Raw genomic sequence first — 115182 nt, 5'->3', positions numbered from 1 at the left:
TGATACATTGTCAGATCTCCTTATGGTCCCGCTGTCCTCTCCAGAGATCAGGGAGTATGATCCAAGCAAAGCTGTGATGCTGTGGCACCAAAACTCTGTTAGGAGTAGGAGGCCAGAATTCATGGACCATGCAAAAAGTGTAATTGCGGTAGAGATTGAGTCGTCGGATGACTATGAGGTTTAAGTTCTGATAGTTTTACAAAACCTTCAAATGTACTGTTATGAGCGCTAGTTCCACCTCTTCCATGTCTTACTATTTGTTGCTCTGTTTTGACTTCTATGTACACTTATTCATTAAAAATACCATATCAATTAAATGTACTCAAATTAATGTATATGTGATTTGGCCGGTAAAAAATATGCTTGGCTGGTGGATTCCCCGTGGCAGGTGAGCCAAAAAGTTAATTTCGGACCCTGCTGCCAGGTGTACATTAGACAATGTTTAGTTAGAAAAATAGAAATAAAGAATGACCAAAGCTGCTCAACCTACAAGTGGCAATTTAAAGAGCAAGTACAGATAAGCAGATAAGATGAGATAAAATGCTTCAGAAAGTAACATGAAGGGTAAATAAACTGACACACAAAGTAATCAAGGATGTTACATATCACCATCAAAGAAAGTTTTATTTTTCATTATTAGTGTACCCTTGCACAGCACTATGTTCCTGAAACCCAGACTCAGAAGATGAGGGCAAACCTATGTTGTTGTCACTTAGTCGTGTGTTTGAACATTCATCATAAAATTACGTTCATAATGAGTAGTGCAAAACCCACTGTACTGGGAAAAATACAATGATCTGTGATTAAGTTGTACATTAAGAAACAGGTGTACATTTGTGTACATATTTCTGGTCTGTGAATAAATGCAAGAAAGAGTTCACAGTAAAGTGTGATGAATAGAAAAGTTGCTCATGAGGTTGAGTCATGATAAAAGTACAGTGTAACAGACTTCACTGATGAAGCAAAGAGTCAGGTATTAAAGGCTCAACACTCATCCCTTTCTTAAGCTCTGTTGATACAGGGATGGTGAAGTGTGTGCCCGCTGAGTGGATATTACACTGGCCTGTCGTCAGCATCCTTCCACAGGTGTCTCCGTCAGCATCCTGAGAGCAACCTCCAACAAAACTCAAAATTACACCCTGACTGTGCCTGGCATGTACAATAGGAAAGGTTTCAATTGTACATGCTCCAAATCACAATATATCACTACACTGTTCAGGCTTTTATATAGACTGTGGAATTAAAAAAATTTAACAACACTTGCAACATTATGCTAAAAATTATATGATAAAGGATATATATGAAAGGAGTCAACAGAAAATACATGACAATGTGGAATTGTTGCATGTGCAATATTTAAATGTGCCACCAACAAATACATTTATATTTTTGTAAAAACCAAACTCAAACCTGGTTAAAACATGATAAAATACTACCAGCATATATAAACACACACACACAGCATACATTTCCCTGTCACTGAGTATGTTTCTGTTGTTGGAGAATGAAAGTAAAGTAATTCAGATCAGCACAGTTCATCACTGGTCTCCTCGTGGGGTCTCAGTGGTAGTAACCACTGGAGTTGGGGTTTTAGATGTAGTTAAGGTTGTGGTAGGGGTTGTAGTTGGGGTTGTAGTGGTGGTTGTAGTTGTGGTTGTAGTTGGGGTTGTGGTTGTAGTTGTAGTTGGGGTTGTGGTTGTAGTTGTAGTTGGGGTTGTGGTTATGGTTGTGGTTGTGGTAGGGGTGGTAGTTGGGGTTGTAGTTGTGGTTGTAGTTGGGGTTGTGGATGTGGTTGTAGTTGTAGTTGGGGTTGTGGTTGTAGTTGTAGTTGGGGTTGTAGTTGTGGTTGTAGTTCGGGTTGTGGTTGGGGTTTTGGTTCGGGTTGAGATTGGGGTTTTGGTTGGGGTTTTGGTTTTGGTTGGGGTTTTGGTTGGGGTTGTAGTTGGGGTTTTGGTTGGGTTTGTAGTTGGGGTTGTGGTTGTAGTTTTTGTTGGGTTTGGTTTAGGCTGAGGCCACAGAACAGGAATCAGAGGCCCGAAAGGGAAGGACGGCGGAGGAATTGGCTTCGGCCCATATCCTGGGTACCAATTGCCTACCTGCACCAAGACAAAATAAACACAACAAAACATAAAAAAAATCCAGCTGTTTTGCTATACTCTCACTATAGTTGATACCTGATAAGATTGATTTAATTCTTACCTCATCACTGTCAGACTCACTGATATAGTGATGAGAATTCATTCTTACCTCCTCACTGTGTGAATCACTGCCATGATGACAATTCTGCAAAAACATTAAATAAAATGCTGGGTTTGTTTTTCATTTTAGCTGAAAATTATTTACAACTCATAAAAACAACAGCACAGAGTATTTTTGTTTGTACTCACAGCACTAGGGGAACTGATCAAGAAGAAAAAAATTAGAAGAAAAAACTTCATCCTGCGCTTCAAACTGTAATTCCAAATCCCTTGATAGTTAGAGCTGCCTGCGTGCCACAGTGGAGTTACAGCTTAATAATAAAGAATCAAATATTAAGCCTTTGTTCGCTACCTTCAAGCTGGTCCCTTCAGGAAACTCCTTTAAATAGCCTCTTGTTTTCACATTCCTCTCGCATTTTAAAGGTGTGTTACTTCATGTCAGATGTGGTCGGTCTCATGGCAGCCACTGGAGACAAAACCAAAATAGGCGTGAACACAGTTTCATTAACCGACTAGACTGTGTTTTTGTAACATTAAATGCTCACATCCTGTTTATAATCCTCATAGACTTAAAGTATTTTCTGACACATGCTGAGCTGAATTAACAATTTGTACAGCTGACCACGCACACACATACACACACACCTTCCTTTTGTTTAAAGCATAGAGGCCATGTGTAGCTTTCAGTGGCCTCTGGCGGTGAAGTTTCAGATTGCAAAACAAGCGTGTGCTCCTGCGCATGCTCAAACTCATGAGTGAGTACTTGGCGTCAGCCAAAACAGAGGCATAACAAGAGACGGCATCACAAAAAATGCTGGAAACTCAGATAAACTCCCATGCAACATTAGAGTAATATTTTTATCAACTTGACATTGAACTAATCCATGCTCGTTACATGACAACAATCCACTGACTGCAAAATCCAGTCTCCAAGTTCATTACCTCATTATGAAGCAATTATTATTAAACTACAATAACATGGTTAAGGATGCATGAACACACATTCTTTCTGAACTCATTACTACACATCAACATAATCCTAGATTTTTATTTAAGACTGTGGATCAACTGGTTAATCCAGCCCCTTATTGTGCCTCACCTGAAAGTGTTGAAGGTTGAGAACTGTTTTTAAAAAAAATTCAGTCAAATCAGTCAGAGCCTCTATTACCTCCTCTGCCTCTCTCAGAGGTCCCTCACTATCAACAAGATCGTTTTAACCAGTTTTAGAGAGTGTCTTCCAGCCCCCCTTGACATAGTACCCATTTTTTTAAAAGCCTGGTCTGGACCCCTTACTCCCTCAAAATGTGCCTGTCCATCCTCTGTAGAGGGCACAGCCACCTCGTCTGCTGGTTCTAATGTGCCCACTGGTGGATCCATACCCACCACTGTCAAGTGTGATTTATACTTCTGCTTTGAATCAATGGCACAGCCTCTGCGTAGCCCCATACCCATACGCCGCAGCGTTACACCCACCGCCTCAATACTGTACCTTCACATCGAGGCAACATGAACCGTAAGAACTGTGACTTGAAGTGCCCCCCGTGCTTTGAAGTAAATGTTACTAGCGGCAAAACAAGCGGCTGTAACACGGTGGATCAATATATTTGAGCATCACAACCCAAGCAAAATGACTCGTTTCACTATCAGAATGTGATCCATTCGGTCGATAACATTTGAAAAGTCTAACAGCCGCACATAATTCTACCCCTATTCAAGTTAGCAGATTGCTAAATCGGAAGTTAGCCTGCTCGGCCGGCAAAAGTCAACAGAGTGGATGCTGTAGCACTTTGGCGGGGTAATTGCAGAACAACAGAGACAGCGACGCACAATAAATGCATGGCTATGTGCGTAGCCTTCGACGTAGCTACGTCCGTAGACCCAACACAGAGGTATAAATCAGTCTCCACTCTGGAACTTCAGGAGCACTGACCGTCTCTTTGCCTGTATTATGACGCAGGCACATATGGTCCTGACATCATTTTCTGCCACCAGACAAATGATCTTGCAAGGCTATTCATCCGGGACAAACCTGGATGAGTCTCATGTAGTTCTTCCACAATCTGTGAATGACCAGGGGCCGGCACAATAACCCTTGTCCCCCAGAAGATGCAACTATCCTACAGACTCACTAAACAGGCTCATCAGTGGCTCATGGTCCAAACAGATTTTAAATGCACGACCATAGAGTTCCTGGTGAAAGCATTTCACTTCAAAAACAATGGCCAGGCAATAGGATTCTCTGACCTGTCCTCCATTACATGTGAGAGCACCGCCCCCACTCCATAAGGTGAGACATCACACGAGAGGCTGATATCCTTGACTAGATCATAATGCTCCAGCAGCTTCATTGTTTGAAGAAGCTCTTTCATTTCCTTATGAGCCTCTTCCTGCTCTTTCTCCCACTGCTACTTTGTATCAGCTTGCAACAGCTTGTAAAACAGGGCCAAAACCTTTGAGAGGTCAGGCAGAAACATGACATAGGAATTCACCATCCCAAGGAATGATCTAAGTTCCGTGACACTCTTGGGGCTTGGGCCATCCTTGATAGCATGCACCTTGTCCTTCACTGGACAGAGCTCCTCAGCTGTGATTTCATGTCCCAGATAGGTGCCATAAAAATACACGATGCATTTCAATCTCAACCCTGCATCTGAGGGCTTTTGTAACACCCATTCTAGGTTAGCACAGTGTTCCGCCTAGATAGCTCCTGTGATCAAAATATTATTTAAATACACTGCTACGTGCGAGATTCCCTGCAACAAGGTGTCCATCATCCTTTGGAAATTTCCAGGGCTGGATGCCACTCTGAACACCAAGCAATTATATTTGAATAATCCCTTGTGCTTGTTTATTGTGACATACTCTTTTGAATCCTTGTCCAGCAGTAGCTGCTGGTAAGCGTGGCTCATGTTCAGCTTTGTGAACAGCTTTCCCCCTGACAGCGTCACAAGCTGTCAGGGGGAAAGCTATGAGCTTATAGTCCCCACATATCCTTGCCATTTTATTGGGTTTCAGAACTAAGACAATGGGAGCCGCCCACCTTGAAAATTGGACAGGTTCAATGATGGTTACTCCTAACCTTTCCAGCTCCTCCTTAACTTTGCCCTTCAAAACACAAGGCACCACCCTAGTGCGCTTCTAAACACGTCACTGTAGTGATGCAGAATGTCCTCAGTTGTGTGTGCATTGTTGAGAATATTTCTTAGGTGTCTTAATTGATGTAACAGGGAAAGGTAAGACAGGTCTATCTTATAATTTAGCTGACCCCATAAGTGTTTGACATTATAGCTTTAGGTATTTCTCACACGTACTTGTCCTTGTCAAGAAGACAACAATAGACTGATTAGCTAGAGACAGTAGCTCAGACGTCAGGCTAGCAGATATCAGTGTTCTCTGGGAATATTACAAGGTTGAGCCATACAAGAATGTTTACAAGAACTAACTGGCTCCACAGATTAGAGTACAACTCTTGGATAGTGAGAGATTCCAATATGACGAAGCATTGGAGTCTAAACATCAGATAGATTAGGTGTTCTAGGTGAAGGTGACCTAATAGAGAAACCTACAGGCACTAGGGGGAAGACAGAAACATAAAAGGGACCACAAGATGTTATCCTTCAGATATGGTGTTGGCATTTGATGTGTTCACATGTTGTATGCTGGCACTGTGTCTCCTCGGCCGGGCTCAATAAACCATGCTATATTAAGTCTTCATCAGTCTCCGAAACTTCTTCACACCTGACAGCTGGCTCACAATAATTCTCAACATGCATATTTAATTTCATACCAGTTTAGACGGATTTTTCGTACCCAAAAGACTGGGCCCATTTCCCTTAGCTATCAACAGTCTGGCTTGGAGCCTCTGACCTCCGGTTGCAAGCTGCATACAGTACCCCAAAAGAGGTATGGGCTGCCCTATGTTCGTTCTGAACTTTAGCTTCATGGACCTGTTGGGAGGAGGTTTGGACCCCCATGTCCTCCTGTAGTTTTCCTCACTGGTGACTGAGACTGTGGCCCCTGAATCAATCTGAAACTTACAGTTTTTCTCAGTCACTTTGGTATATTTCTCGAATCATCCTTAACATTTGCAAAACAGTAAGTGCATTTCTCTAAACTGGCAGCACAAACATCACAACACAGTGGTTTCCTGCAAAAGCCCATAACTTCAAAAACCTTAGTCTGTCTATCAAAAGTAAATATTTAGGTCAGTGAACTTGTCAGTGCCATCAGAATGACAAGTCCTTGTGTCATTTTTTACGAATAAAATAGTCAAAATATTTAGCCATGTTGTCAATATAACAGTGTAGTCTGAAAGTATTTTCTGATGTATTTTTTGGCTAAGGTTTTGATGACAATGATTGAAAATGCACAAGGCTGCACATTATACACACATCCCAATGGCATCACTTTCACCAGTGCAAAGTTATACATTGCAGGAGACAGGACAGGAAGTTATGCGTTTATTGTTCATACTGATTTTTTGACAGAGTATGTCATTGTAATACAGAAAAGAAAAAGACGGTAAAAATTACAAAATTAGAAATGGGATACATGGGATATGGGATCCCTTTGGCTGATGTTGCCGTCTGTATATTTTCATCAATTCTGGATACATTTACAATGTATGTAAGGCTACTAGACATTTATACACACGCACACACACACACACACACACACACACATCTACTGGCAATTTGCACTATTCACTATTCACTATTCTGCTCACTGTGTATTGTTACTCTTTACTGTGTATGGTATTGTGGGTGAATGGTGTTGTGAATGGAGTGTTGCTATTGTAGTATGTTGTGATTTGATGTTGTCTATTCTTACTTTGTTTATGGGCCGTACAAAACAACATTTCGTTTAGCTATATACTTGTATTTGAAGAATATGAATGAAGTTTTTATTTAACTTTGATTTTTGACAACGTGTTCAACAGTTTTGCATTTAGTGACTTATGCAATGAACTTATGCCTAGATGTTTTGGGGGGCTAAGACTATTCAACAGAGACTGTTATAATACATTGTGATCAGTATGATATAAGCAATTGATAATGTAGCAAACAGCAGACAATTGTTCATAATCATTTACATCAGTGTGTCAAAGCATTTTCAATTTGTTCAGAATAATTTGTTCAAAAAATACAACATATACAATACATATATAAATGCAAAACACACATACAGCATACATTTCCAATCATTGAGTACAATTTCTGTTGTTGGAGAATTTAAGTAAAGTAATTCAATCTGCAGTTCCTGCTCTCAGATCAGCACAGTTCATTACTCGTCTCCTCGCGGAGGCTCAGTGGTAGTAACCACTAGGGTTGGGGTTGTGGTAGTGGTTGTAGTTGTGGTTGGGGTTGTTGTTGGGTTTGGTTTAGGTGCTGGAGGTGGAGGTGGGGCAGGAGCAGGTGGTGGCTGCGGCCACAGAACAGGAATCAGAGGCCAGTAAGGAATCGGCTTGTTCCCAAATCCTGGGTACCAATTGCCCCTCTGCACCAAGACAAAATAAACACAAAACATTTAAAAATCTAGGTGTTTTGCCATAATCTCACTATAGTTGATACCTGATATGATTGATTTAATTCTTACCTCATCACTGTCAGACTCACTGCTATAGTGAAGAGAATTCATTCTTACCTCCTCACTGTGTGAGTCACTGCTATCATGATGATGACAATTCTGCCAAAAATAAACATTATCTAAAATGCTGGTTTTGTTTTTCATATTAGCTGAGTCATAAAAACTATAGCAGGTAAATAGTATACGTTCTTGTTTATACTTACAGCACTGGGGGAATTGAGCAAGTAGAAAATCATCAGAAGAAAAAGCTTCATCTTGCGCTTCAAACTGTAATTCCAAATCCTTTGATAGTTAGAGCTGCCTACATTCCACTGTGCAGTTACAGCTTAATAATAAAGAATTAAATATTAATCCTGTGTTCACTACCTTCAAAATGGTCTCTTCAGGAATCTCCATTAGCTTTTAAACAGCCTCGTTGTGCCAACATTGCTCTCGCACTTTAAAGGTGTGTTACTTCACGTCAGATGTGGTCGGTCTCATGACAGCCTCTGTAGACAAAACCAAAATAGGCGTGAACACAGTTTCATTAACTGACTACACTGTGTAGTTGTAACATTTTATAATCCTCATAGACTTTCTGAAACATGCTGAGCTGAATCAAGCCCAATTTGTACAGCTGATCACACACACACACACACACACACACACACACACACACAAATTCATTTTGTTTAAAGAATAACATTTGAATTCAGGGTTGAATGCAGAATATTACCAAACTTCATATACAGTTCCCGTTAATATATATATAATAATATAATTTCAAATATTTGTTTCAAAGTCATGGAAGATTGAAATGTTGTTGAAGCGCTCTGTACTTGTGAAACAGTAGGCTAATTTCGTTTGCCTAGGGTTATATTTACACCTGCAAAACAATACTTGCTCAATCATTTCCAAATACTGTAATTATCTTGTTTACTTGTGGTGGATCTCTTTTATTTCCTCTATAGCAGTCATTCAATTTCACAACCTGTTGCAAGTGTCATCCAGAGAGTTTATCTCCGACCAGAGATTTAAAGTCTTTATTTCCACATGATAATGGGCAAACATGTGGAGGCCAACACATTTCCTATATGTAAAACTTTATGCTTCACACCACACTGGTTGTAGCATCGTGATCTGAGTTCTTTTTGCAAAAAGTACCGTTAGTTTGTCCGAGTTGAAATTACTTTTTTAAAGACCTACATGGGCTGCAAGCTGACAGTAGTTAGATTATTATACACAGGTAAACATGCCTTTGTAACAAAAGTTGTACCTAAATCTGAGGGCTGATATTTTGCCCGTTGTCAGTTTGATCTCGATATCATCATCATTTGTTGCACAGCTGAATTTAAAAACACTTATTTGTTAGCAAAAATTTTGTGCAATAACCTCAGGTCAAAGTTCAACAACACACACACACACAACACACTGCATACACTGTAATGGCAGAGGCATGTGCAAAAGCTGTTTTTCCCCAGCAATGTGAACATGATATTGCAGCATGTCAAAGAAGGTGTAAATTAGCAAAAGGTAGTGAAAACACCATTTAGCAACATTTTAAATTCATGATAACATTTTAGTTTTTGGATGTTTCACCGGGAAAGAAAAATCATAACAAAAATGCAGTCTCTTCAGTCTATGCATCATAAAACAAAGACGTTTTTCTTCGGGGACAAAAGCTAAATGAATCAGGAAAGAATCTGACCAACACACTGTTGACAAGCAGCTCATAAAACATCATCTTTGCAACAGATTTTATGATGTTTAGTTTTCACATTATCTTTAGTAATGCATGAGTTACTCAATGCCTGACATATGATAATAAATTGAATGAATTTTATTGTTATAATACACAGCCAAGCTTTACAGAAAACTAACTGAGCCAGAATTATAGTATTGTGCAAATCCAAACGTATGTTAAATCGCATTAGATTTATATAAAATTGCCCAGATACATCTACAATTTCCATTTGGTGTGTTTGCACAGCAAGTGTTCAATTTTCATTCTTTAAAATGTTGAAATAACCTTAGTAAGATGCGTACAGTTGAAGTGGGAAAAAGATATTGTGTGGCTTTAAAGCTTGATCAGAGAAATTTCAGGCAAAATCTGTGGTTGTTGGTCATAATCTGTGTTAGAGGTATTTTAATTGCTAATTGTTTTATTAGCATATTGTTTTTGCAGAGTATTTAGATTTTTAATTGAGATCACTTCCCAATCAAACAATGTGCATGTTGTCTTCATCTCCATTTTGTTGGTAAAATTTGACTTTCAGTAAGTTTTCCTTTTCTGTTCACACCTATTATGGCCAATTCTGTTCATGCCACTACCCAGGTCTTTTTCCATTTATTGCAAAGGATCCACTCTTGCTCCTGCTAATGTAAAATGTGTCTCTCTGCGAAGAATTTGCTTATTAACTCACATTACAAACAGGTAACAATGTGTAGCTTCAGCTGAGATAAGATCACATAGGAATCTGCTCTCTTGTCATTAGCAAAACTGCCACTTTTTTAAGTGCCTTTGTTTAAACAAGCCATAAAATGTCAAATGATGGTTTTCATCCCTGGTACGAAATTAAGGTAAAGATGCATCACAGGAGGAAACCCAGTTTTACCAGCAACGGCTGCTGACACAGTGTGCAATGCGGCAACACAAAAGATTTCATTAAGCTGGGGACAAATTGTTTCATTACTGTGGTACTGTGTCAAACTGCAGCAGGGTATCAAAGCATGACAATTTTTATGGATTTTCATTTTGAACTAAAATAAAGTGTATATCTGACTTTTATAAGCAGTGCACATGTGATCAATCCAATCAAACAGGTCTGGGGGAAAACATATAACCTGTTGATTGCATTTTTATGTTTTTATATTTGTTTCCAGGTAAAAGCTCTCAGGGTCATACACAAACCTGAGCCATTACTATGACATTGCACATTTGTGAAATATATTAATTTCCTGCAGTGGGGTTGCTATGGCAATTCTTGTCTGTGCTTGAAGCCTGATGTGCTATAGCAGCCAACTATAACAGCTGCTTGGTGGCAGGATTGTTCCCCCATGCAGCTTTTTATTTTCTCTGTTAAAACTGTTGTTTCAAAAAGCTTTGTCCCCATGTCAGACTAAAACTGCATCACAGTGTAATTTATATGATTCTCCCACTTGTTTATAAGTGTATTTTTGTACAACCAGATATCCACTGTCATATACTCAGAAAATAAAGACCAGGAGAAAATGAAGTGCTTTATCTTATGTTTAGGTTCTTTATTGCTTATTTTTGTGATTTCATGCTTTAGGAGACAAGGCTTTCATAAAATTCAGCATCTGGATCATTTCAATGAGCTGGCCGAAGAGTAGGTTGTTGTTTATGTAAGTGCGGCGTCTCTGTAGGGCGAAAAAGTAAAAAAAGAAAAGGTATGCAGGAACTTATTTCTTGTATATTTTCATTTCATCTCTATTTCTCTCTTCCATACAATGGTAGTTCAAATTAAAAATCCTTTAGCATCTTTCCATCCACATTAGATACTGACCTTCTCATTTGAGTGCTTCTCAATCACATGGGTGGGACTAGCCTTTAAAATTAGGCAAAACATTTTAGTAAAATGGTGCTAAAAGTAAACACTTAATATTCCAATGTGTCCTTGTTGTAAATTTAGTTGTTTTGGAAAATTTATTACAGAAAGGACATGGCTTACCAAGGAGCTAGAGACCAGCATCATCACCACAACCAGAGCAACAATCTTTACTCCAGATGCCTGCATCTAAAAAACAAAACAAAATCAAAACAGTTTGTTACATGTACAATCACTGCAAAAGACTGTTGTAGATGAATGCCTATCTTGGCCTGTTTGTATTGTTACTTCATGTAGAATTTATCCTTACCTTTTTTGATGTTTGGCTCTTTCAGTTGTTGTACAAAAACAATGCTGCAATGTAGTGCAGAACCAATTTGTGGCATATATTGTTTCTTTCCACCAATCACAGATGACATGAGATTGCCTCATATGTTTATCATTGTCATTGCAAAGCAGAAAAACATGTGTCCAAACTAGTTTTTGTAACCCATGCCAAGCAATTGTTGCATACATTAATTACTGTACTAAATTATCAAGACAGCAACAATGCCATCAGATAACCAGTACTTTAGAGAAAAGATTGAATTCTATTTCCCAACAGAGTTGCTTGATCGTTTTGAGAGATGAACAAGCCAACTGGTGGCCCAGTGGACAGCACTGGGGCCTCACAGCAAGAAGATCCTGGGTCCAGACCTTGGTCAGCCCAGGTCTTTCTGTGTGGAGTTTGCACGTTTTCCCCCGTGTTTGAGCATGGGTTTCCCCTGGGCGCTCCTAGGCATTTCCTCCCACCATCAAAGACATGCAGGCTAAAATTCATAATTTCGCCAAAGTAATTGTTCTTTTTCTACCACAGGAACCACAGGGGAATCATAAGCAAGACGCTTATAGAGACGTGCCTGGGTTACTAGCCGCTCCAGCCACCACAACCCAGATCAACCCCCTTCATCTCTACCTTCTTGACCCCTTTATACCTACCTCCTCAACCCCTTCATCCCTTCATCCTCAAACCGTCTCTCTAACAAATAAGCAACATGTTATACCTTAATTGCCATGGTCTTAGTTAGTGAATGTGCAGGAAACTGCACTACAATTAATTGACCCACTTAAACTGTTTAAAAACAAATTAAACACTTTATAAAAGATTAGTTAAATAAACTGTTCAATCAAATCGCGACCTACCTTCTTCATTGTCACATTCACCTTAATTGTGATTTTTTTTCTTTGACTCATATTATCACATTATTGACATCAAGGTATTAAAATATAAAAAGAAGGTGTATCATGATATATATTTGATTCTGTCAAAATCACCCAGTAACAGTATGAAAAAGTGTTGAATGTATTTAATACCTGTTATCTGCATATACTAACAATAATTATAATTACAATTTTACACTACCAGGCAAAAGTTTATCACCCCATTTTTCTAGTTTTTATTGAAATATTACTAGATCTAGTCCAGCAAAAACTTAATGGTACAAAAGTAAGCAGCAAAGTTAAAAACAACATTTACATCACCCAAAACATTTATTTTCAATTATAAAAGTAACAATTAAAGTAAGAATTTGTGTTAATTATTTCACTGTAGGATCAACCAATGACCAACTGGTCAGTCTTCCTTCATTAATTGCCTTTTTAGCTGCAATACTGTACAAATAAAGCTTCTGGGGTGTGTTAACACAGGCTGTTTCAGGGTGTTTACGAATAGAAATGTATTTATTACTAATAGAACTTTGTTTTTGCATCAACTTTCAAAGCTTCATTTACTCCCATTGCTGCAGAATAACCAAAGAAAGTAACGACAAAGTTTAGATCAGCAAAACTGAGAAATAAGTGACAACTTCATGTTATTCTGCAGGTCTGCAGCATTGGAAGTAAATGAAGCCTTGAAAGTTGACCAGTTGGTCATCAGTAGATTTTAGTTTTTAGTTTATCAGTTTGTTTTTTAGCTGAACAGATTCTTAAACCAATCCAGTTTTGAAAGAGTTCATCCACACCCAAGAGTTACCAAATCTTTGATGAGTTTCTAAGGCCCCGTGTGACAGGGACACACTGTGGTTGATAAATACTCTCTCACAGCTGATGTGAGAGTCATCTTTCAAAAAATTCAGCTTTCAGGGGAGGGGGTGTATTTCTGCCAGTTCAGTATTGCACATTTTGGGATTTAGGGACTCAATAACAAAACCACGTTTTTCTCAAAGCCACAGGTTCTCATGTTGCATCTTGCAGACTGCCCTGACATCTTGTTGTATTCCAGAAGGTTACTGTGTTTACTGCTACTATTGTCATTTATCACTAAATTCAAATCAGTGTGATGTTAGTTAGTCATCAACTTGCCATATGGAAAATTGTATGTAAAGCAGAATGGTCAAATGCTTCTGAAAAAAAGACAAGTGTTGGATATCTTGATCATCAGCTTGTTTATTCAATTTCAGTTACTCTAGGAAAAATGCTGAACATGAAAATAAACTATAGATAGTTAGCATATGTAGAATGCAGCTTTTCTCTTTCTGCCAGTTTGTTTCCTCATTTTCCTGCTGGAGGAGGAAGAGGTGGAGCAGCTCCAATGGCAACACTTGCCAACAGAAATGGCAGTAAAAATGTCAAGGCTCGGTTGGGTTGATAGCTGGAATAGAGTGACGGACTCTGAAGTATATATTGACTGATTTGGAAAACAAAGAAGGATTTTGTGGGTAAGACCATCTCTTGCACAGATACTGACCTCATGACTCCCTGAATTTTGGACTCCATCAGTCTCCTCAGAGACCCATGAGAGTTAAGAGTTTCATATCACCAGCTGTTGCATAAATTCACATTACTTGCTTTAAATTTGAATTGAATGTAGCATAAAAACATACAGCCTTTGAAAATATATAACTTAACTATATATAACTAACTATAATATTGTAAGTCACAGGTGACATGAGTAATTACAGGAACCCAGCACTTTCATAGCTGAAAAAACTCTTTCTAGATCCTTTCTAGAGCAGAAACAGAAATTTGACTTCAGTCTATGAATTACCTTAAAAGTCAAAGCTAAATATTGAGTCCACTGGTAAATTTTGGTCTGGGCTACTTTTATGTCCATTTGCACTTTTTAAAGAAAAGATTATGCTTCCAGTTATTGATATGTTTGTCCTAAATGTGATCAAATTATGTATTTCAAAAACTCTTAAATGCATATATAATACATATATATATATAAAATATGACAAGAAATTCTTCTTTTATCTTCAAGGACTTTGTAAATAAATTAAACAGGGGATAGTGAACCTAACTTGGTCAATATATTCATTGATGTTTATAAAATTAATGATAAACATCTAATACTTTAGGGTTTTTTTATTCATTTGTGATGATTAGAAAGACAAAGAACAATGAACCCGCCTGAGTTCAACTCAAGACTTTATAGTAAGCAGAATGCTATACAGAAACTACAGTATCCATATTCCAAAGACTTTCTCCTCATGTCCTTATTTAGTCATGTTCTGTAGATCTAACCATGAGAAGACCAAGGTACCAATACATTGCCACACACAAACAGTATGTCCATCAATATCACAAATATACAATAAAATACAAAAACGCCAAAAATGACACTACTGTCTGTGTCAAAGGAATCGGGCCTGGAGATAGATGAAAGAATTGAAATGATATATGGGAAGGCCATGCTAAGACAACCAAGTCCTCAAGAGAGTTCTGTTGGCAGAACACCACGACTGAACTGCACACTGACTTTCATGAGACAATGACATGATCAATAGATTAAAATAGTGGGAAAATGGACTACAGATATGTGCATATAAGATGTAACCAAACTGTCATCTAAAATGTCTATCAAATCATGTCTATGATAATTCATGTGTCATACATAGAGTTTAAGAAAAACAAACATGTTTGGTTCATCCATTTATGAAGTTTATTTTGCTCATACTACAGAGAATACACTGATTTTGATCCTCGTGTTTAATTGAACTAGAATAATGTGCAACAACACTCTAGATAAGACAACATAATTTAAATTTCAAAAGAGAAAGAAACAGCTGTCATGACAAACTGACACAAAACAAAGCTGATGTCAAAAATATGTCATTCAGTACTGGTTTTCATTCATCTCTAGTTACATTTCAGATTTTACTTTTTAGTAGTAGTTTAAGCAGGCGGTGCAGTAACAGATTGTTGGAGGCGGTAAAGGGCAAGAATGTACTGGAAAAGGTCTGGATATGCCATTGGCCGGTAGTAGTAACGCTTAAAGAAAATTAGAAACATTCATTATCAAACATACAGTGGGTGATTTACTAAGGTATTTTACAGAAACTTACATTCAAGTGTGTTGAATGTTGAATCTAGGAAGACAGAACACTCACCTCATTGGAGTAAGAGCTAGACCGAGCAAGTCGTTTGTGCTCCATGTCCATCTGTAGAAAAATTCACAAGTTGCAAGTTTGATATTGACTGCATGATACTTGAAAATAGTAATGATCTCAACATATAAGAACACTTTTGGTATTGAGTATGAGAATGTTACACTTACAGGATGAGCCAGAGTGAGGCTCAGGAGACATCCAAGCACAAATACTACCTTCAGCATGGTTACAGTGATCATACCTGTTGAAAAGAAAATAATAAAGACTTTCTCAAATGAAGAGCTTTTCTAAAATAAAAGAAAAAGAAAAGAAGTGTCCATCCCACTAACCTCACACAAAAAAATACAGAAATGAAAGATATATATAATTACTTTCTTCACAACTTCAGCAGACCTTCTTGCAGACTGTTCGAGGAGGTTGTTGTAGTGTTGCTCTGAATGTTGAGCTTTTCTTATATACAGTTACAGGAGCAGAGCATACAGCATTGTTGGGAAACTGCAAATCACTGGGAAACCTTCCACCTCTACATTTCAAGGTGAGGAAATAGGTAGGTCAAGTAATGATTAGAGACACACCTGCAGTATAGTACAATTGATTAAATATTTAATTTCAGAAATAATGAATACAGTCACTTGGATTTGTCTCTAATTCCTGGTTCATTTTGGTAAACATTTGCTTACTTTTTATGCATTCAATTTAGTCTTCATTTAGGACCCTTCCACGTGTCCTTATCCCACCTGCATGATATCTCCTTATTCAGCACAACCCCAGAGTCTGACTTTCCATTTGTCAGTGTAACAAAGTATAAAGCTACTAAAATATCTGCCTTTTCCATTAAAAGTCAGTATGCCTGTAAATCACTGAAAATATGAATAATTCACAGTTTAAATCTCTTTCAAAATATGTTTGATGATTTACAGACAAAAGAGATACTATGTGAAAGCCCCAAAATAGCTTGTCTCTAGATGGTACATAAGTAATAAATTAAAACTAAAAATAAATTAATACTATTAAAAAAATACATTCACCACTGAATAGACGCACTCCAGAGGTAAGTGGAAGGATTTGGACAAGTAACACAGTAGCAGATGTCATCCCATTAGCACCCAGAATTGTTGGGTAATTGCAATAATTTGGATTTTTTTCACCTCCACATTTCAAGGTGTGGCTAATTATTAGAGACAGACGCCACACCAAGGCTATGTATACATAATTATACAATATATGTATGTAAATAATGTACATAAATATTTTTTACTCTGCACTATACTGCTGTAAATATGTTTGCCCTGTGCAATCACATTTATTTATTTCTACAATGAGGCACTAACTCCTGCTGCGACCTGTCCAATGTTCATATCAATTGCATCTGGATGTAGTGTATATATAACTCTTATTCTCTTATTTTTCAATTTCTAATATATATTGTATTTTTCTATTGTATTCTTTTTAATTTAATGTGTAATTTTTTCTATCTGTTGTGTTGTATCTGGAGCTGCTGTAACAAGCGAATATCCCCAAGTCTATCAGCATCATAGAGTACGGTCTAGACCTGCTCTTTTATGAAAAGCGCTGTGAGAAAACTGTTGTTGTGATTTGGCGCTATATAAATAAAATTGAATTAAATTGAATTGAATCTTATCTTATCTTAGGCTGTATGATGTGCAGCATATAGCTATAGTCCATTGGCTTTGTCTGATTTTCAAACCTAAATATTAGTTTTAGTGTAGTCAGAAAACATTTTTTATTACCACTGCATGTTCAGTATCTTTGTTCTCCACCCTTCAATATTGGCAAATCGGAAAACAGATAAAATACATTTGTTTGAAGTAAATCTCTTGTCCTTCCTTGTTACTCCCTCCTTGTCATATTCCCTGAGCCAATTTGTTGTCCAGCAGAATACAAAACTCCTTTAACTACACTACTGTCTACGTCAAACAGAAATGGGAAATGGAATCTGGCCTGGAGTTATCTGAAAAGAATGGGAATATATATGGGGAAACCAGGGTAAAATTACCAACTTAGAGAGTTCTGTTAGAAGAACATTATACAATATTTTGTGACTCCAAAATGTGTTGAGTAACAGTGTTAATTTCTAAAAGTCTTATTTTACCAGCAACTGTAATCTCATCATACTGTATGATGATATGCTGACATGAATGTTTTGGTCCCAAACAGCTGGAACAAGTATAACGTATTATTATTAATGGTGAGAAATGTGATGAAACCTTGTATGTGGTGGCTCATTCTGACCACAGTCCTCTCAAGAGTCAGACATAGGCTCAGAGGAATTGAGAAACAGTGAAGGTGTTGAAACTTTATGAATCCATCTAATCATTACTTACGATACACACCTTTCGACACAGCTTCATAATGAGTAGGATTTTGCTAAAAGATATGTATAGACTAATACAAAAATAATCCCTCTCAGTCATTCATGACCCACTAGAAGCTGTGACGATGTCGGTATCTGCAGAGACCCTGGCCTCAGCCTGCATTGTCTCATAGATAGTTCTGGCTATGCCAGACTATGATATTAGAGATCTTTGTGTGTCTGTTTAACCGAGGGCGAGGCTGAGCTACACACACACACAGAGGTCAGGGGAGAGGACGAAGCGTGGCTTAGGCTGCATTTACACAAAATCAGCAATGTGGCTCCTTCTCGCAGGGTTGTGCCAAGGTGTGGATTTGTTCATTTGTGCTTTAGAATGTAACCGCCGTGGAAAATAACATTTTATTTCTGTCATTCACTGCTCCGTTCTCACTAATGCTGCGCCCTCTCTTTATTCACTTCATTCTAGCTCGCTCAACAAAGCTGCTCTCTCTCTTTCATTCTCTGTCTAAAGGGAAGGGGCCAACTTTGAATCATGGGTTTACAAACAGCAACAGACAAATCCTACTCACTCTACCTTTAATGTTTCTCATAAATATGGATTCTAAGAAAAACAAACATAGTTGATCCACGTTTTCCAATTTATGAGCTTTATTTAGCAGATACTTCAGAGAATACAGTGATTTTGATCCACATGTTTAATTGTACTACATTGATGAGTATGAAAGTGTTTAAGACAACATCATTCGAATTTTAAAAGAGAAAGAAACAGTTGACTGACGCAAAACAAAGCTTACGTAAAAAAAAAAAATCTGTCATTCAATGCTGTTCTAGCAACTGTAGTATTAGCTACAGTAGTAGTTGTAGCACGACGTGAGATCACAAGAGATGAACAAAACACATGGAAGTCAATCACTTATTCACACATCACTTTATTTATTTTTGACATTTTAGCTAGACAATATTTAGAGTTAGTGTACACGAAAGTCAGGTTTTCCCAGTCAGCCAGTCTCATTTTCCGATTGGAGGGATGACAGGTGGAAAGATGAAAGGTGGAGGGATGACCTGTGGAGGAACTGGCGGGATGGCAAATGGGAAAACAAAAGGCCCTGGGAATGGCACTGGAATGGGTACAGGAAATGGCTGGAACTGAGGCTGCATGTAGTACATCTTCAAAACAGTGAAGAGAAAAAGCAGATTTTATACAGAGATACACTGTGTAGTGTGTGGGATTTTTTTGACAGTGGGTGCAGCATGTGTTCAGATACTGACCTCATCACTATCATCTGAGCGTTTGACCCGTTTCTTCGCCTCAGAAACCTTCAATAACAAAGTTATCTCTCATCAAAAACTCTTTTGACATACCTTAATTAATTCCATTAAGCATCGAAAGCAATATCACAACATCGCCACTGCAATTAAAGAACGTGTGACTCGTGGATATACTTACAGGGAGGGAGGAACACAATACTGTGAAGCACCAAATCACAACCAGCAGATTCATAGCTGGGATAGGCGTGATCCTCTGTAGAGCAAAGTACAAAAAGGACTCGACTTCAGCTGCTAATTTAAAACATTATTTACAAAACAAATAGCAAGGAAATAGTCTTTCTTACCTTAGGTCAAATTATTAGTTATTTAATAATAGCCACTAGAGTGTCTAATTTTGCAGTGGTTCTCCATCTGTCCAAATCCACTTTTTATAGCCATTGTTAGCCCATAGTCATCCAATCACCAGTCAAAGTGGGTTGAGATTTTGTATTTCTCCCTCCCTTTCTGGTGTGAAATGTGATGAAACCATGTATGTGGTGGCTCATTCTGACCACAGTCCTCACAATAGCCAGACAGACAGGGGCTCAGAGTTGTTGGGAAACAGTGAAGGTGTTGAAACTGGATGTGATGCAAGTGCTGTTTCATGCTGTTTTGTGCTGTATGATATACACAAAAACCTATGTTATCATTTTTATGATACCCATTTTTCTGTACAGTTTCAGAAACGTTTTTCATATATCGGGAACACATTTGGTCCACTTATTCCATTTATGAAGTTAATTTAAAGATACTACAGGGAATACAGTGATTTCGATCCACATGTTTATTTGAACTCAAATAATGTCTGTGAAAACACTCTAGTTAAGACATCACTTAAATTTAAACAAATCATGATAAACCCATACAAAATAAAACTGATGTCAGAAATTCATATAATAATGGGTTACATTCACTTATTGATGTCTGGGTACATTTGTGACTTTAGGTTGTAGCAACTGGAGCAGCAGTAGTAGCCAGTGTAGTAGTAGTAGTAGTAGTAGTAGTTGGAGTTGTAGTAGTAGTAGTTGGAGTTGTAGTAGTAGTAGTGGGTGTAGTTGTAGGTGTAGTTGTAGCTGCAGTAGGTAGTCTTTGTAAGTAGAGAAAAAGGAGCTGCATCCACTGTTGACGAGAAAGCTGGTTGGATACAACAGAAACATTAATTGTCAGCACAGGATTTTCGAAGTAATATTACAGTTATTGACAGACAGCTGTGTTGAATGTTGGATTGTAGAGGAAAGTGCTCACCTCATTTGAATCAGAGTCAGAGCCAGACCTTGAACGAGCAAGTCGCTTGTGCTCGATGTCCATCTGTCAAAAACCCACAAGTTGCAAGTTTGATGTTGCCTGCATTTTACTATTACACTAATAGTAATGGTATCAACATATAAGAACACCAGTACTGATAGTGAGTATGAGAATGTTACACTTACGGGAAGAGCCAGAGCGAGGCTCAGGAGGCATCCAAGCACAAATACTATCTTCAGCATGGTTACAGTGATCACACCTGTTGAAAAGATAAGAAAGACTTTCTCACATAAACAGATTTTCCAAAATATTAGCAATCCATTCCACTAACCTTACACCGAAAATACAGAAACAAAAGATTAATTTACCTCCAAGTCTTCAACTTCAGCAGACTGTCTTGCAGATGGTTGTTGTAATGTGGCTCTGAATGTAGTGAGCTTTTCTTATATACAGTTACAGAAACAGATCTAATCCGATTAGCATACAGCATTGTTGAGAAATTGCAAATTATTAGGAAATCTTCCGCCTCCACATTTCAAGGTGAGGAAATAAGTAGGCTAGGTCAGGTAATGATTAGAGACACACCTGAACTGTAAGAAATCATTTAAAATATTACCATAGTGATGTAGTAGTACAGTAATGCAGTTTAAGGTTGTAAAAAATAATGTTTCGCTATCCATCCACACAAATAAGGGGAAAAAAATAAAACTACACTACAGTCTATTTCCCAACTATTTGTCTTGCCTTTTCCAATTAAAGCGGCTATATGTAGTTTTTCAATAAAATCGCTTATTAATAAATCACTTTTTTACTGCCTTTTTGTCAATTGGCTGGTACCTCACTTAGAACTGAACATTGTGCCTGTTTGGAACCGCCACTATTCTGCTTCTTATGTAAAGGTATCAGGTCAGGTTGTAGCAACATGAATGCTCCTGAGCCTCTCTTCGATTACAGCAACAACACCGCAGCTAACGAGTCCACTAACACCACAAAACAAACAACTCCCAACACAACACAGATTTCAACACAAACTCCACATGAGGACAACAGCAAAGTTTTATGTGCTGAAGCCTATTAAGCCAAACCATAATCAGATGATGTCCGATGAAAACACAGTCAACATCAGAAAGGCTGGAGCCACTGAGAGACATCCGTTTTGTTTTGAAACTGACAAAACCGACTCAGTGTTGGCTCATCCTATTGGACAGGTAAACTAATTACTGCAAAGCATGTGAAATTTATTGCAACTTTTTGCTTTACTTGGGTGAAGTTACATCACGGCTAACGCAGACTAGTTGCTAACATTATCCGGGCAAAATACTATAACTTAGTTGTATGGCTTCCCACATTACTCCACCAGCTAGCCTAACGCAATCCATATTATCAAAGAGCCTGCAAGAACTTAACGTAATGGTACAAAGCAAGTATGCTATGTATTTGGTAAGTATTTGTTTTTACTAGCTCACAGTGATGCAAGGCAGGGACAGCCATCTATCAATGTGGGGAGGTGATGGAGGAGTTGATAAGACACATGCCTTTGGTATGAGAGACTCGGGTTCAATCCCCCACTGTGACACATCCACCAATGTGCCCCTGAGCAAGACTTAACCCTTAGTTGCTCCAGGGTGTGCAACCTCTAACACACACACACATATATATATATCAATTATAAGTCGCTTTGGATAAAAGCTTCAGTGAAATTAATTAATGCAATTGTTAGCACAGATCTACTGCTGTTTGCTTTCTAAAGTTCAATTTAGATTTATTGTCATTTTACCCATACTCAGGAACATAGCTTCTCCACCGTCTCAGTCGCAGTAACTTACATGATAGACATAATATAAAACAACACATTCACTACAGTAACCTACAGAAAATGTCTGTGTGAAAAGCCACAGCCAGCACGCCCATTTTTTCCACATTTATTGCAAGATCTCTGTCTGAAAGCCATTGTTTTTTGGATTCTGCTCGCTCATGAGTTCAAACACATTTACGAGCACACACCTGGTTGCAATCTTAAAACCGCACCGCTAGTGGCAGCTGCAAACTACATATTGCCCCTTTAAGTCAATGTATGCCTGTATGTCACTAAAAATAATAATATTTAAGCAAGGTTCTTTCAAAAAATGCTTGATGGTTTACAGAAAATACCTATTGTATGCATCATCACTTGTTTTCTCAGCTTGCCTCTAGATGATATATAGGTAATGTCACTATCAATGTAACATGGTCAGTGTATTCAATGAATTGACAGACCCCAGAGGTACATGGAAAGATTTGGAATGAATACAATTTAATTTCCTGAACAATCTATATTGGGTAGTTATCAACACCTGGATTATTATCTGGATAAACCGAATCAATGGGAAAAGGTAGCTCTTGGATATAGATTGTTCTTTTTTCACATTGTACCTGTGCAAAACCCTAGAGAAGCTAACGACGAATGAAACGAAACGATGAATATCTGTTTAAAATACTCCTGAAATAAACCTATCAAACAGATATGGCTACAGCCAAACCCTCCAACAAAGGATGACTGGAATGAGCACTTTAAGACTGCAATATGATTAATATGTAAAATAGCAGGAAAATGGACTACATACACTAGAGCCTATAATATGTAATCCAGTACATCTGAATTTGAATGACCCCTTTCCTGTAAGCATAATGTCGCCCATGTCATCCCTGTTACACAAATGCACTGCACTGTTCTGCCTTTTTAATACGGCTGTGTTTATGCACTCATCGCTGCTGATTGGATAGCAGCTCTGACACACCCACCTAACATAGAAAACATAGCTCAAAGCCCGTTTCACACAATTTCAAGGCAATATGTCATTAATTCATTTTCAGATTTAACGTACCACATGTTTGTAGTTGGGTGTGCCAGTCAGATGATGTGGACAGGAGGGAAAGACTGACGGCACCTGGTGGATTATTGGAGAATTACAATGAATGTGTTTGAGGAAGTGGGAATGCGACTGGGGGAGGAAGGGACAGAGAGGCAAACAACGACAAATGTTTTTTCAGAAGCAGCAGTTTTCAACACTACACAACCTCTAAAAATCTAACATTTGTAGACAATCTATGATCCCACTACGTAGAACCTTTGTTTATCTGAGCAAGAGGCAACAGTTAGCAAGTGGTTATTAAAAGGTTTTTAACAGCATGTGTTGCTGTCTCAAGTGATGGTACTGCAAAATCAGGTCAACTATAAGTATTATGCTTAGATGGACACAAAAATTGAAGAAACTAGAAAGTGTTGCAGCTTTTGTCACTGCTGTCACTGAGCTGTGACAGTGCTGTCATTGATAACTAGTTTCAGCATTTGAAAGGATTCTTCAAACACCTAGCAGTGCTGTTTAAAATTGGATAGCTCCTTACAATGATGGTGTTAATTCCAAAACAATCTAATAGTGTCTAATAGTGTTTCATCAGCAACTGTAAACTCATCATGTATCGATATGCTGACATGAACATTTTGGTCCCAGACAGCTGGGACTACTATACAATATTTCTATTAATGGTGTGAAATGTGATGAAACCATATAAGTGGTGGCTCATTCTGACCACAGTCCTCACAAGAGTCAGACAGACACAGGCTCAAAGGTCTTGGGAAACAGTGAAGGATGATGAAACTGATAACTTCTCTTCATGTTTCATACATAGGGTTTTAAGAAAAACAAACATTTGGTCCACATATTCCATTTATGAAGTTTATTTAGAAGATAGTACAGAGAATACAGTGACTTTCATCCACGTTTAATTGAACTACAATGATGACTGTGACAACACTATGGTTAAGACAACATCATTTCAATTTGAAAAGAGAAATAGGCAAACTGCCACAAAACAAAGCTGATCATTCAGTACTGATTTTTATTTTGTAGTGGCAACTGTGGTAGTAGTTGTAGCTGTAGTTGTTGTTGTAGCCGGAGGTGCAGTAGCAGGTTGTTGTGCCTGGATGATGTTATAAAAGAGCTGAAGCCACTGTTGCGAAGTCATCCTAGGAAAGGTGGGGAAACGCTTCAAGAAAATCAGAAACATTTGTTGTCAAATATACAGCAGTGCAGCAGAGTTTGACATTCAGATGTGTTCAATATTTGATTGCAGTGGATAGAGAAAGTGCTCACCTCATTTGAATTAGAGTCAGAGCCAGACCTTGACCGAGCAAGTCGTTTGTGCTCCGTGTCCATCTGTAGAAAAATCCACAAGTTGTAAGTTTGATGGCATTTGCATTATACTATTACAATAATAGTAATGGTATCAACATATAAGAATGCTGGTATTGATATTTAGTATGAAAATGTTACACTTACGGGAAGAGCCAGAGCGAGGCTCAGGAGGCATCCAAGCACAACTACTACCTTCAGCATGGTTACAGTGATCAAACCTGTTAAAAAGAAAATGATAAAGACTTTCTCAGATGAACGGCTTTTCCAAAACATCAGCAAAATCTCCATCCCACCGACCTCACATGGGAAATACAGAAACGAAAGATAAAGATAAGTACCTTCAAGTCTTCACAACTTTGCAGATGGTCACAGAGGTTGTTGTATGGTTGCTATGAATGTTGAGCCTTCCTTATATATAGTTACAGGGCATATGTCATCTCCTTAGGACACAGCATTGTTGGGAAATAGCAAATTATTAGGAAACTTTTCACGTCCACATTTCAAGGTGTGGCTAATTATCAGAGTCAGAAACCACAGGGCCTCATTACAGACAAATGTCCTAACTGCTCGTCCTATCTTAAGTTTCACAGAAGCAATTCCTAAACTCATGGCTGTTTCCTATTCTATCTCAGACCTCTGATCTTATCTTAACTTGGACGGTGGAGGAGAGTAAATCCCCCGTTTTGGTGATTTTTCTTCCAAATTATCGGCCAAGGATAAAAATTTGAACAGATGCAGCACATTGATCAAATTTAATTTAATTAGTTAATACATACACATTAATACATGGTCTAGGAAGTGTAAAGCGCCATCATACTATATGAGTAGGCTTACAATCTTTATATTTTGGTGTTCATGTTGTACCCAGTCTTCATTGTAAATGCCATACAGACCAACAACAACTGTGATGCTGTGATTTTTGGCCGGTATTTTGAATGTAGGACAGGGTCTATGCCATCCTAACTTAGGTTTACTTACTTAGGAAATTCTTCACGTAGGATGGTTCAGTAATAGCTAAATTCCTAACATAAGATAGGATTTTTTCCTAAATGCAGTTAGGAAATATGATTCTGTATTACCAAAATCCTATCCTAATGTCACCCTAAATTAAGATAAGATAGGATATCAGTTTGTGTAACGAGGCCCCTGGATATGATATGTAGCATTCATTTAATAACTTTGTCTAAAATCCAAATTTAAAATTTAGATTTAGTACAGTCAGAAAACATTTTATATTAAAACTGTGTAGTTTTTATGTTGAAGTAATGTAGATTCTTGCTCTTTTCTTTCTCCACCCTAGTGTTGGTAAATCAGAAAACCAGATGCCACACATGAAAATAGATGGTCTTATGATTACAAATCAAGTGACTTAGTGGCTTTGCCAAGTAATAGGCAACACCCAATGAAGCATGTATTTCTTTCTGCCTCATCATGTATGGAGAAATTACTTGCGACTACCCAATACCTCTACTACCCAATAAATATGTACAGTACACTCATTAAAAATTATCTAAAGAGATTTTTTTATTTACAATTATATAATTTAATCATTATTAAACATTGCTTCCAGTCATCATTGTTGTTTCCATGTACTGCTAATAACAGGGATCAAAGTCAGTTAAGAAGACAGCAAATAATGTGTGAGGTAATATTTTGTTTTGCGCGTAATTAAGTGTGATTAAGATGTGTTGTTTTGAGAAATGTGTGGTGTGTCGCAATGTCTGATGTCTGATATAAGTATCAATGAACGATGGGCCACTCACATACATCGCACATCACGTACATCTCAGGTGTTACAGTTAGTGACTTGTTGTTCTTCAGAACGTTCATCAGAAGCAATGCAGCTCTTGTGTATTGCAGCTTTACTTTTATCAGCAGTGGCTGCTCATGTGAGTATTACTTTTGATGATAAAAATATGTTCATTCTTTGTGATGACCTTTAAAGTGCACAGTAAAAGATCGGCTTGATGTTTAAACTGGTCATTTATAATTTTGTCATTGAAGCCACGGCAGGATGAAAAGCTTCGGCCTACAGGTGGACCTAAGCTGGATGCACACTCTAAGGTAACAGTGAACAGGGAATAGACATGAATAGACACAGGTCCAGGGCTGCTTCTACCCTCTGCGTGTTAAGTATTTCTAATTGAGTTACCTGTTTCTTTAGGGTGGTGACAATGACACGTCGGTGATGCATGGCCCAGGACGGGACTCTGGCCACCCAGTATCGGTATGTGGTGTTTCAAGTCATATAGTGAATTATGATGACATGGTTGTTGGAGATAATAAGTGATTCCAGAGTCTTTTCTTGCTTGGGGGGGGGGGCTACATAAGATGCCCGCATGGCTCCCAAACAGGCCTTCTAGGAAACCAGGACATGGAAACACAAGCGGGCCCATGAAAGGGAGTGATGGGAAAGACCGCCAACCAGGGACACTTACTCAAGCTTCTACTCGGGGCAAAAGACAGGTATTTACAAAAAGTTCTTATTTGTTGTTCAGTCTGAAAGTCTCATTAAAGGAATAACAAAGGAATCTTTTGGGAAATGCTCTTATTAACTTTCTTTCAAAAACAAAATATTTTTTATTGGTTTTATGAACCTGCTCATCAATTGATGAATGTGTTACTCTATTCAACTCCCTTTAAACCGACAAATTGTTTTGACAATTCTGTTTGTGAAGGCATTGTGTGTTAAGCAGTGAACTTTAGAGGTGTTGGGAGACAGAGTATATTTATACTTTGGTATAGACGAACTGTTTTCCCCTTCCATTCTTAGTTTCTGTTTAGAAAAGTGTTCATAGATAAATAAAATTTTCTTTCATGCTTGTTTGCTTACTTATAGTTATGTAACTAGTGGCTTCTGCGTTGTGTTGGATAATCATGAAGATGCTGTTATACCAGGATCTCTTTAGAGATGATCTTCATTTATCAGACAAAGAGAGAGATGATAAAGCAGAACCTCAATGTAAATAAAACTGCCCGCTTCAAAGGTAAACCACGATTTGCTTATCTTATCTAAACAAATCTGTGCCAGTAAGCTGAAATCTAAATCTAAACGTGAAGACAGATTATTGAGGGAACCAAAATACAGGCAATAAACTGTGAAAAGAAACAGAATGGATAGTGATAAAGAATGGGGAACAAGGGGTTGGGGGTTGTAATAAAATATATGTATGACAGAATATAAAATTATACATAACAAAACTTACCAGACAGAGACTGGTAATAAAGCAGAACCTCTATGCACACTCCAGATCCTACACAAATGAAATGAAAAAAAACAAAACAGGAACGTTAGCTTAATTTACCATAACTTTAAGCTAGCAGTTAGCAGTGTTTAATGCTACCTGTAAAAAGACAACCTTATGAGGTCCGGTAAGCTGAAGTTTATATAATTATCATTAATGTTGGGGTGCCCAGTGGATTACAATATTCAATGGAAAAAAACGAAATAACTGTGACACTCACCATTTCCACAGAAAAACAACAATGTTACAAAGAAGATTGTAATAAAATATTTGACACAGAATATAAAAGTCAAATGTGAGTGTTAGCTTAGTATGCCATACCTTTAAGCTAGTACTATCTATAGTGTCACACTATTAGTCAGTGAAAAAATAAAGGGGGTCATATTAATAAAAATAATGACACGGAATGTTACATACATACAAGTTACATACAACAAAACATACCTAGACATAGACAGGTAACACAACAGAACCTCCACGTATATAAATCTGCAGCAATGAAAGGCAAAACATGAGTGAAACATTACGCTTGCTGGATCTAGCTTAACAACTTTATAAGTGCCAGTATGCTGAAATCTAACTCTATCAGATATTGTGATAATGGGGAAACACAAATGTAGGCAATAAACTGTGATAAGGATATAGAATTGACAGAACCATACCATAAACTGAAAGTTTATTTGTCATTTACTGTACATAGCGATTGTTCTTTGCTTCAAACAGGTTCCTAGTTTGAAGCCTGATGTGCCTGGAATCCGTCATCCTGAGCCTGGCAAGCATTTTGAGAGACCTAAAGGACCTCAACAAGCCAGGCCCAATGGGAAGAACCCCGTAAGCTTGCAATGAAATGCAGTGACTCTATAGCTGTAATGAAATGAAAACCTTAAATAAATTGGGTCTCTGCCTTTTTAAACTCTTCATTCCTGTCCAGGCAGGTGGGGGTGCTGGAACTATGGAAAGTGTGAAAAACTCATGTTTTTGTATTTTTTCATTAGTCTGGATGCCTAGGATACTTTACATCAACTATTTATGATGTAAATCCTTTACATAGTGTTCTGTACAACAGTATAACAAAAGACCAAATTTAAACAAATATCACAAAGAAGCAGCCAAGTAATCACACAGCAAGAACGCTGGTAATTACAGAGCAGAAAGTCAGAAAGTCAGTCTTCCACAAACAAACAAAGGGTGCTGCTGCCCCCCATTTTCCACGTCCATGCTCCTGACCCCTTTAAATAAGGTAGAAAAGCTCTGTTTGGTGGCATCTCATTTGGAAGGGACCCAACTCTTTATTTTTGTTTATTTGAAATTTTACATTTGTATTGTGTGTTTTACTTTTATTGTGAAGCACTAGCCTATGTGATGTCAGCTTTCAAAAGGTGTTTTAATAACTTTACTTACTTAAACACCCCAGCTAAACTGGTATTGTTCTGCATTATGATAAAATATGATAAACAATTATTTCTTTCTTGTTTTAGGTGTATTCCCCTGTGTTCAAGGTAGGCCTACTGTCATCTCTGTGATGTGAAATTAACACACTTAAAATTAACCAGAACAGTTGGTTAAAACTCTTTGAACTTATAACTTATTTTCTTGTGTTTATTATTTGTCTTTTTCAGGTTGACAAAGTTACATTTCAGGTAAAATAAGTTTTTTAAAAAGTATGTTATATGCAATATACAGTTTACTGAGTATTAGTTTTCAACTAAACGCATGTCTTTCATCCCTAGAACACCACTGATGTAACCTTGAAGAAGGTGAACTATGATTTAGTTGCTTGATTTAACTTCTGTTGATGAACTAGTCACTTGTTGTAAAAATTACACCATCTTACGACATGACTCCACTGACTCTTTGTGTGAAAATCTTGCAGGGTGAGAACATATTTCTGATGCCGATGGTAGGTGACTGAAGAAAGTTGTTAAAGAATCAGTGAAAGAATTAGAAAAGAGACTTTATTTTCATTATCATTGAATACTAATTACTGAAAATCCATCCATAGCATGGTGAAAGAGGGCAGGAGGACAAAAGAGGACCTCAACAAAATAAGGTAAAAATGTAGTTCTGTAGTACTGTGTCAAAGCTCAGATACTCAGCTAGTTAAATTTTTACCATTAATTGGTTTTCAGGGAGGAAACCCGGCCCCACCGAAGAATTGGGTATACATACATTTTTTTAAACTTTATTTTCTACTCTGAATGGTTTGTTTGGGCTTCATTTATATGGTTTGCAGATAATTTTGCTTGGTTTGATCTTTGATTTTATTTTTAATTGACTGCATTGTAATTTTTGTTTCTGTTCATATCAATTTCAGCAATATGTGAAGCTCATCTATAACACCACAGAGCCGGTAATCTCCTTGAGCACTACAGAATGAAAATGATTTCTGTGTTCACTGTACATTATATGTTTTTTTAGATATATCTTCAATAATAATCTTAATTTCTCTTTTTCCATTTCCAAGAACAAAGTCTCCTTTGAGTATGGGTTCTTGAAACCTGTAAGTAGAGACAACCTGTAAGCACATGACACCATGCATATGTCTGAATCCATTTTCTATACAATATTTGTCAAAATCCCATACCCACTCTGATGTAGCCTTTTTCCAAGGCTTTTTATTGGTATGTGCAGCTACACCAGTAAATGAGCTAGTCATACACCTACAATTTCCTTTTACATTGAACTGGGATATTATACACAGTATTTGGAATCAGCCTATTAACAAAACATATAATTTTTTAATCACATTTATTGATATTTCTGTAAATCAAAACTGGACTTGTCTTTGAACAACTTTCTTAATTTCTAGATGAACCTCAGTGGGATTGCTGGAGAGTAAGAATTTCCAGAAGAAGATACTGACAATTATAAAGGGTGAGGGTGATAGTGATTTAGTTTGATTTCCTGTTTCATCAGTTTGCTGACTGCTGCTAACCCTATTTTATCTTACACTTTTCTCAGGAAGACACCCAACAGCTACAAGATGGATCAACAAACTTTAAAGAAGATTATGGTTTTCTTTCCTGTGGTATATACTGGGAAACCACTCCTGTTGGCATCATTTCTGTGTACCAAAATAAAAATCTTAAACCAATTACTTTGGCAAAGTTCTTTATTTGACATAATGTGAAAGCAGGGACAAGATTCCTGAAATGAGCAAGACAGTTTCAGTGTAACATAAAAATAACTGAATACAAATAAATTGCATTTGGAAGAATGGTACAGTCCAGTATGAATGAGTGAATCTTGTTTTTTGCCACATGACCTTGTTGTTATTTCCCTGGTGAAATCTATGGCTCAAACAGGAAAGGGAAGTTGGACTGACCCTGGAGAAACGTGAAAAACAGTTGTTGAAATATTCAAAATCAAATCCTGCACAATTAAAAGACATATAACAGAAACCACGGTTTTTTATGTGTGCATACACATGAATGCATAAAAACTTTAAAGGTCAGGCCTCATTGTATAAAATCCTACCTCATCAATTCCTGGGCCAGATGTGTCACCGCGAGGATCAGGAGGAATTGTCGTAGACTCTTTCTGTGTCCCCAGTGGCCATGTCTGATATAGATAGAAAGTTGCAAAAACACAGCAATTAGACTTAACTGGTGCATATATGTCGGTTTCCTTGGTTTATTGCTGGAATTCTAAAAAAAATTCAGAGGTTATGTAGTGCACTCACTTTCTCTGTTTGCACCTTAGGCTGGGAAGCCTGCTAAAAGGGAAAGATATGCAGGAAAACTGATTACAAAAAATACCTAGTGTTAAATATATACACATTTATTAAGTATTTACCTACATGTTTTATTTAAAATTTTAAGGATAAACCCTTTCAGATGCAGTCTTAAGACACAAAACATCGACATTAACAGACAAAAAACATTAGATAAGCAGAATAAACAACAACAAAACAATCAATCTAAAACAATAGCAAAACGCATTCACACATATGCAAATAAACCACACTTACTACATCTCTGCTACAAGTATTGTCTGCATGAAACTAACTAGAAATAAATTAGATAACAACAAATAATTTACAAATAAAAGCCTGCTGATCACTGAAATGTATAAACTGAAAAAGGTATCATGTAGTAGTGCAGATATTTTATAGTTGCTTAACACTTATTCAGCACTGAAATGGGACTGAGGTGATATGAATTCAGCAGTCCAGCGCTAATCCAGATAGACAGTGTGTGGTCAGTAGGCAGACAGTTGACATTGCATCACAGTCGCCGCATGTGACTCAAGATCTGCAGCTATGTTATTATCATTAACTTGAGTCTTTAGTCATCATAATCTGCTGCATCAGTTCTTAACCTTACTTCAAAGTGGCAAAGGGAAGTGGCTGCTTTTGTTACATTGTTTAGTAAATATGTAACTAATATCCACTGAACACTTGTTTATCTCTATAAGCAAATCTTCATTCAGCCACTGTTTTTTTTAAAGAATAAGAATAGAATAACATGCTACATTTGTTTTTGATCATTGACCACAGAGAAATCAAGAGCTTCGTGTCTTAACTTCATATCATCTTGCATGTCTCACCTGCAAAGGGAGCTGGGGTCTCTGGGTGGTTCTCTCCAGGGTTTGCTGACCGTTGTTGGGCTGCAGCACCACTGTGTTCCTCTGTTGGGGGTAGCCGTAAGGAGGCATATAGTAAGGGAAGCCCTGTGGATGATAGGGTCAGTTTCAATATGCAGTGAGCTTCTAAATAAAGTTATTGAGGTTCGCACACAGGTCATGATGTTTTACTTCATACCTGCTGTCTGGGAAACTGAGGAAATCCAAAAGACGGGTACTGGAAATGCGGAAACATCTAAAGGAAATTTAAAACAACCGTTTATTTCTCCATACGACAAAGTAATTAAGCAACACCATACTGTATGCTGCTTTGTTGTACCTGAACAGGGTTTTGGGCCTGCTGAGGGACATTAGGAGCGTTGGGGTCCTGTGGAGGCCCAAGCTGCTCTTGCTGGCCATTGGGGATGAGCATAGGGGTAAGCTGGTTGCCCTGGTTGGGGAGAAACAGCTGTGGTCCCTGGGGACTGAAAGGACCAGCCAATTGTGGGTTCAAGTTCACCACCTGTGGAGTGAGCAGCACCTCAGGCTGCTGCTGCTGCAGCACATACTGGGGTAATATTGAAGACCCCTAGATAAGAAGAGAATTAGTTCAGTTTACACAAACATGCTTTTGTAAAATGACAAAGATATGCACATAAACTTCCAGTACCTGTGCTTGTCCAAGAGTTGCGAGAGTCAGTCCATTCAGTCTTAGAATCTGAACACAAAACGGTTGTATTAAATTTGGTAATTTTACTCCTGAATGACTTAAGAGATTTTGACATTGCAACCAACAAACATAAAAGTTTTAACAGCTATATTTACCTCATTGCTGTTGCTTGCAAGAATTCCAATCTGCAACTGCAAAATAAACAAAATAAGACTTGCCTGCCATTTTAGAAGATGTGAAAAATATGTACTTTAGCAAGATATAAATTTTACTCACTGGAAGAGCAAAGCTTGTCCTGAACAGACAGATCAACAGAAGGGTAGTCTGGAGCTTCATGATGTCTACAGTCAAAAACAGTAGGCATGTTTAAAAAAATAAATAAAAAACTTCATAAAGTCCTACCATACATTTTACCACGCCAGAAATGAAACAATGAGCGTAACAGAATCATCTTACCGTTTCTATGGTTCTGCTTTCCCTTTTCTGTGAGCATGCCTTCTCGCCCTGTCCATATCCCTTTTAAGTTCTACCCATGTGAGCTGTTATAGTCCCGTGCCAACCCATCCAGACAATGTGTGGTCAGTGGGACAGACATTTCTCATGGCATCAGGCTCAGACACTTGCAACACAGGGCAAGTAAGCATGTTATTAGGTGTAAGTCATGTCTCTAAACACCATGACATGGTCTGCGTCAAGTTGTTAACAAATCTCTAAAGAACCTGAATTTGAAATTGAATGCGCTTCTAGCATAGATTACATACCAGATTTTCATTGACTGACGGAACTCAGTGACTTGCAGTTTGAAGGACTTTTGTACATACTGGTGTACAGTACATAATCACTTCTTATATGTGCTAAGTGTTCCAAGAAAGGTTTATGTGCCCATGTGTGGCACTTCAGGGTGTAATTACAGATAGACTGTAAGACTGACAGGATTTTTAGCCTGTCATGAAAAAAAAAAGAAAACAGGAGCTGGGAGGTTATAATCACACATTTGTCAGATGAAGTTGTTCATCATCCGCTGACTGGTGTTGGATTCTAATTGGCAAATCATGGGTATTAGCTGACTGAGTTGGGATTCATGTTGAGGATACACAGTAAATAAAAAAAGGAAAGTTGTGTGTTTTTGTGAGTCTGTCTGGAAGAAGATGAACAGCTTGTGAATTAGCTCAAATGTTTTTAGGTTTTATGTGTTTTAACTTCTTGAATAGGCTGAAATGGCAATTGAACTTAAGCTCATTCTTGCCCTTGCTTTTAAAGCAACATTATGTAGTATTTGTCTCTTTAAAACAAAGCTTCAAAAATAATTTTGATGGTATGCTGACTTGTAACAGGGAGAATGGCGTCTCTATCATTGCCAGTCCAGGCCCGCAGATCTATCACAAGAACGACGTAATGATTTACAGCACCACATCACACACTAATACGATATTCAGCAAGCAAGCTATAAGAAGAAGCAAAAAGTATAGAATGTAGTTCTTTGAAAGATGTTGTCGTTGTCAGAGGAAATGAGGAAAAGAAAAAGAGAGAGTGACCGAGCTAGAGTATATTTCGGACTGGCTTTTACTCTGGTGTGAGCTAAAAGAGCTGAAAGGATGCAAGACGGATGCCTAGTTGGCCTTCTTGTTGTTAGACTAAGTAATAATTTATTAGCTAGCTTACTATGTCTTGTGTTGTTGTGCTTGCTTGATGTTTGGCTGTGTTAGCCGAGTTGTTGCCTCAAGCAAAATCAGACGTTTAGCTGGTAGCTATAAATGTTTAGTTGATGTTAGCATATTACTAGATAGAACACTCATTTGCAGCAGTACAATTAACAAGGTTGCAGACATACATATAACATAGACATTAAACATATATCAATTTACAATAGGAATAAATAGTAAGTCACAAGGTCATAAAATATCAAAATTTCTTAAATATTCACTACAAGTAATCAACAAGAAGGATCATCCGAGTAATCAGTCTTACCATCTACAGACAGAATTGCCAGCCTATAAGTCATTAAAAAGTTCTTTAAAAGCAACCAGTGAAACCGAAGATTCAGGACATTATGCAGCTGATTCCAATCAAAGGGAGCCGCATACTTAATTTAGGCCCCTTTTCCCAATTGAGTCCAGCCTTGAGGGACAGGTAATAGTAATAAGTCCTAACAATGAAAACAGTATCTTCCCGTGCCTTTGTTTTGGATGTAGCTATGTAAGTAGAGAAAGAATAGCCTCATCAATAAAAATGTGCCAAAGATTAAGTCTACGGGTAGACAATGCAGACCAACCAACCTGAGCTTACAAGGAGCAATGATAAGTAAGGGCTCTAAAGTTTGTGATAAACCTCAGTGCTACATAGTAAACTTTAGAGCCCTCACTCATCATTGCACGTACATGCTCTTGCATGGGTTGGTGTCTAGCTTTGTTGGCTAGCTTGCCACCCAAGTTTCAAGCAACTTTTTGCTGCTGCTGGTGGAGAGCGGCACCGGTGTTGCTCAGCAGAGTCTATGGACATAACATTAGCTTGTGGCAGTGGCAAAGAGACCGAAGAGGACATTGATGGAGGAAGCTAAGAAGAGTAAAAAGGAGTGACCAAGCAATGGCGATGTTTAGCTGTGTTAGCAAAGTTGTCGACTTGCTAGTTTTTGATAATAGGTAATGTAAAGCTGTAGTAGTAGTAGTAGTAAAGCTGTCCTTATTTACCACAGCGGTGAATTACAGAAGGGGCGCCAAATCCCCCACAAAAAAAATCGTACATAATGTTGCTTTAAACCTAGAATGTGACCAATAGGCCTTTTTCACAGCAGATATGTTTGACTTGTTGTAGCAGGAATAGCACAGGTGTTACTAATAACATTATTTGTGGCTCTTTGTGTCCCACTAAGTCATAACAGTGTTATAGATTTTTACACGAAAAAAGGTCTATATCTGACAGATTTCATTTGTGGCACCAGTACAGCTCAGATGTGCATCAGCTATGTACTGTAAGTCCCCACCATGTCTCAAGAAACAGGATTACTGAATTAACTCACTGCAGTGAGTGAAACCCAGAAAAGCTCTTCTTACTTTGGGCCTTGTTCACAACTGGGTTTTTCAGTGTAATTATCCAGCTAACATCTCTTTTTCTGTTCTTCATGAGACATTGTGGTTTAATGTTGTGTGGGTTTTATACTCATTATCCTTTAGATGGCAGCAGAGTTCTACTATAAACTGCAATGATTACAGTTCAATAATGAAAACTGTCTCATTCAATAGAATGGTGTAGAAAATAGAGGTTTTAAATGAACAAACTTTAATTTAAAGTATCAGTTATTTTTATTGGACAGTCAACATGTTCAATACATCCATCAGATGTTTTCTTCTGAGATTCATTCTAAAGTTTAAAAATAAAACACGAAAAACTGATGATGATCACTGGTGATAGACAAAATCATGTAAGTCAAGTTTTATTATTACTTCAAATCTTGCATATTAGATTAAACGCTTTTGTTAACAGGGTCATCTTCATGATGACCTTCTTTGTCACAGGGAGTTGTTGTGGTTTCAGCAGGAGCTGGAATCTAAGGAAATGAAAAGGGAACCATGAGTGAACAAATGAGACCTTCACAAAGACAATTCACAGTGAGATGGAGAGAAAACACATGTCAGACAGTGTTAATGATGTTTGCAATCCTCTCTGCTTGTAAATCAGACTGTGTTACCTGAGTATCCACAGTGGTCTTCAAGGCGTTTTCCTGTTTCATAATCTGACGCTGGAGAGCCAAAGAACAACAATTAGCTTTCATCAGTATTCACATGCAGAAAGTTACAGTTTACAGTTTACTTGGTTCCTACCCTAAATCTTCTGAGTGGATCAGGCTGAACAGGAAGCTGCTGTTGCATGCCGCCGCCTGTGATCCCCTAAACAAAGACAGCAAGATGAGGTAACAAATGGTCATTCACTGGTAATAAAAGCATGTTTTGGAATGAAAATCAGTTATAGAGGTGAGTAATTACCGGCAGTGGCTGCTGAGGAGGATTCATTTGTGCCATTGGAGGGACTCCCATGAAAGGAAGCTGCCAGTGGAAAAGAAAGAGAGAAATATGTTATTTTTGTGTGGTACTCCAAACCCTGAAACAACAGAAAATTATATCAGACTTTTGACAGTATGTGCAACACTAACCGCATTGACTGCAGGGACAGTGTACACATTCGGAACAGGGGGTGGTACGGCAAAAGCAGGAACTCCAGGAACAAACTTTCGTAGGGAGAGAGAGAGGGTACAAATGTGATTGTTACTGTACAATAGTTTATATGAAAGATCAGATTAAATATTTTGCACATACCACCTTTTATTTTTGTTTACAGCATTGGTGTTACAACCAGTTTTAATCTTAGTCTTAACAACTATAATCTACAATTAAAGCAAAGAGACATTAAAAAGTTTGAATAAAATCTAATACTCCACCCTGACAGACTGACCTGAGCAAACTGCGGCTGCCCAAAGAAACCTGCCCCACCGGCAGCAACCATGGGTGGGTTCAGGCCTCCAGCCATCATTCCAGGGATTGCTCCATTTGCCAGTCCTCCGTTCATACCTCCCATCATTCCTCCGTTCAAACCTCCCATCATTCCTCCGTTCACACCTGGTATCATTCCTCCGTTCACACCTGGTATCATTCCTCCGTTCACACCTGGTATCATTCCTCCATTCAAAGCTGCAAGCAGCCTTTGTCTCTGTGTGAAAGGAGAAAAAGTGTGTTTTATTAACTACAACATAACTTGGATTGTTGATTAATTGCGCATAAATTATTAGTATGAAAATTTCTTACCTTGCCTGCATTGACCTGCAAAAAGTAAAGAAACCAGACGTTACATGCACTGCTTTGGATGCTAGATAGATAGATAGATAGACTGATAGATAGATAGATACTCACATAGCAGACTGTTGCTACAAATGTTGCGAGGAAAAAAAGCTTCATTTTGCTGCCAAAAACCTGTAAAAAAAACCCAGAATAGATACATTTAACTCATAAAATTTAAACATCTTTTGTTAATATTTGCATGACATTTGTTAGAATATGACTCTGGATCTTTAAACTGAATTGCACATTAATTATGATCACATTATTATAAAATCTCAATTGCACAATACATACCGTATATTTTTTGGTTCTTCTTTCAAATGTTATGTGCCAAGGAGGACTCTAGTTGCTCCCTGAATGTAGAGCACCTTTTATCAGTCCGAGAGATTATTATGGGCCAATTAGAGAGAAGAACACCGACTTATTCATGAACTATTTTCTGTCACCTGTGTGTCATGGGAACTCGTGATATGACATCTTCTTTTCTACTGTACAAGATTTCAAGAACTGTGACACAGTGAGTTGCCTGTTTTCAAAGACACCCGATTCAACCATCTAACATTGTTCCCAATACAGCTGAGAAACCACAAACAATAACAGAGTGATTCAGTGTCCTAAGAAGGGTTTGTGGAGGCTTCTGGAAGCCACTGATTAAAAACCAGCATGAACCATTTAAATGTTGAGGGTTGTGGCCTCAGGAGGCAAACATATGACATCATCATCAAGCGCTTTAATGGAGGAACCATGAAAACACGTGTGTATGCTCAAATTCGAAACATTTACATGGCAGGCACGAGAAGATGGCTTTGACTTTAGTAAAACAATTTCCAATTTTTTAAGCGCACATTTCATGTTTCTTTTCCTGCTGTATTATATTGCAAAGTTAAAATATGTGCCTCAGGCATGTCTGGAGGCCTAACTGTTATTTGTGATGAGTCTGTATTTGTCTCAAGCATATTCTTTTACTTACACCAGCCCTAAAATAACTCAAATTGCACTAATAGTTCAACGGTGATGACCACAAAATGTCAGCAATGTCAGACCTCTTCATTAATTTGTAAATACCTCTGATGTTACTAATAACGGGGAACAGATATGTGTCTGTCATGTTTCATCAGCACATTTTCTCAAGATGTTTAGAGCCATTACCTTCATTCCCAGTGTGGTTGGCTGGGTATGGTCACACATACTGAGGCTGTCTGGGAAAGAGGTTTTTTTTGCTGCTGCTGACTGGGCAACCCACAGGTAAACATGTTCTGTGGAAGTCTGGTCTGGAGCTCTATACTAATTACACACTGTCACGCAGTTCAAATTAAGCAACCTTGTCTTCGTGTTTGCAGTTTAATGCTGTGACCAATGGTATTTCCTAATGTAGTTATGTAAATATACGCATTTTCATATGTCTGGTTCATAATTTATAGATAGAGACACTTTGACTTTATGACAGGCTTTATGAACAAGAACCTGTTGCTCCAGGAATTCTGCCGTGATGCGTGTAATGTGTGTAGGAGGAGTCCCAAATCACCATGTTGCATGTAGTTGCAGGCAGTGTACTGTAAATAGAAATGTGTGCATATTTGTACCAGACTCTTACACAAAAATAAGTGCACTCACAGGAGCCACACCCATGACTTTGGTTGATGTTGTTTAGAGTTTTACTCAAGTACACTTATTTTGGGCTCCAGATGATGTGACATCAAACTTTTATTGCACTGATATATTGGAATAAAGACTCAACAAAGATTCAACAATTGACTTCAATCATTTATTCATTCATTCATTCATTAAGTATGATGACTTATTTAAAAACATGTCTAAAGGTAACATCTGAGCATGAACAGCTAGTAGTGAGACTGGATCAGGAAGTAGGAATTAATCATGAGATATCTTTGAAGTCTGAAAGCTGTGTGCTCTCATTTTTCTTGCTTCTCCTCCGTCTCCGTCCCAGAGCATTCTTCCTCCTCTTCCGTTGCCATCGCCTTCATCACCGGAGACTGTGTCCTCCTGAGCCGAGCTGCCACTGAACGCTGAAACCTGACTCTGCCAGCTGCTTGCCCACCAGCAGCCCCCGCCTGTTGCTGGTTGTTTAGTCCAGCCAACGAGATCAGCTGCACTTGGCTGGGAGTCAGCAGGGCACCCTGTAGGTCTCCTCCAGCGTTTCCCTGTGGCAGTACAGCAAAAAGTGTGACCGGTCCATTCCTGGCAGCCTGAGCCACCTGTCCTTGTGGATTCACACTGGTTCTGCCTGCCTGCCCCACAAGAAATGCCCCACCTTGCTGGAGAGCTCCAATGGGGATTAGCTGCTGCTTACCTACTTGGTTCCCGACTGGCTGGATAAAAATTGAGCCACCAAGTTGGACTAAGCGTGCCACAAAAGGTTCACCGTTTAGTGGGACCCCATTTTGAGCCCCAGGGTTGGCATTGTTGCCAGCTGCTGCTCCATTATTATTCACTGCCCCATTAGCAAGTGCCTCAGCACTCCCTGAAGACACACCACCCTCCACCACAACAGCCAAGGTCTGAAAGATAACCCACAGTATGCAGAACATGTTTTATCTCATTCACAGAACACAGTCGACTGATGAAGAGCTCCTTCTTCCTTTGCTTATAAAGAGAGAGTCAGATTCAGTGATCATCAACAGAGGTCCAATCAGAGTCTTGTGCTTTATCTCAAAACAACAAGTCACTGTAATCATCGTGACCATGATGCAGGCTATTTTTCGCTTTGTTACCTTATGTGGGGCCATTATTCAGGATTATGTGGCAAACCTAAACCAGGTATCAGTCACTTGCATTCTCAAAAGCACAGTTGCAGAGGTCATATTTTCATGTCACAGTGGCATCAGGAAGCTTGACCAACAAATAACACATGATATTAGAGCATGCGCCGATGTCTCCTAGGGCCTTTTGGGGTCAACTGGGATCCACCAATATGATGCAATAACTTTATTTCAGGGCTGTAGAGAAACAACAGGGTGCAGTGAAATATTCTGCTCATGATATTGTGAAGTCCATTGCTGTCAATAAAGCTTTAATGAGAGCTACAATGAAACATTGGATGTAAAGAGAAACATTTACAGCAATTGGTACAAAGACAAGAAACACAGTTATGGTTTTACATCACCACTGTAACTTAACCTTGATTTAGAGAGTAATTCTACACTAAATCACTCTAACATACAAACCACAGTTCTTTTGAATGCTGGAACTATATACAACACCTTTTCTACTAATGAGCCGATGTAAACTTTCCCCCAGTTTTGGAATGCATTAGAAAACAGTTTCTGGATAAAACCAGCTAAAAATAATTCTTTCTTATATTCTAATATCTAAGAACAAAGATCAGAATGTCCAAGCTTAGCGTGACACAAAATAACAGCAATGACCACCAACACTTGCCCTCTATAGCAGGAGGAGGAGTTTCTTTCATCTTTCATGTGTCAGAGTTCCTTCATATTACAGAGGTTCACAGAGGCTTCTGTCTCAAACTACACTGTTGGGGCAGCTTTAATGAGCTTGTGTAGTAGATAAGGAACAAAATGTTGCTCAGAATAACAGGTTGACATCCATGTCCTCTGTGGAGAAAACAGACAGTAGGCATTAACAGGATAAAAAATAAATGGCAACAGTATTTGCCACATGCTTTACCAAGGTATAGAAATGCATGAGAATTATAGACAAATATACACAAATCTATGGATAAATTGAGAGCATTATTTCTTTTGGTTAAAATAATGACACAATATGCACCTAAGTAGCTAAATAACTGCTTATATAGTATATACACTCTCACTAGCGTCACAGATTTGAAAGTTCTCCATTTTGCTGAACTTGTTTACCATAAGTGATTCACATGGGGATGGTCACAGAGTCAAAGCTTAAAAGTTTTTCTCAACATTGATAATGTCCTTCGGGTAGTTATGCCATAGCATGCTTTTGCTCTTACCATTCTTGATACCAAAACAGGAAGTCCATTCTTTAAAGGACACCTGCTTATCCTTGTCAGCGTCACACTCTTGGAAGAAGCGGGAGGTGCAGTGCTCCATCGGCACCAGAGGGACTCGAAGTGGGGCTAGCTCCGAGTGGGACAAGAATCTGCATAGGACAGATGAACATCACATTTTGATCACTGTGAGCATCTAAGTCATATACACTAAAGTATTGTTGCATTAGAATTGCACTCAATGAGTCTTATGATATGTCTTGAAAGTACTGTCTGGTGTTCTGTTAAATATTTGATATAAGCCAATCCTGTCGTCTACCACCAACATGATCATTCAAGATCATAGCTTCAGAAAAACAGCATGTAAATTCACTTTTTGTATACAGGTTAGGATCATATTTAAATGTTCATCGATGTTTTTGTATATACAATTCTTAGAAGTAATATAAACAAGTTGGTGTCCTCTCTGTTATCATCACTAATGACCACAAAAAGTCCATCATTATCTGCTTATGCAGGTTTGTAATATATAAAATAGTAAAAAATAAAACTACTGATTCAGCTAACATGCAAAAAAAATAATAAGAATGGGTGTTGTGTTGCTCTTCAATCTGAAAATGGTAATTAAATAAATAAAAGAACACCTTATTAAAAATGTTAGCTATCAGTGACAACCCCATACTAGAGCCCTCTGTGAAAATTTTTAAAGAGAATTCTAGAGGTTGAGGAAAATTGTACACAGAGGAATGAATTCTACCTGTCAGAGGGGTGTTGGTCCAGTTGAGCAAACTGCCAGTGCACTGGGTAGATGTACATGTTGTAGTTCTTCTCAAAGTCCTGTGCGAGCAGCTCAACAGAGTGATCACCAGCATGAAGACGCCTCTCGCTCTCAAAGATTTTCTTCACCTACAGAATACATGACCAGTTTGATTGACTTTGATTACCTAAGACACAGACTTTTAACAACAAACCATTCATATAAATGCTCCTTTTACCAAAAATGCCATGTGACTTTTTGACTCACTCGTTGGCTGTTTGATTGGATACAAATAACTTACTCTAAAACGCTGTTTAGGAGTGAGGAAGCCAGGAGAAACGGAGTCATGGTCATACAGCTGCAGCAGCACATTTTTCAGCCAATCCCTCATTCGTAGAGGGAACTGGATCAGCTCAGTGTCCAAACATGGAGCTATGACTGAGAGAGAAACCAAGAGAGAGAGAGAAATGTTTCATTCACCATACAAGAACAAAAATGTTGTTTAAACCATAAACTTTGTAGAGTGGTTATCTCTCACATTTGCATGGCCCTGTATAGTCCAGATGAAGTCTGTGCCCTCTCTTAGTGCCCTCCAGGTTGCATTTAGTAGCAAAGAGTTCACATGACGTATCATATGTTTTGTTGTCTGTTCCACAAACCTACAAAAATTTAACAACAACCAAAAATGCAACAGTCAAATGCAATACAGCAGCTGTTGTAAAACCATCCCAGTTTAGCTTTCAGCAGACCATCCATACTTACGTGATCAAACTCATTCACGCTGGGAGGACATTCTGACGGCTCTTGACACACACAGCCTGGTTTCTTGTCCACATCAAGTTTACACGTCTTTCCGCGTTTGCAGGGAAATTTGTCACATGGATCTAAATGAAAAGACAATCAATGCAATGACTTTTAATATACTTTACTTAAAACCAGCGGTATCTGTTCGGGTTTGGTTTTATTTTATAGTGTGATGACCAATGAGCTATAACCACTACACACCATACCCTACATTCCTCTACCATTTTAGTTTGTACAGGGATTACATTCAGCTTGATCTCTATTATTCACTCCTTAAGCCCGCAGAGGTGTGTTTTGGTAGTGACTGTGAAGCAGAGTGACGCTATTCATGCGGACGTTTTAGCAAAATTATCCAGTCAGCAGATTCCCCATGTGAGTCTGTTGGGATAGTGCATATGTCAGTATGGTAACCAACCAGCAGGGGCTTCGGGGTGGTGTACGCCTCCACTGAGAGAGGACCTGGAACTGGGGTAGAGATCCACCGTGGCTCTTATCTGCACTGGATTCATTCCTACTAAAGGACCCTGGAAAAGTACATGAAAAATGGAAACATGGAAATGCAATTTCTTGAGAATTTGGAAAAATTGTTTCAATTACTTTAGCTACATTCACACCACAGGCCTTCATGCTTAATTCCCTGATCTGATTTTTTTATTTTTTTTTAATTACTGTACACGTTATTTTTTTAAATGTGACCCATATCAGACTCATTGTGAACAGGCCACGGCCTGAAAGTGACCTGCATGCGTAAAATAACAATATGACGTCACACACAGCACACTGTCAAAAAATCCGACCTGTATCTGATTTGGACCAAATATGAAAGTGGCCCAGGTCCAAACAGGAAAAGATCAGATTCCATGTGACTTGGATTTGTTCATACTGTTATAAAAATAATCAGATCTCAGTCCCATATGAGCAAAGCAAATCATCTTTGGGTCACTTTGGTCTGCAGTCTGAGCTCCGCCTTATTGACCACATCAAACTGCAGCACTGCAACAAAAGCAAATCAAATTATCTTTATGAAAACCTACAATAATCAATGTTTTGGCCACTTGGGGGCAAAGGAACACACTGTAAACACAACACTCTGTACTCACTTTGTGAAAGCGGTGAGAGTTAACCAAAACAGTAAAGTTGTGGGCCGTAGAAAATCAAAAATATGAGCTGAAAGACTCTAAAACTCTCTGTAGAGGTGAGGGAAACTGCAGAGCAGAGAGGCAATTCTCTGTCGGTTTTTCACTTTGACCAACTCCTTTGAAATGCAAGTAGTCATGTGATCAATTGTTAATTTAAAAATACTAATTATAGCCCCTTTAAAGAAAGTAAATTTAGAGATTATGTATGCATTGACCTACCCATTTTCCGGCCCTTCTCCTCTTTGCCTTGTGGACTGTATTGTCAGTGCTGCTGCCCTCAGACTCCGAAGGATCCTGTTGGCTCTGTTCCTGTCTAGATGGTGTCTCTTCACTCTGTGGAGAGTGCTTCCTTGCCCTCTGGTTCTTCTTTTGCTTCCTTGCCTTTCCCTTGGTGTGAATTCCACTGTCATTCTTACTTTTCTCTTCCTCCTTTCCAGCCAGTCGGGACCCCAATTCAAACTCTCCACTGCTCTTCGGTTCTTGGGGTTCAACATTTGCTTCAGGTTCTTTTTCGTCAACACTGATTTCTGTAGATTTGGCCTGTGAATCTTTGTCCATGTCCTGATCAGACATTTCTTCGCTGTCCGCTGCCTCAGTGTTTTGCATGTCTTGTTTGTAGTCATCAGCAATGGTGGGCAGTGCTTTCTTGCTGGTTTCCTTGTCTTTAACATCTGTTTTCGACAGAGGCTGGTCAGCATCAGTGTGGGGTTTTATGTTAGCAGATACAATCTGTAGAGGTTGTAAGATGCCACTGTCAGCAGCGTAGTCAAGATCAACTGGGATCTCTGACTCTGTGCTACCATCTGTTTCCTCCAGCAATGCCTCTCGCTCCCCTCTGTCAGCTATTATTTCAACAGACTCCTTTTCCTCATGTGACATCTGTCCCACCACCACCTCTTCCTTCTCCAGCATTTCAGCATCTTCCACACTCTCTTCCTTGACGTCTTCTTCCTCATCTGCCACCTCTTTGGCATCTTCCTCCACTTCTAGTTTGTCCCCCAGCTTCTTCTCCTCCACTTCGGCTACCTCATCCTCACTGACATCAACAGACTCCCCCTTGCCTTTGTCCATCTCCACTGCTTCTGCTTCTTCCTCCAGCACTCTTTCTTCTGTTTCCTGCTCTTCTTCTGCTTCTTTCTTTAAGAGGTCTACCAATTCCTCCTCACTCAACAGGATTGCAGTGCTTTTGTCACTCATTTCAGTCACCTGAAACTCTCCCTCACCCTTGTTGGCGTTAGCATTGTCTTCAGAGCTCAATTCCTCATCTTCCTGCTCCTGGCTGCTGGCCGCAAACGTGACTAAAGTAGGTAAAACCTGTGGCTTGTTGGCCTCCTCTGCGATAATGTCCTTATTTGGGAGAAAAGAAAAATCTTCATTTTACAACATGAACTCATCTTACATTTCAAACACCTGTTTTAGAATCAATTTAGAGTCCTGCTGTACCTTTTCTTTGGCTGTATGTGGAATCTTATGCAATCCACGATGTTTTCCATGAGGTTTACTGTTTACCTGGATACAATGGGGATAATTAATAATGAACATCCATTCAGCTAATTCCAAAGATGCAATAAACACATATCACATCACATGTTTTGTTTTGGCAGAAAAATACTAATAACTACTCACAGACAGAGCAAATGTAGCTGCCAGTAAGCAAAGGAATGCTAAGCAGGCCCTCATACCTGAAACATGGAAATGAACAGTTTAAACAATGGACAAAAATCTACATAAGATTTTATTACATGTGCTAATTTTCATTATTATGAATCACTGCAGAGAATACAAACAAAGCCAAAATACAAATTAAAAGGCAACCAATGCATTAAAATCTGACACCTAAATGGTCATAACAAAGACATGAACTTAGATAGTGTTTCAAAGTTAAAACAAGTGAGTGCATCTGTATGCTGCCATGACCAGCAGAGCTGCAGGACCGGCCTCCACTGTTGTCAAGGTTGCAGGCCTCTGAGATGTGCCTCTCTCTCAAAAGTCACATTCAGAGCTAAAGTAAACATCAGAAGCTACCAGACTGGAAAAAGTTGACTAAGTCCACAAACTTTTTGTCTCTCTGGACGGAAACAAAACAGACTCTGCGGCCCTGTCCAGTGGAACAATGGCGCTCTGGTATGGCCCAGTAAACCCCATATAGTTGTAGACAGTGTGCATGCATGTGTGTGTGTGTGTGTGTGTGTGTCAAAATTCAGATCCAAATCCAGAAGCGATTAATCAAACAGATTTATTTGATCTTTACAATTTCGAGGCAATGTTACAAAGGATACGTATTGACTTTTCATCTTTAAAATTATACCCATATTACATGATAGTAGTAAATGGATCTTTCACACTATTTAATAAGGTTATTTGATCTCTTTGAGGATATTTCACATCTATAAAATAAGCAACATTTAAATGTATCTATTATGTTCAATGTATTAGTATAGACATTAGTATTGACAATCACTATCTCTTGATATGCCTGATAACTTAGGCATCAATGTCAACATAAGTAAAACAAAAGTAGAACACCCAAGTAAAGTTCTGGCTATCACAAAAGAAACTACAGTAACTATATCCAAGCCAGTAGTCGCTGCTTACACCATACAACAAGTTCAATTGCAAATTAGTTAGTCAACAAGATATCACACAGATATGATATTTGATCATTAACAAATTACCCTTCAAAATAATGGAAACATCTCAGCAATATAAATTTTACCTGAGGCTGGTAGTTGGAAGAGAAATGAGAATCCCGAACAAACACCAGTACTGTGTTGAACCTGTGAGGATGTCCTTTTGTATTCGAGACACCGCTCACATTGTCCACACAAACTGGCATGCTGCACACACACATACAGTTTTTTCTGGGTCCATAGTGCTAACACTTTTGCTAACTCTGGGAGGGTCTTTGGGATTCAGACGTACAGAGAGAGGGAGAGGACGAGACCCTGCATTGAACTTGTTGGCAGAAGTTGGGTGCTCTGCCTCAAAAAATCTGCAATGTTAATGTTTTCCAAAAAAACACAGTCAGAAAATAAGGTGACACACCAGAGGTTATAAACCAACCCATGTGTAACCTCTTATTTACACTTATTTTATTATTTTATTTCCTTACATAGTTTATGCACCAAGAGAAAGATAGTTGTTGTGTACCAACTCTAGTAGTATTAAATGTGTTTGTGTGTAGGTCGTTTTTTACAGAGTAAAACCTAGCCAATATGTGGAATAATGCATCATTTTGGCCACTAGATGTCACTCTGTCACAGGCCTGTGTTCCTAAGGCCACTAAAAAAAGAGTTGATTTTTGATCTGATCAAAGACAGGATGATTAATAACAGGACATTTTTTGTCAGCACCTGCCTTTGGACACTATTTTGCAAATCTTTCTTGTAACTTCTACTCATTTGACAAAGCAATTTCACGCCAAGGGCCATTCAGTAGCTGCTCTGGAGCTTTTGATCATATTGCATGATCAAAATCATCAGTAGATGGAGTTTTCCCAGTTGTAATGGATGTTCAAATTGACATGTTATTCTGTGACAATTGGGCAATCTCTATTTATTGACAAAGATGATCTGATACAACCAAAAGCTGCAGAGCAGTAAATGGACCTTGGGGTGATATTGTTTGTGGACTAATGGGAACTTTGAAGGTTAACTAATACTCATGTATCAAGTCATGATATGGATGTCACAATAAATCCCTCATATTACAACAATTGCAGTACGATGTCTGAGATCATTAGCACTTTGTATTATTCAAGCAAAGATTCCCTACAGCCTGTGGTGGAATAAGTACTCAGACATTTTGCTTAAGTAGAAGTACCAATACATCAGTGAAATACTCTGTACAAGGAAAAGCCCTGCATTAAAACTTTTACTTGGGTAGAAGTACAAAATTAGCAAAATGTACTTAAAGTACCAAAAGTACTGATTATGCAGAATGGCCCATTTCAGAATAATGTATATGCATTAATGTGTGAGCATCTCTTTAATGTTACAGCTGGTAACTGCTGTGTACTCCTATCAGAATGTATTTCTTTATTATATTTTGTATGAATCATGTGAATCTGAAAAGTAACTAGTCAAAAATATGTTGTGGAATAAAAAGAACAATATTTCTGCTGAATAGAGTAGAAGTATAAAGTAGCATAAAATGGAAACAGTCTTGAAAATAATACTTAAGTAGCAGTAGGGTTAATGTACATAGTTACCTTCCACCACTACAGCCTACAGCTGAGGGCGAGACACTACTTTCTGTGCTCCAAGTACCCCTGTACTGCAGGTTTCTGTTCCTCCCTGATTAGCTCATTAAACACCAGGGAGCAACAAAAACCTGCATCACACTGGCTCTTGAGGATCCAATTACTAGTCAGTTCTGCTGTAAATGTCCAGTCGCATTAAGAAAATCAGTAAACTAGATGCATCAGATGATTGGCTGAAAGGGTCAATGCTTCGTAAGATCATATGTAACTTTTGTGCAGACATTACTGACTGCCAACGAGCAATCGTCTTCTCCTCACTCCTCCCCTGTTCTAAAGCAGGACCTTACAACAACTGGTAGCTGTGGTTTTGGCGAACAGCTCCAGACCGGTTGAACATCCAGTCTAATTACATGTTTCATTTGTATGGTTGAAATCCAGAGAGAGGTTAACAAGGATCATCATCTGTCATCTTATTTTAGGCCTGACCATACATGGATATCCAGGAAACAATTATGAGCCTGCGGGAGGAAATACAGAAGTCTTTATTTAGGCTTTCTACTGTACACGTCCTATTTCCAATAACATCATGAAATACTGAGGACAATCAGTTAGAAAACATGGTGTTGTTTTTTTTAGTAAAGAGCATCATTCATGTATTAAGCCTTAATGGGCATGACTCCAGTTATGCTCCAGTGGTTACATGTTTAAGCCTCCTTATTGGATAGATGAGTTCAATTTATAATTTTTTCTTTGCAAGGTAGTACCTCTCACTTGCTTCTTGTAATTTATTATTAGAAAACTATTAATCTCAAGGTTTTGGTAGACTAGATAGTAAAGAGAAGTAGAAAAAAAACATCCATTTCCCCCGGAAACAAGCATGACCCCGTCTGGCCCTCCTTTCCTCGCTGAGTGGGAGAGTTTGTTTTTTCAACAGGCCACAAACCCTATGGTTTAGCTAAACTATATTTCACTGAAGACTTGAGAGGGGGTGGGGGAAATTTAGTGGCTGAGTGAAACAACTGTGTGTGTGTGTGTGTGTGTGTGTGTGTGTGTGTGTGTGTGTGTGTGTGTGTGTGTGTGTGTGTGTGTGTGTGTGTGTGTGTGCGTGCGTGTGTGAGAGAGTGAGTGCACACATCATTATCGTGCCAATGTGTGTTTGTTTTGAGCTCGCTCTCCCGAACAAATACACCTTGGCGTGTCGACACAGTAAAGGGACATCCGGAAGGAAGTGATGCAATCAATTCAATTAAGCTTACTTATATACAGTTGAGTTTCCTACAGAATATCCACACATCCTGCTTTCACCGCCTCAACCGGCAGCTTCCACACGCGGCTCAGAATACACACTAGGCTCTCCGGTTTGCTGCTACACACACTGAACAAGGACCACTGAGAAAATTCTCACACTAGCTCTGAATCTAACGGATAAAAAGGTAATTGATCATATATTGACTGATTGTATATAATGTTTGTCTGTTTTTTTTACTCCACGCTTTGGTAACTCATATTTTTCTAGCATGCAATCTTACTACATGTAATGGTGATAACCTGATTGTTATTCTTGGTTAACATTATTCAAAACTTTCATTGCTGTTGCGTTATTAGTTAAACAAGTTTTTAAGTTTCTGTTCACTTTTTCTTTATGCGTTTAGCAGTTTAAGTGTAAGAGCAATCTTTGATAGTAACATGTTTTGTATTTTTCAGATGATTTATTAAGTTGAGATTTTGTGGTTTTAAGTTTACCTCAAATTGTCCTTGAGGAATGCAGTATTCAATACTGAATAGAATCACATTAGTAATGATATCAACCACATACTGTATGTCTGTTACAGAATGAAGTTCACCATAATCACATTTTGCCTGATCGGAGCAGTTTTTGCCAACCCAGTAAGTATGCAAACCAGGAAATTTACACAATATGCTAAATATAATGTCAAAGAAACTATAAAGCAGAGGATGCAAGCTAAATGGCTTCAGGTTCTGTGATGACATGCTGTGCATTTACTTACATTTAATTAATATTGTCATTGACTCTTCCGGTTGCAACCATAATAGCATAAGTGTAAACAATCATTTTTGTACTGCTGTTTCTTTTAGTTTTTTGTTTTTTTTTTTGCAATGTGATTTAATTACTACTATACTATATGTCAGCAAAGCAGGAAGGCTCAGTGTAGTTACCTAGCATGCTAGAGGGTCCGGATCACTTAATATGGATCTTGTGCACATCAAGAAACCTTCATGTAAAGTATATTCCTTTTTATAATTATGACCTGTGATTTCTTTCCGAAAGATTTCATTCAATGCAGTTTTGGAATCAAGTGAGCTTGACCCAAACTCGGTGAGTGCTTCTTGAAATTAGTCCTACCTTCACACTATATCACATTTGACTCTTGGTGTTAAAGCGCAGGAACTCAACACTCAGATTTATTCCTCTGACACAGTCAGCAGTAAGCCTAACAATAGGTGTGGTTACTCGAATATTCTCCAGACCTCAAGACCATTTCAGAGACTTTTGTTTACGATAGTGTATGTCTGGACCCATTTATGCAACAACAGATTACCCGGGCGATGGTTGACAAGAACGGGTCTTTAATTAATGTGATGATTGTTTGTGTTGCAGTTTTAAGATATAATTAAACCTATTGTGGTTTGCGCTTACTTTGTTTTTCTTTCCCAGACTGAAAGTGTGTCTGTCTCACAATCATCTGAAAATGACACTTCAGAGCTTCAGGTAATGATTATTTTCAGATGCAGATGACTTTTTGCATCACTTCTGATTGCTGAGTTTGACCTAAATTGGTCTTATTTCTGTTGCAGAGCTCTGAAGAAAATACATCAAGTCAAGTGAGTTATTTTGATTCATCAATCTTCTGCATGACTCAAAAGGAAAAAATCTGCTGATTTTGACGGTGTTCTGTAAACGTGTTTGAATTCACCTCGTAAAATGTATATCTTTTCAGAGTCAGAGTTCAGAGTCAGAATCAGAGTCGTTAGAATCCACATCAGAGGACAAGGTGGGTTTTATCATTGCTCTATTTTTTTACTTTGTTTTCATCAGTAAACTACATGAAGCATGTTATTGCTTGCTTCATAAAACTTAAATTCATCATATTTTATGATGGCACTATAATAGTGCAAACTAATAATAAACATGATGAAAAGAATTACTCGAAGTGAAAGAAAAAATAAAGGAAAGAAAGAAAAATATGTATCCTTGGTGCAGATAAGTAAGTAAGCATTTACTTAAAAAACACATACAATACTGTATGTGTACTTACACTGTATGCTTACAACTTTCTTTTTCCTGCACTCAACTGTTGAAGAAATAAAATGTTGCCTTATTTTCTAAAATGGTATGCTTCTTTTTCACAAACAGACTTCAGAGGAGGGTAACAGTCAATCAGATGAGGATGACGGGGTAAGACCAATTAAATCATGTATTTTGTCAAATCTCGTATGTTTGCCAACTGTTAATGTATTCCTTTCTTCTGATCTCATATTATCATATTATTCACTGTATCTCCACAGACAGACTCTATGGCTGAAACCAGAGATAATAGCATGGGCAGTGAGGAGAATGTTCGAAAGGTGGGATAAACATTTTGCACACTTAAACTATGTCCTGCTTTAGGTGAAATGAAAGTGGATTGACACTATGCTCTGCTTATTCTCTTCATCAGAGTTGGGTTCGAGTGTTTTCAAGTGTCATCAAAGTCCTGAGCGCAGAGGACAACAGCAGCACAGAGGTTAAGGGTCAGTCGCACCACTTGACTGAGAAACAGGCCAATCGTACCTCCACCAGCGCCACTTTCAGACAGAGGACCAACACCGCTAAGGGTCACACAAACCTACCACTGGTGGAGAATCCCAGCGACAGCAGTGACACCACCAGTGACAGCGCAGACAGCAGTGACGTTACTGGTATAACAGCTGTCACCACTTCCAGCAGTGAGAGCACCAGCAGTGAAAGCAATGAGACCAGTGAGGACAGTGACAGCAGCGACGCCAGCAAGAGCTCAGAGGAGAGTAATGCCACTGACAGCTCCGAGCTTCAACAAATCAAAACCCAGGACTGTGTGAATGGAACGCAGAGCTGTGAAAGTGAGGAGCACTTCTTCCAGGATATAGGCGACGATGCTCATTACTCAGTGGACAATCTTATGATGCCAGATGAGGCTGAAAGGGAGTTAAGTCTACGGAGATGATGGCATGCACTTGTTAAGCTATATGTTCCCCACTATGAACTACAATACCATTACATATCCTGTATTGAAGACTTCAGGATAACAAATTTGCTCTTGCCCATCGCTTCTGAATGTTCATTTTGGCATTATAATGTTACCTGCAGCTGAGTGAGCTTTGTGTGTATGATATTGTGATGAAGATGTATCCTAAGCATGTAGTTGTTTTAATGATAATAAACAAATAATATAACCATGGTATTAGGTGCTTGCATGTTTTTATATAATCAGACTTGAGCAATAGTGGAATGTAAATATAAGTACATTTTCTTGTACAGCTTTGAAGTGCTTGAACTTTACCTAAATGTATGCAGCTTTGTACTAACTACTTCACTAGCCTATATTTTAGAAGGAACAGTTGTAGCCTACTTTTGACTCCACTGCCTTTATTTTGTAACTACCATAAAACTAAACAATTGAAAGCCTAGTCCCAATTAGACGCCTGTCCCTTCTACTGGCCAGGTGTGGCTACACTTCTGACAACTTGACTTCTGGTCTGATTTTTACAAAAGTTCTTTGGATGTATTTAAACCTCTGAAAGCCCACCGGTTCACGTGCTTGTGCTTTGCTGCTTAGATTGTTAGATCGATTAAAAACTCCACAATTGAATTGTTTAGTTCATTTTACAGAAACAGTGAGCAATGAAGTATTTTCATTCATATTGTGTCCAGCATTGTAAAGGAATTAAAGGCCTGTCTCATACACTCCTGTCTAGGATGAGTTGGCAAATAAAATCCCAGGCTATTCATTTAAGTTTTACAATAGTTAGTGACTTAGCATGTTACAACTGTATAACTCACAGAATGATTTGCCATAGGCAAACAGTGCCGAATAGTAGCGTTATAACGTAGTTCATTAGCTCTGTCTGCATCTGCATCCAATTGTCAATCAATCAATCAATCAACTTTATTTCAGACACATAGGTCTATATCAGTAAAATAAACTAAAATAAATATAAAGACGCATTACAAGACACCTAGTATAAAATATGTACAAGCTCATATCATAACACATTCCACCATAATTAAAACACATAAAGACATTTGTTCCAATGAGGTATACCTTGTATCACTTTTTGTAGGTTCAGTTAAAGCTAAAATTACCAATTTATTTTTAATTAATCAGCCGACACATAAATTTATGCATAAGACTCCACAATACAGAATGAAGACCGGGAAAATTAGTTGTCACAAACATATGACCTGCACTTGTCCATCTTGGGAACTTAAGCAGGATTCAAAATGCATAATTAAAAGCCACTGGCAGCTTTTTCATTTTCCCTTTAGTATAACTGCACCACAGGTGGGCTGTATAGAGTAGAGTACAGTAAGCTTTAAAAAGAGCTATTTTAACATCATCAGCACACATATGAAATTTCCGTGCCAGCATATTTGCTAGTGCATACAATTTGCAACACTGCTGCTGCATATCATCATCATTACATAAATCATCCCTGATTATATGACCCAAATATCTTACTTTATTCACCACATTTAAAACTTGGTTTGCCAAACAAAAAGTAGGAAAGGTTTGTTTCTGATCCTCCTTGGTTTTGGCAATCATAATAACACTTTTTTCAGGGTTAAATTTTATGTCATGCTGCACACCATACTTTGAGCATACTCTGAGCAGTTGCTGCAGGCCAGCACTATAAGGAGACAGGACAACCAGATCATCAGCGTACATCAGATGGTTAATAAGACTATTCCCCACGATACAACCCGTCTTACATTCTTTTAACTTGTTAGAAAGGTCATCCATATACAAATTAAATAGAACAGGTAACAATATTCCACCTTGTCTGATCCCATTATCACTAGAAAGGGTACAGAAATGCGATTTCCCCATTTAACTTGCATAGTTTATGCATATACCAAAAAAGCAAAATCCTTATCAAGTATGGATGGACCCTTCGCTCTTGTAGTTTTCCAAACAATATACCATGATTAATTTTTGCCAATATCTTTAGACCCAGTTACCCCATCAATACAAGAATGGGAAAGGCAACCTTACTGTTAATAATAACCTTAACTTCTTTCCATAATTGATCAACATTATTTTGCTGAAGCTTTTTGGCCATTGAGTTTGCCCTCATGGCCTGCTCATTTCTTTTAATAAAACGTACAGCATATTTAAATCTGGCATTAGCATATTTTTTATGTTCACACTCCAGGCCATAGCCTTTCCTGATAAGATCCAGTTTTTAAAAGCTTTTCAGGCCTCTTTATGGAGTTCAGATAAATATTAATTCCAGCCTGGTCTGAGATTATGTTTAGAACTTTTTTTTACAGAATAATTTACTGCCCTCATTTAAACAATTCACAATTTTATCATACATTATACACAGGTCAATCTTATGATTTTGGTTCTTACAGTTAATATTGTCACACAGAATAGCACCAATTGGTATGTCCATATTCCGTAGGCTCTTGACCATTCTCTGTGACCAGTCTAATTTCCTATTTTGCTCGTGGTTTTCATAACTGGTGGTCAATTCAGGTGCACTTTCAACATTTAATGTCATAGAGACAGGTATCTGATCTGTTGTGGCCAGACTATACAGTATATTTTGCTTTTGATACTTACAGTACATGTTTGCTTAAAAATACTTCCGTACTTTGATGATGTTACTTTGAGTGTAACGTTAGGATCTGAAAACGTCTTGTGCTGCTATTAGCTAGCTAATTTAGCTACATTAGCTAGAATATGCCTCTTTTGTTGAAGCTTAAATGTTGAGAGGTTTGAGGCAATGTCGGTCGTAAGTCGACGCTGAATTATGTTACGGTGCTATGATTGCATTGCTCTGACACTATTGACATGGCCGGTTAGCTCAGTTGGTTAGAGCGTGGTGCTAATAACGCCAAGGTCGCGGGTTCGATCCCCGTACGGGCCAATTAGCTTTTTCTCTAACGATGAGTGTTCCTTGGGAAGGAACGGTTCAACATTGCTCGCAAACGTATCATCAAATTTTTTATACAGTCGCAGCATGTCAAAGTTTAAATTCCTGAGGTTTGTTTGTTTGCCTTCTATAAGACTTCCACTAGATGGAGGCAAACTCAACACTTAATGCTGCGTTGTTTACTGACAGCTCTGAAAGGCCTTGAAAATCCTCTTTCACTTTCATTTTTAGACCTTTGATTAATTTAAAATTAATCAGAATTATGCTGTCATAACATCGAAAAAGGAAAAAGTCCCATCAAAATCTGTATAACAAAACTAACCAGGGAGTGAGGGAGGTGTCAATCGAGCACTGTCAGGGAACACCCGCACAATCCCAAGACTACTTCTCTGAATGGACTATGGGTGTACAGGGGGTGATCTTTTTCGTCCTTAGGCCTATAATATTCAAGCTATTATCAGATGTCATGGAACCTCTCTGACACAAAAACTTTTTCTGAAAATAATATTATTAACTGTGAGATAAAGCTCCAATAGGAAAGGTTCGTCTCCAAAGCATCTCACTCAGTAATCACACTTGTGTTTCCAGAATGACATTGTCTGGTGCATATTTGATGAAGGCCTTTTCTAAAAGCTTCAAGCTAAAAGCTGAATCAAACTAGTGTTATCTTAATTTGCCGTAGTCTAGCTACATCCCAGAGTGACTCAAACTCATGTACAGCTGCGACAAATGAAAAAGTTTGCCCAAAATTGTTCCATACAAGCTCTACAATTAAAATATATAGATTATTAGTGGATGATGAAAATTAAACTGACACAGGTGTTACTATGGGCATTATCAGGGAAGACATGCTATAATATTAAATGAAAACATCCAGTTTTCACGTCTTAGAAAACATTTATTACAACAAGTTTGAAAATGTGGGAACAATAGATGCAATATTATAATTTCTCAGTGTTGACATTTGGCAACAAACAGTTGAAATCCAACATAAGTGACATGCATCTTTACAGTGACCCTCATCTTAAATCTACTATCAAATGACAAGTTGAAGATGCAGCTAAAGCTATAGATGCACATTGTGTTCCCCTCACATAGTTAAATTTCTTATTTAAACCCGTTTTATAAACATTATATAGAACCATAAATCAGAATTAAGAGGTACGAATAATGCCCAACACACTACAATCCTATGTTGAACCCACAAACATCTGAGGCATTGTATCCTCTTTCAGGTCACTTTCTTAGCTGGGAAAGTGAGACTTCAAGTGCACCTTCAGAGCTGGTATAGTGGGAAGCTCTTTGCGACACATGTGACAGCGGAGAGGTAGTTTCAACAACTCACTGGTTCCTTCTTTGACGGTGACGCTTCCATTTGCTTCAAGCATCTGAATGACATCTGCAGATTAAATAAAGGGGGAACAACATGTACGCGTGTGAATACAAATTTGCAGAAATGGACATAATGTACTACTGTGGAACTGTGAAAAAAAATGTATTGTTCTCACCATGAGACTCAATGAAATAGTCAGTTGTGAACGAGTTCCAGTGCTTTTTGTGCTTTAAACAAGGAGAATCAAAGTCCTGGCTGATCACATGGAGGTGAACGTGACTGTTAAAGAGAATATACCCAGAGTATGTGAATTTGTTGTGTTGACATCACATATGTGCTGATCCTCCTCCTCATGAACTACACGCTCGAATTTGCTTTATTCTATTTTATCTAATTTTAGCATCCGGACCAAATCTTTGAATACTTTATTACAAACTGTGTACACTTTACATTGCTGCCAAACATTTGTCAACATTTTTATACCAATGTACTGGGGTTATTGACTTATATGCACACCATCAATGAATGGCTTCTGATTTCTGTGAATGTCCAAAGCTGGCTTTCTAATTTGCACACTTTGTGGTATTATTTAAGTCTGCAATAAAAATGTTTACAATCAAGGAAGAAAAGTATATACGTAAAATGTTTTCCAGTCGTTGCATCTTCTCTCTTTTTTCATTAAGCTTATAAATGAAAGTCGTAGAAACAGTTTTTCAATTTGACTGAAGCTACAGTATGTGACTTGCTTTAGCTGTACAGTGTAAGGCACAGCAAGGCAAGTGTATTTGTATGGCACATTTCATACACAAAAGCTATTCAAAGGGCTTTATTTAATTAGAAGCAAGCAGGAAATATAGAATAAAACATCAAAACAAAGCTTAAAAGGACATAAACCATAATACTAGACCATTAAAAATGTAAGTGTAAGGTGGAAAATGATGAGTATTTAGGGTTCAATCAAAGGCAGCAGTGAACATTATGCATTAAATGCCTTAAATACTGGAACACCAATTTGGTCTTTCACAGTAATAGCACCATTTAACTCTGGAACGAGCCACCTCCAAAGGTTCTCGGATGACTCCAACACAGAGGCCCTCTAGAGCAGGCTGGTCTTCCTGAGGAGGCTCATGTCCTTCAATGTGCTACGGATGTTCTACCAGAACAGGCCAGTGTCATCTTCTTTGCTGTGGTGTCCTGGGGAGGTGGCATCGGGACTTGTGGCGCCAACAAACTGGGCAAGGTGGTGAAGAAGGACAGCTCGGTGGTGGGGTTGGAACTTGACAGTGTGGAGGCAGTGACTGAGAGGAGGATGAGAGGGAAGCTGAACGCCATCATGGACAACCCCTCTCATCCTTGCTATGCTGAGCTGAGGCAGCTCAGGAGCACTTTCAGCCACAGACTCATCCAGCTCCACGCCTCAAAGTGCCTTGGAGGCTCTTTTGTGTCATCTGCCATCAGACTCCACAACGCAACAGCACCCAACATCTCCCATATTTGGTAATACACTCTTTTTAATTGGACAGAATGTGTATATATTTATATATTTGATCCTGGTGATCACTGATTCATATTTTGTATAATTATTTTGTTGATTACTGATTCTAATTTATTGTATTCTTGTTTTCTTTGCACTACATTTCCCTGTGCTGCTGTGCCAATTTGAATTTCCCCCACGGGTGATCAATAAAGTAACATCGTTTCTTATCTTAAACAGGGGTTTCTTACCTCATACTGGGGATGGCATGGTACCCTGTGCGGAAGCGTAGCGAGTCAACATCTGGGCACTGCTTAACCATCTGGTCAGCAACTTGCTGCATGTGTTTCAGCAGGTCACAGTGCTCTTCACGTAAGGCCTTCAGACTGGAAATGGGCTGCCACGGGAGGACCAGCCAGTGGTAGCGAGCTTTAGGGTATTTATCTTTGATAACTACTACTTTATCGTCCTTGAAAACCTAGACAAAAGGAGACAGTGACTTTTAACATCCTCAGTTGGATTTAACAATAAAGCCACGGCATCACAAATCCGGAGAGATCAGTAAGCATCATACCAACTGTTCCCTCCCCCACCCCTATTTTTTTTTTTTTTTTAATAGCAGCTACCTGCATCTTTGGGTCTTGCATTGAGGTCTTCAGACCTTGGCTCCAATGTCCAAAACTTTCCTGCAAAAAAGTTAAGATAGGTTTTTTGTAGAATCTAACATACTCTTAATATCATAAAAACAACATGTGGACATCATTAAAACAACATTTTGAATATGTGCACTCTCGCTTTCATTCTTGTCTTACACTAGGTTTTGTGGCTTCTCCATGACTGACTGACACCGAGACCTTTTCCGCCTGTTCTGCTGCTTTCATACTCGGAGCCTCACTGTGGCTCTCTCTGTCCTCTTTAGACGGTCTTTTAGTTCCGCTGTGGTCCTCCTTGAACTGTACAGTGTATGGGTAGAGCTGATTGACAATATAAAGCTGCTGTCCGGGCTTCATTTTGACCTCACTGCCCTTACCCACAACTACAGAGTCTATGGAGGTGGGGTTCAAGCCCAGCTTTGGAATAAAGACGGGAGATGAAACACAGAGTGGTATATAAACAGTAGTAGTTAACATTGATGGAGGCAGACTTATCAAAATATTAATTGGATTATTAAATTGGATTATTATTAACATCCAGCAAAACAATTTCTTCATAATGCCTTATGAGTTTCACTCTAATAAAATCAATGTTACTTATGTTTCTTACCTGTTTAACTTTGACATAACCTTTGTTGCATTCTGCTTTCAGTTCAACTGGTTGAAAAGGGGGTGACATTAGCACAGATTAAAGTTTGTTTTTAATAATTTTGGAAGATGTTTTAAAATTAAATATAAAATATATTAAAAATATATGGACATACATAAAACAAACAAACAAAAAAAAGAATAGTCCATCCATTATTTAAACATATATAATAAAAGAAACTGCAATGGGGTATCAGTTATTTAGACCAATTCAAATTCTAATGGTTACAGACAGATAAGATATTAAGTCTAATTTAGTTCTAATGTAATGTTTGAAAAAAACACAGAAAAAGGTACATAATTGGTATCAGTGTATGCTAATTGGCTAATATTAAATTTAAAAGGCACATGGTAAAACTGTTTATCTTTAGATTTGTGGAAATTATGAAAACCAATAAATCATGATTAACAACATTTACAGACACATACACTTCCATGACATTTTCTTGTATGCCGCAGCCATTGTATTAAACAGAAAAGTATCGTTGTGTTACCTTGCTGCCGAGAACATTTTTTGTCTTTAATGGTCGTTTCTGGACCTCGACCCAGGACAACTGTCTGTAGGTGAGGCAGTCGAATGGGTTTATGATTGCCCTCTTCGCTGATAAGCCAGCAAATTGGCATTTTGTCATCTTATATGTAGCTATTGTGTAGCTGCAAAACTGGTTGCAGCCTAGCCCACGCTTGTTTTGGTGACTCTCCTAGTCGCGGGACATTGACGTCACTGGATCAGAATTTCGCCCGTGGTGGAGGCGGGTTAGAAGATTCTGGAAGAGACTCTGTGAGCTGAGGTGTGCTCTGAACTTGTGAGCATTCAACATATTGTCTCCATACAAGGTTGGATATAACGTTAATGATTCAAATGTACATAGTCTGTTTATACCAGTGTCAAATGTTATTATTTAACGTTAGCTTTACGTTAACAACCTAGCTAGCGTGTTAGCATTAGCCAGGCTATCATTGGTTCGGCTAAGGAACGCTAGCTAATAAGGTAACAGTTAGCTTCGTTGGGCCTGATAATTATGAAACCGTGATATGTTTTCACCGTTAACAGGATAACGTTAACGGGTAGTAACATTGTTTAATAACGTTAACGTTACTCGCATTAACCAAAAACCATACACATGTGGTGTTCATATAGTTCGTAGTTGATAGCCCCAGATTTAGGGGAAATTTAACAAAAGTAACAAACATGACGCGTTAAAGTAACGTTACGTTACCGAGATATTATATATTTTGTACATTATTATTTCCCACCGTTTTCCGTGAAATCGTTAGACTTCATGTCAGGCTCACGGCCCAAATAAAAAACGGATAATACAATAGTTAATGACAAACAACCATCATCCTTATCACATGAAATAATCGGCATCACAAATAACTAACATTGCTTATTTTCAAAATGGACAGAGACACCAACGTAAAAAACTGCATAATTGGTAGGATTAACTAACACAATTGATCAGTTACCATGTTCAATATAATCCTGTACTCTGTTGTACTCAGTCACACTCTCCTTGCCTCCTCCCCTCCACGTCAAAACGGTGGCAGAGAATTGAAACTGAAAACCACTGTCACTGAATATCAGTGTATAATAACTGATATGCACACATAACGTTAAATGATCAGAATGCAAAAAAATATATAAAAAAGTGTGTTAAATTCGTTCTTTATTGAAAGCTTGGATTTGTTTTAATGCCGTGTTTTATTTTTTTAGGTCAGGTTTTGTTTTTAATGCAATTTTTTTCCCCATGCCAAAATCTAAGACTGTCCTGGCTCCATTGGTGTACTTATAAATTGGCAACAGGGTGGAAATCTAGACATACATGTGTGCGCGTAACACATGACCCTCATTACTGCCCAATATCTGGCTGCATTTATGCTCATGACTAAACTATAAAATCTTGACACATACAAAAACATGGTGTCATTGTACATTTCTACATAGGGCATTTGCCATACACATATACCAGGTGAACAGTATATAGGGGCATAATGTAAACCCTGAACAGTGCGATGTTCATTTAACTCAGGCCCCATCCACACTATTGCGTTTTTGAATTAAAACGGACACCTTTTGCTACGTTTGCACCTGCACGCGCATGCCCAGTGCACCTGAACGGGTCCTAGCTGTGCGTTTTCAGTCGTTTTAATGTAGACGGAGATCAACTCCAAAACACAGCGGAGACGCTGGTGTGGACAGAGGTCATATTCGTTTTAATTCTCCGTTTGTAAACTAAAACGGGGTAGTGTGGATGGGGCCTCAATGCACTTTTTTTTGTCAGGCATGGTCTTAAAACATTTTAACGCTGATTGTGTTTTGCCTTTCTTTTACTTTTCCAAGGTTGCCCATTAGAGACAAACATGGTTAAGGAAACAGGATTCTATGACACATTGGGTGTAAAACCTAATGCTACTCCTGATGAACTGAAAAGGGCCTACCGCAAACTAGCGCTGAAATATCATCCTGACAAAAATCCTACAGAAGGAGAGAAGGTAAGTACCTATTGTTACACTCATAAACATGAACATTAGTAGCTTTAAAATGTACATACATTTGAAATTGTTTTCTTTCAAATGGCATTGTTCTTTTATTGAAATACAGCCTAATTGATGTGCAAAATCTATCTGGATGTTACATATTACTAGATGAAATAATGTAATGGATCGTATGAAACTGGGTACGAGTAGTTTTTGTTAAAGGAGCGATGTGTAGGATTTAGTGGCATCTAGCGGTGGTTGCAACCAACTGAATATTGCATGCCTCACGGTGGCCGCAAAAAACGCGAATGGCCCTGATACCAGTGTTTGTGTCTGTTCTGGGCTACCATAGAAACATAGCAGACTCCATAGAAGATGCTGTGGAAGAGAACCATAGATGTATTTTTAAAAATGAATCTCCACCCAGAAGTCTGAACCCTCATTAGGGGGTGGGAACCTCTAGGCACTTCACGATTCTATTCGGTTAAGATTGAGATTACTATGATGTGATTATGAAACAATTATCGATGCATCTTTATTTTCTAAACAGGATTTCTTTTTTGTCACTGTGTGACTACTAGGTGCTTTTAAAGCAAAGTATTTGTAATGATCCAACCAAGTAGGAAGTAATGACATGCGGCTAATTAACATTACTTCCTATAAATTTAGCAAATGTTACAGAGCAGCCAAACACTCTGTGAGCTTTCCTGTCCAGCTTCCAGGCTGGAGTCTGAAGCCGAGCGGAGATGTAAGCTAGCACTAACTGCCTCCATTTTCCAGAGTCGAGGAAACAACAGACAGACTTTTATTAACAGACACACTGTGACGTACACTGTACATTTACTGCCAAACTGACAACTTCCTGGTGATCTTTTCTCTGTTACGCTCACTTTCACTGTCCTTTTCTGCCACCTGTCGTGGACATGTCCTTTGAAGAATGAGGAGAGGGAGCAAGCCAAGCGTTGAGTGTTACCATGCTCTCACAGTGTGCACAGTGTACTAGTAGTAGTTAGTTTAGCAGCACCCGGGTGCTGCGCTTTTGCGTTCCGTCAACATTAATTCTTTTGATATTTGTGAACTGTTTCAGAATCGTCTATATCCGACTCACGATGCAAATAACTAATTTACTCAGTTTCATGCAAACAGCATTATATACTTAGTATGGCTGGGCGACCAAAAAGTCATATCCCGTTACTGTTAGGCAGAATTCTGTTACAAAATATATAACGGTATTTTCTGCTAAGTGGGCTGGGGGGTTTAGCGGGCATGTTTTTACTATTTGTAGTAACTTGGCTTGTTTTATTATTTCACCCTTTTAACTATATTTCATTCTCCATCTTAAGTGGAACTCTTCACCTCCTTCAGTTCTCTTCACACTCACAGACCTAACATAGCCTACCTATGCTGCAAACAGGTCACCGTGCCCCGCTTCTTTCCGTCCCTTTCTCCCTGTACATCTGTTCCGGTGACTTTTACATCAGTAGTAGGGTACGTTGTATAAAGTCGCCAGAAAAAAACAGCACGTGTCTTCTGGACTTTTCCACCCCGATTCCGTTCACAGCAGCAGCGCCGCATGTTGAGGAGGCGAGTTAACAACGTAGCTTATCAAAACAAAACCAACGTGGTAGCTAACGAATAACATCTGACAGTTGTGTTCACTGTCACTTCACCTGGTCCGCTCTTGTAAAATAGTCACTGTGTCGTGCTTTGTAACGTAATCACTCTGTTTCTCTTATAAATGCTAAAATGTGTCGCCTAACCTGGCTGGACCGCCATGGTAAAGTGTAGGGATGCACCGAATGTAGCAAAACAAAGCACTTTCAGTGTTCGGCCTAATAAGTCAAAAGACCGAATAAATTTTATCGAACAATTATGTTGACATGTCGCCAATGTGGAAGCATTTTAAAGTGTCTGAGAAAGAACCAAAAATCGCCGTTTGCGGACACAGTTCTGCTCAATTGTCTCCTACCACATCCACTCCATTGGTGGCTGACTTCTTAGAAAAGGCAACAAACGGTCTGACCCGCTTTGAGTGTGTCTGTCACTTGTTTGTGAGAAGGCCATTAAGCTAGCCACACTTAATTTGGACTGCACACGTATTCAAGCCTTTATGGTAAATCCACTGAAATGGACCAGCGCGAGCTGACAGGCAGGTTAGCGACTTTGGCCTTGTCACTTTCTCTTTACAAAGACAAGTGTTGCAGTATGAGAGTGCTATCTGAAGAGAGGCTATGGAGTCGTCATGTTGCACAATACGAGATCCACATACAACATCATTTATCAAATTGGGTCGGGCTTGATGAATTTAGCGCGAAGATACACATGTGACAAGGTCCGGTTTTCAAAATAAGGTGACTATACAGTATGGAAATAAGATTAATTGGAATATATTCACAGAAAGTACAACACAAATTATATGAGTACATTAAAAATTAAAGCTGCAAGCAGCGTTGGGCAGGCCCTCGCACATGTAGCGCATTGAGGTGTGAGGCGGCCGTGTTGCAGATTCTGGAGCTCTGCAAGTGTTGCTTTGAATTTCCAGTGCGCTTCAGACGCTGAACAAACGTGTTAATCATCACTTCCTGTGTCCCCTTCATGGGGAAAACTCACCGTTTGTACAACTTTTAATTGTCAAAGGCTTTAGAGTAGACAGGGAAAACCTGATTTCGGTCGGACTAATTCTCTAGGAGGAGTTTAAGTATGGAGTGTGTAAAAATCCAAAAATAACCATGAAATTCAAAATGGCCGACTTCCTGTTGTGTGCCACACTGTCAACTGCAAAGTCACGAGTTTTACAACATGGCTTCATCAATGCGTTATGGGTTTTCTGGGACAATTTTGAAGTTGATACGTCCAACCTGCTAGGAGTAGTACATTACAGCGTAAAATGTGCCATTTCCTGTTGCCAGCAGGTGGCGCTATGACTTTGAGTGAAAACTGGCATGTCGATGTGTTCAGAGCGGGACTATTGTTATACTTACCAAATTTGGTGCAGATGTGAACATGTGTACTGAACATCTGTACATCTTCCTGTTTCATGGCGAATCACCAATTTTAGATGACACGCCACATGCAAACTTGTAATAACCGTTATACCGTTAACTTTTAATGGTCAATGGGTTTTTAGAGTGTCCAGCGACAATTTGAAGTTGATCGGACTAAATCCCTAGGAGGAGTTTGTTAAAGTACAAAGTGTGTAAATCGGCAAAAAATGACCATTAAATCCAAAATGGCCGGGTGTTGGGTGTCAGGCATTGCTCCAAGAGGCTTTTTTGTATGTGTCACAGAAATTTCATACAGGTGAAACGTGCTACGGAGGCTGCTTCGTTCTTGTCCAGCAGGTGGCACTACGACTGTTGGTGAATGTCGGCATGTACATGTGTTCAGGGCGGGACTGATATTAAACATGTAAAATTTGGTACAGATCTGAGCTTTTACAATCAAGTTACAACAACTTCCTGGGTCACGGCGAAGCGTAGGACTTCGCCGCCATGCCACTGCCACTTTGTTAACCGAAAACTCACAAGTTTTACATCACGGCCTCATGGCGCTATGACTTCGAGTGAATATTGGCATATGGATGTGTTCAGAGCAGGACTATTTTTATACTCATAAAATTTGGTGCAGATGTGATGATGTGTATTGAGTTGTAACTTCCTATTTCATGGCGAATCACCAATTTTTGATGACACGCCACGGGCAAACTGGTCGACTTGAATAATTTTTAATCATCAATGGGTTTAGAGTTTGAAATTGATCGGACTAAATCCCTGGGGGGGGGGCGAAACCCATAAAATATGAAATTTCACCGAGTCTGAATTATTGCAAAGTTTGGTGACTTTTTGAGTATGTTTAGGCCCCCAAAATTGAGGTTACTTTGCAGGAAAAAAAAATAATAATAATCCTTTAAATTTCAATAGGGACCTCACATGGTTCGTGCTCAGGCCCTAATAAATGGAAACATGAAATTTACTTTATCACCCACCATAGTCTCTCCAAATCCTGTGGGAAACACATGAGTAAAAAGCTCATTTTGACTATTTAATTTATGCAATGGTAAAAAAAAAAAAAAAAGGCAAATTAATTTTTAATTTTAAAATTTTTTAAAAACCTTGTTCACTATTTAGTATTCGGGAAAGTTTTTCATTATATTCACTTTTGGCTTCGGCCAAGAATTTTCATTTGGGTGCATCCCTAGTTAAGTTTGGGAAACACTGACTGAACCTTTGTTTTTTTTTCTTTTTACAAGCCAGGTCTTCGGCAGTGTCGACCAGCACTGTGTCCCTCTCCATGTTGTTAGAGAGTTTGTGAGTAGACTGCTGCGTGCAGACGCAGAGGGAGGGGTGGGGCTGCGCGGTGAGGGAGAGAGAGTAACAAACACTGGCAGGATGTTACGGAAACATATTAATTAACTCAACATCAAACTATATCGGTATTAACGGTATTGTCTAATTTTATATCTCTTGAAATTATATCGGTATACCTCATTATACCGATATACCGCCCAGCCCTAATACTTAGATTTAAACTTCTTTTTTCTTGAAGGTACTCCTTCCATATTTGTTCACCTTTTTTTAACGTCTTCTTTATTAACCCCGTCTTCTCAGGGTCTCCAGTGACATGATGATGTCCTCTGATATGAGTGAATGCTGTGTTCGGGTGCTGCTGCATCTTAGTGCAGCTTTTGATACTGACTTAACGGGAACACGCCTCAGAGTCTGTAAGTGTATAAGCCGGGATTTGGCCATTAGAACTGGATACAGTGATGCCGCTCATCCTTGCTTCCAGTTTTGCCCAGTGGTCCCTATTGCAACAAAAAATTTCCCTGCGGCCCAAAAAAGTTTTTTCCCCATAGGCTACCACTATAATGCCGTTTTTCCATTACCAGTACCAGCTCTGCTCGACTCGACTCGGTTTTGGCTCGCTGTCCTCCGTTTTCCATTGCAGATAGTACCCAGAGATGGTACCCCTCAATGTAGCGGGTTGTCATAGCAACGCCACCACAACTGCCGCAACGTAATGTTCAATGAGACACACACGCAACCCACATACAGCTGTCTCTTGATTTAAGTTAAAACGTTTCAACATTACTCAGAATGTAAAGACAGATAAACCATATGAAGACCTTACAGCTGTGTTTTCCTCTGCCGTTGTTGCAGCGGTTGTTGTGACAGTGGGACCAGAGGGCTCTGTGAGCGGGCGGCTGGCCGGCCTTTCTGCTGCTGGCCTCTGTCTGGCGCGCACGATGATGATTCAGTGAATAGTGACGATTCTCTCTGACCAATCAATAATCTACTGTGTTTTCACGTCACATTTTAGTATCGCCTCAGCTCGCTTGGAACCTTGACGGAGGTGATACAAAAAAAAGTACCTGGTAGCAGGTACAGGTACAACTTTTCCACTATGGAAAACCAAAAAAAGGCAAGTAGAGTCGATGCGAGTCGAGCTGGTACCGTGCAGTGGAAAAGGGCTGTAAAAGACATCTGTAAAACTGTTGACAGGACACCTCCAACTGCAAACACAACGATTCTTGTTTTTAGGTGATTATACACAAATTAAAACATAATTATGAATATTATCGTCATATGTTACAAATCCAGCCCTCTATTTTTGTTGCTCTTTGGGAGATTTATCTAAATGTTCTTGTTACATTGGTAAAAGTAATATTTGAAGAGCTCAGTCATTATCAGTTCACTTATCCTTTTGCACACAGTATCAAAGAGCTAAATACATTTTAAACAGCTGGATATTAAGCAATGCCTTTTGATTCTCTTCAAAGAAGCATGTGTTTTTGTTTCTTGTCTTTGTAGTTCAAGCAGATCTCACAGGCATACGAGGTGTTGTCAGATGCCAAGAAGAGAGAGCTATACGACCGTGGAGGTGAAAAAGCTATAAAGGAAGGAGGCACCGGTGGTGGTGGTGGAGGGAGCTTTGCATCGCCCATGGACATCTTTGACTTGTTTTTTGGTGGGGGCAGTCGGATGCACAGAGAGCGAAAAGGTACGCAAATGTTAGAGGAATAATCACGGAGCTGAGAGGATCCATGAAATGTGTAAAATATGAGTATTTATGAGGCAGGGCTCAACATTAAACTTTTTTGCAACTGGCCGCAGTGGGTTTGAAACTTAAGCCTCGAATATACTCGGGAGCGGACGCGGACGGCTACCGACCACGCGGACTACTTCTGTTTATACTACTTTCTGCAGTCAGCTTGGCGGACATGTTCCACACATGCGCAGTAATAGGTTGGTGCCCTGCTAGCGCTAGTCTGCGGACAGGTCTGCGCGGTCACAAAAATCTCGGGAGGCTCGCAGACGTCCGCACAGTCCCTACCCTCTGATGACGATTTTTTCATCTTGCGGATGTGGAAAGTATAATCCTTGCCTTACTGGCCCAAAGACAATTTTAACTGGCCCTCCTTCCAAAAGTTATTTATCAGTGTTACAGCAAAACCAAAAACTTATAAGTTAAGTTATACTGTTAACATGTTATGTTATTAAATACATCCTGGATATCTAAAAACTAAACTAAAATGTAATCACAGTTTAGGCTTGTTTATTTAAGCATGTTTAGTATGTAACATGAAAGGAAACGGTTATTAAACACAACCTTATTCTGAGAAACTGTGTTGCTAATATATGTGATTTGTCTTGCCCCAGGGAAAAACATTGTTCATCAGATTTCAGTGACGCTGGAAGATCTTTATAATGGAGCTACAAGAAAACTTGCTCTCCAGAAGAATACTATTTGTGAGAGATGTGAAGGTACGTCTTTTGCTAATGCAAGTTACGTTCTACATGCTGTTGTTAGTGTCTGTCACTGGACTTGTTAAGTAATCCAGGTAGGATTTTCAGCACACGCAGGTCCAAGCAGGCAGTAAAAAGGCTCTTTGTCTAAAAACAAAACAGTCTTGTAAAAGTGATCCAGTCTTTGCTCACCACAGTTTATATCCTGTAAAAAGCCAAACCTAAAACAAAAATAGCCTTCATCTTTGTTAACCAGTGTGCTGACCCAGAAAATAATTTTACTTGGCAGGTCGTGGGAGTCGAAAAGGAGCTGCACAGATGTGCATGACCTGCCATGGCACAGGCATGCAAGTCCGCATGCATCAGCTAATACCAGGTATGGTCCAGCAAGTGTCCACAGTATGCCACAGCTGTCAGGGCCAAGGACAGAGAATCAGCCACAAGGACCGCTGCAAAGCATGTGGGGGTCGAAAGATCCTGCGCCAGAAGAAGATCTTGGAGGTCCACATTGACAAAGGTGAGTGAAGGGAGAGTTTATTTAAATGCACCTGTTAGTTTGAAGATCAAACGAGAAAACCAAATATTGTAAGTTCATCACTTTGTCACTTAACTGCCACAGGAATGAGAGATGGCCAGAAGATCGTTTTCCATGGAGAGGGAGACCAGGAGCCAGGAATTGAGCCAGGTGATATAATCATTGTCTTGGACCAGCGAGAACATCCACATTTCACCAGGTAATATATTCTCTGTTATCAAGTCCCTTGTTTCTGATGTAATCTGCGCTGGCAGATGTAGTTATGATGCAATTATTTTCCAATAAAATGAGAGCAATGTGTATAGGAGAAATATACACAGTATGTACCGGGAATATATTGAACAGTTCTGTTCACCAGAGGTCAAAGTCCCATTTTACTTTGCAGTCTGTTGAACATGATTTAAAATAAAACTTGAAGAATTACATATTTATTAAATCTACACTTATTAGTAGTTGGCATGCTAACCTGCGCTACATAGCAGCACACAACATTTTTAAAACATCCAGTCCACCCAGTAAAATCATATCTGCTTTTGTTTTGGATTTTTTTTCTTCCATCTTGTTTTGCTGTTCAGGAGAGGAGAGGACCTGGTCATGTCGATGCAGTTACAGCTGGTTGAGGCTTTGTGTGGTTTCAAGAAGCCAGTTCAGACACTGGACAACAGAACAATCCTCATCACCTCACATCCAGGTAAACAAATTCATTAAAGGTGCAGCAATCCTTTTAAATTCAGACGTTCAGTTGGCAGTCAGACTTAAACGTGTTACATTTAGAAAAGTTGGTGGTGACTAAAGAAAATTAGGCAAACATTTACAGCAGGATGTGTAAGAGTTGCAGTAAAGGGCTGGAAATCCACTTTTCAGATGTGCCTGCAGAGAGTTTTATTTTTTTTTTATTGGCCTTGTGAATGCAGGCATAATAATAATAATAATAAGACTGAATCCATCACTATTTTTGATCGAGTGATTTTCATATTAGTTAAAAGGGCTGGTTAACCTAACAGACATCAGTTGTTTAATCTGCATTTTAGCGCTCAAGTCCCGACCCAACGTTCTTGCTCTTCTGTGTTGTACAATGCATTTGTGGAGAGGTGATTGATTTCACAAGTGTTTCGGGACTGCACACTCTACACTGCACTTCATTGTATTGTTGCTCCACTGATAAAATGTGTGAATTAAGCTGCTTAATGTTAATGGCCTTTTAAATCGGTCAATCTGATACGTTTGTAAACTTCTCCATCAGATCTGAGCCACTGGTGGGGTCTGGTGCTTTACGAAAGAGTGCATCCAGTGTCTATTTTTTTCCCCCCGAAACGGTTACAAAACTATTTGCTGAAATGATATATAACAAAATGGGTAGAAAAATGATATTTATAATAAATAAATATGTATTTGTACTACACTTTTTTTGTTACCAAAAACATTTTTTATATTTACTTAGCTTTCCCTCTACTGTAAAGCCCCCAAAATAGATTCATTTCTTACTCAGTCCATTTACATAAACTGAGAATAAATAAATGATGACCCGAGTCCCTCTGCTTTTATTAGGCATTGGCAAGATTTTTTAAAATGACAAAAGAATGTAGTTTAATAAAGTTTTGTGTTGTCAGATTTTCATGGCTATGCTGGCCTGTGTTTTATTTATTTATTTATTTTTTTTTTGTTGTGTTTTTTATCACAGGGGAATTGATCAAGCCTGGAGACACGAAGTGCGTCTTGAATGAAGGGATGCCCATGCATCGCAGGCCGTTTGAGAAGGGACGTCTTATTATTCACTTCTCGGTAAGGAGCCTTTTTATTACCCAATTGTTTAAATCTATTTTCTTCTTTCTGCTCTGTTTTTATTTTTTAGAAAATAAATCTACAGCAGTCTCACACACACAAACTTGTACAAAATGCTCATCTCCTGTCCTGTAATAATAAACCACACACTTGCCACACCTATACTATATCATAGCAACCCTCACCTTGCACTCAAGCCTTATGGTCTGAGTCTTTGTAATGTAAAGCTTGGGTCACTGTATGCACTGTACAGAACTGTGAACATGGTTGCTGTAATCGAGTTGTTTACGGTTGTTTCTTCAGGTGGTGTTCCCACAAGCCAACTTTCTCCCCAAGGACAAGCTGAAGGAGCTGGAGCACTACCTCCCAGAAAAGAGAGACGCAGAGCAGCCAGACAGTATGGACGATGACCTCTACATCTACGCCGACCTGGAGGACTGTGACTTGGAGAACAGAAAAAGACACAGCCATCAGTACCACTACATGGATGAAGACGACTACGCTAGCACTGGAGGTGTGCAGTGCCAGACGTCTTAAATAACAACTGGCCCCGTCTTATTCCAGAAGCCTATTCCCTCATCTCTAAAGCAAAGCACCTTTCTGGAATTTTGTGCACTTTTTATTTAATTACTTTTCTCGTAACCGTTTTCTTTCAAGCCAAATCATAATACTGTGTCCCAACAACCTCCCGATTTAGTGTAATACTTTTTGGACAGAGTAGAGTACCTTCAAATTTCAGGACTAAACTTGGATGTGGGTGAATGGGATTTCTCGTCATCTCTGGGACTTTATTTCAAATATTCATTTCTTTTTCCAATCGCACTGTGATTAGAGGCACGAGGGCTGTTATTACATAGGTTTCAGGAGAAAGAAAAACTTCTTTGTCTAAACAAAGACTGCCTGCTTTTTATGCAGTTACACTAAAACTGATGCCAATATTAATATGAAAATAATCTTCTTTTTTTTTTTTTTTAAGTGTTACTAAATCAGATGTTGTGAACCACTTGTTGATTACTTGTTAAGTCTGCTGCGTGTGAAGACCCAATCTTCAGACGGTGGTGGAGAGGGATATGCACCCAGACTCGATTTAAAACATTTATGCTGTTTTACCCTTTCAAGGGCTATTTTTCTAGACATTTCTAAACAATCTTGAAAAGATGACTCAAGTTGGGAGTAAAGGTGATAATGATTCAGACTTGGCGGTATGTAGGTTCAAGCCACTAAAATATAGATTACTCAAGCTAATTTAGTTTAATATTTTTTGAGCTGCAATCAGTCGTCTGTGGTGATGCCCACACATTTGTTTTTGTTTTGGAAACCTTGTGTGGAATGTGGAGCATCCCATTTGTACAAGTTTGATATGAGCCAATATGTCTCCAGATAATGGCAGGGTAGGTATTCAAAAAACAAAAGGTCAAAGACGAATAAGAAGTCACTTTGTTTTAACACATTCTTTTTAACAGTGCAGGGAAGGTTTCAGATTTCATGTTCCAGATTTGATGTGCGTTGTTGGGGTTTTACTTGGATAAGTTATCCAGATACCTTTATTTCAGTTATGTGATTTTAAAAAATCATTTGAAGATAAAGTCCGTTATATCTATGGTCATAAGGCCTAAATCTGGAATTTAAATTGCAAGTTTTAATCAAAGTAGCAAGATAAACTCGTTTATGTTTTTTTGCTAATGTTGGCCCACACGCTATAAAATGTATTTTTTTTGTTGTTTTTTTTGTATTTCTAGTCCTAATTGTAAATGCCAAATGGGTTGGTGGGAGGTTATGGAGGGCACACCTGATACCTCATTGTTGTGTCTGCCTGTTTGAAAGCCTTATCATAACTTAACTTGAAGCTACTTTTTAATGCAGGTTTTCTTTTTTTCTTTTTTGCCTTGGATATTGTAACTATTCTCACCAGAAGGGAGAATCTTTTTTCAATTCTTTCACATTTGTTCTTGAAGCAGATGCAAATTTTATGAGTACTCACAATGTCAGGGGAACTCAACTCAAGTTAAACTCAAATAAGTGTTGTCAAGTTGTTAATTTGACTGTATGTGTTAGGACCAATGATCTTGTTTATGCTCATGTTTTCTAAATAAATGCAGTGTGACAGTCTCAAATTTTTTGCATTACTATGTGTGAGTAATATTTACAGGTGCATCACAGAAATTTAGAATATTGTGGAAAAAGTTCATTTTTCTCTGTAATTTAATTCAAAACATGAAACTTTCATATTTTTAGATTCATTACAAATAAAGTGGAATATTTCAGGCCCTCTGTGTTGAAATCTTGATGGTTATGGCAATAAGCTCATTGAAATCAAAAATTCATATCTCAAAATATTAAATAAAGAATTTATAGTACAGAAGTGTTGACCTGAGAAGAGCTCTCCTCTCTGGTTCAGTCCACACAACTTCTGACTTCTGACATGACAGAAGGAGGGTTAGCCACAGAAGGTCATTGCTAAAAGATTGGCTGTTGGCAGAACGCTGTATGAAAGCAAATTCATGGAAAGTTGACTGGAAGGTTGAAGTATGGTAGGAAAAGGTGCACAAGCAACAGGGATGGATGACCGCAGCCTTGAGACGATTGTCAATCAAAGCCGTTTCAGAAACTAGGGCGTTTCGCAAGGAGTGGACTGAGGTTGGAGTCAGTGCATCAAGAGCCACCACACAGAAGTGTCCAGGAAATGAGCAACAAGTGTCGCATTCCTAGTGTCAAGCCATTCCTGAACACGAGACAATGTCAGAAGTGTCTTACCTGGGCTAAGGGGGGAAAAAAGAACTGGACCGTTGCTCAGTGGTCCAAAGTCCTCTTTTCAAATGAAAGTAAATTTTGCATTTAATTTGGAAATCAAGGTACCAGAGTCTGGAGGACGAGTGGAGAGGCACAAAATCCAAGTTGCTTGAAGTCCAGTGTGAAGTTTCCACAGTCAGTGAGGATTTGGTGTGCCATGTCATCTGCTGGTGTTGGTCCACTGTGTTTTATCAAGTCCAGAGTCAATGCAGCCGTCTACCAGGAGATTTCAGAGCACTTCATGCTTCCATCTGCTGACAAGCTTTACGAAGATGCTGATTTCCTTTTCCAGCAGGACTTGGCACCTGCCCAAAGTGCCCAAACCACTAGTAACTGGTTTGCAGAACATGGTATTATGTGTTTGCTTAGACAGCCAACTCGCCTGACCTTAACCCCATGGAGATCAAGAGGAAGATGAGAGACACCAGACTCAACAACACAGATGAGCTGAAGGCCGCTATCAAAGCAACCCGGGCTTCCATAACACCTCTGCAGTGCTGCAGGCTGATTACCTCCATGCCACACCGCATTGATGCAGTGCTTTGTGGAAAAGGAGCCCCGACCAAGTACTGAGAGCATAAATTAACCTCTTTCAGAATTTTTCAACTTTTCAGAAAGTCAGCATTTCTGTATTATACCTTCTTTATTCTAATATTCTAATATTTTTAGATATGGATTTTTGATTTCAATGAGCTGTTTTTGGTTTTAAACAATTCCAGTCTGTGTAGAGACATTGTGGATCGACTAAACAATCCACTTTATCCACTTTCAGTAAAATTTGGGAACATCTCAGGCTTTCTAAATGTCTTTGTACAGTTTTTATTCATTCTTGCCCCAAGTTCAAATATTAATTTCCAAGGTACATACAAGCATATTTTTTAGTTTCAAACGGATTTCACGCTTTTTTCAATCCAGCTTTTTGGAACTGCAACAACTGAAAAATGTAATTAGTCATGAAGGGAAGAAACACTGCAACTGTAAAGGTTTTAGATTTTTATTGATAATCATTTTTGACATGACTGCCAGTTTTATATACAACATAATGAATATACAAAATACAGTGTAATGATTAAACATTATTTTGCAGCAGTGAGATATGGATGATAGTTTACAGACAGATGCTAAATGGTACCAAATAGTGCTGTGTGAATAAATACTGGTCGAGGCAGTAGCTGTGTTTCTTGCAGGCATACACGTCCTACTGATGCACAGGAACACCGATTACGGTATATGCAGCAAACCGACAATAATGTGACTACGTTAAATACATTTATTATATACACACAGGATACAGAAGGTGTCACTGGAGTTCCACTGAGGTTTATCTTTAGTCATCATGCATATTTTTAAGGAGTATTGAATCGATTGATCGGCCACATTTAGACAGTGTACTGAGGTAGCATGCAGGACAAAACAGAATCAGTCATTGAATCAAAGTTACAAAAGTATCATTATAAACCAAAGCTAACAAATCACATACCTGATATTGTTTGTTTATGCCCAAACAAGAGGCAGTTTTTATTATAAATCTTTTCACGACAGTTCACTATCATGCATTTTCATGTCTAATAACGACAGAAGAGATGAAAATGGGGATTGAAACTGCACTGGTAAAGTTGGATCCACAAGGAAGTGTGTGTACAGTATGGAGGACCTAGACAGTGCTGTTAAAATTCATCAAGCAAAGACCTTTGAAAGACAAATTAATCAATCAATCAATAAATCAAATACAAAAATAGTTTCTATTGTGTAGCCAAAGCCTGATATAGCTTATTACTCTATGCCATACACCGCCATTATTGTCAAAATACTATTAAAAACACATCAATGTGCCACAGCGTTCCCCAGGGTGACATGTTCCATTATTACCATGAACATGAGTACTGTCGCCCGCACCGTCCTACTGCTGTAAATATTCACTAAAGCACCGAATGTGTATTAATCCACAGCTGAAACTAGTCAACAAATGCATTATTACTCTTGTTTGATTAACATTTGCTACAAACTGAAGTGCCCAGCTGTTTTTAGAAAATTATTAAGCATTTAAAAAAAGAAAGAAAAAGAAACTATATATTTGTTACCCACTTTTAAAGATATACATCTTCAGTATAATCAAGTATAGTTGGTTGTGGTCTTATATAATATAGAATATTGATGGCCTGTTCCTTTAATTTTTAAGAGAGATTGAAAGGATTATTTTATTTCATTTTGATTTACCAAGTTGCCTCCTCTTTACTTTTTTTTTTTAACATTTTATTTTATTTGTCAACTGGATTATTTTGCCACTTTCCCAATGTGTACACTGTGCACAGTCTTTCTAATCCACCATCAGACGTAACAGACACTTGCATTGGCTATCACCTGAACTTGTGGACATTGAAAATAAACAATTCATTACGGAAGTTCCAAGTATATGCTTGACTTTGGAAACAGCAGTTCAGGAAACATTGCCACCACAGGCTCCATTTAGTAGCTGTTATGGTGCTTTCAGTCAAGTCACATGATGCTCATCAGCAAATGGAGTTTGCCCATTTGCCACGGAGCTGACTGTTTTCTAAACTGCTGTTTCCGAGGAAAAGAAATTCATTTGGAACCTCAGCTTTTAAGCCACCATTTACAAGAAGTGCTCAGGAGAGTTTAGCATCTACAATTCCATGACAACTGGAAATCTGCTGATGAAGATCATGTGACATGACCTAAAGCTCCAGAACAGCTACTGAATAGACTTAGTGGTGAGATTGTTCTCTCAATCAGTGAACTGGTTTATAATTTACTGATGGAAGAATGTATCCATTTGTAAAGTGTAGAAATGAATGAATCACTTTATGACCAAGTGTAAGGCTCTCTGGGTCCTCCATATCACAATGCAGGCGACAGTTTAAGGTTTCCATAGCCGTAGGAGGCCATCCTCGCTGTATGTGGCAATCAGATTCTCATGTGGGTGGTGCGCGATGCCAATTACGTCTTTCTCGTGAACCTGTGAGCGCAGAGGAATAGAGATCACCACACACTCTCTGTTTCCCACCAGCCTTTCCTGTTTCATTGTTGGAACTCAGTAGGATTGCTACACAGCAGCAGCGACAAAGTCAGAGTATAAAATGAGATAAGGAAGAGCTAGGTAAAAAAAACATTGGCAGCCGCTGAGCGTGGATGAGCTGCCTCCTCTAACAGACTGTGATAATGACTGAATATTAGCAGCAGAGCTTACGGTAAGCGTTTTCTGCAGCCTTCCCGTCGTGTAGTTGAAGCAGTACAGCACTAAGTCCTCTCCCACACAGTAAATCCACTCCCCGCGGGGTGACAGGGTGCAACACACAAAGTTGGCTCCATCCTTTCTATCCGAGCTGAAGGTCTTCACAGTCTGAGGAGGAAGAGAAGAAGACATTTAGCTTCTACTAAGATCAGTATCGTGTGGGTATTATAGCACAACTAGAGTTGGTGCAATTAACAATGTGAGTTGTTCATGGGAGTTTTCAAAGCGTCATGAGTCATTTGGTCCATCACTTTGGTCCAGACTGAAATATCTCAAAAGCTGTTGGATGGATTGCCATGAGAGTTGGTACAGAGATCCATGTTCCTCTCAGGATGAACAGTAACCACTTTGATGATCCCATAACCTTCCCATCCGCCTCAGCAGCACTTTGTGTTTAATGCTAATTAGTAAAAGTTAGCCTGCTAAAATACACTGAACTAAGACGGTGAACATTATACCTGCAAAACATAAGCATGTTAGCATTGTTGTTGTGAGCATGTTGACATTAGCATTTAGCTGCAAGCGTCACACTGTGCCAAAGCCTCACAGAGCCACTAGCATTGTTGGTGACTCAATGAATATGAATAATATATAATGAATGTGACAGACTACTAGTGTGGTAACTACAGTCAATCCTGATATGAAAGTGCCTCGTGTATGGATTATATGTAAGAGAGAGCTCACCTGACCGTGCATGTTCATGATGACCACCGTGTTGGATTGGTTGCAAATCACAAAGTGCTCTGGATTTTGGGGCAGAGGAATGACGTTGTTGACGGGGAGCTCTGATGTCCGAGACAGAGATTTGAAAGTGTGGATGCATTCGCCCGATTTTGCATTCCAAATCTAAAATATGCACATGAATCCCAGGGTTGGGAAATGACATTATGTTACAGTACTTTCCCAGCTACATAATAATCCTGATGCAGCACAGACATGAATTATAGTCAAATTATTTTCTCATTGTACCTTAACTGTGCCATCAGATGAGGCACTGATGATGTGAAATCCATCTTGAGTGAAAGATGCATCATTTACAAACGATGAATGGCCATTTAACTCCTTTAGTGTCTTGCCTGACCTCAGTTCATGGATTCTGAAAATGATATTGTTGAGAAATTGACAAACATAAAAGCTGTTATAACATACTAAATCCAATAAACAGCAGCTCTGACTCATGAATAAATCCATGTTTATTCAACTCAAGACGGCATTTTTCTTGAGAGCAGACAAAACGTGTTGCTGCGAAGCCGATGTGTTATTTTTAGCTCCCGTGGACTGACTGGGTGCGGATTAGTCAAACCATGACAAAACGGCTAATGCTCACTGATTCACTCCGTCTCTGGGAGGATGATTTAGCAAATGTAAACAATTCAGACTCCCAGCGCATGGATTTGCAAAGGGAGGAACACGTTGCAGCTTTGAGCCTGAGCACATGGTCTCTCAGCTACACCCACACAGCACATGTGCTTCCAACACAGCAGAGAGGCTCAGTTCACACCCCCAGGAGTCAGAAATAGATGTTCAGCTCCTCAAAAAGGGGATTCACTGTGTGTGTCTGTGTGTGTGACTATGAGAGAAGAAGTGAAAGGCAGACATCCTTGCCCCAGCATATTTACATTCAGGTGCATGACTCATGCGAGCACCATATGACATCAAGCATAAACTGCTGACGTCTGATATCTGCATGAAATTATGGAGATTTTTCGAAGGTTTAAAAAGCTATTCCGTTCACTTCAGATTAACTAATGGTTAATTGGATAAAGAAGAAAAAGTAGAAAAAATAGATTAACAGATTCCTCAATAAATAACAGAATTTGTAGAGTTATCAATTTGAAAATACAGCTCATAATGGTCCCTTTTCTACTAAAACTACACTAATTTTAACTGATAGTTTTTTTTTATTATGAGCCTCTACCACATGGTTGATATGTCCATTTACAGCAAAACAAATAAAAAACATATAAAATAATCATTTTAATTTGAAAAACTTTCCCAAGAATTACACCAAAAACAAAAATTCTACAAATATAAAATGAAATTCCACCACATGTATTATACTGATAAGCGTTTATAACTAGATGGCACTATTCGGTTTTTGTTAAAATATTGGTTGAGCATGTTTTTATAGTCAGACTTTTTGGGTGGTATATATTTACATTGTTCTGTTCAGCAAACCTTCTGCTGCTAACTTCTTGGAAGAAAGACACCTGAAAAGGTCTTGTTCTGAATACCACACTGCACCATGGGGTTTTTTGGGCTTAGATGCTCAATCAGTTTAGGTGCAAATTAATTCTAATATAATATCACATCTCATAATGCACTCTACCAAACTGTTGAGAAAACCATTAAAGGGTGAGAAAGAGAAAGAAACGGCCAAATTTATCAATTAATTATACAGTTTTGGGGAGGAAATTAAAATCTGCATTTTCTTTTGCCAAATCTTTTCCCATCTACTTTTCTACTTTCACATATTATTCATATGGTCTGGTGTAGAAACATTGTGCTAATCCACTGTGGGATGTAAAAAGAGCTCACTGCTTTCAAGGTGAACTCATATTCATGTGTGCGCCTTTAAAACTTTTGTGAATCATGTCTGAGGTCAGTGAGAGCTCTCACTTCCTCCCACACCGGACAAGCAAAGTTTTGCCACAACAAAGCTCCCACCATGTTTTGTTTTTGTCTTTCAAAATTATTGGTACATTGTTTGTGAATTCAGGTATTTACTTTACTTTTAAACACTAACATTTAATTTACTGTATTATGTATTGATTCAGTTTTGCCCTCCACCCCCCATCTATTTAATATGAAACATTTATCTATATATTGACTTATTCTTATTCAAGACTTCCTGTAATCTCACTGTTTATTGTCCAATTCATTGTAACATCATTTGCAAGTCTCAAAGTCCTCCACACAGAATGTATATGTTTGCACAACGTGTTTAGGTAAAGTTAACTCATGAGTACTGTAATTACAGTACTATGCATATCAGAAAATGTCAAGTATCTACAGGGTGTTCACTTTGCACAGACATCATGTTAGCATTACATCCCACCTGATGGTCTGGTTAAAGGAGGCACTCAGGATCTGGTTGCTGTCTTTGGAGAAGCTCAGACAGGTCACACCTTTGTTGTGCGCATGCTCAAACCTGCGCAGGCACAAGCCACTCTGTATCTTCCACACCTTCCGCAACAACAAACACAGACACACACACACACACACACACACATACAGTGTAGGAGAGAAGATGCAATGAGACTACTCAGCTGAAAACACTACATAATTGTATCTATATTATTGACATTGTTCTGCCCTCATTTCCATTTCCATACAGCAATAAGAAGACTTAACATTAAATTGTTGTAAGTAAATAAAATTAACTGACAGTATCGGAAGATACTTTTATAAGAGCCAACCTTTATTTTGCCATTCTGAGCTCCAGTTGCCAGTAGATCTGTGTCTTGACTGAAGCACATACACAGCACAGCATCATCCATCATCATGAAGCTATCTTGGGCCTGATACTTTAAATCCTAATTCATCCATGCAAACACACGCACATGCATACACACACACACACACACACACACACACAACCGTATAGAACAGAGAAACAAGGAAATAAATTAAATAAATGGAAGATTTCTATCATACTTTTTAATATATACATGTTGTAATATACTTACACATTTTTTAAATGTCCTGTTATTTAAACAGGTAACAGTCTTGTTAAGATTCAAATCTATTTTCGTCATAGAGGGCAGCATTAAGTCATTGTTAAAACAAAACATACAAACTATATTAATAGATTAAGACAACATGCTCCAAAATAGTATAGACATTATCCAATTAAAATGTATAAACAGGAATTAGTTTCCAAAACCAACTTAAATAAAGTAAACACAATAAATTGGAATAAGAAGTCTCAGTATAGTAAAGTGTCATAATATTAAACATATTTACCTTACTTATTTTTCCTGTGTTGTAGTTCCAGACCTCAATGAACCCGTCCACCGATCCAGTGATTAAGTACTTGCCATCAGGAGAGAAGCGGGCACACTCCACATGCGACCGCCGTCCAAACTGCAGGTTCAAACGACACACAGAAACACCTCATTAACATTCCTTTATCTTCTAAAGAAAACACGCTTGCTTGTTTGATTTACTGCCTGTGATCCAGGTGCACTGAGAAATAAATAAACACAAATTAATAACAGGCAACCCCAGGGAGGTATTAAGTTTTCCCACCATGCTGCAGTCTAAAGTTGTGTGGGCTGACCATTCTCACTCAAAACCCTGGGCAGAGGAAAAGCAAGGACAAACAATTCAGCTATCTCCATCTGGATGCAAGTCAGATAGAGACTAAGACAAGTGCCTTCAGGTGAGTAAAGTAATTAGTTTTGTGTGTGTGTGTGTGTGTGTGTGTGTGTGTGTGTGTGTGTGTGTGTGTGTGTGTGTGTGTGTGTGTGCGCGCGCGTGTGCATGAGATTATGGGCACTCACTTTATTTTGGAGACAAAAATGCAAGTTACCATAATGTAAATCATTAAATTTTAGGGTGAACACTTAGTAGTGGTTTACCTTGATGTGACGGTACAGCTGCGTTGGAAAGCTCTCTTTCTCCACATGTCTTTCTTTGTTGCCAGACGTTTCAATGGCCATTTCGGGGGAGAGATGACCCGGCGACTGCTCTAGTCTCATAGACTGCGTGGAACAGGGATGGGGAACAGTCAGCAGAAAACATAAAGTAGTTTTTGCCTTTTAACTTCTTCATTGTCACGATCTCAACAAAATCAAGTGTTGGAATACTAAAAAATGCTAACTTGAAGATTCAAAGTAGTTGATTTTTTAAATAAAGTGTTGCTTATCCCGTAATGTAATGCAAGGGGGAAAATAAGCTTGAAAACTGCACAATTAAATTGTGAATAACAGATGCTGCGCTCTCAAAACAAAGAAATAAAGTCAAAACCTTGGGAAAAATCGCTTCTTGATAAGTTTTCAAATTTCAAGCAGTTTGAATAGCAGCTTTATAATTTAGTACAACAATATGTTGTATAATACAGCCTACATACTATCAACTTTGTTAGATCATTTATACTTGTTAGTATTAGTATATTGCATTGGCACAGGCACCTGTATAACAAATGCAAGAACCTTCCCCTGGGAAAAAGGTACTGCTCTCTCTGTTTAAATACCAAAGATAGCAAAGAAACAGTGGGATGTATTAATCGACCTATTGAATAAATAATTATATATAAAAAAACAAATTAAATTGATGGTTTGGGACTTATTCAATGACTGCATTTCTTCTATGTACTGAAATCATTAAAGCACATGAAAATTTGTTTTCAAATCTTAAGTACTTCTCATTAAATATTTAACATTAAATATTCATGCCTAAATGAGCAAAAATCAAAGTTATGGTTCAGAGATAGACAAAATCCGAAGTTATTATTTATTAAGAGTTCAGCAGCTCAGCTAATCTTCTTCATCAGGACTGTGTGGGTGCAGTTTGATCTGATTTGATTAACATTAATCCAGTTTCCGTGAAAATTTAGTGCAGATTTTATCTGAAATTCCAGCTAAAAACAGGTGGATGAAAAACACACTTACTTGTGATCTGGCAACATGAGCAAACGGCCCTACAACTGTCTGATGCTGCTAAACTCTGATTGATACCCAGAGGTTTATCACATCACCTTTATCTGGCCCTGCCCACTTCAAACAGTGAGAAGAGTTCAGGCAAGGTAAAAAAAAAAAAAAAAAGGAAACTCTTTCCTGTGATTTTACCAAAACTGTACTAACAAGAAAATGTGTGTTCATGTAGGACACCATCACTAAGAACCTTTAATAAAGTTGGGCACACCGTGTGTACATACATTACAGTAGTGAAAGGAGAGAAAGAGAGAAGATAGTTTGGGATGCTGTGGACATTGATTTAATGGCTTCCCTCATATAATTAGAGTGAGTATTGAGAGAGATATTGATCGGTATACTCACGCCAACTTGTTCCAGGAGCCCCATGAGGCGAGAGGGGGGCACCACGCTGACCTCCCTCACCAACGCCTCAGCTATTGCCCTGCGCCGCTTCTCCTTGCTGCTGCCCTTCGGGTACGCCTGAAGCAAGAGGAAAAGTACGTTATTTTATAAAGTGCTTAGTGATGGAGTTGTGTAAAAGTAGAAACCTTTATTTGTCTTACCTCTCGGGGGTCAAAGTAGGAGCATGTTAGCAGGTTCTCCAAATGGATGTACCTCTCTAGCTGCGTCTGCTTTAACATGATCATGGGGTCAGTTTGTCTGAGGAGAGAGCGAGCCGCTCCCACCTCTCGCATTTCAATGAGCTCCATTACAACCTGTTAAACGAGATCAGCATCCATCAGATGCTGCTAATTTAAAAAAGAAATCAAGGCAAGAAGAGTATAAGCTCATCAGTGCAAAGCTCACCTGCTCATAAAGGTCAATAAGTGTGTTATCAGGCAACTTGAGGGATTCGATAGCCAGCAGGACGTTGTCCCAGTGGCCGCTCTTTATATCTGCTATGAAACTGTCGATGCTTTCCACCGTGTTGAGTGAGACGGTGGTTTCCTCCTGCAAGGTGGTCAGCGTTCGGTAGAGGTTGTTCTCCTTGAGGTACTGCATTATCAGGCGGATCACGCTAGACAAGAAAGGTTAATGTTACAACCCCATGCTGACTGAAAGTCCTACCTACAAATGCGTGTAGGCCCACAGAGTAACAAGTAAAAATGTGAAGTCATTCAAGCATTGACATTGTTTCTATGAGAGTTAAATTACCAGCTGCAGTCTGTGCTCAGGATTTGGTCATACACACCACCACCAATACCATTTCTCCGTAGGAGAGATTCTGTGTTGTCACATGATGTTTTTTTCTGGTGTATCTTGATCTTTGCAAATTTCAGCGTTTATCACTTCAATCACAGTCTAATGATTGTGAGTCATCCACTGGACACTGAAACACTGTTTTATTTTCACACATGTGATGCCATCGTTTGGCACAACTGTCAAAAGAACCGATTATATGCAACATAATCATCATGACAAGAGCAGGGATCCTGCTTCATGTGGATTTTGGCCCACTTCAGAGCCATTTGCTGGGCATTTTAACACTCCATCTCCCCCTCTGCTGTCACTCCATCAGCATTACCCTGCAGGACGTTTTAAAGTCTTTCACGTGCACATGTACATGTGCAGAGACATGAGTAAACCAGCCACCAGCACAAGACCAGTTTCAATTTGGCAACAATGTGTGCTCCCCTCCCACCTTTTCCCCACAGGAAGATTAAATAACTAACCAATAAAAACTGCAAACCCACATCCTTGCAATGCGTGGAGAGCCTATTGGATCAACAGGCACATGTGGAGGAAACAGACACTATATATTTATAGTGGCTGCAAAACAGCCTGGACTCTCTCTCTCTCTGTCTCTCTCTGCAGAATCAGAAAGAACATCAGATTAACTGGTTTAAAGCGACCATTTGACCAGCCTCACATGCGAAAATGGCCGTATGTGTCGCATGCTGACCACAATAAACAGTAGCCTAATGAAAGCCTATCAGCGACTGGATGGGAGGTTCCACAACCAGTTAAACAAAATAAGCCACATGGGTGTACAAAAACTGTATGCAGACAATAAACAGCGTCATAGAAATGTTAATTTGCAGGTGTAAACGCTATGTGTAGGTTCGTATAGTTGTTTGTTTTAAATTGAACATGCAGGCACATGTGTCACATCCTAAGAGTGATATCACGTTTTACTGAAAGAAGGAACTTTTTGAATGACGCATCTCGTCTCAGCTAAATGAATATAAGTGAGGCCGTCAAGATGCAACTAATATTCCAACTGAATGCGTAATGTAGCCCACAACTCAGTGTCCATAACAGACCCACGCGCCTCTATCATATTTAAGAAACACCGATGTTTTCTTTTAGTCACACAGGTGGTCTTATCATACTGTTATTATCACCAAACTATCACTGAAAACTCATTATTTAGCAAACAAAAAATAAAAAAAGAAAGAAAGAAAAGAAAAGGAAAGCACACTTACTCTGAGGGCTCCATCTCCGCAGCCATGCTGATGTTGTCTCCTGCTGGTGCCGCACCGGACTGAAACGGTGGCGGCTCAGCTCTGGCTCGGCGCTCGCTAGAGCCACGTGAAAGTCGTCTGCCGGGGACCACCCACTACACGTGCTTCTCTTGTGTCTCGCATTTTTTTGCGGCGGGCAGCAGCCCCAAACCCTGTGACTGCAGCTGCCACACAAAGTCTTGGAGCAGCGCACCTCCTTCCCTGACGCATGCCGATACAAAGAAGAAACATTTTCTCGGCACGTTGTGTGAAGGAGGCTGCATCAGCACCACGGACAGAACCCCGTGGCTTCGAGTGTGCTCACCTTCAGGAACAATTGTGCACGAGCCAAAACATTTCTCTTATAACGTCATCTACCGGAAAATCAGCTCACTGCTCATCAATATGCAGATGTAGAGCTGTGTGCCTTGTGAGCATCTTTGCCTAACCTAATCCCCGCATACAAAGTGATAACCAGCCATCAGTGTCTTCCTGTAATCACACGTTGCGGGTATGGCGCTGTAGTGGGTTGTGAGTGTTAATCAGCTACGATTTTTGCCATTTCATTGAGAGCGTTTACTTAACCTTGCTGCCTCTGCTATTAGGCCCACACCAGTAAATAAACCTGTTGGTATAAGCAGGAGCCTCGTTATCCCATGACGGAGGATGTATCAGCCTATATTCTGCAGAAAAACAGAAAAACTAAAAACTGCAAACCGAATCACACTACTACAGTAGACGCTTGCCCACATTGTGACAGATAAATACAAACAAAGACAAGTAAACCCTAGAAGATTTAAACATGAGTAAATAATATTTGACAACTAAGAAAATCTGATCAGTTAGGATGCAGCAAGTCAGGTGGAGATGGATTGGTTTGATCATTAATACATGGAACAGTCTTGCTTTAGCTTCCGGCTGGAGATGATTAGGTTTTATGCTGCTTTACTCCTGTGGCTGTTTGGTACATTAAATTGGCATTAGTTCCCTGCAGCCTTATGTTTACAGCAGTCTGGTCACTGACACTAGACCGGGCTTGTGTTCCTGGGCCTGCTGCATGTGATATTCACAGCTCTGCTCAGCTGACAGTGATGGCAGATTTATTTGACCCTTGTGTCCTATTGAGGACGTCCGCATTAAAATCAGCATTCATTGTGGATCACTTCTCAAAGGCGCAAAACAGCAGGCTGGCTCATCACTGCAGTGGTCTGCAGAAATCAGGTGCAATTTGGCGGGGAGTTTTGTTTGACGTAAGAAACTATCGATGTGTTTCTGAAATTCATGGCGGTTATCAAATAAGTTGCAACAGGCTTCCCAAGCTGACATCGGTTTCCGGGACACCTTCATCTTTCATTCACTAAAGCAATTACTGGTCAGAAATGATAAGTATACAAAATGCAGACTCAGATGCGTTTGTTCGTTGAAAGAACTATTTTGCTCGGTTTATCCAGCTGTGATGGCCGACTGGTTAAGGCGTTGGAATCGAAATCCAATGGGGTTTCCCTGCGCAGGTTCAAGCCTGCAGCGATGACTCGTGTGATGGCATTAATTCTGGTGAATATGCAAAGAACTGAATGAACATACAAGGACAGTAAGAAACTACAATGACAAATGTCTTCATGATAATCTTCAAATAATTAGCCTGTCCTGGAAATAACTTATTTGGTAACCTATAGGGAAAATAGTGTTCTTCTGATGCCACTTCATTAATTAAATACAATTAGGCCTTTTTGGGAGTATTTTAGTCAGTGCACAGATGGATGGTCAGCTAAACTGCAAAAATGTGAAATGTGTCAACGAATAATTATACAATAGGCTATATGCAGAATAAATTTAGGAAACTGAATATCGGTTGAGCACTAAATTCCTGAACCTGAACTTCCTGGACATTCATATAGGCTAACTATTCATGACAATTAGATAAAAACATTTTATAATAATCATTTTTGTTGTTGTTGCATAACCACCTTTGTTAGGAAGCCTACCACAAAAGACGAAGACAGAAAAATAGGTTACTTAATAACTGGAACATTGTTTCGTATCATCATGTCTCATAGCCTACCATCGTTGGCATATCGCGAGAACAGCCAGAGCTTCTGAGCAGCATTTAGCACAGGTGAGCGCTAATTACCTACACACCACCTTATGTGAGCGACGGTTTTCCTACGAAGCAGTAGGCTACCTAGGAGGGTGAGTGTTTTATTTTCTTTATCATCCTCTTAAAATGACAAAAGTCCACAAAGAAGTTAACATTTCTAACGTTTACTCATATTAAGCCCGTTTCTTTCCCCCCTTTATCAAAGTGTAGGCTACTAATTATGCCGTCGAACAACAACCAGGTGAGTAGCCTACAATCCAGATAGATTAACCCTCTTCACCTGTACTCACACTGCATCAACGCCTGAATTGCTTTGTCTTTCTGCGTTTTTTTTAAACCCAGTTTGTTGCTTACAATGTCTTCCCGTTGAATCTTGTAGAAAATAGTGTGATAGATGCGAAACGCAGCAATTAAAGGTCCCTAAAAATATCTAGCCTATTGGAACTGGGGTTTTCCATTTTGATACTTTATTTCGGCAACTTGAAGGTGGTTGTTGGTTTTGAGCACAATAGTCTACGCACATTTTACTTCACAACAACTGTTTATCAATTAAAACATCACTTATTTTGTTCACCTCAAGGAGTGTATCTGGATTTGAGTTTGTTGTCTGCCGTTCTCTTGCAGAAGGTACAGACTGCAGCTGCCAGACTGGCCAAGATGCCCATGGTTCACTCTGCTTGTACCAAGCTGTCGGTCTTGTACATCGACACTAAAAGCACCCACCCTAAACTGAGGTCTGTGTGTGAGGTGCTGGAGAGCAGTGTGACCGCTATAGGCTCAGCAGCCTGTGACAGAGTTTCCCCTGTCATTCATAAACTGGAGCCCCAGAGTGAGTAGCCTACTGTGAGGGCTTACATTTCAGGCTGTACTTGTCATACTCCTATGCATACTGCTAACATTTATGATGTAGCCTACTTTGGATGTGACCAGTGGATTAAAGGAAACTTGCAACTAACGATTATTTTCATTATCAGTTATAACCAAATTTGTTTATAAAATGTCAGACATTTGTGAGAAACACTCCAACACAAGATGCCAACCATTAGTTCAGAATCCAAAGGTGAGCTTACACTTAAACACACACTTTTTTTTTTTTTTTTTTTTTTTTCTTAACTACAAATTGTTTCTTTTTTGTCAATTGACTAATAGTTAATTTTTCAGTTCTAACATGCATAAGGTTTTTGGGGGCTCTATTTCAGGACAAGCTCAGGACAGAAGGCTGAAGAAAGCTAAAATGTTTCATACATTAGCAGCACAATTAGTGTATGTGTACCCAAATGAATAATTTATGTCAAGGGCTAATAGGTTTTTTATTTTTTTTTTTTGTTTGTTTTTTATGTTGCTGTTTCATCAAAAAGATGATGCAGATAATAAAGTTACAGGGTCAAGATCTCTGCCAAAAGAAGACTGCAGGTGCCATTTATTGTAGAAATGAGAAAGCATCTAATAATTGCTTGACTGTCTGGAATATCTCCACAGTTTCCATTGCAAATGATGTTGCATGTAAAAGTCTTGACTGGCTGGAGACTGTGTTCCCAGTGCTTCACACACCCACACAGCAGGTAACCTTTCCTCTTTCAAATCTTCACGAGCCCCACAAAATAACTGCACTATTCTCCCCAAACTGCTCAAGAATCTAAGATTGTCTGTCCTGTTTCTGTCATTGTTTCAAACAGATTGTTGCAACTGCAAAGAACAAGATGCACGAGATCCAGGCCGTGGTGAACATCGCAGCCAGCGGAACTATGGACTGTGTGCAGCACACGGTCACATGGCTGATCGGAAGGATACAGCAGGCTGACGACCAGGATGACCAGTCACTTGTTGAGAGAACCATCAGTATGGCCAGTGCAGGACTGGACTCTACTCTGATCATGTCAGAGGCTCTGATGGACCGAGTGTTTCCTCCCACTGAAGAAGATGAAGGTACAGAGTAATGTGGACTTAACTGATGTCAAATGGCTAGATGTGACATTCAGAACTTAAACTCGCCTTTGTCACTCAATATCTTCTCGCTGACTTCACAGAAGAAGCAGCTCACTTGTTGGAGGGTTTTGAGGCAGCCACACTCAGGAGCAGTTACTCTGTGCGACTGGTTTCCCTGGCTGCCAAGCTGTATAGGAGGACCTACAACATGGTTGGGTCCAAGATGCAATCTGTTCAGGTGTGCTGTGAGGACAGTTTAAAGGAATTGACACACTGGGGAATGCGCTTATTTGCTTTCTTGCGAGAGAGAGTTAGAGGTATCACTCCTCTCATCTAATATCTATTGAATATAAAGCTACAGTCGGTAAGCTTAGCATAAAGACTGGGAACTGTGTTAAGGTAAGACGAAATCTGCCTGCCAGGCTCACAACTTAACACATATCTCGTTTGTGTAGTTCACACAAAACTGACAACTTGTGGTTTTAGGAGGAGTTATGTGCCAGTAGATAACTTGACTTTTTGGCATCTTTTAATGGTATTTTTACGTTCCTGGAGTTTCCATTTCACAGCGATGAGATTAAAGTGGTATTGGTCTTCTCATCTACCTCTGCAAGAAAGCATGAATAAGCACATTTTCCAAAATGTTAAAACTATTCCCTTTTAACAAGAGGTGGAAGGGTGGTTGAGTCTGAAGCAGTAGGCTAGTTATGCTCACGCATTGTTGAAGCAAACAGAACATTAAATTATATAAAAAGAGATTTCATAATGGAGTTATCTAGGAAATAATGTGGTTGTTAAACACAACTGCGAGACTGAACCCTAACAAGAATCAAGTATTCACCAGTTTTGGCACAATTAACACCTTTTCTTTGCAGTGACAGTTGTACAAGTTTAATGTGACTGTTCACTTAAACATGTAACTCGTGCTAAGAAAGTGGAAATATAATTGTCATTTTATTATTTATAATAATTTGACTTTTTTTTTTTTGTATGAATGAAACCATTGGCTGGCCACATAATAGGCCTTTTTCACAGCAGACACTTTGACTTGTCACAGCATGAATAGCACAGTTGTTACTAAGATCATTAACACTGACTCAGTTCTATTCAAGTGAGCAAGCGCACCCAATACCAGGACCATAAACTGATGCAGCTAAATGTCGTCATCGGTCTTATTTACACCTGTGCTTTTCCTGTGTCAATGTTTTTGATAAAGGGGAAAAAAAATAACCTTGCACCCATTTTCATTTCACTCACCTGATTAACTTTTTTTCACCTCCAAGAGAAATATCTTTTTGCTAAATTGAACTTTTTAACTAAACTAAAAGGTAATTTTGTATATTTATTTTTTTTTTTTGTCCTTTGCTCAACAGGTCATTGAGAATTTGTGCAGGTCTCCAGGTCTGGTTCAGGACCTTCAGACCAACTGGGTGACCTTGGCCTGGAGCATCCATGGGCTGCCTCGGTATGTGCAGCATCAGCTTGTGTCTGTGTGCTTCTTCATGTCCCAGATGTATAACTTACGCTGCCCGCCATCCAAACACCAGTCTAATCAGGATGAAAGTTGTTCCAATGCTGCTGAGACCACATCAACTCACAAGGACGTGGTCCAGGTCCCCCAACAACCTACACCTATAAGCCGAAAGAGGCGGCCGACCAAGATCGTGTTTGACCGAGGGTGTAATGTTAAAGGATGTGTTCGTCGTTGAGATTTGATAAAGATGTGTGCTGTGCCACAGCTCTTAAGAGAATGCAACTGCAAATTGTCATAAAATAAAACTTTAATATCATGAACTTTGATTCCTCTGAGTCTGGCGGTTGTTGAGGGAAAACAAAGTACTGTAAAGCCTACACTCAGTTGCCACTTCATTAGGTACACCTTTCTAATGTGATCTAATCCTAAGTAGGGCTCCCAGAACTGCCTGAATTCTTTACGGCATGGATTCAACATGACTGTCAATACAGATTTCTTTACAGTGATGCTGTTTTTCTCAAGTTCCACCAAACCCCAAAAGGTGCTCTTTTGGATTGACAACTGGTGTACACTGAAGTCATTCTCATGTTAGAGCCAGTTTGGGATGATGTGCTTTGACATGGATTTGAGATTCAAACCGTCCCCATCTGGCACCAACAGTCATGCCTTGGCCAAAGTCACTTGGATATGTTCACACAGCAAGCCTTAAGCTGATGATACACAGAGCAACGTTAACGGTAATGAGTAAAGATTACTACGGTAATCCCCTTCCCCCCACCACACCGCTGCTATCCGTTAAACAGTCGCACTTGCCACTAGCAAGATTGCTCAAAGTTGCCGTGTATCATCAGCTTTAGTGCTGAACGTAGATGTTGCTGAGATGATTTGAACAAACAAGACCACAGAACTTGGCAACACAGCCGTAGATCACACTTGATGTTTGGTCTAAACAAAACCTTTGACAGTCTGCTTTCATGCATTGAGTTGCCACATGACTGGCTGACTTGCAGGCCTAAATTGGGTAGTGTACAAATGACCACTGGAAGTTAATGCAAAGAGCTTTGCATTGTCTGACAGTAAATCAGTTACTCTAGAACAATGAGGACATCTGAAAATCAAATCTATTCTAGATTTAAGCTCAACCAAGGCCTTTTCTTGCCGTTAAGAAGTGTAGCTTCAAACAGCCCTGTTTTACAAATGACACTGAAGAGCACCTAGTTCCATTTTATGTAGACTGTCAAACTCACTTTAGCATGAATCTTCTGGTTTGGTATTTAATGCAAGTAACCTTAAATTCACCACTAAATTCACAATTTAAGAACACTTCCTTTTTTTTTACAGTTGATGCGCCAAGTGTTTTGGCTCTTAGATTGCAACCAATTACCTATTACTTGGATTAGGCACCCAACATTGATTTATTAATTTCAAAACTAGTTCAACTGGCAAACCTGTAAAGCACATTTTAATATTTATAGGCAATGGGGTTGAGTTATTACACAGGCAAGTTTCAGCAAAACATGACTTTATTTGACTTTTTGATTTCACTTTTGGCTGGACTCAGACTTGGATGTGGATGCTCTCAGAGAAGAAAGCCGACGCCTCTTGGCAATCTGTTCCTGGCGCTTCTCCTTGGCCTCCTGTTTGCAGGAACAAATGTGTGTCAGTAAAAATGTTTTAACACACCCAAAAAGCTGCCACTGGAACACAAATTAAATCTTCCATCTCACACAGCAACATCATAGGATTCATCAACATTACCCAGCAACAATGCAGAGGTTTACTGCTAAAGGCAATTTAAAAAATTGCCATAATATTGCTCTTTACACCTATGAGACTACGCCACCACAAAAACATTTCTTTGAATAACCTGAAACCACATACCAATGTTTCATGGTTATTTGAGTAGTGTTTTAAGAGAAATGTTCACATATAAAAAGCCTCTTCTGTTCTTAGTGGCTAAGCGCTGTAATAAGAGGAGGGAGGGGAAACAGAACATTACCTTCATCCTCTTGGCCAGCAGCTTGGCGTACTCTGAGGCCTCCTCTTTGTTCTTCTGGGTGCGCTGTCTCTTGAGGGAGATGCGGCGGCGCTTGTGCTGCAGCACGCGAGGTGTCACGAGTCTCTGGATCCTTGGAGCCTTAGTTCTGGGCTTCTTGCCTACCAAAGAGAAGGGATGCAGAGAATATGGACAATGCAAACATTACATTTTATTCATTTAACTGACACTTTTATCCAAACAGACTTACAATTGCTGTATATGTCAGGTCTCTGGAGCAACGTGGGGTTAAGGGTCTTGCTCAGGGACATATTGGTGGATGTGTCACAGTGGGGATTGAACCCGGGTCATGGGATGTGCCAGGTGTGGTAAAGGGGGTTGGACAGTGTGGTTTTATAGATGCAGGCAAGGGGCCAATACTGAGCGTTAAACATCTAGGCTCAGTGAAACCCCTAGCCAAAGTAAACAACTTATACAAGAACGGGGTTTAACAGTTACATCCCCGATAACTCACTCTTTAATGGCACAGACAGTCATGTGGCACAAACTGAAGCTTCAGTGGACATCAAACCCCCCCCCCCCCAATGTTTGGTTGTCTGTGAGTAATTGGTACAATATGTTTTGAATTTGGTCCAGTATTGAGCTACAGACACAGACAAATATGGGAAAATAGGGTCAAAGTTGAAAAATACCAAACTTACCCTTTAAGTAAAAACTGACTCATCTTACCTTCTTTAGTCAGGGGTCTCCTCACAACATACTGCCTAACATCATCCTCCTTAGCCAAGTTGAAGAGCTTGCGGATCTTGCTGGCCCTCTTGGGACCAAGACGGCGAGGGACTGTGCTGTCGGTCAGCCCGGGAATGTCCTTCTCACCTAAGAACAACCAGATCAGGAAAAGATGAGTCAAACGATGAAGTTGCTTAATGGAAAGTTCACTTACAAATTGTAACGCTTACATATGAAGTACAATCACTACAAACAAAAGTCTAGACTTAAAGCAGTTGAGTGTTGAATTCTTAGCTGCTTGCAGCCCAAACCTGCAAGATGACTAGGGAGACTTCCTACACTGTGGAAATCTGGCCACACTTTTGACAACTTTTTTTCTGGCAACACTACTGTATTAAGTCATTACCAGGAGCAGTCGTCTTTATTCAGGTAGCGTTCCACACACAGGCTTTCCTGGGCGGACATCCCAGGTACGTTACAAGATGCAGACACGGTGGATATTTTACAAGCGTGGACCAGGTAAATTAACAGTGAACACTGGAGTGCAGATGTCACTCACAAAAACATTGGTTTCCATTATTTGATAGGCTACGTCATTAACAAGCCGGCATGCCGCGTACATGCTGCCGTGAAAATGGATTGTGGGCAAACAAAATCCACAAAAAAAAAGGTTCTGTGTCTTTTGGCGACTTTGTAAAACATCCTGATGGACAAAGTTAGCTGAGCAGGGGGAAAGACGGAGGCGAGGCAAGGCGGTGCGTTTGCATTAAGAAATTTGAGGTTTAAATGTGTGAGTGAGTGGAGAAGACAAGTCCGAGGCAGGTGCAAAGCAGGTGGATTTAAAAATATCCTACTAATTTCCATGGGGATTAAAACATGCTTTCACTGGGCGGTATAATGTGAAAAGGTGACTTTTTTTGTGGTTGGGGTATGGACGATGACAGCTTCTATCGGCTCAACCCTAACTCATTCAGATCTCCGTTTATTCCAATATTAGTGAACATGAGATACAATGAGAGAGCAATGCAGTTCAACCATCCACTGATCCCGGATCTGGTCGCATCTGGTAAGCAGCTCCACAGTTACTCTGGCAACACACTGTCCCCCCTTAATGATTACAGACCAATCAGAAAGGGTCTACTGGTGTGCCATAAACATCATTTACAAGTAAAGCGACATTTCTAAACCCAAGTTTGTCATCTCAAATAAGCCCGTACTGTGCAGCCATTAAGAAGTATCTGTTGGTTTACATCTTAATAGTTTGCTTCATTACCTAATTTATTTCCACTATAAAATAGTCCACATGAGCCAGACAGAACACACTACCTTTCTTGACAATGACCAAGTTGAGAACGCTGAGATTGGCGTCAACGATGCAGCCACGGACAGACTTGCGCTTGCGCTCGCCAGTCCTGCGGGGACGGTAGCAAGAGTGGCCCTTGCTGAGAAGAAGGCGCACACGGCCGTGGGTCAGCACACCCTGTTTCATGGGGAAGCCCTGCTTGTCGTTACCTCCACTGATGCGCACCACATAACCCTGCAGAAGTAGAGAAAAGTTGTTCACTGCTTTTCCTTTTAGGTTACACAGTGTCTGAAAATAAAGGATTGCTTACAGAGCACAAAGATCATACTCACATTTATAAATTACACTTAAAAGCAAGGCAGAGGTGGCTAAGCAGCTAAAAAGGTGGTTCATTAAATGCAGGCTTGGTGGATTCATTTCTAGCTCCTCCTGTCCACATATCAAGCGTATCCTTAAGCAGGACACTGAACCCAAACTGCTCCTGATTGCCAGGCCAACGCCTTACGTGCAGTCAACCATTCCCCCAGGCCTTTGACCTCTTCAGATCACAAGCCCAACGTTGGCTTTTAGACTCAATTTTGCAGTGTCTTGCATTACTTTCCTGCCCACATTTAGACTTCAACTTACTGAGTTAACTAGCAGTTTCTCTAAGGATGCAAGGTAATTGAGAGCGCGATGCTGTTACAGTCAGGCCTGGTTAAATGGTCTGGTTGTATCTGGTAAGCAGCTCTCCGGTTTCTCTGGCAACACACTGTCCCCCCTTAATGATTACACATCAGTCAGAAAGGGTCTACTGGTGTGCCACATTGTGTATGATGACTATATAACATATTTCCAGCAAATTAAAACGTAAACTGTGTACAGACAACACTACATCAGGTCTACAGAGATCAAAAACAGAACACCACAGTACCTTCCACTCATCTCCCAGAGGGTCAGCAGCCACCTCAGTGGCCATGCGCTTCTCATAGAAGGTTCGCAGCTTACGCTCATCATCAACTTCAATCAGCTTCTGGCAGCCAGTAGCGGGGAACGAGATGTTCAGCTGAAAAACAGTTTAAATGTTACTGTTAACTTACCACGGGTACTTAGGAATTACTGAGTGTCTGTATACAATATTATAGACTATAGTCTGTGTCTGCTCTAAATTAAAAGTGAAATGGAATAACTTGATATGAACCTGGAGTTATATAAATAAAACGAAACCATCCTATTGGGTTTCACATAACGTTAGGTCATGAAAGGTGTATCACACATTAACATTTACTGAGGGACGCCTGGTTCATGTCATAATTCATAACTGTTACAATATTTGCGTGTCGGAAGTAAAGTTTAAATCAGAGACAGTTAACGTTGCAGTGGTTCGGAGGCCTGTTAGCTTCTCTGCCAGCTCCGTATTGGCAGCCCGCTAACGTTAGCTCTCTGGACACTTCAAAGCATAAACAATCGATTTAAAGGTTAAAGATATAAAAAGGACAAAGCGGATAACACTTCGACTTAAAGTCACTTTAGTAACAGAAGTCTGAAAACTCTACAGTGATCAACTGAGCCTTGAACTCTGTGCACATTTCTGTCAGTGTGCGGCCATGTTTCTATAGCTCACTTGCCGACAGGATAGTCGGCGCTGGATATTTTATCACAATCAAAGCGCATCCAAAGTGTCAGAGCCGTCGTCGCTACATCAAACTAGTCTGCCTTAAAGTTTAGAACCATGGCATCAACCACACAGGAGTATTTAAAACAAAATAGCTTTCAACAGAGATTTATAGTTAGGGAAACATTGTACCTTCATTTTGCCAAACCGGCCCTACGACGGTCCGCCACGGAAAAGAGACCGGATATCCGCTTCGTGGTCTCACATAGGCCTGAAATGTTATCGCGATAACTTGGGTCGCTGTCGTTTGTTAATCGGACTCCAGCTGAAACTCGTTAAACTAAATTCACACCAAAGAACAATTGCCAACGAATGCAACTGCATTAACTGAATAACTGAACATGAGAAATATGTCCTTATCTGTTCATTTATGTATCTTAATTAGTTAGAAAAAATAGATATGTCATGTAAAAATAACCACCAATAGGCCTAGTTGTAGCTCACAATATGTGTCCATGTAGGCCTATTCATTTATTTGTTTGCATATTGTCTGTTTATCGTTTTTTCATTTCATGTGCAAAAAAATTAAAATTCACAGCAAGATAAACAAATTAGATTAATCAATCACATTACTTAAAGGTTATGATAACCATGTAGGCTAGGGTAAGTAGGTTGAATTAAGGGTGCTTTTCTTTTAATTATTTACGCCATGTCCAAGCTTTCTTGCCATAAATGAAAAAAATTGCCCAAATGTGATACATTTCTGTAATACTGAAGATGTTACCTATTCATTTGAAGAATGGTAAATCAAATATGCCAGGGAGGTGTGGCATTGCCCTTTATTTTGGTAACATTTGTGTTATTGGGACAGCACATCTTATCATTGATTCAGGTTAGCGTAAGCATATTGCTCAATTGAAACTTCATGTTAATTTCTGTTGAAGGTTTAAAAATCGAGCCCTGGCCAAGAACTTTGACTGTGTTTACTGCCTCTACTATCTCCCTCTACTCTCCGCTGACTCCCTTCATCCTGTCGTCACTCCCCTTGTTGTATTTTTTCCTTGCTATTTGTTTGTTCTTTCGCTATGCTCTCCCTTTTCCTGTCTTCCTGCCTCACTGGCACTATTCTACTCTGCAATAGATGAATCGGGATTAGTTATGGATGGGTTAAGAGGTCAAGGCCAAAGAAGAAGAAGACAACTTCATTATTAATTCCTCTTGGGGAAACTTACACTCTGGTGTTATTATTATACGCATTATACACATGCATTAATGTATGGAGAGATGTGAGTCTGAGGGGGCTGCCACAATGTCGGCACCCTTAGTAATTAGGGGTTCAGGGCCTTGCTCAAGGGCACCTGAGGCAGTGCCCAGGAGGTGAACGGGCGGTTCATATGACTGGCCCGTGCTGGACTCGAACTGGCAACCCTCCATTTTCCAAGCCAAGCCAGCACTTATAGTGTCAGGTTTGGTTTGGTTAGGGTAAACTTGTTTTTAAACACCCAGCAAAATCCAGCCAGACCGTGAACATTTTGGTGGTTGATTTGGGTCAGCGCACATGAAGAGGTTGGGAACCACTAATATAGAAAATTAAGAGCAAACACAATGGTTCTGTATTGCAAGGTTGATCATTTTCTTCATTAGTAAAGCCTTTAGCACTGTCCCAACCACTCCAAATCATGCAAAAAAAATTAAAACAAAAACCAAATAATAAAAAATAAAAACCTAATGCCAAAAACAGAAACATGATATTAACTTAAATTTTTTTTTACTGATTTTGTTGTATAATCCTGTTTCCATCAAGAGTTTGTGCAATTTATTAGCTATGAATTAAACCTAGCAAAAGCTTATGTAATTTCCCCACCTTATGCTTTGCAGGATCAACTTTCCTGTTTGGTGCTTGCATCGCCCACCCATATGATGTCACAGCTATGGCTCAGCAAAAAAAATATCACTCATCAGGCGAGACAATTTGCCTGTCCCATTTTAAATTATGTTCCAATCACCCCAAGTTCACTCCATATACATCAACAGGGGGGCATTATTGAGTCATTATGATCATTTGTCCGCCAGAGGGTGCCAGAGAGTAGAAAAGGAGCTGTGACATAATGTCACTCCACTTAAAGAAAAATCCTTTGAGTTCATGAATGCAATAATCTTTAAGAGAACTGATATCAGACTATCATGTCACAGGCTGCTTTTGTATGCATGAAAACTGCTGCTGAACAATTTTGTCTTTATAAAGTTCATGGAAGAGATTACAGAATTCTTTATGAAATGTTGAAAAAATTTGCATAACTTTTCCAAAATCTTGCCATATATTTAAATAAAAGTCATTAAGTATAACAACAGAATACAGGCTCAAATGGTTTCATTTATCTGTCATAAAAATACCTAAAATGACTTCTTCACTTATATTTCAGTTACACCAACAATACTAGAAAACAGTCAGGCAATAAACAGTAACTGATCAGTAAATCCAGTTTGGTCCAAATCACTGTCAAAGAAATTTATTAAATGTTCCAAGACTTTACAACTAATGTTAATTTAGCCTCTTAAAGGAATAATAAGTGTACACATTTTCAGCACTAAACAATACAGACTTGTTTTGCAATTTAACATTCGAGACCATCTTGCTACATGAGCACACCAGTCACCACACCAAATCGGTGTGAATAGTGCACAAGAGATGAGAGAACAGTTGACATGTGCCAGATGTTAGCTTTCACATATATAGCCCTACATACAGTATGTGTTTTGCTAAAATATTAAAAATATTCCTTGGTTTTATTCAAGGACTGAACAACATTAATCATATGTAGAATGTGTCATTAATGGCAAGAGATAAATGATCAGTTGTTTGTCAATAATGTGAATATTGAATGCCAGAGGCGTAAAGTGAAGGGGCAAATTTCCCCTTCCCTACTTCAGCGCCCTTGTTCGGACCACACTAGTCTTCAAGCCAATTGATCTCAACTACACACCTGTAAAGTTTTGTAGCCATGATGACACACACGCACACACACACACGCACACACACACACACACAGGTAAATATTATCAAAATATCATCAATTAATGCCAGTGAGTCATTCTTACAACTTCACTGTTGGATAGCTGAAATTAAACATGTAGGTCATAAGAAACACTGTTGCAACATTGATATTTCTAATGCAACATTGATTCATCCCTGATTGAAAAATGTCTTTTTACATGTTTATTAATACATATTTTAAATCATTGTTTGATTTTCATCATGCCTCTCTTAGCTGGCTGATTAGAGTTTATATTAGAAGACAAAATAAACGGGGTTTTCCGGGTTCAGGACAGTTGTTGTCACGTTTCACCGAAAGAGGAAACTGATAGTAGTGAACCCTCTTGCAGCGCTTGAACACTCTTTGGCTACAGCCCGAGCAGCTGTCACAGTACACTGTACAGTTCTGAGCGTCACGACAAGTAGGAGGCTTTGCGGAAGGACAGGCGCTTTAAAATGCAGCTCAGCGACGATTTGTTTTGTGTATCACATTGTCAGATGTACAATACGTGTCGGGTCTCAAACGTTAAAATCTAGCGTGAGAACAACGAGCAGAGAGATAGTGACTTTCCTCAAAGGCGTTTTGTTTTTTTTAAATCGCCAAAGCTGACGGCGGAGCGTTGTCTGCTCTGCACGGTCCATCCGAGAGAACTAGTCCGGACATGAGTACCGTTAATCTGATTTTTTGGGACCAGTTGCAGGCTGGCAGCTCCGATGTGGACTGGTGTGAAGGCAATTACCTAATTTACCCGAGCATCGCTGAATTTTACAACACGGTTGGTTTGAAGTCGTTGTACTTTTAGCTAACGATATGTGCTTTTTAAAAATGATTGTTTTGCATAATGCTGTTTTGTTTACGGTCACAGCTAGACCACAGCTTTTCTGTCTTTGTTTTTCTTTGTATTGCACTGCTTTCTTATTAGATTTATTATTATTCTCCGGTTAGCTACAGCTAGCTGTGACTTCTGCTGACTTTCAACAGTTTGACTGCTTTTCAGCTTCAGCATCATGATATTTACTGCTAGCATCAGGTTACAGATGTTCCTTATTTTTCATTTCCACTGCCTGACAGTTTGTAAAGGACCGCGATTCCCGCACACTGGTCAACTTTTGACAAGCACGTTATCATGGAGCTACATTACCAGCTCAACTGTGATGTATTTTTGCTCATAGCTTCCCTTTGTTTATCATTTCAGATCAGCAACATTTTGTTTTTTGTTTTGCCGCCCATATTAATGTGCTTGTTCCGCCAATATGCAACACATTTCAACAGTGGGATTTACCTCATATGGATTCTACTAGTTGTAGTTGGTAAGTTGGCTGGCATTAATGTCATTAATGTGTGTGTGTTCAACTTTGTGGTAGTGGGACACCATCATCAACAAACCATATTCCCTTAGCTAATACTTTATATATTTTGTAAATTGTTAGACTAGTATAAAGCGTTTTTTTATATGACAGTGAATGTAATTTAAGAATCAAGCTTCTGTTGTGAGGTCGGTGTATTTGAATGTGGTCTGTAAAACTAATAAAGTGTAGGTACATTACTGCTGAAAAAAGTAATAAGTTTAGTGGTGACAGTTTTGATAATTAAAAAAGGTTTTTTTGTCTTTTGTGATAGTAAACTGCATATATCGGCTTTTGGAGACTTAGCCGGACAAAATAAGCAATTCAGATATGTTAATTTTGGCTCTGGATGTTGTGAGAGCAATACATTTAATAATAATCTGCAGATCAGTCGATAATGAAAAGAATCAATAATTGCAGGTCTAAAATATGCAAAACATTGTGAGTTCCTAAACAAAGAACACACATATCTATATATATATCTCGGTTATAGGGTTCAATACTGGTCAGCCCACAATCTGAAACTGCAACCACAACAACGTTGTTAGGATGTAGCTCTCCTCAGCTGTGGCCCTCTGTTATAGCTTTAAGTTATCCTGAATTGACATTTTACCCTTTTAGAAAAACAGGCTTATTCACTGGCCATATGAATAAGCCTATTGCCTAGATTTCATTTGATTTGACACTCTACTCACGCATTAAATCGTGCTACTGTATGTAAATGACAGCCCTAAAGACATTACAGTGCCTTGTGGCCATACTGCTGCTGTGAAAACACTGTGGCTGCACTGTCAGGATAGATAACCCGACAGACCTCCCTCTGTTTCTGAGACTTGACCTTACTGGACAACTATAGTTGTTTGAAAGGATTTTGCATAACTGACGTAGCTGCACGAACTTGAACCATGGGGTCAGATGTAAAATAGGACATTTATTCCCATTGTGTATAGTCTTGTCTTTCCCATCTCTTTCTGTTTAACAACTGTCTTCCAGACTAGTGAGCAAACATGAAGGGAAGTAAAAGCAGCCCTCATATTTTCTTTCATACATTTCTTGTTCCGTACCACAAAGGATTATGTAGGAGTCCATTATTGGAATTTGGAGCCTGGTAAAGCGCAAAACAAACAAAAAAACAGCTAACAAGGGGTTACATGGTTTCATCTCTCTGTCTCTGTAGTTGGGACGACCTTTGACTCAGGCAGAAAAACAACCCTAGGTTCAGCATTCAGGTGCTTTTCTTTTTTTTGGCCTTGGCTGTCCACTGCGTTGCCAATATCAGTACATACATAGTGTTTCCAGGAAGAGCTGCGACTAACCATTGTTTTTTATTATTGGTTAATCTGCTGATTTTTTTTTCTTGATTAATCACTTGGTCAGAAAATAGTGGAAAGTACTTGTCACAATTTTCCAGTCCAGTGTCTTCACATGTCTTGTTTTGTCCAGTTAACATTGAACCCCCAAATATGAAGTTTGCTATCTCAGAAGATTAAGAAAACCAGCCGATGTTTACATTTGAAAAGTTGGAACCAATTAATGTTTGGGATTTTCATCTATTAAAATATTTGCTGATTCATTTTCTATAGATCGACTCACTGATTTAATGAAATAATTGCTTCTGCTCTGATTCCATGAGCAAGTTAAGGCAGTCGCTGCATATATTTTGTCATGACTGCCAGTAACATATGAGTATGGTGACAGGTCGTCATGATAAGTAACTTCAGACTAAGAGCAGCGGCCCCTTTTGGTTAAGACGTTTGTTTAAATATAGAAATCTCCTGTAGCGCCTGTTATCAAAACTGATTATGCTGTTAATAGAAGGTCTGCTGGGCTGTGATAACAAACTTAATGATCCACTCTTCCACAGCATTTCACTATAACAGTAACACTGGTTTGTAAGCAACATTTATCAGTGTTTCGTCACTAAGCTGCCTCTTTGTGTTTCAGCACAAAGTGAGCTACAATTATAGATGACTCAAGGTCAGTCTTGTTCCTCACATCCCAGAAGTCAGTTACTTATCTTCCTAAAACATTTTTTGTCACTTATCCTATCTTTTTTTTTTTTTTTTATACACATGTAATCTGTTAGAACTGGTCTCATTTAGGAGTGACATTTGCAGCTTTCTATCATTTCAGTTACTTTCTCCAACTGATAAATGGAAATGGGCCGTAACCTTGACAAATCATAGTTTTGGCTGATCATAGTGGCCCTAAAATGGACGTTATAACATCCACAACTGGTCACATCTGAGTGTCTTTTAAAAGACGCACGCTCATTAATCCAGCCTTGTTAACACACTGAACAACTTTGGATGACCTCTCTTTTCTGACAGTTTTTTCTGTGTCTCTTCCTTCCAGGTATTGGATCAACATATTTTCACGCCACCCTCAGCTTCCTTGGCCAGATGTTGGATGAGTTGGCCATCTTGTGGGTGCTTATGTGTGCCATTGCCATGTGGTTCCCAAAGAGATACTTACCCAGGATGTTCAGGAGGGATCGGTATGTTGACCCATGAAATGCTGCATCAGAATAACTGCCTTTTAGAAGCTTTAAATTGGTGTGTGGGCGTATAAACACACTAGTCCAACCATGTGCCTTTATGAGCTGTATGTGTGCAGTTTTTCATGCCAGCTCATCACTACAGCAGCTAATTTACATGCCTTCAACTGATCACAGAATTCAGATGAGGAACTCATCTCTGCTGTTTTGCTTAGTGTGTCAATGGACTGAAACTCTGCTTTTTCCACATTTTAACATTAAAGCAAGTTTCACTTTTTATCTGGTATTTCTGGCAGACATGCAGCATTATTGTTGAGCAGGTAAATCTGTGGTGCTCACTGTTTTGTCATATGATGTGTGCACTGCAATGACTCCCTGTTTAATAATAGGCCTGTCCAAGATAGCTGACACCAGTAAAAGCTGCATCACATGTCTTTACTTCTCTTTTCACTGTCATTGAGCTGTCATGGCTGCTTCTTTCACTTTAGGCTGCCACTTAAAATATTCTCCTCGTAGCCCAGAGATTGTTGTTTATTATCCAAATGTTGTTGTGTTATAGTGCTGTCTGAGTCATCCCCGCATTCTTTCTGAATTTCACAATGCTGTTCATAGAGTGCAAAATTGCTGCAATAGTGTTGCTCTGACTTGTTTTGCTTTTCAATCCAGGTCGAGGTTTAAAGTGGTCATCGGCATCTTGTCAGGGATCACGACCGGGCTGGCCTTCGTTAAACCTGTCGTCAACTCATTGTCACTAATGACCCTGGGCATCCCCTGCACCGCGCTGCTCATTACTGAGCTTAAACGGTTAGTGCAAAGGTTTTCTTTTTAAACAGCAGAGATGAGTTTTCTCAACTCAAGGTTCACCTACTTAGCCGTTCCTGCAACCAAAGAGGGCCGTGGGTTATGGCCAAAGGTTTGGGCATAGCTAAGTAAGTGACCCTTGAGTTTAGAATCTTTATCACGGTAAACGCTCAATGGCCACTTTGTTAGGTACACCTTGCTAGTACCGGGTTGGATTCAGAACTGCCTTAATTCTTCATGGCATACTTTCAACAAGGTGTTGGAGACATTCCTCAGAGACTTTGGTCCAAATTGACATGATAGCATCACACAGATTTATCGGCTGCACTTCTATGATGCGAATCTCCCCTTCCACCACATCCCAAAGGTGCTCTATTGGATCGAGATCTGGTGACTGTAGAAGCCATTAGAGTACAGTGAACTCATTGTCATGTTGAAGATACCAGATGATAATGAGATGATTTGAGCTTTGTGACATGGTGTATTATACTGCTGGAAGAAGCCATCAGAGGATTGGTATACTTTGGTCATAAAGGGATGGACATGGTCAGCAACAATACTCAGGTAGGCTGTTTGCACTTAAACGTTGCTCAATTGGTACCAAGGAGCCCAAACTGTGCCAAGAAAATATCCCCCACACCATTAAACCACCACCAGCCTGAACCATTGAAACAAGGCAGGATGGATCCATGCTTTCATGTTGTTTGTGCCAAATTCTGACCCTACCATCTGAATGTCTCAGCTGAAATCAAGACTTATCATGCCACATTCAAAGTCACTTAAATCCCCTTTTTCCCCATTCCGATGCTCTGTTTGAACTTCAGCAAGTTGTCTTGACCACGTCTACATGCCTAAATGCATTGAGTTGCTGCCTTGTGATTGGCTGATTAGCTATTTGTGTTAACAAGCAATTGAACAGGTGTACATAATAAAGTGGCCAGTGAGTGTAAGTTAAGAAAGAATAAACATCCACACTCAAACTACTCGCTAGTTTCAAACCAAATGTACTTAATTGGGTTCTACCCTTGAAATGTGAGAAATGTGTATAGCAGTTGTTAGGAAACATCTGTAGCACATCTAATCAAAAGCAATAAACTATGTACTGAAGGTAGTCACTGTAGCTGGCAGGTAGTTTTAGTGGGGCAAATGATGAATTCAAAGTTACCAGACAATAATTTATTAATGTAGGTATCACTTTGTTTTGTTTTTATACATAAATGGGGAATAGATGTGTATTTCAGAGTTAATAATATGCATGCTGTTTAGAATGAGTTATACATGAGAATTGTACTTACTTGGCAGATGTTATTCTGTCATTTAGTCTAACAACGTTTATATAATGATGTGGGTTTTGTAATTTGAGGTGTATCGTGTGTTTTTTTTTTTTTTTTTTTTTTTTTTTTTTTGTGAAATGTAATTTCAAATCTTTCATATCTTTACTATTATTGAACAATTCAGACGTGTTCCATTACCTCTTGTACTCTGAACAGGTCTTACATTAGCAAGCTAACATCAGCTATGCAGGGGTTACACCTGACAGTTAGTAGTTGTAAATAATTCTCAACAGCTAAATTCTGCTTGAGAATGCAACCCGTTTAGTTGGATCTATCAGCAGATATGAATGACCATGTCTGTGGTTCAATGTTGTCTTGTCAGTGAAATCAGCTGCTGGAATGTGAAGTTGTTCACAGGGCAGAAGGCAAACTGTGCCAAGATGTAGTTCCTGTAGTCTACAGTAAATTAACATTAACAACCTTTGGCCTTTTGTACTTACTTTGTCTAATGACATGTTGTCTGTTACAAGCTAAGTATAGGGCCTTACGAAGTGCAGGAATGTTCCTGAAGCCACAGAAGCCACTCATGCCCATTTGTTTGTGTGTGTGTGCACGCGCGCTTTCCTCCGTCACAGTAATGTGGAGCTGCTATGTTGTTTCCGTTTCCCACATCCCTTACTTGCAGTCAGTCAGTTAGTCAGTCAGTCAGTCTTGTAACCTTAAGTCATCTATTGTTCAACCTGTTAATAATTCTTGACATTAGTGCCAGTCGTCTATTGAGGCTGCTTGTTTTTGTTCTGCTAAGCGAGAGAGAATTCCTGGCTGATGGACTTTTGCCTTCAGAAATGACAGTTTTGTGGTTGTTTGCTTTTTTATTGTAGGACTTGTTCAGGTCACTTCCAGTTGTACAAAAACAACTTGCCCATTACAAATATTACACAACTGAAGCATAATAAAAGTCATAGTTACTCACAAAGTACAGTTATGATACAAAACAATCAAAAGTTATTATGTCTGAAAACATTAAGTTTGTTTATGTGAGTGCAAAGTAAATTTTCACATTGAAAAAATAACAGGTGGATACCATCCATAGAGTGTATTATACCAGCTATTATTTCCCCAAGTTGGGGAAAAAAAACAACCCATAAATACTGTATACAAAATGATACAAAGTGTCCTCAGGGATACACAAAATAAATCTTCCATATTCCATACACATATTTATACATGCATCTCCAAATTTACATATCAGCAAATAAATATACCATCAATTTGATCTGCCCATGTTTGAAAAATATCTCTTAAAAGTTGATTTCTCTAATTTCTCATATTTTGTCAGTGCTTAAAGGATGATTCTGGTTTATTACAACAGTGTATTCATCAAGTTAATTGCGGAGCTCTTAATGTGAACTCAGATAGGGCAAAAAGCACAAGCAGTCCAACAATGATTTTGAACGCATTTGGAAATAAAACTTATTTTGTAAAGAAAAGACATTTTGGCTTACCCCCAAAATAGGGGTGTTTGGTAGCCTGGTGGCTAAGATTCATACCATATACTGTGGCAAATATTTTCTGTCTGTATCTCTACTGTGACCTATACTATAAAGGCAAAATGACATTATAAACCATATCTACCATACAGCTATGAGCAAACACATTTTCCTATTGCAGTGAGGGGTTACTACCAACTATGCTCATTTTTAGTTTTACCTCAGAAAAAAGTGTTTTATATCATCTGGCTTGTTTACAAACCAGTCCGATGTTAGTAATTAACTCAGTAAGTACAGTGTTATAACATATAGAATCAAATGACAAATTGCTTCTTGTCTGTGGCTAATCATCAAAAGTCAACTTTGAAAATATGACTGTACGATATGATGTTATTCATTAATCCAGTTTGGTATTGATGTTGTGTATTCAATCTATGCCTGGTATATCGTTAAATTCATGAAGACCATCTCCAGTGTCTTTGATAAATATCAGGCCTTGTCTTACTGACCCAGTGGAGCCTCTTCCTTTCTTTTCCCCTGAGTGTGAGAAGCCTCTCAGCAGTGCTTCACCCCAGACAGGCTCCCCTTTCCTTCACTTAATCTTTGCCTCCAACAGTCAAACTCTCCCAGCAGCAGTCCTTGTTTCATGGCATGTTTCTTATCTTACATGCTTCTGTTGTAAGCTGATAGGCATAGTATCTCAGATATCCGCCTGTGTGGCGATGGTTTTGTCAGTGTGTGTTTGTTATCAGGAAGGGGGTATTTGCTAACTTATGGCAATTGTGCTGTACGTATGCAAAGGCGGTTACTGAGCCTACAGCTGGCTTGTACATGATGCACAGTCAGTATTTGCTCTCATGGGTATTGAAACACTTAACAGTATCATACAATATTGCAGACAATTTAATGGCCTGTTTCCCTCTGAGAAGACAAATGTAGTACTTCCTGTTGCTGATGAGAAGCCCTGACACCGTTTCTTTGCACTCTCTCTCTGTCTGGGCCAATTATGAAACATAATGATAGTTTGACAGTTTGGTTCATTAATTGACTTACTGCACTTAAAGTGAGATTGTGTAACTTTTAAAAGAACAAATAACACAATATTCCTCTTACAAATGAAAGGCCTTCCTCAATTCAGTACACTCAGAGGGTTTTGCTGCTGCAGCCTTACTTACTATAGTCAGGGATGAGCAGTAGCTTACAGCTTATGTATTGGGGTAAAGTTACTTATGTCTACCCAAGGTTTGATACCATTTCTGAGACACTTAACTGACTTTATCACTCCATTTATACTTGGTATTAATATGTGATCTGTTATCCATATAAGGAATGTGTTAATGCAAGGTGATTGGATCTGCTTGGAGGAAGTCTGGCTCACAATGTGCTCAGATCTTAGGTAGGTTTAAACACAATCTTTAGCCTACAATGTGCTGGCATCCATACACAACATAACAGTATAGAATCAGAAGAAGGAAGGAGCTTTATTGCCAAGTAGTGTTTCACACATATAAGGAATTTGCTTTGGTGATAAGGTGCTACACGTGGACAAACATACAGTTGACATAAAGAAATGTAACAAGTTATATAAGAATAATAACAGAATAGAGAAAAATAATACAACTATTTACAGAGAAAGAACAATGTGGCAGATATTTACATGTGCATTACTCCAGTTTGTGTTGTATAGGTTACAGATATTTGTTTTTAGCTAACATAAAAAATAGTGAGGCAGAAGGCTGAAAGAGAATGCGCCATGAAAGCACCAAAAGAAGCGATATTACATTTGCAGAATTCACAAGAGGGGACAAATTATTAAGAATTTGTTGTAGACAGTGTTTCACAAAGTTTACCCTAACTTAACAACTACATAATTTTTAAGGGAGGACTTCTCTGGTGAACTTGCCGCCTTCTCAAATTCCTCACGTGCAGGATTTGTTCAGAAGGACAGAGATCTGATCTCAATGTGGAAAATGAGAACATTAAAAATACCATGTGTGAACTCAAAGGCAAGATTGGATTGCTTATTATCCGGATACCTTGTACGGATGCAGATGGTGTCAATGGAGTGTTTAACTCTTCTCTACTTGTATCATTGTTGTATTACACTTTTAGCATCAAAGCTGCGTAAACTAATATTTTTTATATTAACAATGGATCAGTTGACAACCTAAAACATAAAAGGATATTCAATTTCAGAGTCACATTCATCAGCTGCCCAGAAATGAATGCTAAACAAGTGTTTGCTAATACATTTGCAATAACAGCTTTATAGGGTGCTAATAGGACAATATTGTATTTTCAGCTTGTTATGCTGCCCACAAGTGACCATAAAATGAATCAATGAATGCAAGTTCAACCTTTATTGCCACTGTTGCTGCTGTTCAGTAAAAGTAACATGAGCTGGCTTTAAAATGGCAAAACTTCACTTCATTGTCACAGAGCCATCATGGCCGCACCTTCACTTTAGACTAGCACTTAGAATTTACCATGCGTCTGCAGCTGAGTGATGCTTGTTGTTTATCAAAATCTTATTGTGTTGTGCTTTCTGGAAAGAGTTTGTGTTATCTCAACATTCCTTTCTCCTTGAAACAATGGTATCGCAAATTAAAAGCTTGTAAAATGGTATGCGTTCATCACATGCGCTGTCTTAGGGAAGGTGACAAACTGCGTCACAGTGACTAAACGGTTACATCATCAACACAGCTTAGTCAGACTTCCTTGCCCCTGTCTTTGTTTTGGCAGTCAGTGTTTGCCTCAGCCAGCAGCAGGGCTGTAGCTGGTATGTCTAAAAAGGAGGACAAGACTAAGAATAGTTTATCAGCAGCACTCTGGGTTAGCACATGTCTCTGTAGGTCAGTGGTGTGTCCACTTGGAGATATTTGGGAAGAGAAGTAGACCAGAATACTTGCCTCATAGTCCTGTCAGTTCCCAAAAAGAAAGAGAAGATAATCACCCTGTCTAAAGATAAGTGCGTTAACCTACACTCCCTGTATAATCTGGAATTACAGTGCAAATCCCTTCCCTCTGGGAGACTCGAGAAGCCTAAGGCTAGAAAGATTTTTTTCTGAATGTCTTTAATTCCCAATCCAACTAAAATTTTCAACACGAATATCTTAATTTTAATTTTTTTTGATTGTTACATGTCTTAATGTTGTATTCTACAATATAACATTGTTTCCACTACGATGGACAATAAGCTGTTGTATTGTTAATAATAAAATTATCATAATCATCTACTGGTACATTCACGACAGATTTACAAAATATAATAGACACTAAAGACACTATAATCAATATGTTCATATTAACAATGGATAGTTTTGATCGTCTTTCAGCTCAATGTTTTAATTTTCCCGCCCATAACTCTTTTTGGTTGTGGTCCAGTCTCATTTTCAGCCATAGCAGGCAGCTGTTTTCAAGGACATAGCTCTAAAAACCTACTGTATCCTACCTTCCCAGCACCAGACAGCAGACAAAGTCAGCGACTAGCTGGTGAAGAAAGTGGAGCATCTGAAGAGCCAGATATTAGTAAATGGCGCTAATGGAGACCAAAAACAGAGCTTAAAGAGAGTGTATATTGGACTCCCATTCATAAGGTGGAAAAAAACACTCCACTCCAAGTGAAAGATAATGTTTCTCTGTAACTGCTGGATCTGTAAATTAGCAACTATTTGTTCACACGTTCCACATATCGACTTAATAGGTGATAATACTGTATGTCAGTGTTATGTTTACAGCTGGTTTCCATGGCCAAATAGTATTAAGTATTTTACATTCATGTTCAAGTTAAATGTTCCCTTGTTTCCCTTTTTTGACTTGCCCCCTAGTGTTTTAACAATTGTACACATACATTTCTCAGTGCTCTGTTTGGTCATTGCAGGTGTGAAAACCCACGTGTGTTCAAGCTGGGCCTGATCTCAGGGATCTGGTGGGCACTGGCTCTGCTTTGCTGGATCAGTGACAGGATATTCTGTGAAATGTGGTCATCTGTCAACTTTCCCTACTTACACTGTGCATGGTAAGCTCAAAGACAACTCAGAATAGTTAGTATAGTTTTGACTATCATTAAGGTTCTCATTTATACAGTTTATGCACTCTTGGTACACTAAAAGTTAAATTATTATTATTAAAGTGCCTGCTGTTACACTACAAAAATGTCTATCTTATAAGATGTGAAAAAATCTGCCAGTGCAATGAAATTACTTCAACTTATTTCCAGTAGAATTTTCCAGAAATTAGGATCTGGATCTTGAACCATGAAAGAATAAGTCACAATGCTGCATTAAAATAAATAAAGATTTAACTGTGCAAAAAGGGAAATTTTGCCAAATACCAGAAAAATGTGGTGATTTGCATTGAAAACAAGTAGAAATATTCTTTCTTTGCTGATGACTGCATTGTTACTATCCTGCACTTGCAAACACATAATGTATATTTAGTTCAGTTTGGGATCAATTAAACTCCTCTTGCTCTTACAGGCACATCCTCATCTGCCTGGCTTCCTACTTGGGTTGTGTTTGCTTCGCCTACTTTGACGTTGCGACTGAGGCCCCGGAGCGGGGACCCGTCATCATGTTCTGGCCCAACGAGAAATGGGCCTTCATTGGCGTGCCCTACGTTTCCTTGCTCTGCGTCCACAAAAAGTCTACTATCAAGGTGACTTAAGGTGACCTGAATCTGCTGCTCTGCTGGTCGTGCTTCAACACTTCTCATCAGTACAAATCCAAACAAGACGCCCCACTGTGTCTGTTAGACGGGTTGCCGCCACTTGGTGCTGTTGTGACTGGGCAATGTAGGGGATGCACATTTTGGCTAACCATTAAGGATTTTCCGTTTCCTGTTTCTGTCCCTGGTGTGGTTTTAAATACACAGCAATGTTTATGCAACTCTGTCAAGGAACAAAAAGTGTCACAAATTAGTCCAACAGGACACACGGTAACTTTAATTAACACCGTATCAAAGCCAAGAACCCTTTATAGTGAACCAAGACCTTCTCAGGCTTTGCTTAAGAGTTCATGTAGATCATGTACGTATTAGTATTATGCATGTCAGGCTTCTTTAAAGAGAAGATTTTGTACATTTTATAGTAACTTAGAAAACCTCATTATAAAGCGTTGTAATGCCTTTATAAATATGAATATAGCATCTCATAGGTGCAGTCTGGACATTATGAAACCATGTTTAGAAACAATAAAGCACTGGATTCTGTGATTAACTGTGATTAACGCATAAAGTGCTCAGGCTTCATATTGTATTGCTTAGCCAAACTTGCTATGCTCAACGAATCAACAAGCTTGTTTGTTACAGACGTGTTACAAGAAGGTGTTTCGCACAAAGCCTTATGTGTTTTAAATACATAATGGATTCAGGCTGTTATACCTGCCCTCTTTATCGACAGGCATTTTCATTTAAACGTCAGAGACACTATAGGCTTCTTTCTGTCATAGGTGTGCTATGTTTTACTGCCAGCATGTCATTGTGATTGTTCAAGATAGTTTATTAGAAATGTATTTAATATATTCCTGTGTATAGATATATATTTTAACTAACAATGCAAGATGCAGTTATTTTCAGTAATGTACATTTCTGAATGATCAGGTACCATTTCATATTGGCCAAAACCCAAAGAACCCAAAAGATTAATGTGAGATCAAAATGTATTGAAATATGATTGACTGCTCAAGGAAGTAATTATATATTTTGCACAAAATAAAGAATCGTTCTCAAAAGCCTTTGGCTAAATGCACGGCCTGTAGCATTTCAGAACATGATAATTACAGTTATATACTCAAAGATTTGCTTGCTAATGTGCAGCTTTTGATTCTTAAGTCTTCACGACACATTTCGTCTCCACTCTTAAACTCCTCTTCAGTGTTATTTATTGCCGATTCAGTATTTTAGACTTTGTGCTAAATGTAACATTTTGACAACTGTGCAAAAAAGCCTTAATCAAACAGGATAATGGTCTGCAGAAGCAAAAGAATGTACACTGTGTCCTTGTGTGATGTATCTGAAACTGCTCTAAAAGGGGAAGAACAAATGGACATGAGGTTTAGGTTATAGCAGGTAAAGTTGTGGGACAGATTAGGTTTTATTACTTCTGACCTAGTCTTATTCATCAGTGTTCATTTGACTGAAACGTTGTGTATGTGTAGAATATAAAAGGGAGGTTTGTCAGGTGTTGCAAAGCTAAACACTAACTCTGAAAGACAAGGATCACCAAAGCTTTTTCACTACGAACCATTGTTTTGAATGTTTTTCTTGAAAACTGCCTCAAGCTGTTTAGCCAATATTATTTTACTCATGTCCTCCTGCTTCTGGGAACTCAGTCCGCTAAAGTCACTTATGCTCACATGAAGGATCAAATGATGGATCATGATTTACAAAGAAAAAATATTTTCTGAAGTGATATTTTTTAAGAACATGAAGTATTTTGTGAAATTCAAAACAATTTATATTTTTCTAAGTGAAGTGCAGCCAGAAATTGAAGGGTGAATGGTTTTTGATATTGCATGATTACTACCTTTCGTATTACCAAATATTATTATTTTTTCTCTTCCTTCTATCTTCAAGAGAAACTATGCGGACAGTATTGACAATGTAATGAAGTCGTTGTAGTGCCCAAGAATACTTGCATTTTGCTACAAATCATGTTGAATCATAAGTCTAACCCATGATGCTGGATTGTTTGTAAGTCAGTGACTCTCAGATAAAGGAGTTTGTGTGAACAGGACAACCTGTTTAATGCTGCCCTCTGCATTGGGATATTTGTCTTGGCATGAGGTGTGACTATGATCTCATAACCATTGAGTCTTTTTTTTTTATGTGTGTAGAAATATCCATTTTTCTCTGCCTGCTTTGACAATAGAGACAAACTGCACAGAAATATTTATTTTCATAATTTATCCTGTTTTGTTAACAACCATTTGTAATAGATTAGAACATTATTTTACTTTATGCAATAAACCAAGCCAGTACTCAAAAATGATGACTAGTGTTTATTTTACAAATGATGTTGGCATAATGCATGCATCATCAGTATTTGCCTTTAATTATAGTTTGTAGTGCATGTAGTGCAGCCGCTTGAGGATTGCCACTCATGACGCACATGAAACGTTTTGCCACCAGGGGGCAAAATCTTGCCACATGTACATTATTTTATTTTTCTCAGCACTGAGAACCCTAGAACAACCTTCATTTTCCAGTTAAAGAAAACTAGATAAGTCCGAAATGTGTGATTGAAGTTACATAGAGGCGCTGTTATCCAACGAAGGTTAAAATCAAGGGCAACTGGACTTGGTTGAAGATACTGGAAGACGTTTCGTCCCTCATCCAAAGGACTTCTTCAGTTCTGACTGACTGGCAGGGAAACTCAGCTATTTAACCTCAGTGGGGTCGTTATCCCGGGTCATCGATACCGCTGGTTCATTAGTGTTCCTTGTTGCTGTGACGACAGTCGTTACAGTCGTTAGGACTACCTGTGGCCAAGACTGAACGACCATCGTTGGCATCTTCACCTGAGGCCAATAGGTTACGTTTGTTGAGTTTCCTGGGAAGTGATGAAAGGACAGCATTGTAAGTGGGGGATAAGTGGTGGCGTAGACCCCCTCCCCTGTTCAATGACGGCTTCTCAACCCTGGTGTAGATGACTTCCTTGACACCTCTTTCAAACCATCCATCTTCTCTGTCTAAAATGTGCACCTGGTGGTCCTCAAACGAGTGTCCTCTGTCCTTCAGATGTAAGTAGACTGCAGAGTCTTGACCTGAGGAGTTGGCCCTTCTGTG

At 39.0% G+C, this 115182-nt stretch overlaps 11 protein-coding genes, 1 long non-coding RNA gene and 1 other non-coding gene across 24 annotated transcripts; 6 read left to right on the top strand and 7 right to left on the bottom strand.

Annotated features, from left to right (window-relative positions):
- Window positions 1-19042: 19042 nt before the first annotated feature.
- On the bottom strand, window positions 19043-19554 carry LOC123969213 (actin cytoskeleton-regulatory complex protein PAN1-like). Its single transcript, XM_046046386.1, has 3 exons — window positions 19485-19554; window positions 19307-19354; window positions 19043-19204 (listed from the first exon to the last, which is right to left on the bottom strand). The coding sequence occupies exons 1-3, from the start codon at window positions 19536-19538 to the stop codon at window positions 19046-19048; spliced, it is 261 nt and encodes an 86-aa protein (XP_045902342.1). The 5' UTR covers window positions 19539-19554; the 3' UTR covers window positions 19043-19045.
- Window positions 19555-31229: 11675 nt separating this feature from the next.
- odam (odontogenic, ameloblast associated) lies at window positions 31230-33833 on the bottom strand. Of its 2 annotated transcripts, none has more exons than XM_046048129.1 (10): window positions 33700-33833; window positions 33520-33584; window positions 33399-33434; window positions 33244-33291; window positions 32914-33162; window positions 32773-32829; window positions 32559-32681; window positions 31693-31725; window positions 31488-31571; window positions 31230-31336 (listed from the first exon to the last, which is right to left on the bottom strand). In XM_046048129.1, exons 1-10 carry the CDS (start codon window positions 33734-33736, stop codon window positions 31301-31303), a joined length of 768 nt encoding a protein of 255 aa, XP_045904085.1. In that variant the 5' UTR covers window positions 33737-33833; the 3' UTR covers window positions 31230-31300. The 2 variants fall into 2 exon arrangements, with proteins under 2 accessions (XP_045904085.1, XP_045904086.1); XM_046048130.1 differs by having other exon boundaries at window positions 31693-31722.
- A 2822-nt stretch (window positions 33834-36655) lies between these two features.
- scpp9 (secretory calcium-binding phosphoprotein 9) lies at window positions 36656-38478 on the bottom strand. The gene is made up of 9 exons (XM_046048368.1): window positions 38367-38478; window positions 38145-38204; window positions 38040-38054; window positions 37690-37944; window positions 37391-37465; window positions 37224-37283; window positions 37062-37127; window positions 36929-36979; window positions 36656-36787 (listed from the first exon to the last, which is right to left on the bottom strand). The coding sequence occupies exons 2-9, from the start codon at window positions 38187-38189 to the stop codon at window positions 36704-36706; spliced, it is 651 nt and encodes a 216-aa protein (XP_045904324.1). The 5' UTR covers window positions 38190-38204; window positions 38367-38478; the 3' UTR covers window positions 36656-36703.
- A 2525-nt stretch (window positions 38479-41003) lies between these two features.
- Window positions 41004-61734, bottom strand: sparcl1 (SPARC-like 1). Of its 2 annotated transcripts, none has more exons than XM_046046613.1 (11): window positions 61635-61734; window positions 46342-46397; window positions 46159-46224; window positions 44935-46062; window positions 43992-44100; window positions 43535-43656; window positions 43311-43431; window positions 43011-43210; window positions 42773-42921; window positions 42019-42167; window positions 41004-41647 (listed from the first exon to the last, which is right to left on the bottom strand). In XM_046046613.1, the coding sequence occupies exons 2-11, from the start codon at window positions 46393-46395 to the stop codon at window positions 41619-41621; spliced, it is 2127 nt and encodes a 708-aa protein (XP_045902569.1). In that variant the 5' UTR covers window positions 46396-46397; window positions 61635-61734; the 3' UTR covers window positions 41004-41618. The 2 variants fall into 2 exon arrangements, with proteins under 2 accessions (XP_045902569.1, XP_045902570.1); XM_046046614.1 differs by having other exon boundaries at window positions 43074-43210; window positions 61635-61731.
- On the top strand, window positions 50300-53121 carry scpp1 (secretory calcium-binding phosphoprotein 1). The gene is made up of 9 exons (XM_046047220.1): window positions 50300-50349; window positions 50749-50803; window positions 51207-51254; window positions 51594-51647; window positions 51734-51760; window positions 51877-51930; window positions 52293-52326; window positions 52443-52504; window positions 52597-53121. Exons 2-9 carry the CDS (start codon window positions 50750-50752, stop codon window positions 53119-53121), a joined length of 858 nt encoding a protein of 285 aa, XP_045903176.1. The 5' UTR covers window positions 50300-50349; window position 50749.
- On the top strand, window positions 55977-56050 carry trnai-aau. Its single transcript has one exon. It is a non-coding gene; the product is annotated as a tRNA-Ile (tRNA).
- Window positions 56934-61022, bottom strand: aptx (aprataxin). Of its 5 annotated transcripts, none has more exons than XM_046046619.1 (7): window positions 60659-61016; window positions 60127-60173; window positions 59676-59816; window positions 59490-59549; window positions 59115-59341; window positions 57565-57668; window positions 56934-57455 (listed from the first exon to the last, which is right to left on the bottom strand). In XM_046046619.1, the coding sequence occupies exons 1-7, from the start codon at window positions 60786-60788 to the stop codon at window positions 57301-57303; spliced, it is 864 nt and encodes a 287-aa protein (XP_045902575.1). In that variant the 5' UTR covers window positions 60789-61016; the 3' UTR covers window positions 56934-57300. The 5 variants fall into 5 exon arrangements, with proteins under 5 accessions (XP_045902575.1, XP_045902573.1, XP_045902576.1 ...); XM_046046617.1 differs by having other exon boundaries at window positions 59676-59933; window positions 60659-60960; XM_046046620.1 differs by lacking the exon at window positions 60127-60173 and having other exon boundaries at window positions 60659-61015.
- Window positions 60851-73822, top strand: dnaja1 (DnaJ heat shock protein family (Hsp40) member A1). 2 transcript variants are annotated; one of them, XM_046046615.1, is made up of 9 exons: window positions 60851-61001; window positions 62509-62660; window positions 68456-68645; window positions 69305-69409; window positions 69681-69908; window positions 70011-70125; window positions 70502-70617; window positions 71608-71708; window positions 72012-73822. In XM_046046615.1, the coding sequence occupies exons 2-9, from the start codon at window positions 62529-62531 to the stop codon at window positions 72243-72245; spliced, it is 1221 nt and encodes a 406-aa protein (XP_045902571.1). In that variant the 5' UTR covers window positions 60851-61001; window positions 62509-62528; the 3' UTR covers window positions 72246-73822. The 2 variants fall into 2 exon arrangements, with proteins under 2 accessions (XP_045902571.1, XP_045902572.1); XM_046046616.1 differs by lacking the exon at window positions 60851-61001 and adding an exon at window positions 61037-61155.
- Window positions 73823-76690: 2868 nt separating this feature from the next.
- On the bottom strand, window positions 76691-88642 carry LOC123969599 (WD40 repeat-containing protein SMU1-like). Of its 5 annotated transcripts, none has more exons than XM_046047157.1 (13): window positions 88507-88642; window positions 85817-86056; window positions 84198-84408; window positions 83954-84106; window positions 83754-83870; window positions 82335-82457; window positions 81718-81837; window positions 81171-81287; window positions 80810-80937; window positions 78721-78847; window positions 78436-78597; window positions 77707-77859; window positions 76691-77475 (listed from the first exon to the last, which is right to left on the bottom strand). In XM_046047157.1, exons 2-13 carry the CDS (start codon window positions 85840-85842, stop codon window positions 77377-77379), a joined length of 1536 nt encoding a protein of 511 aa, XP_045903113.1. In that variant the 5' UTR covers window positions 85843-86056; window positions 88507-88642; the 3' UTR covers window positions 76691-77376. The 5 variants fall into 5 exon arrangements, with proteins under 5 accessions (XP_045903113.1, XP_045903111.1, XP_045903110.1 ...); XM_046047155.1 differs by having other exon boundaries at window positions 85817-87385; window positions 88507-88544; XM_046047154.1 differs by lacking the exon at window positions 88507-88642 and adding an exon at window positions 87897-88003 and having other exon boundaries at window positions 85817-87385.
- Window positions 76954-82666, top strand: LOC123969602. Its single transcript, XR_006824767.1, has 4 exons — window positions 76954-77230; window positions 81743-81843; window positions 81972-82135; window positions 82400-82666. It is a non-coding gene; the product is annotated as an uncharacterized LOC123969602 (long non-coding RNA).
- LOC123969601 (perilipin-2-like) lies at window positions 87314-91658 on the top strand. The gene is made up of 8 exons (XM_046047160.1): window positions 87314-87388; window positions 87892-88024; window positions 88143-88173; window positions 88557-88761; window positions 89412-89494; window positions 89609-89858; window positions 89960-90096; window positions 91232-91658. Exons 3-8 carry the CDS (start codon window positions 88153-88155, stop codon window positions 91565-91567), a joined length of 1032 nt encoding a protein of 343 aa, XP_045903116.1. The 5' UTR covers window positions 87314-87388; window positions 87892-88024; window positions 88143-88152; the 3' UTR covers window positions 91568-91658.
- Window positions 91659-92837: 1179 nt separating this feature from the next.
- On the bottom strand, window positions 92838-97299 carry rps6 (ribosomal protein S6). The gene is made up of 6 exons (XM_046047159.1): window positions 97147-97299; window positions 96274-96405; window positions 95384-95594; window positions 94058-94204; window positions 93332-93489; window positions 92838-92969 (listed from the first exon to the last, which is right to left on the bottom strand). The coding sequence occupies exons 1-6, from the start codon at window positions 97150-97152 to the stop codon at window positions 92874-92876; spliced, it is 750 nt and encodes a 249-aa protein (XP_045903115.1). The 5' UTR covers window positions 97153-97299; the 3' UTR covers window positions 92838-92873.
- A 3084-nt stretch (window positions 97300-100383) lies between these two features.
- Window positions 100384-114382, top strand: acer2 (alkaline ceramidase 2). Its single transcript, XM_046047172.1, has 6 exons — window positions 100384-100764; window positions 101185-101299; window positions 103691-103832; window positions 104499-104636; window positions 111278-111415; window positions 111876-114382. The coding sequence occupies exons 1-6, from the start codon at window positions 100651-100653 to the stop codon at window positions 112060-112062; spliced, it is 834 nt and encodes a 277-aa protein (XP_045903128.1). The 5' UTR covers window positions 100384-100650; the 3' UTR covers window positions 112063-114382.
- The last annotated feature ends 800 nt before the right edge of the window (window positions 114383-115182 follow it).

The sequence above is a fragment of the Micropterus dolomieu genome, linkage group LG04 (assembly GCF_021292245.1).
Source record: "Micropterus dolomieu isolate WLL.071019.BEF.003 ecotype Adirondacks linkage group LG04, ASM2129224v1, whole genome shotgun sequence".
NCBI classification, from domain to species: domain Eukaryota; kingdom Metazoa; phylum Chordata; class Actinopteri; order Centrarchiformes; family Centrarchidae; genus Micropterus; species Micropterus dolomieu.
This window is presented reverse-complemented; position numbering and strand designations above follow the sequence as displayed.

What these genes read in the sequence shown, in the direction of transcription:
- scpp1 (XM_046047220.1), top strand. Translation starts at nt 50,750, where the DNA reads ATGAAGTTCACCATAATCACATTTTGCCTGATCGGAGCAGTTTTTGCC. An exon ending in ATGACACTTCAGAGCTTCAG is followed by an intron (nt 51,648 to 51,733) that starts GTAATGATTATT and finishes TTTCTGTTGCAG; the next exon opens with AGCTCTGAAGAAAATACATC. An exon ending in AATCCACATCAGAGGACAAG is followed by an intron (nt 51,931 to 52,292) that starts GTGGGTTTTATC and finishes TTTCACAAACAG; the next exon opens with ACTTCAGAGGAGGGTAACAG.
- LOC123969213 (XM_046046386.1), bottom strand. Translation starts at nt 19,538, where the DNA reads ATGAATCTGCTGGTTGTGATTTGGTGCTTCACAGTATTGTGTTCCTCC. An exon ending in TATTGTGTTCCTCCCTCCCT is followed by an intron (nt 19,355 to 19,484) that starts GTAAGTATATCC and finishes TTGTTATTGAAG; the next exon opens with GTTTCTGAGGCGAAGAAACG. An exon ending in GCTCAGATGATAGTGATGAG is followed by an intron (nt 19,205 to 19,306) that starts GTCAGTATCTGA and finishes ACTGTTTTGAAG; the next exon opens with ATGTACTACATGCAGCCTCA.
- LOC123969599 (XM_046047157.1), bottom strand. Translation starts at nt 85,842, where the DNA reads ATGGCTGCGGAGATGGAGCCCTCAGA. An exon ending in ACACAGGAAAAATAAGTAAG is followed by an intron (nt 81,288 to 81,717) that starts GTAAATATGTTT and finishes TGGATGAATTAG; the next exon opens with GATTTAAAGTATCAGGCCCA. An exon ending in CTCAGAATGGCAAAATAAAG is followed by an intron (nt 80,938 to 81,170) that starts GTTGGCTCTTAT and finishes TTGTTGCGGAAG; the next exon opens with GTGTGGAAGATACAGAGTGG.
- odam (XM_046048129.1), bottom strand. Translation starts at nt 33,736, where the DNA reads ATGCTCACAGAAAAGGGAAAGCAGAACCATAGAAACG. An exon ending in GGACAAGCTTTGCTCTTCCA is followed by an intron (nt 33,435 to 33,519) that starts GTGAGTAAAATT and finishes TTTATTTTGCAG; the next exon opens with TTGCAGATTGGAATTCTTGC. An exon ending in TTGCAAGCAACAGCAATGAG is followed by an intron (nt 33,292 to 33,398) that starts GTAAATATAGCT and finishes TTTTGTGTTCAG; the next exon opens with ATTCTAAGACTGAATGGACT.
- dnaja1 (XM_046046615.1), top strand. Translation starts at nt 62,529, where the DNA reads ATGGTTAAGGAAACAGGATTCTATGACACATTGGGTGTAAAACCTAAT. An exon ending in GATGCACAGAGAGCGAAAAG is followed by an intron (nt 68,646 to 69,304) that starts GTACGCAAATGT and finishes GTCTTGCCCCAG; the next exon opens with GGAAAAACATTGTTCATCAG. An exon ending in CCTCATCACCTCACATCCAG is followed by an intron (nt 70,618 to 71,607) that starts GTAAACAAATTC and finishes TTTTTATCACAG; the next exon opens with GGGAATTGATCAAGCCTGGA.
- acer2 (XM_046047172.1), top strand. Translation starts at nt 100,651, where the DNA reads ATGAGTACCGTTAATCTGATTTTTTGGGACCAGTTGCAGGCTGGCAGC. An exon ending in TCGCTGAATTTTACAACACG is followed by an intron (nt 100,765 to 101,184) that starts GTTGGTTTGAAG and finishes TTATCATTTCAG; the next exon opens with ATCAGCAACATTTTGTTTTT. An exon ending in GATTCTACTAGTTGTAGTTG is followed by an intron (nt 101,300 to 103,690) that starts GTAAGTTGGCTG and finishes TCTTCCTTCCAG; the next exon opens with GTATTGGATCAACATATTTT.
- aptx (XM_046046617.1), bottom strand. Translation starts at nt 60,788, where the DNA reads ATGCCAATTTGCTGGCTTATCAGCGAAGAGGGCAATCATAAACCCATT. An exon ending in GTTATGTCAAAGTTAAACAG is followed by an intron (nt 59,934 to 60,126) that starts GTAAGAAACATA and finishes TTTATTCCAAAG; the next exon opens with CTGGGCTTGAACCCCACCTC. An exon ending in CATGCCATCCCCAGTATGAG is followed by an intron (nt 57,669 to 59,114) that starts GTAAGAAACCCC and finishes TCTCTTTAACAG; the next exon opens with TCACGTTCACCTCCATGTGA.
- rps6 (XM_046047159.1), bottom strand. An exon ending in CTCTGGGAGATGAGTGGAAG is followed by an intron (nt 95,595 to 96,273) that starts GTACTGTGGTGT and finishes CTACTTCTGCAG; the next exon opens with GGTTATGTGGTGCGCATCAG. An exon ending in TGCTGGCCAAGAGGATGAAG is followed by an intron (nt 92,970 to 93,331) that starts GTAATGTTCTGT and finishes TCCTGCAAACAG; the next exon opens with GAGGCCAAGGAGAAGCGCCA.
- sparcl1 (XM_046046613.1), bottom strand. Translation starts at nt 46,395, where the DNA reads ATGAGGGCCTGCTTAGCATTCCTTTGCTTACTGGCAGCTACATTTGCT. An exon ending in CTATACAGGGCCATGCAAAT is followed by an intron (nt 43,211 to 43,310) that starts GTGAGAGATAAC and finishes TTTCTCTCTCAG; the next exon opens with TCATAGCTCCATGTTTGGAC. An exon ending in CTGTTTTGGTATCAAGAATG is followed by an intron (nt 41,648 to 42,018) that starts GTAAGAGCAAAA and finishes TTTTCTCCACAG; the next exon opens with AGGACATGGATGTCAACCTG.
- scpp9 (XM_046048368.1), bottom strand. Translation starts at nt 38,189, where the DNA reads ATGAAGCTTTTTTTCCTCGCAACATTTGTAGCAACAGTCTGCTAT. An exon ending in GGCAGCCGCAGTTTGCTCAG is followed by an intron (nt 37,466 to 37,689) that starts GTCAGTCTGTCA and finishes TCCCTACGAAAG; the next exon opens with TTTGTTCCTGGAGTTCCTGC. An exon ending in CTCCTCAGCAGCCACTGCCG is followed by an intron (nt 37,128 to 37,223) that starts GTAATTACTCAC and finishes GTCTTTGTTTAG; the next exon opens with GGGATCACAGGCGGCGGCAT.
- LOC123969601 (XM_046047160.1), top strand. Translation starts at nt 88,153, where the DNA reads ATGCCGTCGAACAACAACCAG. An exon ending in TCATAAACTGGAGCCCCAGA is followed by an intron (nt 88,762 to 89,411) that starts GTGAGTAGCCTA and finishes ATATCTCCACAG; the next exon opens with TTTCCATTGCAAATGATGTT. An exon ending in TTCACACACCCACACAGCAG is followed by an intron (nt 89,495 to 89,608) that starts GTAACCTTTCCT and finishes TGTTTCAAACAG; the next exon opens with ATTGTTGCAACTGCAAAGAA.